Source organism: Cololabis saira, chromosome 10 (genome assembly GCF_033807715.1).
Source record: "Cololabis saira isolate AMF1-May2022 chromosome 10, fColSai1.1, whole genome shotgun sequence".
Taxonomy (NCBI): Eukaryota; Metazoa; Chordata; class Actinopteri; order Beloniformes; family Belonidae; genus Cololabis; species Cololabis saira.
The window spans coordinates 35,182,281-35,322,303 of record NC_084596.1 but is presented as its reverse complement, the minus strand read 5'-3'; the positions used below and the strand labels follow the sequence as shown (position 1 = coordinate 35,322,303).

General features: G+C 40.7%; 12 protein-coding genes across 17 annotated transcripts in view; 6 read left to right on the top strand and 6 right to left on the bottom strand.

Moving 5' to 3' along the window:
• ap1g2 (adaptor related protein complex 1 subunit gamma 2) overlaps positions 1-17,756 on the top strand; it is a 22,679-nt gene extending 4,923 nt beyond the window's left edge. The window contains exons 10-22 of one of the 2 annotated variants that reach the window (XM_061732784.1): positions 920-975; positions 3,670-3,783; positions 4,707-4,847; positions 6,105-6,159; positions 7,544-7,666; positions 9,245-9,334; positions 9,574-9,701; positions 9,946-10,050; positions 10,205-10,352; positions 13,493-13,637; positions 13,802-13,944; positions 14,391-14,489; positions 14,609-17,756. In XM_061732784.1, the coding sequence (XP_061588768.1) occupies positions 920-975; positions 3,670-3,783; positions 4,707-4,847; positions 6,105-6,159; positions 7,544-7,666; positions 9,245-9,334; positions 9,574-9,701; positions 9,946-10,050; positions 10,205-10,352; positions 13,493-13,637; positions 13,802-13,944; positions 14,391-14,489; positions 14,609-14,716 (1,455 nt within the window). In that variant the 3' untranslated portion in view covers positions 14,717-17,756. Of the gene's footprint in view, positions 1-919; positions 976-3,669; positions 3,784-4,706; positions 4,848-6,104; positions 6,160-7,543; positions 7,667-9,244; positions 9,335-9,573; positions 9,702-9,945; positions 10,051-10,204; positions 10,353-13,492; positions 13,638-13,792; positions 13,945-14,390; positions 14,490-14,608 lie in introns of both variants that reach the window. The other variant, XM_061732783.1, reaches the window with a different exon arrangement.
• Positions 17,757-17,809: 53 nt separating this feature from the next.
• Positions 17,810-19,295, bottom strand: nedd8l (NEDD8 ubiquitin like modifier, like). The gene is made up of 4 exons (XM_061732786.1): positions 19,152-19,295; positions 18,499-18,546; positions 18,311-18,393; positions 17,810-18,213 (listed from the first exon to the last, which is right to left on the bottom strand). The coding sequence occupies exons 1-4, from the start codon at positions 19,167-19,169 to the stop codon at positions 18,090-18,092; spliced, it is 273 nt and encodes a 90-aa protein (XP_061588770.1). The 5' UTR covers positions 19,170-19,295; the 3' UTR covers positions 17,810-18,089.
• Positions 19,296-20,011: 716 nt separating this feature from the next.
• Positions 20,012-24,354, top strand: LOC133452247 (uncharacterized). Its single transcript, XM_061731468.1, has 10 exons — positions 20,012-20,078; positions 20,161-20,345; positions 20,412-20,515; positions 20,586-20,677; positions 20,746-20,926; positions 21,007-21,112; positions 21,188-21,273; positions 21,447-21,538; positions 21,605-21,714; positions 24,331-24,354. The coding sequence occupies exons 1-10, from the start codon at positions 20,012-20,014 to the stop codon at positions 24,352-24,354; spliced, it is 1,047 nt and encodes a 348-aa protein (XP_061587452.1).
• A 3,156-nt stretch (positions 24,355-27,510) lies between these two features.
• Positions 27,511-29,062, top strand: LOC133452246 (zona pellucida sperm-binding protein 3-like). Its single transcript, XM_061731467.1, has 9 exons — positions 27,511-27,571; positions 27,677-27,843; positions 27,910-28,013; positions 28,094-28,182; positions 28,253-28,433; positions 28,508-28,613; positions 28,685-28,770; positions 28,849-28,940; positions 29,007-29,062. Exons 1-9 carry the CDS (start codon positions 27,511-27,513, stop codon positions 29,060-29,062), a joined length of 942 nt encoding a protein of 313 aa, XP_061587451.1.
• Positions 29,063-36,550: 7,488 nt separating this feature from the next.
• Positions 36,551-38,405, top strand: LOC133452245 (RING finger protein 212B-like). Its single transcript, XM_061731465.1, is given in 12 exon segments — positions 36,551-36,650; positions 36,796-36,848; positions 36,928-37,002; positions 37,136-37,266; positions 37,335-37,443; positions 37,546-37,574; positions 37,658-37,698; positions 37,793-37,817; positions 37,898-37,955; positions 38,039-38,090; positions 38,209-38,239; positions 38,345-38,405. Coding segments are annotated over 12 exon segments (765 nt in total).
• Positions 38,406-38,700: 295 nt separating this feature from the next.
• Positions 38,701-43,645, bottom strand: homeza (homeobox and leucine zipper encoding a). 2 transcript variants are annotated; one of them, XM_061732781.1, is made up of 3 exons: positions 43,226-43,645; positions 42,431-42,517; positions 38,701-42,072 (listed from the first exon to the last, which is right to left on the bottom strand). In XM_061732781.1, the coding sequence occupies exon 3, from the start codon at positions 42,043-42,045 to the stop codon at positions 40,033-40,035; it is 2,013 nt and encodes a 670-aa protein (XP_061588765.1). In that variant the 5' UTR covers positions 42,046-42,072; positions 42,431-42,517; positions 43,226-43,645; the 3' UTR covers positions 38,701-40,032. The 2 variants fall into 2 exon arrangements, with proteins under 2 accessions (XP_061588765.1, XP_061588766.1); XM_061732782.1 differs by lacking the exon at positions 42,431-42,517.
• A 4,079-nt stretch (positions 43,646-47,724) lies between these two features.
• On the bottom strand, positions 47,725-53,827 carry dhrs1 (dehydrogenase/reductase (SDR family) member 1). The gene is made up of 9 exons (XM_061732780.1): positions 53,660-53,827; positions 52,922-53,070; positions 52,641-52,784; positions 51,821-51,900; positions 51,556-51,688; positions 50,971-51,114; positions 50,810-50,879; positions 48,850-48,930; positions 47,725-48,746 (listed from the first exon to the last, which is right to left on the bottom strand). Exons 2-9 carry the CDS (start codon positions 53,063-53,065, stop codon positions 48,610-48,612), a joined length of 933 nt encoding a protein of 310 aa, XP_061588764.1. The 5' UTR covers positions 53,066-53,070; positions 53,660-53,827; the 3' UTR covers positions 47,725-48,609.
• Positions 53,828-59,864: 6,037 nt separating this feature from the next.
• si:ch211-14a17.10 (golgin subfamily A member 4) lies at positions 59,865-74,564 on the top strand. 2 transcript variants are annotated; one of them, XM_061732777.1, is made up of 43 exons: positions 59,865-59,997; positions 60,085-60,140; positions 60,239-60,274; positions 60,369-60,393; positions 60,538-60,606; positions 60,674-60,763; positions 60,874-60,942; positions 61,035-61,130; positions 61,301-61,387; positions 61,498-61,593; positions 63,050-63,115; positions 63,227-63,316; positions 63,397-63,483; positions 63,570-63,659; positions 63,767-63,856; positions 64,460-64,531; positions 64,680-64,742; positions 64,820-64,882; positions 64,974-65,042; positions 65,175-65,258; positions 66,850-66,936; positions 67,187-67,267; positions 67,376-67,444; positions 67,566-67,655; positions 67,804-67,893; positions 69,219-69,308; positions 69,619-69,681; positions 69,774-69,836; positions 69,934-70,002; positions 70,112-70,195; positions 70,350-70,436; positions 70,529-70,612; positions 70,710-70,778; positions 70,865-70,954; positions 71,061-71,150; positions 71,240-71,329; positions 71,417-71,506; positions 71,580-71,660; positions 71,837-71,899; positions 72,362-72,421; positions 72,498-72,644; positions 72,875-72,922; positions 73,854-74,564. In XM_061732777.1, the coding sequence occupies exons 1-43, from the start codon at positions 59,922-59,924 to the stop codon at positions 74,405-74,407; spliced, it is 3,813 nt and encodes a 1,270-aa protein (XP_061588761.1). In that variant the 5' UTR covers positions 59,865-59,921; the 3' UTR covers positions 74,408-74,564. The 2 variants fall into 2 exon arrangements, with proteins under 2 accessions (XP_061588761.1, XP_061588762.1); XM_061732778.1 differs by lacking the exons at positions 59,865-59,997; positions 60,085-60,140; positions 60,239-60,274; positions 60,369-60,393; positions 60,538-60,606 and having other exon boundaries at positions 60,688-60,777.
• On the bottom strand, positions 74,558-77,158 carry c10h14orf119 (chromosome 10 C14orf119 homolog). Its single transcript, XM_061732779.1, has 2 exons — positions 76,594-77,158; positions 74,558-75,031 (listed from the first exon to the last, which is right to left on the bottom strand). The coding sequence occupies exons 1-2, from the start codon at positions 76,969-76,971 to the stop codon at positions 74,858-74,860; spliced, it is 552 nt and encodes a 183-aa protein (XP_061588763.1). The 5' UTR covers positions 76,972-77,158; the 3' UTR covers positions 74,558-74,857.
• A 1,319-nt stretch (positions 77,159-78,477) lies between these two features.
• acin1a (apoptotic chromatin condensation inducer 1a) lies at positions 78,478-100,505 on the top strand. Of its 2 annotated transcripts, none has more exons than XM_061732775.1 (18): positions 78,478-78,654; positions 82,224-82,289; positions 82,451-82,562; positions 82,662-82,717; positions 82,871-85,744; positions 86,697-86,843; positions 87,935-88,020; positions 91,980-92,037; positions 93,848-93,887; positions 94,137-94,279; positions 95,471-95,614; positions 95,757-95,952; positions 96,262-96,407; positions 97,233-97,340; positions 97,440-97,547; positions 97,622-97,928; positions 98,953-99,044; positions 99,142-100,505. In XM_061732775.1, the coding sequence occupies exons 1-18, from the start codon at positions 78,517-78,519 to the stop codon at positions 99,508-99,510; spliced, it is 5,190 nt and encodes a 1,729-aa protein (XP_061588759.1). In that variant the 5' UTR covers positions 78,478-78,516; the 3' UTR covers positions 99,511-100,505. The 2 variants fall into 2 exon arrangements, with proteins under 2 accessions (XP_061588759.1, XP_061588758.1); XM_061732774.1 differs by having other exon boundaries at positions 87,932-88,020.
• Positions 100,506-110,584: 10,079 nt separating this feature from the next.
• mmp14b (matrix metallopeptidase 14b (membrane-inserted)) lies at positions 110,585-126,063 on the bottom strand. Its single transcript, XM_061732773.1, has 10 exons — positions 125,420-126,063; positions 117,847-117,995; positions 117,636-117,758; positions 116,571-116,878; positions 116,021-116,182; positions 115,730-115,890; positions 114,773-114,911; positions 114,509-114,659; positions 112,949-113,064; positions 110,585-112,840 (listed from the first exon to the last, which is right to left on the bottom strand). Exons 1-10 carry the CDS (start codon positions 125,528-125,530, stop codon positions 112,362-112,364), a joined length of 1,899 nt encoding a protein of 632 aa, XP_061588757.1. The 5' UTR covers positions 125,531-126,063; the 3' UTR covers positions 110,585-112,361.
• A 1,110-nt stretch (positions 126,064-127,173) lies between these two features.
• On the bottom strand, positions 127,174-135,831 carry sall2 (spalt-like transcription factor 2). Of its 2 annotated transcripts, none has more exons than XM_061732771.1 (3): positions 135,524-135,831; positions 128,543-132,363; positions 127,174-128,320 (listed from the first exon to the last, which is right to left on the bottom strand). In XM_061732771.1, exons 2-3 carry the CDS (start codon positions 132,038-132,040, stop codon positions 128,069-128,071), a joined length of 3,750 nt encoding a protein of 1,249 aa, XP_061588755.1. In that variant the 5' UTR covers positions 132,041-132,363; positions 135,524-135,831; the 3' UTR covers positions 127,174-128,068. The 2 variants fall into 2 exon arrangements, with proteins under 2 accessions (XP_061588755.1, XP_061588756.1); XM_061732772.1 differs by having other exon boundaries at positions 128,543-132,284.
• Between the last annotated feature and the right edge of the window lie 4,192 nt (positions 135,832-140,023).

The following is a 140,023-nucleotide window of genomic DNA, read 5'->3' as shown; positions in this document are numbered from 1 at the left end:
CCCCGGTCCTCCTGCTGTCGAGCACCATGCTTTGCTACACCGCATGCATCTGAGCTGTAGCGCGGGAGCTTGAGGAAGTACCGTTACTACGGAAACCTGAGGTGTCAGAGAACAGATACCTGAAAATAAATCAGTAAAGGAACTGAGAAAAATACGTTTTATATGACTAAACAGCATCGGATGTACCGCTACATAACTTTTAATATTGACTTAGACTTCAGAGCCAGAGAGCTTGCCTGATAACTTGACTTGTTGTTTTTCATACTGCAACCAGATTGCTTTACTAGAAAGAAACCATACTGAATGTTGTACTGATGGTTTCTTGTTGCTGGACTCGCTAGACCACATTATTGCAAGGTAAATTTACCGTCGGGTGCAATAAAGTTGAACTGAACTGAACTGAACTGAACTGACATACAAACAACGTTCAATTCAACTGGAAACCTTTCAAGTCCCGCAGCCCCTGAAACGGCACTGTATTTCTGCTACAGTCAGCTTCTTTATTTTTCAGCTGCTTCTCTGAAACACTTTTCTCCTGCTTACTTTACTTACATGTGTAACTGCCAGAGAAGAAATCGGCAAAGTTGCGGAAACCTGAGGTGTCAGATGACAGATATCTGAAAATAAATCAGTAAAAACAAACTTACCAACTGCAACTTTAATGAGTACTCTGATGGACTGTGGTTCTTAGTTATGTTGATATTTACGATACTGCCCCGTCCACTTCCAAAAACACTTGATTTTAAAGATTTCCATTAATTATGCAGATGGGCTGATGGGTGAATAGTTTTATCTTTTAAATGCATTCATAAAAACGACCTTAGTGCTAAAATAGTTGATGAGAAAGTGGCAGCAGTGGCGCTTAAGTTGGCCAGTCATGAACTTATCCATGTACGTTTTCAATCTGCTTGTTCCCCAGGTCCTGGCCGTCAACATCCTGGGAAGATTCCTCCTGAACAACGACAGGAACATTCGGTCAGTGGTTGGCTCTCTACATCTCTGTTTTTCTTTCCTTCATCTCTCCCCTGCATCCATCCCTCCCTCCGCTCTCATCTGTCAGATCTATTTTGCGCTCTCCATCTCACAATGTCAACAGCAAACTCGCTGCTTTCAGAGAGGGAAATCTCCTCCTTACAGGCTGTTATTCTCTCAGCTGACTCATTACTTTCCCCCGAATTATTTTGATCTAAAGCCAACAAAAAGTTCCTCAATGTCTCTTCAGTCTGACTTCTCGTGTTCAGGCTTTGTGTTAGTTCAGCAGCGGGAGCGGAGGCCTGTCACAGGTTCCTGAAAGCTTTCTTGCGTCGTTTTTTCTTTTTTTTTAGTGTGTCTTCATAGGGGCTTCATGGGCAGACAGGTCTGTCAAGTTTCATTCAGCAACTCCCTGAATCTCTCTGACTAGATGACAGTAATAAGACTGGTTTATTCCAGTCTCACTTCCCTGATTAGATAACATCTTGAGCCCACACAAAAGTCTGGTCAGGGAGTTATTACAAGTAGAGAGATTATATTTATGGAGGTAAAGAAAGGTCCGCTTTTAAAGCACTACTGTCAGCTGTCGTCTTTTCCCATCAAATGTATTCTATTGTAATTTTTAACAGTTATTTCATAGTGTGTATTTTTTTTAACTACCCTCTTAATCCTTCTGATGTTATTGTAAACCACGTTGAATTCAGCTTGCAGTGCTTTGGAATAATGCACTATAAAACTTGCAACTTTATGTGGTCATTTTTAGCTATTAGGTGCAGCAAGATTCATTACTGGCACAAAACAGTATGAGCACTTCTCCGCTGTGCTTGCTTCATTTTACTGGCGTCCTTACATAGCCTTGCTTCAACTCGCATCTCAGAGTTGCTGATCTGGCATGTGGCGTCCCAGCTAGCCGCATAGATCACACCCATGCCCACAGAGATGGGGTGTCTCCATCCAAGGGGTGGCACCAACCGTCGCATATCAAACTGCCTTTGCACACAGTTGGTTGGTGCTACAACCAATCAGAGCAATGAATGAGGTGGCATATTCAGCGATTAAAAAGCAGAGGTGTCAAAAGTATTCACATTCATTACTCAGGTAGAAGTATAGATATTAGAGTTTAAAAATACTCCTGTAGAAGTTGAAGTATCAACTCAAGTTTTTTACTCAAGTAAAAGTATAAAAGTACTGGTTTCAAAACTACTTAAAGTATAAAAGTAATGTAAGGGGGGAAAAAAGCCATTGAAAATGAATGCATCTTAGTATAATGCAAATATATTAAAGAACCATATATGTGTACAATTGAGCATTAACATGTGTTTCAGAGAGCAGGAGATATGATGACTAGTTGCCTATAAGTATTGTAATGGTGCAAAAAGTCAAACTTTAGAGGCATGTTATCATTTATCCTAACCTTTATAGGAATGTACATCCAAGTTTAGTTGCAGGAATCTGAGGGAACGGATGTAAGAACAAAACTGGACAAGAACATCTGAAACAACCACAACCAAATTCACTCTATCCGGATGGAGCAATTTAACTGGATAGTTTTTGTTTAAAGGCCGAAATGAAATAGAGTAACAAGGCTGTTTTTAAAATGTAAGGAGTAAAAAGTACAGATAATTGCGGGAAAATGTAAGGAGTAAAAGTAAAAAGTCGTCTGAAAAATAATTACTCCAGTGAAGTATAGATAACCAAAATTTCTACTTAAGTAAGGTAACAAAGTATTTGTACTTCGTTACTTGACACCTCTGCTTAAAAAGGAGTCACCAGGAGAGGGAATTAAACTTTTGCCGTAGCCCGTCGGCAAAACAGCAAACACATCTATAACAAACACATCTATAACAAACACATCTACAACAAATACATCTACAACAAACACATCTAGAACAAATACATCTACAGCAAATACATCTACAGCAAATGCATATCCTTGGAGAGGAACCATTTGAGTGACATCTTTTGTTCAATTGTCGGAGAGAAAGTCCATGTCTTTATCCGTTGATGCCAAGGCCAATTCAAATGGCTGCTAATCCTCAACTGCAGCCATCTACACTGTTTACATACACATTACATCGTCATTGTGTTAACCCCGCCCAGAGACTCTCTCTCCAAGGATACACTGGTTTCATTGGCTCTCCGTGACTTTTGAGCATATTTAATGAGCTCCTACGGACGGTAGCCAGACGTGCCTGCAAAGCAAATTTTATTTGCTGGCTCTGCATTTAGATTTCTGGGCTAGCCCCCTGGCCACTGGGATCCACGGATCGTGCCCTTCTCATTATCCCAGAGATCACAGTTTGTGACAAAGGGGGATCAGGCTTTGTCCCACCTCACAGAAATCTTTGCTCGCTTCACTGGTACTTTTAAATCCCTCTTTAAAAGCTTCCTTTTTCAGAGGGCCTTTGGTATCTTCTGCTGAATATGTTATATATTGTCTTGATGCTGATTCTGACTGCCTTGTCCCTTCTTTTGGGGCAATTTTTAACTTTGTTGGGAGGACTGTTATGTAGACGCCACCTTTTTTGTAGGGAATTCTGTCCTGGACTTTCTTTGTTTCATGTTGTGTTTGCTGCTGTTTCAAGTTTCAACTGGATTTATTTCTTTGCTGTTATGCTAAAAACTTTGTAACAGTTTAGACAAGTGTCATATAAATAAAGCTTTATTATTATTATATTCCTCTTTGTGCATTTTCAGATATATTGCCATGACCTCTCTTCAGAAGATTGTTGGAACAGACCACAATGCAGTTCAGCGGCACAGAGGAACTATAGTAGACTGCCTAAAGGACCAGGATGCATCTGTCAAACGGTAATCTGTACATCCTGTTTATCCAGCACACCTTTGATTGTATGACTTGACATTATCAGGTCATGTGACACGCAAGAATCTGTGACTTAACAGTCAGGGATAATTTTCAAGGAAAAACAAACATTTCCTCAGTGTAAGAAATGGAAAAGACCTTCTAAACTGTATGTTTCTGACATTTTACCACTCCAGAAACTTGAGAAACAAAACAATCCAGCATATTATAAACTGATACGGCATAACTCCGGCTTACTCAGTGATTTTGCACTTGTTGAAAGTGTGCAACAAAGGTTTTGTGCAAGTATTGACTTTATGAACACATTCAGAAGCCGATTTTAGCAATGGCACGTGGGAGTGCATTAGATTAGTGTACAGGCACTTGCATTAAAAAGAGTGTTGAAATGGTTGGACTGTAGTCCCGACATGTCATCCACTGAACACATTTCACTTTCAAAACCATTGCTGTTGATCTTTTCAGTTTCCAAACTCTTAGGACGAGTTGGTGAAAGAGGATGTGATACAGACGTGTGGCAAGCATGCCACTCTCCCACCGTTTTTTAATCACATGCCTGACACTGCTTTCAAAATGAGTGCATGTGTATTCTTTCAAATGATGAAATAAAAATCAAATTCAATCAGTTTTCAATTCAGTTTACAGTACTTTTGAAATGTAACGTCTCAGGCTGAAAACTGAATCGTAACACACTTTGGTTTGAATGCTTGCTGTATAAGCGGTAATGAATTGGCCAAACGCTTATAACCTTTGTACAATCCTCCAGATATCTCCAGAACTGCTCAGTGCTGTCTGTGTACTATTTTCAATTTATATTCTGCTATAAAATCAAACATCGAACCTGATGTTCATTATCAACACAGCAACAACAATATTAATTACAAACTTCCAACCTTCTCTTCCATCCATCTAGGCGTGCTTTGGACCTCTCCTTGGCTCTGGTGTCAGCCTCCAACATCCGCTCCATGATGAAGGAACTGCTGATCTTTCTCTCCTCCTGCCCCCCCGAGCTCAAGGCTCAAGCTGCTAACGGCATATTCTACGCTGCTGAAAGGTACGTAAAATGATACATATGATTGTGCTGCAGAGTGCATGCACTAGCAGAATTTGTTGGACTTCTCTCAATAAATAAATCCACTATTAGTATTCTTTTGCAAATTGGTATTACGTAATGTAATGTAATGTAATGTACTTTACTTATATAGCACTTTACAACAGCCTTTCGGTGTGCCAAAGTGCTTTACAGCAAGTAATAGATAAAAGGAGGATAAATAAGAACAATCAAAAACAATAAAACAAAAAAGAAAAGAAAATGCAAAAATATCTAATAAAATAAAAGTGTCATTACACTACTGGGTATTAAAAGCCATCTTAAATAGGTGGGTTTTTAGCCTAGATTTAAAAATGCAGAGGTCAGAAATAAGCCGCATCTCAGCAGGGAGCTCATTCCAGAGCCTGGGGGGGGGGCGGCAACGGAAAAGGCTCGGTCACCCCAGTGTCTACATTTTGACCCCTGAACTTCCAACAAAAGTTGATTAGTTGACCTGAGCGCTCTACCAGGATTACAGACAATTAAAAGTTCAGATAAATACAAGGGTGGGGGGCCATTAAGAGCTTTAAAAACAAACATCAAAAGTTTAAAATCAATTCTATAAAGGACGGGGGAGCCAATGAAGGGCGTTAAGGACAGGAGTGACGTGCACACGTCTGTTAGTGTTGGTTAAAAGACGGGCAGCAGCATTTTGCACAAGTTGAAGGCGATTAAGAGAAGACTGGGAGACTCCTACATAAAGTGCATTACAATAGTCCAACCGTGAGCTAATTGGGGCACGGACCGCCTTCTCCTGGTCATGTCGACTTAGAAACATTTTAACTTTGGCCAGGAGACGCAACTGGAAAAAACTTGTTGTCACCACATTGTTGATTTGTTTGTCAAAGTTCAGATGACTGTCATAGGTCACTCCCAGATTTCTGACGGTTGAGCTGATCTTTGAAGACAAGGTGCCGAGGCCAGCTGCCACAGTATCCCCAAACACAATACATTCAGCAGTTGTACATATAAAGAGGTTTAATGTGTTTTTTCGTACCGTGCTGGTGTGTTGAGGCTGTGGCATTAAAGTCTCTGTGCTTACACTTATACCGTCTATAACCACATGTCTCACTCTGGATCTGACTCAATGATTAGCCGACTGTGCTACTACTGCACACTGTTCACTATTTTTCTGTTTATGTGAGATGATGCAAGTACCGTAAATCCTGTGTGTTACTCACTGTCAAGCACTGCTGAGTTGGCTGTGTGTGTTTCTGTCAGGTATGCACCTTCCCAGCGCTGGCACATTGACACCATCCTGCATGTCCTCACCACGGTAAATTTTCCTAATAACCCACTAGCTTCCCGTGGCATTGTGTTTTTTTTCATGCTCTGATTCAGAATACGATCAATTATGACACAGGATATACTAAAGAGGGAATATGCTGTGATTGACTAGATGTTACGTATGGGAATGCATGGTGTCCAGTGTTTCTCAGATAGACCCACCACTCATCACATCAGTTTAAAAAAGCAGAAATCACAACCTGCAGGACTCAGAATGGTAGTCTATAAACCACGTAGCTAAGTCCTTCTTTTTTAGTAATGTACTGTATATGTAGTCTTTAGCTTATTTCTACATCTCTTAAGGTGTCTTAACATATGAACACCTGAGTATTTCTGGAGAAAGAGGTCCAGACATTTATTGCAGTTGCTGTTCATGCAGTAAATGCCAAATCGATTTCCACTCACCTGGATAGTCAGCAAAGCCATATAGAGATTTTCCATTTTCCAGATTTACCACTAGAGAGCTGGCTGCGTTGTGTTATTAAGAGGCCCTGAACAAATGTCGTGGATATTGATGTTCTCACATGCAGCCCCTCTGAAACCTGTCAAGAAAATGTCAGAGCTGTAGTTCAGGAAAACAGCTCAAGGTTTCCATCGACATCATGAATGATGCATACATAAACCCAGATGTGCTATTTGATTCAATTCATTTGATTATTTTCTTATATTATATTTATTATCTTTGAGGTGTGAAGTCGGCTTTCCAAACAATAACTTCAAATCCAGACTGATGGAGGTTCATTTTTGCTGTGGTAGTGCCCTGAGATGATCACAAAAGATGATTATTAATTGTAAGAGGAAAGTGAACCACAAGCGTGGACCAGCTCACCATCTTTCACTGTTCCCCTTATACTTTTGTCCTGTGGAGAATCAGTTTTTAATCACTTTGCCTCTGTCTGATGCTGGACCGAAACTTGGCAGGACTGGTACAAAATGTTTAGTTTTTATTTTAAATCCCCCCCCCAAACCACTGCCATGAATAATGAATGGCATCGAAATGTTCTCCAAGAGAGCTGGAGTTGATATAAAAGTAATTCTCTCAGAGATCATGGCACTGAAATGATTGGATCTGTGGCCGGGAACGTGCCCAGATCTTAGTCGAGAACCTGTGGTCGGTCCTCCACATACGGGTGGACAAGCAGAGAAGGAGATGTTGTAGTGAACTCTAATACAGCAAGAATGGATCTCTACCAGTCAGGATTTTGCCAGTTTAAGTTTAACATATTTAAGACGCTTTGGTAAATGTAAATAATGAACTGATCTACATGAACTGTTTGTGAGGTTATTGTGCATGAACAACAACATCTGGTGATCTGATCACAGCTGTCTAGGTAATGAAGTTTACTGTGTGTGTGTGATTCCCACTCTGCCAGGCAGGGGGCGACGTGAGAGATGAAACGGTGCCCAATCTGATTCAGCTCATCACCAATACCTCCGAGTTGCACTGTTACACCGTCCACAAGCTGTACCGGGCTCTGCTGACCTACATCTCTCAGGTCTGTGTGTCTTCCGTCCACGTCAAGGGAGGAATGGAGGGATTTGGACTTTATTTGTTTATGACTTTATTTGTTTATGCTGCAGTGGCGACCACAGAATCTAAAGATCATAGAAATGATTTCTTAAAGCAAATTCAATATTCTGTATTAAACAATATCTGTCTTTGTCAGTCCCTCTCTTAATTTGTCCATGCCTGTCCAGGGTTTGTCAGGCGGACGAGACGATGAAATTTTAAAAAGAGAATGATATACTTGTTTAAATCTAGTGAATTAAACATGAGCAGAAGTCATTAAATCCTGTTCATGTTGAGGCATAACCAGTATTACAACCCAAAAGTCAAGTGCATCTAATTGAACCCTTGGCAGAACAATAAGGAATTTATGAACTATTCGTGTATTACATTTTACAACTAAATGAACAATTCAGATATGGCACAAAAACTATTTTATTCAGCTGCTGAATCCTGGCTAATGGTGAGTTGGGTTTTAGAAGAAATAATTGCGAAATTCTATTAAAAACAACAACAACAACAACAACAACAGTGACAACAGCAACAAATCAGTCTGCAGTTGGAACAGCATTTGCAGACTTTAATGAACAGCTGAACCCAGCTGATGGACTTAAAACATTGTTAAAATAATGTGAAGGATCATAAAACTTTAATAGCATTAATTCAGCGCTTAGTTGTACTCAGTTGTGCAGAATATGGCACAACTAAAAAAGGGTATCAGTAAAACATAACGGTGGAGCACAGAAGATACCAAAGTATCTAAATAAACACACAATAAATAAAACACACAACTAAAGACATGACACGTTTGTGACCCAACCATCCTGTAATGAATCAGTTAAAAGCAATGTAACATAAACCATCATTAACCCCTAAACAAACGGAAGTAAGGACGCAGGAGAAGCTGGGATGTTCCCTCTGTGATTGGATGAACGTTGTCACTGATGAGTAAAGAATCTTAGACGAGGAGATGATGTGAGAACTTTTATTGGATGAAAACAATCAAATATACAGATTGTCGCCTGAATAGAATGAGCACTTTTCCACAGTTACTGATACTATAACTAATCTATAATCTTGCACATTTCATACAGTAAAGGACAAAAGGAGGTCATTCACTCTGCACATTTTTCTCATTCCATTAGCTTTGTTGTTTGTTGATGATTTAGTGCGTTATATATATATATAGGTTCATGAAACTATAATATTTTTGTTATAATTAAGTTACATCTTAACAGTTTTGCTTAACTAGATATTTAAAAAGAAGCTTTTAGGTAGGTTTTACAAAGTCAGCACTTTCAGCTGCTAAATAGGATGATTTTGTGTCCTATCTGTCATTTGTTTGTTTTTGTCAGGGGGTTGTGTTTTTGGTTCTGTAAAATTACAGATTTTACCACTTCTAGTTTTGAATAATCGTCGTGTGTGAGAAAGTCTCCATGAGTCCTGCACGAGGGAGAGCTGCTCTGACACTGACTAAAGCTGCGTTTTCTGTTTTGAAATTAGCTGATGCTTCTCGAGTTATTTTTGGGTCCGCAAGTAGTCCTGAATGCAATGTTTGCACGCACAGCAATCTCTGGTCCAGGTGGCGTGCTGGTGTATAGGAGAGTACGGAGACCTGCTGCTGAGAGGAGACTGTCAGGAGACTGAGCCTGTGCAGGTAACTGGAGCAAATACAGACACTGATCTTTATTATTATTGATAGTAATAAAACACCTGATGCTTATGAGATCATTATCATCAAATTTTGCATTTCATTTTTACACTAACTCAAAGAAATAAAACTATAAAGTAAATGGTGTCAGCTAGAAATATACCATATTAGCATTTTTCGTCTTGGCATTAGAAAAAATATGATACCAGCTTTTCAGATCATGCGTTGGCATGTCTCTTGATCAGGTGACGGAGGACAATGTTCTTGACGCCTTGGAAACAGTCCTGCAGTCGCACATGTCGTCGGCGAGCACCAGAGGCTTCGCTCTCACCGCCACCATGAAACTGAGCACACGGATCAACGACAACGTGGAGTGAGCAAAGCATTGAGCTTTCCCTTACATGACATGGATTCATATGAATTTTATCTTGAAACATTTTTTTTTCTTCTTTTAATTTGACTAAAAAAAACATGATTACTTCAAGAATTTGCATTTTGACATGTTGAGCCACATGAATAGTGCCTCATATTCCCTTAAATAGTTAAATAAATACATCTGAGCACATTTGGTTGTCGGCCAACTGTTTTTCCTTTCTGTCCGTGTCTGTACCCGACAGTCGGATCAGAAGCATCGTCAGCATCTACGGAAGCTGCATAGATGTGGAGCTCCAGCAGAGGGCAGTTGAATACAATGCTCTCTTCAAAAAGTATGACCACATGAGGTAAGCAAGAGAACGATGAAGCCCATTATTTACATTACTTATAAAATGACTAGTAGGACTAGTTTCCCTTTTCACTGTGTTCACCAGTGATGTTAAAAAAAAAAAAAAAGTGCTTTTCTGGACAAATCAACTGAGACGGTTCTTTTCTCCTCAGGGCTGCAGTGTTGGAGAGGATGCCTGTGATCGATAAAAACTCCCCAGGTCAGACCAACGGAGAGCCAGGAGGAGAGACCATAAAGGAGATCCAGCCCCTCTCAGTCAGACAGGGAGACGCAGTGACCCCACAACAGCCCGCCAATCAGGTAGGAAATGACCACACAGGAATCAACAGGATATTAGTTTAGTTTAATTTATTTATTTAGCAATATAAGACAAATTGAACAAAAAATGAAAAAACAATGAAATAATATGCAAGGAAAGGAAGAATTCTGGTGGCTTATATAGAATCCTTTCCATATATGAATAAAAAACAAATAGTGGAGCAGATTATGACCCGGATCGTTCAGTTGCGGATACAAGCATGAAAATTGGTACACATACTCGTCAAACTCCACTCTATTCAAAAGTACCGCGTGCCACGCAAAATTTTAAGGGGACGGCCCCTAAAATCCAAGATGTCCGCCCATAAATGTGGTTTTGCCTTTATAACTCGAGATCCATCGATTTTAAGCCCCATAAATATATTGAATGTGATTATAAATGTGGGCATTGCGGAAATTTTGGTACCAAGTACAGGTCTGTATCTATTACAGTTCTTGTAATACAGCATATAGCATATAGGTACTTTTACAGACTCGGGAGCAGGGCCGGATTTAGCCTGGCTGACTAGGTCCCCAAGTCCCCAAAATGCATAGAAAAAGATGCTCTATGCTGTTATCATTTCATCTTATATCCATATTTTATATTTCTTATTGGTTTTATATGTTGGATGCCCTACCTGACACTACCCTCTGCATTTACCCGGGCTTGGGACCGGCACAAATAGGACGCCTGCCCTGTTGAGGCTGCATTAATCTTTTTTTTTTTGTTTGTTTGTTTTTTTACTTTTTTTTTCTTTTTCTTTTCTTTTTTTACTTTTATGTTTTTTGTCTTGTCTGTCTTGTCCGTCTATTTATGTTTGTTTATATTTATCCTTTCTTTCCTATGTATTTTTTGTCTTTTAGTTTATTTATACAAATAGGACACTGGCTTGTGCCCTGTTGAGGCTGCATTTATTTTTAATTTGGATATTATTATGTTTTTTTGTCCCTGTCTGTCTGTCTGCCTGCCTGCCTGCTTATTTATCCTTTCTTTCTTATGTCTTTTTTGTCTTTTAGTTTATTTATATAAATAGGATACTGGCTTGTGCCCTGTTGAGACTACATTTATCTTTATGAAGTAATCACATTTTAGCAACATGAGTTAGCATGCCCATATTTTGGTCTATGAATTATAGGTACTTTTACAGAATTGGGAGAGCAAAGCCACACAAATGTAGTGTTACACCTCACAGGTGCAACTGCACAGAGCTGTACACACAAGACCCAGTTTATAGCATTTGCACCTGCCACGACAGCCAGATTTACAGCCACATTTGGTGAGCTGTTCGCAGGAATTGGCTATTGGAGAATTGGCTGTCCAGAAGACTTGCCATTCCTCACCAAGCTTCTGCCATCCCCAGTCTGCAGGGTCCTCTGCTTCTGGCTGACACAGGGTTGCCTGGGCCCACACACAACCAGCCTGGTAAGCAGCACGTCTGGTGTGTTGGAGCAGAGCTGCTCTGGTTGGTGGGATTGACTCATAAGGTCTCTGCTTTCTGGTGAACATGTCAAGCCTGGCCTCATCCACAGTAGCAGCTGTGCTGGATCTGTCATACATTAGTATGACAAACTTCTCCAGAATCTCTAGGTCACCATTATCCACTGTGGGAGGGTAAATACTCAGTTTGGAGAATACAGGTGTGGCCTCTGGACATATGTCCCATGTCTGCCAAGCAGTTTTCTTGCCCTTGTTACGGAAGGCTGACACAGTGTCGCATCCTGTAAATGCGTGGAAGAATAGCATTCCTTTGATCTTCTCCTGGCCAAGACAATGAATTAGGTCATGCACACTGATCCAGCGCAGGCTCTGACCTTGCCCAAAAGCAAGCCACATCTTTTGTAGTCCAGCCTCTTGAAGAGCAGTGAAGACACTTAGTGCTATCTAACTATATCTACTAACTAACAACTACAATTTTCTAGTTAATGGATATGGGGCTTTCAGACAGCATTTGGGACACTAAACTATAACTATACTACATAAACAAGGATAATAATGCATTAGTATATCTAGATTAGCTGACACTGAACCCCATGCTGAGTTACACAGCAGTGATGCCACCAGTGTGCCCTGGTTGTGTGCCGACATTCACTCTAAATTCTGCAATGGCCGCATTGGCTGCATAGAACAAAAACATGCATGCCAAAAAAATGTTTCGTAGTTGCTAAAATGATTATTTCAAGTTCATGGCAGCCATCTTGAACACTGGACTTAGAATTTTATAATCCTACTTAAAACCCAACTTTAATAACCCTACTTAAAAAGGTTAGGAAAAAAACATTTTCATATTAGCCTACAATATTCACTGAACAACAATCAATGTTCAAATGTCTATTTCTCCCGCGAGTCTGTAAAAGTACCTATATGCTATATGCTGTATTACGAGAACCGTAGTAGATACAGACATGTATTTGGTACCAAAATGTCCACAATGCCCACATTTATAGTCGCACTCAATATATTTATGTGGCTTAAAATCGATGCATTTCGAGTTATAAAGGAAAAACCACATTTCTGGGCGGACATCTTGGATTTTGGAGGCCGTCCCCTTTGAATTTTGAGTGGCACGCGGTACTTTTGAATAGAGTGGGGTTCGAAGAGTATGTGTACCAATTTTCATGCTTGTATCCGCAACTGAACGATCCTTGCTATTTTTGGCCTTAATCTGCTCCACTAAAAACAAAAGGCTACACACGGGGGAGTAAAAAAAACAAAAAAACACAAAAGAAAATGTAACTCAGATCAAATAATGAACATTACAAAGATGAAACAATAAGAAAGTTCTTTAAATGTTTTTTGAATATTGGCAAGGATGGTGATGATTTAAGAGATTTATTGAGTAAATTCCACAAGTGGGGCCTCTGAAAGTGATGAAAGATTGATGTTTACATGTTCTACAAAACGGTAAATTAAAATCATCTTTGTGCCTTGTGGCATAAGAATGAATATCGGAATTAACACAAAAGAAATTGTGAAAAAATCACTTATTTTATCTTCTGCTAACTCCTTAATCCCATTGTTGTGTATAATTTCAAAAATTTCAGAAAGGTAGTGTAGTTTATATGGAATAGTTACCATTTATATTGAGATGCATTTATATTATGTGGAGAACAGTTGAACGGTATTTACGTGGTTTTTTTCACAGGTGTGTAACCTGTTGGACTTACTGGGGGACTCCCCGGAGCCTCCGCACCCAGCGACACCCGCCCTCTCCATCACGACAGCTAACTCTGCTGGAGGAGACCTCCTAGATCTGCTGGGTGGGCTGGAGCCCACTCCTGCCACACCAGGTCTGCCCCTCCCATCCACACACACAATCAATTTCCAATCATGGCAGAGATTAAAGCAGATACTCGTACATTTTAAATGTCTGTATTCACCCTTTACATTTTGATCAGTGTATATTTGAATGAATGAAACCCGTTATAGTCTATGTTTTCCGTAGCTCCCACAGTGACGGTGTATGAGAAAGATGGTGTGACTTTGACGCTAAGCTGTGAAAAACAGTCAGAGACGGCGCTGACGATCACACTCACAGCCTCCAACTGCACTGATTCAGACATCAGCAACGTCACTCTGCAGGCTGCAGTGCCCAAGGTTAGTCTCATTACCATTAATGAACTATATAGTTTATCCTCAAATAAGCTCCCCATGAAACAAGATTTCTCTGTCAGTTGAAAAAAAAAAACTGTCTCTGATGAAACCCTGTAAAAAGAATGGAGGTTACTGTCATGGATTCATCTCCACATTAATTGCTCTGGCATTTACTTTTTGAGAGACATGCACTTTTTTCCCTGTGAGTCATATTCTCAGCAGAAATAGTCAAGATGTGTCTTTTTTTTTCCTTAACAAAAACTGCTGAAAATTCTGCTTCTATAGAGGTGGCAACACCTGCTGATGTCTAGTTAATCAGGTACATTTTTGCAGGATTTGCAGGATCTGGCTATAACTTATCCTCTTAATTCCTGTAACTCCAGTACTGAGGTGAACGTGTGTGTTTTGTTGGTGTTTCAACTTCAAAACTTGATTTTTATCCCATCCAGAGTGTGCAGTTAAATATGAAAGCCCCCAGCAGAGACTTTCTTCCTGCACGAGATGCAGCAAAAATGATTCAGACGGTGGTCCTCAACAGCCCGAACATGGTGGGTCTACAGAGACGATTCATCATTTTGAAGTGTGACAGGTGTCAGACTTTGATTTACTATAATCATATAAAGTAAGGTTGATTTCTGCATGTGTATATTCCTGTTGTACCTTTCAGGTTAATCTGAAAATGAGGATCCGCATCTCCTACACCAGCCAGGGGTCAGTTGTTCAGGACACAGTCCAGGTTGACTCATTCCCTGGACTCGGCGCTGCTGGACACTGATAGCTGCCGGTCAATCCAGAAGGACCACGGTCATTTGAAGGAGAAAAATAACACATGCACACTTCTAATCCAGGTCATTTTGAAAATTCATCTGGTTATCATCAGGTCTTAAAATGATGTAAATACAACCTCTGATGAGCAGCATATCAAGTATTACACTGTCTAATTGTTACTACCACTACTGTCATTTAGCAGACGCTTTTATCCAAAGCGACTTACATCTGAGAGAACAACACAAGCACAAAATCACACAGTTCAGGTCCAGCTGGATCAGTGCTGGTCAGACTGGTGGGAGTCCAGTTGCACACAGGTGCTGCCACGCCAGTGCTAGAGCTGTTCCCATCCCACCCAACCGAATAGTCCTTTTATTCAGCAATTCTAGGTCTTACATTCACCATCATACTTTTTCATAAGTGGATGCACCATCATATCTTGTCATAAGTGCATGCAGCTTTCTCAGTGCTGAGTCTTGCAAAGAGCTGGACAAATCTTCTAACTAATTCTGATGAGCAGAGAGAAGTTTACTAGATGCAGAAATGCTCTTTAAAGAGTCTTCAGCTTGCTCTTAAATGTAGACACAGACCCTGCAGATCAGAGAGTTTGGTAGGTGGTTCCACCATCGGGGAACAATGGAGGTGAAGAGTCTTGCTACTGATTTCAGGCCACGTTGTGATGGAAGCACCAGGCGTCTTTCACTGGCTGAGCGGAGCTGTGGAGAGGGAGTGTAGCTGGATGAAGGAGAGATGGTAGGCAGGAGCCGTTTGGGTGATTGTTTGATAAGCCAGAAGCAGAGCTTTGAACCTGATGTGCACAGCAACTGAAAGCCAGTGCAGAGAGATTAGCAGCGGAGTAGTAGTACTCCGCTGCAGAAGTACAGAATTGTTTGAACATATAAGAACCTGTCATATCTCAGCAGCTCAGAGTTGTCTTTAGCTGCTGCAACGTAGCACATTTGTTTTCTGTATAATTTTGATCATTCTTACACAGTGTTGTGGAGAAATCTTGGCCCACGCGTCTTAAAAAAGTTCCATCGATTCATTGAGATTATTTTTAACCTTCATTTATGCACAGCTCTCGTATGGTCCCGCCACTTTAAATCTGGTCTGCACTTTTGAAACATTTATTTTTTCATCCATTTTTTTGTAGATTTGCGGGTGTTTTCGGAGTTGGCGTCCTATTGCATGACCCAGTTTTGGCCCAGCTCCAGCTGCCAGACAGATGGCCTCATATGTGACTCACATTTGTTCAGATGTAACTTTGCAACCTGGGGCATTCAGACATGGGGATTTTATTTTCCAGATTGCCAACCCTTCAATATCTTTCCACACACTTCTTCTGCATTTTGGCTTAGTTTTTGTACAATAAATACATACATGGTGTAATATGTCACATATTGTTGTTCATCTGAGGTTGTATCTAGTCAGTTTTAAGAAATAAGGACTAGATGATTTACTCGAGTCTTAAGCCTTAGAAACAAAAGAGGCTGAACATTCTTTCATGACTGTATGTGGATGAATCAGAAAGCATCTTTCCAATCTTTCTGAAATGTATGTTTTTTTTTTTGTTTCCTTGGAACACTTCTTTCACAGAAAGTGACAGTTTCATTTAAGGAGCCGGTTGTTGTTTTGCTCAGCTGTAACACAAGCATTAATGTCATGGTGGTACACACTCAGGAATACACAAGTATAATATGGAAAAGCATAACTCTATTTTTGGAGGGTGTGGCGGTGACAGTCATGGATACAACTGTTGTTAAATTGTGGTTATTTTTGAAAGTTTATGAACTTTCTTTTGTACATTTCTGTACAAATTTGACTTAAAATAACATCAGCTTAGTAAATATATACGACCCCAGAAAAAAAAACTTTAGGCCAATAAGATTTACTTATTGAGGCCATTCCAAAAAATATACTCTTAATTATTTCATTAATTTTAAATAAAGTGAGATATTTACATGGTTTGGGCCTGTTTCAGTGCATGTGGGACAGGACAGGTTGCCATCATCAGGCATCATGACGGGAAGAACTTGAGCTGTTCAGCCAAAGAATAGTTAAGGAGGAATAAAGTTTTCATTTTTTAATGGCCTCAGTTATAAATAACCAAGTGCATTTTCTGCAGTGTAATTCCATGAACTAGGTTCTCTTCAATTAAATTATGTTTTAGGTCATATTTTGCAGATTTAGATTAATTTTGAAGGTTCACAGACTGATCACGTTCAAGTGTTTCACAAAAGTATTTTGCCGTTAGATAGGTTGTTTGTGGCTTCTGTCATTATAAACCTCAAAATCATTGCAGCACTCCACTTGCACCCTCTCAGCCCTTACCTCCCAAACTAGGAAAATACCAACTATTCAGCTTCTACCAGTGTTTGCTTTTATTGTATGATTACATTTGATTTTTTTCTTTTACTGAGAACACAGCCATGAGGTTTAGACCAAAAGTTGGAAGAGTTTTAACACAACTTTATACCTTCCCCTGAGCTGAGAATATGCAGCTGTATACTCCTGATTCATTCCCCTGTGCCTTTTATTACTTCTTAAAATATAATTATATCACCTTTTAGTGACCAAGAAGTGACATTTCCTTTTTTCATTCCCATACAAGCAACAATTTTTCTAACTTTTCTATTGTTTACAGACACCTTATCTAATTTATTTATGTAGACTTTTATTGTTATCAAAGGAGAAAAATGGGCACATTACTGCCACAAGATGTATATTTTGGATATTAAATGTCTGAGTACAATGGAAAGTTAAATGTAAGTAACAAATCTTTGTTGTCAAAGGAAGCGCTGCAAATGAATCTTATGGTAAAACAGTCATATTCACATTAAGTTCATTCATGTTCACTGCTTTTAAGAAAACACACTAGATACAAGATATCAGTTATGGTGCCCTTAACAGGTTTCGGTTGAATTTATTCAGCTTCATATCACTACCTTGAATAAAATGTAAAGAAAAGACCAGAGAGAATATTCTGTCAGCTGTTTGGATTGTCTGTGGGTATTCAGTTGTTTTCTAATAAAAGAAAATTCTCAGGAGTGACTGCGTGTACTGTTCAATCTGTGGGTTTATACTGGATACAAGACTGAAATCAACTTTAGGATTTATTCACAAGCAAAGAGGCCACAGTGTTCACAAACTGTCTCTCACAAAGCATCATAGGTGCCTGTATCAACTCCAACTGTTCAAACTCAAAAAGCCAATGTGGGTTTACAAAAACATCTAAGAGGGGACTACATTGTTGTTTGGAGGGCTGCTTTTCTTCCTTGGTGGCACTGTTGCGTGATGGGTGGGATCTGAAGTTTTCTCCTTTGCACATTGTTGCAAACACCTAAATGCTGGCACTCAGCTGGCCTCGTGACAGCGGTGACTCAGGACAGCGAGGAGAGCCGTTTGCTGCAACTGTGCGCTGTTGATCCTCCTCTGAGCGCCAAGACGAGGTGGAGCACCGAGCCGCCCTGTATCTTGTAGTCTGCAGCTGTCTTCTCATCATTCCTGAGTGGAATATGACATGAAGGGAGGACAAGGTGATTTAGAGAACACTCGACTACTTCCGAACTGCATATACGTGGTTATCGACTAAGGATCTCACATCTGTTTTCCACTGTAGATGAGCCTCTGTTGCTGAGGAGGAATCCCCTCCTTCTCCTCCACCCTTTCTTTAATTCGCTCCACCTATATTTTCACACACACACAGAAAAAAATAAATGTTAAGATGGCATGGTGCCTAAATACTCTCTAGTAATTATATTTGCATTTATGAATTATTAAAGTGGTCACCTTGTCTGTGGGCTCGATGTCAATCTCAATTTCCTTCCCAGTGAGGGTCTGAAATGTGAAAATGATGACAGCATTGTTCAAGTTACCATCTATAATGCACAAGTCTTATTCAATAAACACAAGGCAGACTTTTAATATGACGCACCTGTATTTCAGTGCGTTAGAAATAGCTGTAACTAGGTATAATGCACCAAAATAGAGCAACAATGCAAGTCATTTGCACATTACTTCAATTCATTTGATCCACCGTTTGATCCCAATTAAGCTGATGATGAAGGGAAAACACGCCCTGGACACAGTTATAAATCACCTTACCCAAGCACAAATCTGTCGCATGTTCAACTTTGCCATCAAACACTATTTAGTGCCACCGGTTTTATTATAACGCCGGCCAAAAGTGGCTTTTCTGTCTGTTTTAATTAATTCAGATGTAATCTCCACAGTTCACAGGCTGCCAAAGCCAAGAGAAAACGAGAATAAATAATTACTGCAACCCCAACTCGTCTAACTCTCGCCTTTTATCGAGACGATTATCCAACAAATGAACATTTACGGTTGAATTAAGATCAGGCCGAGAAAAGACTGACTACTTAGTTTGGCAGAGATCGGCAAGGCCGATGTCAAAACATCTGCAGAAAGACAAGTCTCCTTACCTTTACTTTGATCAACATGCTGAATAAGTATGTGATGGAAGTAATAAGTGTGTTAATTGTTTCAGAAAAATTCACAAAATTGTCGAGCTAACCAGACTCTACTTCCTGTGTAGCAGGAAGAACATTCCGGATGTTACGGCGTCGCAGCCCGTGCGACAGTTCCGTGATGCAAACTAAAATACGTACTACAGCCCTAAATAAAAACAAATAAAACCCTAAATACGTGTGTTAGTTATTTACTGAATACTTTAAAATTTTAGATTTATATACATTATAAAATCGAGTTATATAAAAATAATTAGTATTTTATTTATTAGTATCTATTTAGCTATTTACATGCAAAATAAAACAAGCAATCCGTTTATTTACCTCTGAATTGAACGATTTGTTAAAAAATAAATAATAAAGGGTAAAAATAAATCTAATTTGTTGTATGTTTGTAAAAAGCTCCAGGGGGCAAAACAGCCAAACACAATCATAGTTGGAGGTGGGGTAGAGCCAGTCCACCCCTTTTATCAGGGCTAAACATGAAATAAACATGAAATCACTGAGGCTACTTGATTTTAAGACTCAGTTTTTAGTATTATGCATAATGCAGATCTGCAATCTGACTTTGATCAAATGTAACATTTGTTAAAATATCTTTTATCCAATTTAAGCTTTTTCAAGCTTGTGAATAGAACTGGGTGGGTGCAGAAATGTAATTCTAAGGTCCAACAACCCACTCCCCTCCGAGGACTTTGAACGCAGCATACCGTTGACTAAAGTGCAGCCCACTGCTCTACACAGATGTTTCCCATTTGCTAATTAGGAGGGCATATAAAATGTACCACCTTCAACCTAAGCTGAATCAGTTCATCATGGTAACTCATCTTTACCTAGGTGTGGTAATCTTTGCTGTTTTTGCAGTAGCTGTTGGTCAGCCAGGTAACATTTGCACTCAAAAATATTTGATGCCTTCTTTTGTTCCTGTGTGTACAGAACACTAATCTTTGACATTTTTCTCTAGCTATCAAAGTCATATGTTCAAAGGATTCGATAAGCGTCAAATGGCGAGTTGGCCCCCAGTTGGTGCCATATGCTGCTCGACTCTTTATAGGAAGTTGCACGCCCTCAGAATGGAGGGTTTTAGACTCAGGGGAAGGAGAAGCCTCCTTTGACTACAAGTTTTCTGAATGTGGCTTTGCAAGAAAGGTGACGCACCTGCAATATATACTTTAACTAGTCTTGTCCTTCAATAACTATTTGGTTTGTCTGTAGATGAAAGGAAAACACATGGTGTATCAAGGAGACGTGAGCTTCAGACCACAGGCAAAGGGCAAGCCTGCTGTCTTCCAGCAACCCATTGAATGCATTTTTAAAAGGTAAAGTACTCCTTCCTGCTGAAGTTTTAACTTGGTTTGTTGAGGGATAATTCTCATCACTTTATTTCAGACCTGCGGGTTGGATTCCTTCATTTATGAATCCCGGAGCAGGTGCTTCTGAAGGCCGTAGTAAGCTGGTCTTCCATATGGCACTCCTAAATGGTAAGTTCTATCAAATAGAGGACGGCTGAAATGGAAAGCACATCTGTAAACTATTCCTCCATTTTTAGATCAGTTAACAGGTGTGGCTAAGACCAATGTGGTACCCCTGGGCTCATTCATGCCAATATGGGCTGCAGTGGAGCAGAAGTCCCATCAGCCGCTGCTGCTGCTCATGGAGGAGTGTGTTGCAGCCACGACTCCACAACTACTGCCCAACAGTCAGATTCACCCGATTATTGGCAACAAAGGGTAGGAATGGAACTTTTGTCCTATAGTGTGGCGCGATAACGGCTCAAACCGCTGCATTTACACTCTTATCTCCTTGCCAGGTGCCTCTTGGAAAGTAAAACGGGAAGCTCAATGTTCCTCCCTCGGTACCATTCGTCAGCCATTATCCTCTACCTCCAATCTTTTAGTTTTGGTATTGGAGAGGAGGTGAGTGAATTGACTTCATGAGTTTGTGTCTGTGTGGACACTTTCATATTTTCTCCCCCCCCCCCCCCCCCTTAGGTGTACATCCATTGTAATCTCATGGTCTGGGATCATGACGCTCTTGACAAAACGAAGAAAGCTTGCCATGTGACTGAACATGGAAGGTAATGTGGCCTGGCTGTACAACTCTTTCTTGCCCAGAAAATGGCACTTAAGTAATTGCTGTTGTGCTTTTGGGGCAGTACTAAAGGGTACTGGCATCACAACTACAAAATCTGTGCAGCTGTATTGTCAAACTTCAAATAATGGACTGCAATGTTTTTAACATGTTCATCAGCTGGGAACTGCTTGACGACCCCTCTCTGAGCTCCCTGTGTAACTGCTGTGAATCAACTTGTGCCTCCAAGATGAAGAGAGCGACTGACTGGGGTATGCATTTACCAACATGTTGGATCATTTGTGCGTGCTTGCATTTCATTTTCTCATCACTTTCAGAGTCGAGCATGAACTATAATTCTGTCTTGGGACCCATCATCATAACGGACCAATCCAACGCCCACTCAAACGCAACGTTAGTTGCGTCTGACTCTGCCATCGACTCTCAGGTGCAACTTGACTCTAGAATACAAAATGTGACCCAACTTCAGTACGATTAATTGCATTTCTTTTCCTTCCACAGGATCTGCTAATACTGAGCTGAGGACCACCTGCCATAGGATCCTTCTTTATAAGACTTGGACAGCTGACCAACTCCTTTTTGATTCCTTGTAAATTTGTTGACTCTTGAATTTAATAAATCCCTGACCTCAAATGCCAGGCTCTAAAGGAATTATTTTAGGGACTAGAGCAGGTGTGGTCAATTTAGATGGCCAGAGTGGGTGGATGGATGACTTGGTGGGTTTTTTAATTGTGTAGTGCATAACTTAAAATAGATTTACTGGCCAAGGCCATTGGGGTGCATTGCATACTTAGTCATATGAACCGGTCTCTGGCACTCAATTTCAAGCAACCAAGGAAGTAATGCCTTAAAAAAAAAGCCACATTGCCAGTCTATTCATGTACACCCCCCCCCCCCCCCCCCCCCCCTGTTTTCATAGTGTTTGAAATCTGATATTAAAGCTCACTTGACTATTTGGAGCATGTCTAATGTTGATGAAAGGTTGACTGTGAAACTCTTCACCTATGTGGAATAGTGTCTAGAAAATGCTGTACTGTGGCTTTATCTGGTTAATGTTCATGACACTTTTGGGCCCGTTTTGACAAGGTCGCATAAAGGCATGTCTCAGAACCACATGAACTCCTCCAAATTGTCCTTTTCCACAAGGAAGTGGCAACATGAATGCAATAACTAGTTTATATGCATTCTTGGAATTTTGGTACAGGGGAGTTATGAAAATGCATTTTTGAGAAATTAAAACCCTGTCATGCCAAGCTTCCATACACGTTAGATCCCAAAGCCATGTTTAGGTCACTTGATATTCCTGAGGCACGTGGGCACGAATAGATATTCAGGGCTAAAGTATTAATCCCCCAAAAAATTGTTGTATGAGTTCATGATTTAAGTGATGTAAAAACTCGTATTGCTGTGGGCAGGAAGGATCTCCTGTAGCTGTCTGTGCTGCAGTGGATCTGAAAAAGCTCCATTGCTGAATCTGTGAAGATGACCAGGATTATATCTGTACAATCGGAACATAGCCAGCCTTTGTTCAGTTCGTCACTGGCTCTGATGCTGCTCCTCAAACATGACTGAACTCCACAACAAACTATAGAAGATACTCAATCTTTCTGTAAATCCTGAAGGACCTAAGTAAAGTCCTTTCTGCCCTATTTTAGAAACGCCAGTGTATCTCTAATCCAGTCTGTGCAGGTGAACACAGGGATTTATATTCCACTTCTCCAATCCTCGTTTGCGATCGAGATGATTGTTCCCACACCACCACTGATACACCTCACAACTTCAGAGGGATGAGTATTTCTGCAGATGAAAGGACTACTTGCACTGGAAGTAGATGAAAAGGAACCGTGGCAACAAACTTCAGGCATGTCTTAAGGACATTAAAGCCTGGATGTCCACTAACGTTTTGCTTCTAAATTCCAATAAAACAGTTGTTTTGGGCCCCAGCACCTTAGGAAGGGATTAAATGGTGTTGTGATGGCTTCCAGTATAACTGTACGTAACCATGGTGTTATTTTCAATCAAGATTTGTCCTATAAACAGCATATTAATCAAGTTTGTAAGACAGCGGTGTTCCATCTTTGTAATATCACAAAGATTAGGAACATCTTTTCCCAGAGTTATGCAGAAAAAATAAATCACGTGTTTGTATCTTGTAGGCTAGATTACTGTAATGTGTTATTAGCAGGATGTCCAAGTAAATCTCTGAATATCCTCCAGCTGATCCAAAATGCAGCGAGTGCTGACAGGAATCAGCAAGAGAGACCACGTCTCTCCAGTGTTAACCTCCCTCCATTGGTCTCCGTAAAATCCAGAATCCAATTCAACATTCTATTACTTGCGTATAAAACGATAAACGCTCCATGATATTTACAAGACCTGATAGTACCGTATATTCCTAACAAAGCTCTCTGTTCTCAAGAGTGCAGGTTTACTCGTAGTTCCTAGAGTATCCAAATGTAGATTTGTAGGACGGGTCTTCTGCTATCAGGCACCGTTACTATGGAACCAACTTCTAATCTGGGTTAAGGAGGCTGACACCACCTCCACCTTTAAAACCTAACTTAAAACCTTTCTGTTTAGTAAAGTATAGTTAGTGTTTAGTAAACCTCTAGTTAGTGTTTAGTAAAACCTCTAGTTAGTGTAAACTGTAGTGTGTTAGGGCCAGTAGTCATAGCTGCTACAGGTCTGAACCAGAGCTTCATCCTAGATATGCTGCTATAGGCTTATACTGATACAGATAATCAATATAAACAGGATAAATACCAACAAATACAGTAGAGCGTGCAAAACAATAACCATAAAAAACAAGATGAAGACAGGATACCAAAAAATGTGTAAAAAACTATGATGTGACCAGGATCTAGACATAAGGATGCACACAAAATGATTTAAAGTGGGATGTCTTTGTGCAATGTTTTGCTCTCCTCTCCTTTCTTCAGTTCAGTCTACAGCTCCATTGTTCTTGTAGTTGTTGCGCTGCATATTGACCTGCAGTCCCCCCCTCTGACCACCTCAGTGTCTGCTGTCTCATCTGTTTATACAGTCGTCTCTGTCGTCCACCAACTAACCAGATATCAGTCATCATGTGTACATAGAACTCTTAGTTTTCCTGCTCACAGATAACTAATATTAATATATCTTGTCTTGTGTACCTTTGACAATATATCTATGCCCCACCTCTCTCTGTTCTTCGTTGTGACAACTTGTGTTGTAATAGATGCTATATAAATACATTTGAGTTGAATTGAAGTTTGAGGTGTACAACGTGAAGAGGAATGATGAGAGTACAGCCAGCCTGTTGTGCTCCACGTCTTGCATGAACATGATCCTCACAGTACTGATGACTGTGGGGTAGGAATGGGCGATATTTTACCGTTCATGATATACCGTCAAAAAAATTCCCTCCGGTAAGAATTTGTCATCTCGCGGTAAAAACAATAAATTCCCATTGGTGACGTTTTTGTGTAAAGCTGATTTATGGTTCTGCGTTAAATCCACGCACAACGTACAGGAAGGAAGAAGGAAGAAAGAAAGAAAGAAAGAAAGAAAGAAAGAAAGAAAGAAAGAAAGAAAGAAAGAAAGAAAGAAAGAAAGAAAGAAAGAAAGAAAGAAAGAAAGAAAGAAAGAAAGAAAGAAAGAAAGAAATGAGCCAGAAAGAAAGAAAGACAGAAAGAAAGACAGAAAGAAAGAAAGAAAGAAAGAAAGAAAGAAAGAAAGAAAGAAAGAAAGAAAGAAAGAAAGAAAGAAAGAAAGAAAGAAAGAAAGAAAGAAGGATCAATTAAATTTAATTGGTATAGTTTAGTAGCATTTAGTATTCTTTTAGAGCAGTGTTTTGGGGTGTCAAAAGACTGAATGTGGTGATAGATTTATAGTTACAAAGGTGGAGTTGAATTTTTTTATTGTCATTTTTTTTTTTTTTTTTTTTTTAATATTTTTTTTATCCCTGATTTTTTACCCATTTCATCACCCAGTGCTCATACCTAAGTAACAGTCCTGGGCATTGCTCTCCTCTGCCAACCCAGGGAGGGTCCTACACTGAGCTCAGGTCTCCTTCTTATCCTGAGGAGTGACGGACCGCTTCTTTTCACCAGACAGGGTGAGGATTCTCTGACTGGACGTAGCGCGTGGAAGGATCACGTTATTCCGGCCAGATCCTCCCCACCCCATCTGGCGCCCCGGTTGGCCAGAGGGGGCATGTGTAGCCCAGGACTGTGTGCATGTTTTTGTGAGGGTAGCTCACATTGCTACCCAAGGGAACACGGGGAGAACATACAAACAAATGATGTGGATGCCAGGGCTACAGGTCTGTAGTCTTCAGTAGAAGATGGATGAGATATTTTTGGTAGTGGAACCAGGCAGGATGTCTACCACAACACTGGGGCATTCTCCTTGCTCAGGCTTGACGTTGAAGGGGTGCTCTAAATCCCACATAGCTGGTCTTAACATGAATAGTGTTACAGTAGTTTAAAAAAATGAAACATTAATACAGCACTGCGAGTAACTGGTAGTGTATCAAGGGTGTGCCTTGCCTTTATTCCAATGATACCTGGGATGGAGTCCAGCTGATCCTTTTGACCCTTTATAGATAGTGGGAATAGATAATAGAACAGAATTAATATAAAGCCATTATTGTCACTACACACATACACAATGAGATTAAAAGCTCCAATAAGAGTGCAAACATTAGAAAAAAATCTGAAAAATATACAGTATAAACAAATGAAATGAGCAATAGTACAAAAAGGGGAGGTAAGGTGCATGGACCTGAGGAATATATATATTATTAAAAACAATAAATATGATGCCATATACAGGGTTAAATATCTCTATATATTGCACATTATGGAATGTAATGTTTGGTTGGACTGAAATACAACTTCGAGTCTGAACACATATACACTTCTGATCAAAAGCTTTAGACCATTTAAGAAATTGCAAGATTTTGCATTTTGCACTGCTGGATCTTAAGGTTTTAAGTAGACCTTTAAACTGCAAAAAAAAGAAATAGGAGCAAAAGACCCACATTTTTGAGCAGGTAATTTATTGAAAACAACTGAAATTTAACTGAATTTAACTGAAATGGGCTGTTCATCATCTGATCAAAGCTTTAAGACCATAGCACAAAAATTCCTAAACGGCCTCAAAACAGATATCAAAGAGTAAAAAAAACACTCAGTACTGAGTAACTCCACCATTCTTGTTGATCACTTCATAAATTTGTTTCCGCATGCTTGATGTGTCTAGTGTGTCTAGAAGACCAGTGGGCAGGTGGTGTCAACTGGTGAAGACGGCTTCAGGAAGGGCATCCACTGTCTGGAACTGATGTCCATTTTTGTAAACTTCCCTTGTCATCCATCCCCAAATGTTCTCAGTTGGATTTAGATCGGGGAACATGCAGGATGGTCCAAAAGAGTGATGTTATTCTCCTGGAGGAAGTTCTTTGTCAGGCGGGTGTTGTGAACTGCAGCAGGGTCCTGTTGAAGACCCCGGTCACCACCACACAGATGAGGGTCCTCAGTCATGAGGGGTGCCCACTGCAACATCTCCACATAGCCTGCTACGGCCCCGGACAACCTGGAGCCCCGTTGTCTTTTTAAAAATTCAAAATGATGGCGATGGCACATTATGAGAGGCCTTGCTTTTATGCAGCTCAACAATCCTACCAGAGTGCAAAATGCTAATTCTTGCAATTTTTCAACTAGTTTTCAGATATTGATCAGGAGTGTATTACTGCAATGTGCCTATGAGCCTTAAAATAATACTAACTACAAATTTGGACCCCTTATTCATTTAAGTTTTCTTGAAAGCTTGTTTGTCTTGATGAAGCTATAATATCAACCTACCCATTTAGTGGTTTCATGTGTGATACACAGTATTTATTTATTTGTATTTGTATAAAATTTGTATTTGCTGGCTGCATAATTGTTTCAGAAAAAAATGCAGATATGTTTGAATGTTGTCTGGCTGCTATGGTTTCTTAGACATGAATGTCCAGTATCTCAAGAACCATATTTTACTTTGTGTTTCCATGAATACAAAGTAAAATAGTTTATTTTCTACAAACTACGCCCACATTTCATGATCCATTAACAGATGTCAGTTAATTTTAAACACCTGTTTAAGTTGCAGACACACAACAGGTGAAAGCAGTTTCCTTGATTGCCATGCTCCAGTCACAGAGAATAAAACCCCCCACAGAGCAACGAGTAGGCATTCAGTCACCATGGCTTTCTCTTGGTATTGTGTTCTGCTCCTCTGTCTGGGTGCTTGGGCTGCAAATGCAGGTAAGAGTTCAATAGTGGTTGTTTGGTTTTTCCACTTCTTCCCTTTCTCCCTCTCTTGATGCCTTTTCATACAATACATGTTGTGCCTTTTTTGTCTTATTGCAGAGATGAAACTGGATTGCAGGCCTGACTACATGGCACTGGTTTGGTCAGACAGCAGATCACAGGCAGACACTTCATTGTTTCGACTTGGTAGTTGCGAACCTACTAGCTCTACATCAAGGGAGGTTGTATTCAGTGTTGGCCTTACTGACTGTAACTTTAGGCAACTGGTGAGTAGAGCACTCAATTGGGTACATGATTACGTCTACCTTAACTCATGCCGGCTCTTGATTTAGGTCACTGGAAATGAGCTAACCTACTCCAATGAGCTCATCTACACTCCTTCCCCTGACTCGTATGTCCTTCCCTTCACTCTGCCAGTTGTCTGTTCATATGAGAGGTGAGCAATATTATCTGAAGAGGTGCACAGATGTTAGGCATTGCAGCTACTAAACTTTATTTTTCTTCTCTCTCCTCCAGGCCAAAGGACTGGCACCCTGTGATCGTTGATCCAGTGTTTGACACATATGGTGTGGAAAACCTTGTGTTCCATATGGGATTCATGAATGGTTGGTTTAACGCATGAGACTCTACAATAACAACTGTCCAACGCATTAACTGTCTCTTCTGTGGCTTCAGCTGATTTCTCAGGCCCTGCAGAGTCTACCAGTTTTCCCCTGGGCTCCATGATCCCCATCATGGCTAGTGTAGAGCAGCGGAGCCATCAGCCCTTGTTGTTGCTCCTCGAGGAATGTGTTGCTGCCACCACAGAAGACTTGGAGCCTGGAACAGACTTCTATTCAATCATTGCAAACAAGGGGTACACATAGTCTAGATTGAGATTTGCTGTAATATTCCATGTACTCGTTTTTAACATTTAAACTTCAATTACAGATGTCTTGTGGATAGCAAGAGTACGCACTCAAGATTTGAACCGAGGCAAAAATTGTCTGAACTCCAGCTATCCCTGCAAGCATTCAAGTTTGCTTTGGGACAAGAGGTAAACCTGTTCTATTCAATGTTTAAAGGCTTGATGGACTAGCAAATGGTGACATCATATTGCTCCACTAGGTATATATTCACTGCAGCCTTGTGGCCTGGGATCCAAATGGTCTTGACGAGTCAAAGAAGGCCTGCCAATACGTAAAGGGTCATGGGTAAGACTTCACATAGTTTGGGGGACACAGGGCTTTAGATCCTGCAGAAAGTCTGACATCTCTCCTTGTTTCATCTAGCTGGGAACTGCTGGACGACGACTCGTACAACAATCTATGTAACTGCTGTGAACACACCTGCAAGTCCAGAAAGGCAAGAAGTCTGGAACCAGGTATGTAGCACTCTTTGAACTTGCACATGTCCTACCTGGCTTTCATGATGTACCTTGTTTCCATAGGAACCAATGGTTTGATGACGAAAGCTGTCCTTGGGCCACTGACTATCACAGTCTGACTTCCTTGACGATGGAAGCAGGCTTTCAGACTTGTCTCTTTTATTCTTGACTGTGTAATGCTCACTGAATAAAAAAAACTAAAGCTCATCTAATGGTTGCTTGACCTCTTGTGTTAGGGTTGTCACTGACCTTGTAAGGGTTTTTTTATTTTGGGGGGTGGCATTAACCCAAATTATCCATGGATATATATACAATCTGTTTTGGATATATTTGGCTGAACTGTCTGCCTTTGCTACATGAGGGCAGGGTGGGGGTGCAAAGGTTCACAACTGCAAGCCCTACATGTCTAAACTTTTGCTGCTCTTAATGACTCACGCCTCTGTTTCTCTTACTACACTGAGCTAAACGGTGCTAGCTTTGCCAACCATCCAAAATGGAATCGTCCCGTATTGAGCTTAAAAGGGACGCTCTTTGTCCCGTATTACTGTGAGTCAAAAAATAGTAATATGCCAATGGAAAATTGAGTTGACAAGTTTTGTTTTACAACTGTAGCCTATAGTCATGGCCTTTGAGGCACATATGTTTACAAGTTTTCTACAGACTTTCTGATTGGACTATTACAGAATGGATGTTCTGCTTTTCTATCGTTTCATATTAAGCAGGACAGGTTTCTGTTCTTTGTTCAGTTCAATTTATTTTCTATTAAAGTGAATTGCCGGATAATTTGTTTTCCATGTGTTCATGGCATTGAAAAATATCCATCTGATTTAATTCAGGTTCGAGTCAAATAGTTAAATCGTTTCACTAACTCAAAGGGGCTAAAAAAAAAATGCACCAGGAAGGGTGAAGGCTGCCGATGAGGTGTCCCTTTATTTTTCAGGGATTTGGCAACCCTAAACGGTGCCCCAAGAAACACTCAAACCCAGGCATGAGCCCTATGGAGGATTTTTTTGTGCCAAAATTAAATCAATCAAATGTGTTAATTAAAATTGGAATGAAATATGTCATTAATTAAAATACAATTCATTTTAAGTAAAAACATATTTCAGTATTTAATGATTTTGTGTTGCGTGTGAATCATGAAATGTCAAACTGTCCGTTTCACTTGTCAAACTCAGTGGGCGGATTCCAAACCACTCATTGGTTACCTTGCACATCAAAAGGAATTGTATTTTAATGACATATTTCATTCCCATTTTAATTAATGAATGACACATTTAATGAATTAATTATATATTTAATTCCCATTTTAATTAATGACACATTTAATGAATTATATATTTAATTTGACACATTTAATTAATTATATATTTAATTCCCATTTTAATTAATGACACAATTAATTATATATGTCATTCCCATTTTAATTAATGATGTATTTAATTTTGGCACTAAAAATCCTCCATAGAGCACTGTTTGCATTAAAAACTGGAATTTATTCAACTCATTAAGGAAAGGGTAATAACTTGAATATAAAGAACAACGTGGCTTTAATGAGAAGCTTGACTAAAGCCTGAATTATTGTTCTGTTTTAAAACGACGCAGAGCCTACGGCGTAGGGTACGACAAGCACCGTAAGTTGCGCGTCGCCGCGTCCCCTACGCCGTAGGCTCTGCGTTGGTGTAACGCGGAACCATAAATCAGCCTTAAGTGGCGTTCAGGCTCCTCGCTGGCGGGCCACGGTCAGCTCGTCCGTTACTCCTCGACACGGGGCCAGAAAGCTACAGAGGTACTTTTCTATTTTCCTCTTCGAAATTTGCTATTTCTCTGTATTCAGAGGCGTCTTGCCTCAAACAAAACACCACTTTAACACGTTTGGCTGACTGAAACGACGCCTGAATCGGGATTACTATGCACCCGCTACGTAAAGGACCACATTTAATTAACTCTGAACTGTTGTGAAAAGACTTGATAGTAAACGTCGGAGATGTAAATCGGGTTTGACAGGTACTTACACGAATTAACATATCACCATATCATTAAGGACAATTACCAAGACTTTAAAAATGACTGTTTAAATTCCAAACTTGTGCATTCATTATCCTGAAACAGGAAGTAATCACCTAGTTCTTACTAGGTACCAAAACCAGGTAAATCACAACACAAGCCTTCCATTGGGTTAACACAATACCAAAGAGAAAAGACATCAGCATTGATTAAGAGAAGCAGTTTGTCCTAATCCTCTGAGAAGGATGTTTTAAACAATATGGAGTCCATTAAACGGTAGCCCCTTCTACATTAGCAGATACTCCATGTTTAACACACTAATCTAGGGTCACCTGTCCTTTTTACATTAACTGTCGAGCTAACCGTCCTTATAACTCGCCTGTGAGGGTAAACTTATGGCGCTTTTATACTAGCACCTACTCAGCCCGACTCGACTCGCCTTACCTTCGTTTGTTTCTAGACACCCAGATCAGAAGTAGGAGGTTGGAGTGAAGCTGCTGTGACGTATTTGATTGTGTGATCTAAACGGAGAAGACAACAACACTAAAGATGTAGAACCTAGAGGAGATGATAGATGTGCTGCTGGGTCTGTGGCTTGTGTTCGACATCAAGTTAAAAAATGACAGTGAAAGAAGCTTTAAAGGGGACATATTATGGCATTTAATGTATATTTTAAAAAGGCCTTGAATGTCTTAAAAACAATCTAAAGCTTGTTTTTTCTACATAAATCAGAAATTCAGCCTGTGGGCCATGTCTATAGTTTTACAGATAATAAAGCCTTTTTCTGTGGTTCATTTTCAGGGCGATAATGAGGCTCTGTGCTGATTGGCTGCTTGAATGACGTGTAGCAGGGGAGGAGACAAAGCGTCGCTCCGGGCAGAAGAGCAGCAGCTGCGTAGCAAAGCGTGTCCACGGTTCTGCGTTAAATCGACACTTACCCTACGCCGTAGGCTCTGCGTTGGTGTAACGCGGAACCATAAATCAGCCTTTAGTCACCTCGGATTCACACAGGAAGACCTAATTTAATTCTAAACAGTTACACCACAGTTCTTTACTCCAATTCCTCATTTCATTTATGTTACAAGACAAATGGATAATTTTAACTTTAAAGAAATCACGACACTGAAGTTTCACAAATGGCAACTTTATTGTTAAAATATATAAATAACATGTATGCACTATTGCTGGCTCAAGGAAGGGCCGCACGTCTTCTGAAGGTGTCGTTGAACAGCTTCAGGTGCATTGCTTGGCAGATCTGAAACCATAAAGAGAAGAAAAATGTATTACGGTACTAATAGAGCCGCCGGCGCCCGGAGCCCCGGGCTCGGAGCTCTGGGTTCGGAGCTCCGGGCCCGGGGCTCCTCGACGGTCCGGTCCGTGAGCAGCTCCGGCAGCTCCGTGAGCGGGCCCCGGTGCTCCGGAGCTAAGCTAAATACTTAGCCCATGCAAAGATCATACAAATATAAATAACATAAAAAATTAACGTCACTTACCGCTGACTTGTGTGCAGTTGCCGGGTCCGTACTGTGGGCACTGATCCTTTTATGAGGGTAAATGTCAATGCAAAACCTCATTTTAACTCTCCCTCGCGGTGGAAACAGTCACCGCTTCTAAACAATGGCTGAAGCTCCAGCCGGCGGAGAGAGCTGGTTGTGGGCGTGGTTTCAGCAGCAGAGGCCGACCTATGGAAATGAGCGCCTATGGTGACGTCACCATAGGCGCAGATTCAGAACGGGCCGTCAGAAAGTCACATGACACTGGAGGATTCTGCAGGGCGAGGGTACAGACCTTGCAGAAATTCATGGGATTTCATCTTTTCTGTGTTGGCAGGGTGAGGGGAGACCACTTTATATATGTTAAAACAAGAAAAAACGTGTTTTTCATAATAGGTCCCCTTTAAGCGGTGACGCTTTTTTTTAAATTTTGTTCGTCTCGGCGCTGCTGAAAAGACAGCTGGGAGCCGTGAGCAGCTATGAAGTGACCGAGCGCCTGGTAGATCTGGTCGTTCCTTATCGCCCGTCTACATCCCTTTTTAATTCTCTCCTCAGCTACCAGGTTTATGAACATCTGCACCTCAGAGTCGGATCACCAAACAGACTTTTGCGCTCCCATTGCTGGTGGAATAAAATGAAGTCGCGAGCCGCTCTTGGGCTGATTCCTGCTTCCTGATTCAGACGTCTGACAGCACCGCCCCACGACCAATCGGTGGCCTGTACTAGTGTGATGACGTCAGATGCAGCCGACTCAGCCGCTTAGAACCTCGGCAGAATAGATACAGAAAAAGTATCTACTCGGCACGCCTCCACCCGCCTCCACCCGCCTCGACCCTTTTACCTAGTGTAAAAGCGCAAAACCGGGGGCGTGGCGAGTCGAGTCGCGCTGAGTAGGTACTAGTGTAAAAGCGCCATTAATCCCTTGTCAGGACTAATGTAAACACAACTGACAGGGGCTGCGGGTCATGGGTGGGATTGATTGATGACAAGCCGAGGATGATCCGTTAGTTCCTCATACTCAGAGCCGTAGAGATCATAAATCAGCAAATTACAGAAGTGTAATCTGCAACCGGCTACTGAAATGACCAACCAAAGCTAGGCAAGAAACAAAACTTGGGTCGTTTGTTCTCTCAGATGTAAGTCGCTTTGGATAAAAGCATCTGCTAAATGACAGTATTATTATTATTATTATTATTATTGTTATTATTAATAATAATAAAATAATAATAATAATAATAATAATAATAAACTGAAGAGCCTTAGAAAGAGGTTTGCAGGTACGCATCAGCAGGAATGGCAGAAGGGGACTGCTGGTCATATTTGTACATGATTTGGAAGTTGCGCTGCAAGTCCAGTTGGTATTCAGTATGGATCTCCCATCTGCATCAGCCAGCTCCTCTGATGTCGGTGAAGCCTATCTCGCCTCCTCAACATGGCCTCAGGCACGGGAGAGGCAATAACATGCCCTGGGATTTACACTGACCAGCACGTGTTGAGCATGCATTCTTCATCCGGGGATAATAATGGGGTCTAAACTAAAAACGGCAAGTGACAAAGACAAGGTCGTTAGTGAAAATCATTTGAGACGGCTACAAATCTTCACTGGAATGGAGGTGTTTGACCATAAAGTACAGCATCATGCTTTGTCTGCTTTGCAGCAAAACGACTTATCAACTGTCAAGCACATTTGAGGAGGTGATGTGATTTGTACACCAAATATTCTACAGTTAATAGTGAGGCCATTTGTACAATAGCTGAAACCTGGCAGAAACTGGGCAATGGAACAAGACAATGATCTCAAGCACATCAGCAAATCTACAGCAAAATGGCAAAGGGGAAAAAGATGTTACAATGGTCAAATTCCAGACCTCATTAAAAGGCTGTAGTAGCACCTTACACTGAAAAAAATCAATCTAAGCGCATGTAAATATAACATACTTAAATCTGTGATATTAACAATTAAAAATGAAGTTTGTTGCTTTACATGAATACAGTTTTGAACTTAATCTGCATTTGTTCAAAAAACAAGACATTGTGCATTTATTCCTTAACAAGCAGTATGTATGCAATCCCAGGCAATCTTTTCATTTACACACAAACAACAAGCAATGATCTTGTTGTATTTACTTTTCCTTTAACAATTTTAATCTATTGGGCCGATTGACCAAAGTTTAGATGAAACATGCTTTATTAGTTTAAGTAGAACACCACAGTAAAAAATATCTTGTTTGATCTACTTTTAAAAAATTAAAGCGACTTTTTCGCATGAGATTTTTATGTAGATCAAGAAAGACTAGTCTTTGTATAAACTACTCGATTTTTAGTATGTACAAAATTCATTTGCAAGTAAAGTCAACTTAATTTTTGCAAGAAAAGTCAACTAAATTTTTTATTTTTTTTTCCTTTTCTTAATTTTTTTAATCTTTTTTCCTTTTTTTTCTTTTTCTCTCTTTTGTTCTCTTTTTCTCTTTTTTTCTTTTCTTTTTAAAGTCAACTTAATTTTGATAAATAAAGTAAACTTAACACAATTAAGTTGACTGTACTTGCAAAATGTATTATTTACATACATAAAATTAAGTAGTTTATACAAAGACTAGTCTTTCTTGATCTACATAATAATCTCATGCAAAAAGTTGACTTATTTTTTTTAAGTAGATCAAGCACAATATATGTATCAGTGTAGGAGAGTTGTTACAATAAGGATCTGTTCCTGTTAATATGATGTAAACGTCATGTTTTTGTTCATCTGAGGTTGTATACACCTAATTTTGAAACCTGATGACCAGATATTTTTAATCATGTCATGCCATAGAAAACCTTTGAAATTAAAATGTTGTACCATTCCCCCCCACACATCCAGTGGTTTGAGGGTGGGGTACTAAAGGTAGCAGCTATGATAATGACCCAAGTCAAGTGACCTACTTGTGCAAATCAGGATTAACATAAACAATGAAGCATGGAGCCAGACCATGAAAGACTTACAAACAATAACATTGTTGATATCACCCCTGGATCCCACTGGTAATCAGCACAATTCAGCCAGAACTTGAATAATGTGTTACTGCTGCATTTTCAACCAATTATAGTTGCCAAAAAAAGTAACAAAACATAATTTAAAAAAGAATAAAAACAGTGTATTATTGTAAACACAGATTTACTCCATTGCAAAGCAGCTCTCCCCATTATGGTGGTTTTATTTTCAGTCATAAGGCAAAGACCAACGCTGCATCAGGACATAGTCTGACACAAGAGGGCATCATCGTACAGTCTCTACACACCTTTCTTGATGTCTTACCCAAGATTAGGCAGATCCATGTAGTGCAGTGTGGCTTGCATTGGTCCTATAAAACTGCAGAAAGAACTAACTAAGAACTTATCAAAAGATGAATAGCAGTGATCTACAGACAAAATATGTAAAACTTTGGGAAACACTGGGTGAACCCCTCCTCTTGTAGCTCTCCTGTTGCTAGTTAACTAGTTGATTATTGGTGAGATGTTTCAGGGATCTGTACTGGAATAGTTAGGTAATGCAAAAGTTTTTTTTCAGTTTCACAAAGTTAAATTATTTCTTACCTCTCACTCAGGTGTAACAGCATGCCAACATGTGCTTAAAACGTAAACAGTGGGTCATGTTTGAGATATGAGTGTACAAAGCTCAAAACATGTACAAATATTACCTCCCCACTTCAGATTGTTAGATTGTGGATTTTTTTTAAAGACGTCACTGGGTTGATGGTGAGAAAGAAAGTCAGTTCTACATCTGTGTTTGTCACACTCTGTGTTTTACATGAATAGGTCCATATATAAAGTCAAAATAATCTGCAACTTTCCCAGTCATTGCATCTGTCCCAACTTTTTGAAACTTTTAATTAGCATCAGTTTCTTTTTGCCGTTTTGAGACTTTTAAGGACACATTCATCACATTCTATATGACAGGACATTTTCTGTCATTAATCAAAAAGATGTTCATGGTCTCAAATTAAATTCTCAAAGTGTTTAGGCATTTTTTTATGAACATTGCTTTTGTTCACGTTGTCAACTTGCATACTAGTCTTATTTGTATACTTGGATCTTGTGTTCATTTGCAGAAAAAATAAAGATTTAAAAATGGACTGGTTCCATTGTAACAAGTGCTTCACAAAAAGAGGATCAACGTTTTCCCTGACCAGCTGTGGCCACATCTGCTGCGAAGCATGCATTAAATCCAGTGAGAGATTTATGTTTTATCTACTCAGCTTGCTAAATTTAATTGCTTGACTTAAGATTGTAGCTGGAATTTCTTTCAAGAAAATCCCAAAAGTTTCAGACTACTGATGCCTTGTGATTTTATTCCCTCCACTTTTTCCTCTCAGAACAGTGCAGTGTATGTGGGGCTAACTGCAGTTACCTGGCCATCACTGATAAGGTCGGTCACGTTGACTTATTCGGATTGATCTTAATTCACACAGGAAGTATTTCTCTATCTGGACACATTTCTGTTTCAGATGAAGCCAGAGGAAAAGGTGTTTTTCAAGGACCCTGTGAAGCTTATTCAGTCAAGGCTGGCACACTTGTCCCAGGTCTGTCTTCTTAGTGTTCAAATGCTATTGGTCTGAATTATTTGACCTATGAATCCATTTTCTAAAGTATTGTCATCTGATGAATGATTTATCATCACCACAATAAACTTGAACAGTCTTCACACTTGTCCAGATTGCAATTTTTCAGCAGAAACAAATGGAAAGAGTCATTGCCCATTTAAAAAATAAAGCTTCCGAATTGGAGCAGCGTCTGAGGGAAGTCACTGAGCAGAGTTACAGGTGACTTCAAGATCAGATATCATGGTGTCAGCAGGTATGTAAATAAAACACTAAACGGAAACTCTTCCTCTTCCTGCATCTGTTCACACTAGGCAAATCTCAGAGCTGAAAAAGGAGAATACCGAGTTAAAGAAGCAACTGACAGAGCTGAAACGGGAGGCAATTGAATTAAAAAAGCCACTCTCTCAGAGGAGAACAAGTGTAAAAAAAATATAAATCAATTAAAGAATTATTCCCCCAAAATATCCCCAGTTGTTCAAACATTCAATAGCTAATTTAATCTGTATCCTCTATGTGCCACAGGTTTGTCCAGTCCAGTTTCAGAGTAATGGGTAAAGGCCATGTTTTACTTTTTTACTTACGTTTTCCCATTTTCGTTTTTCAAATGACAAAAACGTTTTTTCTTAATTCACAGAAGTCAGAGGGTGTCGCTCCCTGTGGCTGTTGCATCTCCAGGTAATGCAGAGAATATTTTTTTGACACTAGTAGTGGCTTTCACATAGTTTGATTCAAATGGACTTATGTGTGGATGTTTGTTTTCTTTTACTAGTTACCCCTCATTCAAGGACTACAAGGTACGCCTTAAAATGCCACGTTCTAGATGAATTGGTTCATTGTTTCACAAAAACACTAAAATATGCTGTTTGGGTGTTAGTCATCCAGGCTCAGCCGAGTCCCAGAGGTGGGCCAGAGGTCTCAGTCGCTCTCTCACTGTAAGTGTCTGATATAAAAAACACACACGTCCACAAATACATCAGATTTGGATTTAACCTTCGGCCTTATTCTGTTTTGTCAGACTACTGGATCAATGGCCTCCATTTCCAGCCACAGTTCTCTTCATGTACTCAGTTAAGTCTTGCTGCATACAGTAGCATGGATGTTGTATTTTACTCACTTCCTTACACTAGAAACAAAGGGAAGTTCAACCTTTTTTTAAATGTACCATTTTCTCTCTTTTTTATGAAGGAACGCCTTCATCCTTCAGCACTCCTACAAGGTAAGTAACACTCCCTTGGAAACATCTGGCACGCAAGCGTGGATTCACATATTACTGGTGGGTAGAATTTCCCCATGCAACTCTGCTCATTTCTGTCATCCTCAGAACTCCTGTTTTCCAGTTCCCCTTCATGAACGCCATCTCAATACAGTCACCCAGACAATGACCTAGTGGCCACTTACTCATAGGACATGTTTGTTCAGTATTGACCCCTCAGTCATAGATTTGCTCATCAGAGCCATCACATTGTTGCAAAAGAAACACTTTCAGTTTTGTATCTTAGAAAAAGTAAAAATATTTTGTACATTTGTTAAATGTACACGGTTTATTTCATGTTGATTGAGGAATTAAACCATAAAACCTTAATTATTGCAATGTCATTTCTCTGTGTAATATTATCATGATCATCTGGGTTCATTATATCGGACCCCTCGCCCCCCCAAAAAAGTTTGCGCACTCAGTTATAAAGACAAATATTTTACTTGTTTCCAGTGATACAATTGTGCAAATGACTTCTTTTTTTTTTTCAAACAGGAAAATATATATTTCAAAACATTGGTAAAGGAAGACAAATGTAGGGACTTAATCCCTACAGCATGACACTGGCTTTAGCTTTTCATGACTATCAGAAGGAAAAAGTGATGCACGCAGTCTTATCAAGTTTCTAATTATTTCAGCTTTATCTGAACATGTCTAAACTGACCCGACTTGAAGTGTGCATCATTCTATTTAGGTAAACTATAAGTACTTGAGGTTGTGAAGCTTTGCACAAAGTGATATAACCTAAATGAATATTTGTGCTGTCCTCCAGGACACGTGTTCACAAACTGTTCTCTTTCTGGATTTGAATCCACTGTACTCATCAGGTCCATCTTATGCACATCTTGTCTGTCTACAGAAAAGAACCATGAAGGCTGACAATATGCCTTTATGTCAAAAAGATGATCCATCTCTGATTTAATGACTAATTTTGCAAATTGATTTCTGCATAATTGTTGCATCTACAGTTAACATTTAAACCTTACTGTTACAAAGGTGCATTTATATACAAATGACAGACAAAGTATTCAAATATTACAACAGGAGGACTAAATGGGAATCGGGGAATGTGGTTCAGAAATATACTATCTAGATGCTGTTTTTTTTTTTGTTTTTTTTCTTATGCATGACAGAGTTCCAGAAACACCCCATCAACACTGACAGCACAGTTAGGAATTTTGATTTTGTGAAATAATTAAGACCTTTTTTTGGTGAAATCATTGGGTTTAATCACTTTAACGGCAGCAGGTTGAAAAACCAAAGTGCAAGATGTCAATTTTAAAAGTACATGTCCAGTGTGCTTTCCATGGAAAGGGATTATTGGTTTCAAGGAATGCCTGCACACAGTGACCAAGAAATAAGTCTGTCAACATACATAATTTTTTTTGAGCAGTAAATAATCTGCTACACCCAGGTACCAAAAGTACAACTAGTTTAAATTATATAGCTACAAATAGAATACTAAAACAAATTCTGTTGTAGTGATCTAACAAAAATAAGCTCCAAAAAAATATATAGAAAACCAGTGTACAGGCCACTGTCCCATTTACAGCAAAATAGGCAGCACAAACATGATTCAAGTCTAAATATATTAGGAAAAGCCAGGAATGCAACATATACATCAACACACAAACCGCACTATGGGCTTGTTCAGGGAAGACTGGATTTCACAAACCTGCCTCAATTAAAGCAATATAAACCACATCAATAATTATGCCTGTTGTGTGAAAGATCTTGGAGCACTCCACCAACTTTTACAAATGCTCTTCAGCAACATGCTCTTCAGCAACAGCGGGTTCTTGCACAACAGCAGGGTCTTGCACAGTCTTATCACCATCCTGAGTCGCAAACCAGTCTCGCACCTGCTGGTAACCCATTTTCGATTTCTTGCATAGGGTGTCAAGATCTTTTTCGTGTAGTGGGCCCGTTGAAAGGTAGTATGCTACCAACGGCTGAGTATCGGGGGTAAACGAGCCTGATCCATTTGCTGGAGATTTTCTTTTACGGCCACCCCGGTTGGAGGTCCCACTTCCATTCGTCAAACCACTGCTGCTTTGCTGGGAAGCAAGTTCTGCCAAGAAGTGATCGCGGATACCCTTCACCCAGCGTAACTGACCGTTTTTGACTGCATATCGCGTGTCACCAAACCACTGAATAACATCTGCTCTGGGTAAACTTGTAATTTTAACAAGTTCAGTGTAATCTTCACTCGTGGGCCACTGACACTGCAGAAAGTACTCCTTTAGCAGACTCAACTGCTCCTTGGTCTTTCTGGGTCGCCCACCTGGAGTGAGAAGAGGGGACGTAGACGTGGAAGCCCCCGAGAGGCACTCGGGTGTCAGTAAAGGGCTGTATTTTGCTGAATGCACCGACTTCTTTGACGTACGAAATCTCTGTGAAAGTGGTTTATTAGGTGGGGTAGTCAGCGGTGGACTCCCGGAGGGGGAAGATCTGGGAGAAGATTTTAATTCCTCAACAACATCCGGCTCAATCTTGCAAGTCTTAATCAACTGCAAAGGTTGTTCCTCACTTTGTTCCTCATCTTTAAAACTTTCTTCGTCTCCAGAAAGCTCCTCCACGACTTCGTGCCCTTGCATCTCAAGGACCTTTTCCCCAAATGCTTCCAGGCTGTTAGACAAAAAAGTCTGGAAGAAATGTGAATTTCTAATTCCATTGTTACGTGTTCCGTCCTGGCCTTTCACCTCACTGAGCTGAGATTTTGGATTAACAAGTGGAAGAGGTTGAGACTGTGGATCATGTTTACCTCCAACAACGGTTTGGTGAGAATAGTTCTGGGCCGCTGCCAGACTTCCTCTACCAACTCTTAGCTGGTAACGGCTGTCGCTGAACCATTTACGTATGTCGTTGCGACTCAGCCCCGTTTCTTCTTGCAGACGTCTGAGCTCCGCCTCTGCAGGCCAGTTCTCCTTTAGAAAACTTCTGCGCAGCGCAGCAAGTTGAGCTTTGGATTTTTTATAGCGTCCGTGGCGGTGGTGTCGTGAGGCTGACTCTGATAGGTCGAGGGAGACATCCCCCGCTGTGCTTGCGGGAGAGTCTGCTGGGGGGTGGTAAAAGTATGAATCCTGGGGAGGTGGGAGCGTGGAACTGAAACAAGGGGGGGCGGTTTTGGTTGTTTTACACGAATCTCCCGACTCGCTCTTTGAGTTCTGCACTTGGGTGACGAAGCTGGTTCCACCAATCTCCTCCTCTCCGCTGTTCTCGTCCTCAATTACTAATTCCTCCACACTTTTGCTCTTGGGTTTTGCTTCTTCGTTTGTTTCAGCAGAGTCATCGTACAGCTCAGGTACCGCCAGTTTCCGTCGCGTCTCCTCGATCTCCTCAGACGACCAGCTAATACCGTATTTAATCCTCTGTACCATAAACCACACTTTCACTTTGTCCAGTGGCAAGGCACATAGTCGGGCCAGAGTGCTCACCTCCCGGGATGACGGGTACGGAAATAAGTTAAAGGCATGGACCAGTTCTGGGATTGAATCGAGTTCTCGGGTCTGATCGGCCTGGGTCCACACCAGTTTCAGTCCCTCTGAGACCAGAGGCAGGCACACAACGGAGTTGTGGTTGGTGGTGAAGCTCGCCACACTACTTGCGTTGTTTTCGTCTGAGCTGGCAGAGTGAGTCAATTCCTTGGAGGAGCATTTGACTTCAAGCTTTTCTTCAAATTCTGTCTTTTTTACTTTTCCTTCAAAGGACTCATTTGTGTCTACATGTTGTCCATTTCTGCCACCATGTTCTGTGTACGATGCCATCTGGGCTAGAAACGTTGGTTCTGCCACCTAGAAGTAAAAACAAAAACACTTATTATTTTTTTGGAATAGTCTTCTTTTAACTTCTAAGATAAGATTTCTGTGCAGGGGAGGACAATTTGTTTAGTGATGTTCTTAGAACTTCATGTTCTCAGTCATTCTCGAAGTCAATCTGACAACCGCCTGCCCTCCCCCTGCTTCCATCTCCTTATGCTGAACTCTCAATAAAACTAGTCGTATACCCCTGGCTAGACTCGGTCTCCCCTCCCCCAAAAGTGTGGGGACTGACTTTTGTTTTGCATGAGTGGGGGGACTGCCCGAAAAGGGTGGGAGCGTGGGGAACGAAAATCTACAAGGAATCCATCACTGTCTGCTTTCTCAGGCCTACCCAGTGAGGCTTTGTTCCACTTTAAAGTTCTCAGTCCTGAAAGATGAGTGCGGCTCCTTCACAAAGGGCAGACACCACGACAGAGCCCTGCGAGAAGAGAAAATGAAAATAATCAATCCTGCACTCGTCGGTTTCGATATGTTACCGTCTTAACACTGCGTGAGGCATTCAATATTTCTTAGGAAACATTTCTCTCTTAATCAACAGGTGTGAAGGCACCTTTTTTTCAAGATATTCCAGTGGTTGTTCCAGTTGAGAGACCCATTCAAGTAATCCAGATCCATCCTCCACATATTAGTCAGTATAATTAATGTAGCCAGTAATTATACAAGTCAGGTGTTTGAAAGCTAAATCTCAATCTCATATCTACTTGCTCTTCATTTTGGGATAAGTCGTCCCTCATTAGGAAGAAAGGAAGTAATGAGTCATTAGATAACGCCACGTCCTGTGATTAAAGCAGCTTTAACTTGGGAAAGAAATGTTTGTGCAACACAAACATTAGCAAGCAAATATTAGTCATTAGTGACACATATTCCCAGAGATGAGGTCATGCGCCCCCCTCAGGTTTCGTTGCTTTTCCCCCAAACACTCGGAGAGTTTATTAAAAGGTTATTTTTGTACAAGTATTTATCCAAAGAGAAACGTATAAAAGTTCATCCCATTGCCAGTAACAATAGCGGTCCAGTCCCAGTCCCCCCCCCCTCTCTCTTTATGGCGTACCAACTAAAACGCTCCAACTGCACAGGCGCACTTTGCAGTTAGACACGCTTCACTGAAACATAAAAATAAACTTACCGAAAACACCGAAAATAACCCGTCCTCCTCGCCGTCTACTCGCGGGATAGCGAAACCGGAGAAAGTCGGGAGTTAACTCTCCACCACTCGGCTATATATATATATGGCCGAAGTTTCCGAGGTGGACCGAGGGAAACAATACCGTCCGTGTGTTTGTTTGACCCTCTTCTTGTTTATCAAGCAGCTCGACGGGATTACGGCCGGGATCACTGCAGGCGCTGCCGCCACCAAGTTTGTCGCCTTTTTTCCAGGGAGTTGAGCCGTCGACTAAAGCCTCTCCGAGCCGCGAATGACCAGTCCGGGAGGCGAAGGGTAAATGTGAGTCACCGCGTCTTCCTCCCCCTCGGTCTGCTCGTTGTTGCTTTTGTTCTTGTGCTGAGAAGTGTTTCCCCCCTGTCCGGCCGGATCGACGCGAGCGAGGCGAGGCGGGGCGGAGGACCAGGAAGCCCGCACGGCCCACATGACTCTCCCACGGTGACGAGGCCGGGGTGGGTGTGCCCGTCTGGACCCGCCGCCCTGGTTGGAGGGAGGGAGTGCCTGTTCCCGCACATCCTCCACACCGGAGCGGCCTCGCAGCGGGGGTCACGGCCAGAGGTGAACGGTCATCCTTTTAGATTCCTCACCACGGACTGCATGGGGTGAAACTAGGGTTAACAACCGTCCCTAGAAAAACGGAATCGTCCCGTATTTACAGTACTCGAGTTGTAAAAAAAAAAATCAGGGGGGGTGGTGGATTTTATCATATGGGGACAGATAATTTGTGCTGATTACAAATAATATAATATAATAGTATTGACCAATATTTAAGCTTTAAATATCCACTGGGCTTACATCAAATACATCAAAACACAACAATAAAAAACAGTTTTCTGAACTTATCAATATGACTCTGTCCTTCACAGGATAAGTAAAATGGATCACTGCAAAAACTCCAAATCTTAAGAATATTTGTCCTATTTCTAGTTAAAATGTCTCATTTTAGTAAAAAAAATCTCATTACACTTAAAACAAGACTCATCACTGGAAAAAACAACAATTTTCACCTGTTTCAAGTAGATTTTCACTTGAAATAAGTAGAAAAATCTGCCAGTGGAACAAGATTTTTTTGCTTGTAATGAGAAGATAAATCTTGTCCCACTGGTAGAATTTTCTACTTATTTCAAGTGAAAGTTTACTTGAAACAGGTGAAAATTGTCAAATAAGTTATTTTTCTGGTGATGACTCTAAATGTTGAAATAGCAGTAATACCAAAATCATTGATGAAATGACATAAGGGATGGAAAGGGGGGGTGGCAGTTTTACAGGGGGGATGATTTGGACCGTTTTTATTTCAGGAGGGATGCCATCCCCCCTCATCTCGAGTACTGCGTATTTATAAACTAAAGTAGGCGTCCCGTATTGAGCTGAAAAGGGACGCACTGTGTCCCGTATTACTGTGAGAGTCAATAATAATAATAATCATGGGTGCAGATCCCGGGGGGACGGGGGGGACATGTCCCCCCCCAATTTCTGAAAAACATGAATTGTCCCCCCCAATAAAAATACCCTAAATTATTCAAAATTGAACAAATGTATTTTCAGACTTAAAGGTTGAATATGTAGAATATTTATTAAAAATATATTTCTAAAAAAATAATACATCCACGGTGCGTTTTGAGGTGTACAGAATGAAAGCAATGGGTCCTTTTTTTTTCTTAGAACTGTTTGCCACCATAACTGTGTTAAAACATGATCAGTTAGTTTAAACAACTTGTTTAGGGCTCCATATTTCATCCATGTATCAATTGATCGTGCATAAAGTAGTCCCATAGGATAAAAGGAAGATAGTGAGAAGAATTTGAGATGAGTAGACACTACATGCCCAAAACCCTTAAAATTATGATTTACGAATATAACAGTTAAGTAAGCAGTGACACACACTGTTGGCTGTTTAGGACAAATAAACAAGAAAGGTAAGCACAATAAATGATTCCCTGTGCAGTATTTTTTGGCGAGCCTTTACCAATTTATGGCATGGTATGAGTTGCATATTGGCAAAAAATTAAAATCACGTTGGTGTCCCCCCAATCCTGACATCGGATCTGCACCCCTGATAATAATAATAATAATAAACTTTCTTTTTTTTTAATAATTTTATTTATTATTGAGCACTAATAGCACAGCACATGGATACTGACACAAAATGATTACAATGCTCATTTTTATATTTTAACACGCCTGCCCTCCCTTCCCCTGAACAGGTTGGACACCTAACCAACAGAATTGGAAAATTGAATGAAAAAATACAAAAAAAATAAAACAACATAGACCAATAATGAGTAGAGCATATTAACGTGCACATATGCATATAATACACACATACACATTCTTAACAAAATTACAAAATGCTTCCCAAAAACAATAAAATACATAAAGATAAAAATACAGTACATAGTGGATATAGTTTCTTTCCCCAAGCTGTTACTCTGATGAACTCTCATAACTCATAAAGTCTCAGATTAGATTAAATTAGATTAGATTAGATTAGATTACTTATTTATTGTACGCTTGGGTAAATTTGGTTTACAGTCAGTGATTCATCTCGTATTATACATACAATCCAAAACCATACACTCAACAACACAGGACAAGATAAAGTGACGACAGTGCTTTGGCCAAAAGTACAAAACGCCAAACTCTCACTAACGGGTCGCTGCGTGCGCATGCGCCCCACTCTCCCATTCACGGAATCAATCACTGTGCAATATACTGTAAAAACGTACCTCCCCATAATCTAATCATATCTACCTCATTCTACTGCACATCTCACTTTTTAAAAATTGTATATATGTTATTAAGAGCTGTCATTACCATATCTACCTCAGTACTGCTGCACCTTTCACTTTTTTTAATTGTATATATGTGAATAAGTGCCACATTTGTTTATTTACTGTACATTTGTTTATTTACTGTTTGCTACTTTTTAAATCCGGGTACAGTGAGCGAAATAACCGAAGTCAAATTCCTTGTTGGGCAATGTTCAAACTTTGTCAATAAAGCTGATTCTGATTCTGATTTTGATAAGAACATAAGACAGCAATAACCAAGTCTAAAATGAATAACAATATTCACACCACAATAAAAGCTTTTATAAAAAGGAATGTTTTAAGTAAAGATTTAAAAGCAGTGGGGGGTTTAACGGACCTGATCTCAGCAGGTAAAGAGTTCCAAAGTTTGGGGGCCCGGACTGCAAAAGCTTGATCACCTTTGGTCACAAGCCGGGCCCTGGGAACGATCAGAACAGCCACTACTTGCTGATCTGAGGGAGGCCCTGGCAGATAGGGATTAAAATGGCATTGAGCTGTTGATTTCACAAGTTATTTTTTTCTGTTTTACTACAACTTCAGCCTACAGTCATGGCCTTTGAGGCACAAATATGTTTTCTACAGACTTTCTGTTTGCACTAAAAATGTGGACTATTACAGAATGGATTTTCTGCTTTCTTTCTATTGTTTTATATTCATTTATACAATTTTTATTTAAGCAGGACAGGTTTCTGTTTAACAAATATACTTATTTTATTCAGTTCATTTTGTTATTTTGTATTAAAGTGAATTGATGGATAAAAATGTGTTTTCCATGTGTACATGGCATTCAAAAATATGCATCTAATTCAATTCAGGTTCAGTCAAATCGTTTCAGTCACTAAAAAAGGGGCTAAAAAAATTCACCAAGCCAGGAAGGGTGAAAGCAATCGGGTTGGCCGGCCCTGCAGATGAGGTGTCCCTTATCTATTTTTCAGGTAGTTGGGAACCCTAGTTGCAACACATGTTTGGGATCTCTCAGCGGAAACTTCCACTGCAGCTATCCTGTCAGAAGTCTTGGATTTTATATCTAAAAATATCCCTAATCCCTAATATGCCTAATGCCTTAATCCTAAAAAGAGTATTTAAAAATGTTTATAAAAGGCAAGCGATAGAAGCAAGGATCATGAACTCTCCACCTCTTTACTACGTTGTTGTAAAGATAGTCTCAGATGCCTGCGTACTTTTTATATACTTTTTATAAAAAGTTAAAATGGCCTTGGTTTAACTTTAATGACCTTACCCACACTGTACTATCACTTAAGTGGAATGACATTTTTGAGGCCCAGCTGTGGCTTAAAGTACACAATTTGTTGTGACGTAGATTGATTTTAATAGGCATTGGCATCTTACTGTAAAAACATACTCTGTTCTCACCAAAACTATTTCAGTTTACATTGTCTGGGTCCCTAACCCATGTCACAATAGACCTTTTTTAAACCCAGAATGCTCCTTTTAGTCACTGACTGAAGTTATTGATTGCAGCAAGTATGCAGCATGTGTGTCTACAAAATCTGATAGTTGACAAACTAAAAGAAGCCAGTGCATCCTTCAAGTCTGCATATCATTTTAAACACAGTAGGTAGTGTGCAAAGCTGATATCTACAAATACACTGCTGTGGTGCCGTCATTGGAAGAAAGAATAACAAACAAAAGTGAGTAGTGTAGTTCTTTTAATAGTTATCACAAACTGAAATTCATTTATATCATGTAACATTTTCAGACTTCTATAGCTTTCCGTGACTTCACAAAGTCCTATGACATTTCCATTGAAACTTCCTCACAGTCTTTCAATTCCTCTTAAAAAACAAATCATCCAAAAGACGCAAAATACTTTGGCACATGTATGATGACTGTTTTTTGAAGAGTTGTTTTGATTCCTTCACTATACTTCACTCGGCTCAAAACCTCAAAAATCAAAGACATTTTTAAAACATGTTATCCATGTGAATTTGAGGGTATACAAAAAACTCAATAGGGTAATATAAAACGTATTCCCATGAGACACGGCAAGAAAACAATAAAAAAAAGCAGTCCACATAATTATCATTTGTTAATACAGTTAGGAGTTTGTGCAAATACTTCACTTTAATAAGAGTTACTTTACTCCAATATTGTTTTATCTTGACAATAGCGAGATATTATGAACTCCCTTGCTTCACAGTTTATTTTGATTTTATCTTAGTAGCTAGTGTAAATGTACCCTTGCTATTGTAAACCTGCCTCAAATCTTATATTTGAGTTACAGTCGTTATAAGTCAGCTTTTTAGGGTTTACCTTTTGTCTGATATTCATCAAAACATTTGCAGGAAAACCAGTCTTTCTTGTCAACCTCTTTTAAACTAATGTCACAGAGGAGCAATCATGAAATACTCAAGTAGGTGCAGAGAGGTGAATATATAACTAAAACTGTTAAAAAAACACATTGAAAGGACATAAAGTGTAAATTGTGATACTTCATTCATTAGTGACATGTAGTTGCTGTGGTCTTAAACCATAAAAACCACAACTCTCAGATGCTCAAACTGATGCTGGAAGCCTTTAGAAGCGGCTGTTTGCCAGAGTGAGCACAAAGCGCGGCACACGCAGGAACGAGGGGACGATAACTGAGAGCCAAGAGAGGTACGGGCTCTGAGCCAGCAAGAATTTTAGAGAAGTATAATCAGCCACACTCCGCCCTAGAAAAAAGCCAAATATTACAAAATATTAGTGCTTATTGGGAAGGATTTTTAAATTCAAATCTATAACCTCTAAATCTTAAAGGAGGACGCTTAAATTTACCATCAACATCTTTTATCCCGTAGCGCCTCGCCAGGTCACAAGTCATGAGCACCTTCCCAGTCAGCGACATGAGATTTGGATCTTTCAAAACAGAAACCAAAATGAACAAATACTACCTTTTAAAATTGAAATGAACAAATCCTTCTGAAATACTATTAGCCAGCATGCATTTCTAAGTAGTGTGCATGGTATACATTTCTTAAATAATTTTAGTATGAAAAGACATGTATATACAGTGGTGCAAAAGTGTTTGCTCCCTTCCTGATTTAGTTTTTTTTTGCATGTTTGTCACACTTAAATGTTTCAGATCATCAAATAAATTTAAATATTAGACAAAAATAACACAAGTAAACACAAAATGCAGTTTTTAAATGAAGGTTTGTAGGGGAAAAGAAAAATCCAAACTTACATAGCCCTGTGTGAAAAAGTGTTTGCCCCCCCCCCCCCCCCCCTCGTTAAAACATAAATTATCTGTGATTTATCACATCTTTGGAAAGCTGAGTTCAATTTCTCCAGCCACACCCAGGCTTAATTACTGCCACAGCTGTTCTCAATCAAAAAAAATCACTTAAAAGAACAAGTGAACTAGACCAAAAGATCCTCAAAAGCTAGACATCTTGCTGCGATCCAAAGACATTCAGGAACAAATAAGAAACAAAGTAATTGAGATCTATCAGTCTGGAAAAGGTTACAAAGCCATTTCTAAAGTTTTGGGACTCCAGCGAACCACAGTGAGAGCCATTAACCACAAATGGTGAAAACATGGAACAGTGGTGAACCTTCCCAGGAGGCCGGCCGACCAAAATTATCCGAAGATCCCAGCGACGACTCATCCAAGAGTCACAAAAGACCCCAGAACAACATCCAAAGAAGTGAAGGCCTCACTTTCCTCAATTAAGGTCATCATTCATGACTCCAGCATAAGAAAAAGACGGGGCAGAAATGGCTGCATGGCAGAGATCCAAGACGAAAACCACTGTTTAGCAAAAACAACATAAAGGCTCGTCTCAGTTTTGCCAGAGAACATCTTGATAATCCCCAAGACTTTTGGGGAAATACTCTGGACTGACGAGACAAAAGTTGAACTTTTTGGAAGCTGTATCTCCCATTACATCTGGCGTAAAAGTAACACGGCATTTCAGAAAAGGAACATCATACCAACAGTAAAACATGGTAGTGTGATGGTCTGGGCTGTTTGCTGCTTCACCTGGAAGACTTGCTGTGGTAAATGGAACCAAGAATTCTGCTCTCTACCAAAAACTCCTGAAGGAGAATGTCCGGCTATCTGTTCGTGACCTCAAGCTGAAGCCACTTGGGTTCTGCAGCAGGACAATCATCCAAAACACACCAGCAAGTCCACCTCTGAATGGCTTCAGAAAAACATATTGAAGACTTTGGAGTGGCCTAGTCAAAGTCCCGACATGAATCCCATTGAGATGCTGTGGCACAACCTTAAAAAGGCGGTACATGCTCAAAAACCTTCCAATGTGGCTGAATTACATAAATTCTGCAAAGATGAGTGAGCCAAAATTCCTCCACAGCGCTGGAAAAGACTCATTGCCAATTATCGCAAACGCTTGATTGCAGTTGTTGCTGCTAAGGGCGGCCCAACTAGTTATTAGGTTTAGGGGGCAATTACTTTTTCACACAGGGCCATGTAGGTTTGGATTTTTCTTTCCCCTTAATAAAAAAACCTTCATTTAAAGACTGCTTTTTGTGTTAACTTGTGTTATCTTTGTCTAATATTTCAATTTGTTTGATGATCTGAAACATTTAAGTGTGACAAACATGCAAAAAAAATAAGAAATCAGGAAGGGGGCAAACACTCTTTCACACAACTGTATACACACACACACACAATGAAATAATACACTGTTAAAAGCTTGAATGGTTGATATTGACATGAAGGAGTGCAGTTATTTCTGCTCTCAAGTGAAGATAATCTTCAACAATATGTTACCTTTTGCCAGGTTGACAATGCACTTCCCACTCAGTTCTGTGGTTTCTCCATTTCTCATTACTTCTACCATCTAAGGAACAAACAAAAAAGAAAAAGTCTAGGATTAAGGAAATAACTGAAGAAGCCATCATGAAGAAAGATTTGCTGCTAGACGGATCTACCTTGGAGTCCAAACCTTGTGGTTCCCCTTTCTGCAGGACAAGCTCAGATAACAACTCTGTTTGAACGGCTCCTGGCCACAGGCTGACAGAAGCCACGCCCCTTCTCTTTAGCTCAAAGGCCATGTCTGCTGCCAGCCTGTCACACTGGAAAACAGCAAGAGGAAAAAAAGGTAAAAGGTAAGAAATGAGGAAAAAATGCACTGCCAAAAACATTCTGTGAGTGAACACTGCTCATGTTGTTACAAAACAATGTTCTGCTGGGGGAACCTGACATTCACAGAAAAGCCATTTTAGCACGTTCCGCTTACATCAAAATTTTGGAAGACCAGTTATCATTCATCCCCCTACCCACCCTGATGACATCCGTGGGAAACAATCCCAATCTAGAGACACACAATCACAGGGTTCAAAGAGACCCTCAGGTGGTCCTTGTCCAGACCCTGACTGGTCAGACCTCTTTTGGAATCATAACAAGGACCTGGTCAGTATTAAGTACATAGTCATAACGTTATAGCAGATCAATACTTGAGCAAGTTTAGAAAAAGTTATCATATAGCGCCAATAGAAGATGAGACCAAAACTTACTGCAGCTTTCCCAACTCCATATGACACATTGAACAGGTAACTCAGCCCACCCATGGATGAAACGATCACGATCAAACCGTGACCTTGTGCCACCATCATCCGGGAGCCATAAACTGAGAAAAAGTAGTGACCCCTGCAGAATATAGAAGTTATATATTGAAGTTAAGCAATAGGTATTGAGTGAAACATTATGAGATGCAAAAAAAAAAAAAGGCACAGTTTCCTTGAAAGTACAATGTGGAAAAGCACAAAAACCATGCAGTACCTGAGGCCTGCATTGTTGATGGAATCCCAAATTGATGGATCGGTTTCCCAAAACTTCCTCCCCATGTTCTCAAAGATAGACTGGAATAACACAAGTTGAGGTCAAATGCAGTGGCATTTTTATGCCTGCTGGAGCTTCACTCAGTATTAAGCATTTTATGGCGCTTTTCCACTAGTACCTCCTCAGCCCGACTCGGCTCGGGACGGCTCATCCCGGTTCCACCCGTTTTGTCCCCGTTTGTTTTTCCACAGCCAGGTGAGAAGTGGGCGGGTTGGGGTGAAGCTGCTGTGACGTACTCAATTGCGCAACCCCTTTGTGTCACGCTGATGAGAAATCAGCTGGAGCCGGGAGCGGCTGAGAGTAAAACAGAGCGCCTGTGGATCTGGTCGTTCCTTATCGCCCGTCTACATCCCTTTTTTAATTCTCTTGTCAGCCACCAGGTTTATGAACATCTGCACCTCAGAGTTGGATCACCAAACAGACGTTTGCGCTGTATAATAAAATTGCCGCGAGTCGCTCTCGCGCTGACTCCCGCTTCCTGATTCAAACGTCTGACGGCCCCACCCCCCGACCAATCAGTGGCGCGGACGGTGGTGACGTCAGATATAGTCCCGGCTCAGCCCGGTTAGAACCTCGGCAGAATGGTTACAGAAAAAGTATCGGCTTGGCGCGGCTCTACCCGTTTTGGCCCGTATTGGAAAAGCGCAAGACGGGGGCGTGGCGGGTAGAAGCGAGCTGAGGTGGTACTAGTGGAAAAGGGCCATAAGTCTCAACTTTATGATACGCAGCAGTGTTTCATGTGGGTGTTATTTATACAGACCTGTACTCCAGCATAGGCATTATTAACCAGGACGTCCAATCTGCCATTCTGTTCACGTTTGATGCGTTCAAAAAGTTCCTCAATGTCTTCATCTTTTGTAGAATCACATACAACTGGCACACATTTCCCACCTCTCTCACTGACCTGTGGCGAGAGGAAAGGTGCCAGACTGAAAAACTACCACAGCACAACAAAAGCGCCCCACACTGAGACCAATGACATTTTATGACAACTATTTGAACCTCCTTCCTCACAAAAAAAATTCAAGCTTAAACATTAACCTGTGCAGCAGTTTCTTTCAGAGTGTTCTCCTGGCGGCCGGTGATGTAAACGGTGGCTCCTGCCTCAGACAGCTGGAGAGCTATTCCTCTGCCGATGCCCCTGGAGGCCCCCGTGACCACGCACACCCACCCAGACAGGGACATCTTCTCTGTGGGTCACAGGGTCAGCACCAGACATTAACAAGTACATCCATTCACATTTTATAATATAAAAACACGTGTGGGAAAGCTCTATAAGAGTCAGAAGTCTTTGGATAATGACTGGGTTTAACACTGTTGCATAAGGGTTGCATAAATGATTCAATGGTCATGAGTTCAAAGTTATCTTGAAGGGTAATACACACAGACTGCATATAAAGTATCAAAAACATCTTGACAAGACCCAATTCCATCAGATTAGATGGTATTTTAGATTAATGGAGAAGTTAAATATAATGAATCACAAAATATATAAAAGTTACTCATACCAAACTACTTTTCTCTACTGTTTTTTTCCAGTAAAGCACGATTTAATATCAATATGTCCTCGTTTGTCCTTGATGTATCTAACTTATTTAAAAGAATAAGCACATATTTGATGACAGTGAAGACACTTAGGTAGTTGACTGCTGTTAAATTATTGTACAAGACGTGTACACGACAGTTTGAAGTCTCATTTATTCACAATGTAACTTTCTTTCGCCCAGAAAGAAAAATCGTCGATTTTTTCCGCCCGTTTGCACACAAACAAGAGCCTACCTTATAACACGGAGAGCGCCGAAACTGGTCAGTTGAGTCCAAATTAGAAACGCATCGGTTGCGCTGAACTGCTGTTTTGATCAGTCACCCAGTTCACGAGGGTGTTTTCTTGCATGAAAAATCCACGTTGATTACAAGATTATCTATCAGAGCCACACGCCCCCCACCAGAAATATCGCGAGACTGCCTCCAAAGACTCATAATCAAGTGATTAGTCCATTGCACGAACTTCCTGCTTCGTTTTAATGCCAGCTGAAATAAATAGTTTAGAATATGTACTTCTTTAAAACAAATACCGGTAAACAAGTAATAGCCATTATACTTGATAAATACGTCACTGGAAGAGTGAAGTCCAATTTAAATGCATTTTTAGGTAGTTATGTTTTACATAATAGCAATTAATGCAACTATTGGTCAGAGTAGGGTCATTATTTTGATTGTCCGAGTTGGTCTCGGGTTTTACTTGCTGAAATGTACCAGAAGATGGCGCTGTTTTCCTCTCAGTGACCCTCGTCCTGTCCATGTTATGTTGATCAATGAAATAAATAAAAGTGAAAAAGGAGGACTAGCTCTTCCTATTCTAAAAGACTATTACAAGGCAGCTCAACTTAGACCTTTAATTGGTTGGTGTACTCCTAGTTACAAGGCTAGATGGAAAAATATTGAACAAACAATGGGAAAAGGGTTTCCAGTCACTGCACTGATGTGATTGGGGATCCATCATTACACAAACACCTTACTGATCAAGATAATCCTTGGATCACTAATTCACTAAAGCTTTTGAGTGATGTATCAAAACAGCCCAATTTAAAAAAGGCATTTGAAATCTTGAAATGGTTTGCTTATGACCCACAATTTACACCTAGTCAACACGACCATAGATTCAAGGATTGGACCTCCTTAGGACTAACAACATACTATTCTCTAATAAGTAAAGGTACGGTTAGAAGTTTCCAAGATCTCAAGGACGAATTTGGCCTACAGAACCAGGACCTCTTCAGGTATTTACAAATATGAGATTATGTTGGGAAAAAAATTATAAAGAATTATGAACCTGAAAATGATATTTTACAGGTATTTGTAAATGCTTATAAAGACGAACCTTATTAAAGATAATTTAATAATTATACACAAGTCTTCAATCATCTAACAAAGAAAATACAGCTAATGTTAGATCAAGATGGGAAACTGAAGGCAATATCATAATTTCTCAGGAGAACTGGAAGGAAATTTTAAAAACAACAATGGAAAACAACAAATTCTCCTCTCTGGAGAGAATATGTACGGAAAAATGTCATCCGCTTTTTTTGCACTCCATATCAAAAGAGATCATATTCTACTCAGACAGATTGTTGGAGATGTTGCGGAAGCAAAGAGGCGATTCACTATCATATATTCTGGTGTTGCCCTGTTGTGACCCCATTTTGGTTGCGAGTACATACAATTCTTGAGACTGTGTTTTCAACAAAAATAACTTTTTGCTTTAACTTGTTATATTTGATGGATCTACAGGAACTGGAATGGAGGAATAAAGATAAATATTTACTGATAATATTACTGGTGGCTTGTAAGAAATCAATAACAAAGAAATGGCTGAAGAGGGAGGACTAGTGTAGATGAATGGATTGATACAAAACACAAAACGAGGCATTTATTGATAATTGGCAAAAGTGGATTACATATGTCTCTACCACAAGACCGGACTTTAGGTAATTTCAGACTGGATTATCAGAATATTTTTTATGTGCTTACTTTTGTAATTTGTGCTTTACTCTTTTTTTTTTCTTTTTTCTTTTTTCTGGAGATTTTTACTTATGCACGCTTTGTTTGATTTGTTTGATTGTTTGATTGATTGTTCGACTGTCTGTTTGTTTACATGTAAAATCAAAACCAATAAAAAGTAAATGACAAAAAAAAAAAAATAAATAAATGTACTGTCTTATGACTTGTTCAGGTCGAAGCAGTAATTGGTGGAAGGTGTCTTTTTTTAAAATAATCATTTGAATCTTAACTAGATTGACTTTTCAGAATATTGCATAATAGCGACCCCCCTTTCACCCCAAAGACAATTGGGGTAGGCTCTATGAGATCCCTGTGACCCTAAGTAGAAAGAAATGGTTATGGATAATGGGTGGGTGGGTATAGATGGAGAATGCATGTAAATGCTTCAGATAATCGTGATCATGTGGGATACATGATGTAGGCCGAATCTTCAGCTGCAGGAATGACCCATATTTCTGCTGCTGTCCTGTAAAAGCAGTCGCAGTATTTATTTATTTGGTGCCCCATCTGTGTAGTTTAATGTTTCACCTTGTGAAAATCCGGTTAGTCAATACACTTTGTACCCTACTTGCCAAAACAGTGACTAACAAAGCAAACATTGAAAAAAACAAAACAAGATGAGGACAATATTCAACCAGAACATTACTGTATAATGTCATTATTTTCACCCATCGCAGCTATGAAAAAAGGAAGCTAGAGTAAACCACACTGGAATTGGTTAAAAGGCAAGTTAATTAGTGTTGAAAGCAACAAGTGTTGTTAGGACATAAACTTTACTGCTCTCTTAAATGTACTCTGCAATTGAATAAATTAACTGGCTTGATTGTTTTCTCAGTTGTAAGTTGCCTTTGATGAAGGTGATTGCTAAATGCAACTAAAAATGTTGTTATGGGTGTTAACAGTTGAAATAGCAAAACAAAAACTAATGCTCTTTAGGACAAAATCATAATAGATCACTCATCCATCCACACTCTCATTTTCTTTAATACTGAATTTCATCCTGCTGTCCATAATAGACAATTTTTATCTACAAATCATATGATAAGCACTGTGCTACTCAAGCCTTAAAACAAAACAAAAAAACATGCAGGCTGTATGCCACCATGACAATGTGGACGCAGGTACTGATAATGGATAGATGGATTTGAAAGTTTCAGTGCAACTTTACAAACTCTGCATTTCCTTTACCTTTGCTGAAGACAGGCATCCCAAAAAAAAGGACCCATTTTAAAACCAGAGGAGAGAAAGAAAAGGTAAATGAGGAAATAGGCTCCAGCTGCCTTTCAAAACCAATACAACATTTGTTGAACTATCCAACAAACATTTTCTATTCCCGCTTTATCCTTTCCAGGGTCACGGGGGTCTGCTGGAGTTTATCCCAGCTCATCACAGGCGAGAGGCAGGACTTCACCCTGGACAGGTAGCCAGTCCATCGCAGGGCTACATATACAGACAGACAACCATGCACACTCACACTCACACCTTTGTTGAACTACTTAGGGGCAATGTTTCTGCATCATCTATGTGCACAATGTTTCACATCAGTAAGTGGAATTAGTTTGATTAGACAAGTTTGTTGGTGCTCTTACAACTCATTGCTTCATTCATCCTGTAGTGTGTGAAAGAATAAACCAACAAAAGAATGAAAAGAAAGGGATTCATGGTTTATTGAAAAGATATTCTAAGACATCCTGCATGGATTTTTGGTAATGCTGAAATGATCAAATATTACTTTATAGTCACATTTCAAAAGTAAATGCTTCATCTCAATTAGAATCCCGTTGATATTTTCATCAGCTTTTCAACCCATTGATTAGGAGAAAATTCTGCATTTATTGAGATAATTAAATGTGAAACATGGACTAAAATAAGCAAATGAGACGAGTTAAGAAAATGACTGTTAGGAGGTTAAAGCTAAAGGCTGTACAACCATCTCCAAAGAGCGTCATGTTCCTGGGACTATAGTTGCAAATAATCTATAATATTAAAAAGTTCACTGGTCTGTAGAAAATCTACCAGGACAAGAGTAAGTGCAACTCCAGGTCAGTCGGGGTCATAAGAACAGAGGAATGTAGCTGGCAGAGCCAAGGAAACCTAAAGAGAATCATGCTGAGCGCTGAGGTGACTGCATGTTTTAGATGTTTTCATGCTCCAACGCACCCGATTCAAATGATTGGCTCACCATCATTTGGTCATCAAGAGCTAGACAAGTCTGTCAATGGCCCGTCAGATTCAGCTAGAGAGTCCTCAGCAGGGTTTAGACCAGTGGTCACCAGCCCTGGTCCTCAGGGTCGACTGTCCTGCATGTTTTGTATGTTTCCCTGCTTCAGCACACCATGACACGAGTAGCTGTGTCACTAACAGACTTGTGCAGACCTTGATGACTCATAACGGTCCTTAATTAAAATAAGGAGTGTAGATGCAGGGACCCATCTAAAACACGTAGAACAGTAGATCTTGAGGACAAGGGTAGGTGACCATTGGTTTGATCCATTCATTTGAATCCGTGTTGGAGCAGGGAAACATCTAAAATGTGCAACACTGGTATATACACGCTTTGAAATGTGCTGTGTTTGTTAAATTAGTCACTACACACAAGTCTGCAGCTTGTTTGGCCTGTGCTTTTCACTCTCTGACACCGCAGCGCGACCTCAGCCACATAAGTAGTGAGAGTGTTGTTTTATGACCACCATGATGATTTGATGTACGGTACTTTTATTTTGGGAGCTTTTATCGGTATTGTCTGTTTTTATCGTATTTCTATGTTTATTGTAGTGTTTTATTTGTGTTATTATTGATGTTTTTTTTTGTGAAGCAAAATAATATATAAATAAGATATACTTACTTACTAATTTACAATAAGAAACGTTGATGAAATAAACCAGGTCTGGACACTTCTAATCACTTTGAAAACTCGAACATTATGGAAAGGTCAAGCACAGAAAATACTGTAAATGACCCTGAACCCACCCAAGATTATCACAGAACACAAACACAGCGAATGCTGACTCGTGGTGGATATGTTTATTCTGCCCTTTAAAAATTGCTAACGTAAGCGTTTTTTGATGAAAATAATTAATTAAAAAAATCATTTTCAAAGTCCTTCTTGCTTTAGAAATATAAATATACATAAAAAAGAGGAAGAAGATCTTCTCACTTTTGGTGTTTCTCAATGCAGAGGGAGGAACTAATCATTTTGTTTGCCCTTTGTTTGCCCTTCCACAGAACTAGACCAGAACAAGTCCGGAAGTTATCGGGTCCAATTTCTCTTAAAACCCCTATATATTTAGTGGCCCTATGAAGCTGTGGCCCTGCTGTTAAATCTTCTTCGTTCTTAATTAAAGAAAAACTGGAGAACGTCAGTCAATGTTTGGGTTTCCTTGAAGCTGCAGATTCATATTTTTTATCAAAGAGTATTTATTCATGAAAAATTATCCTCAGTATTATAGTATTAATGAGTATTTATACATTTTTTAATGTTCATTTTCATTTCATTTTATTCTTTATTTCATTCAAAAATAAAACAACAAACATTTCAATACAAACCCAAACGTTCCTAAATTGTGAATGAAAGGGAGCAGAAAGAAGAAGAATCTTATCTAATCTGCCCCTTTTTCCCAAGAAATAAATTTACAAATATTGTGAATTAAAAATTTAAAAAACAACAACTAAGTAAATAAAAAAATAAAATAAAATAAAATTACCGCCGGCTATGGGTATGTCAATCAAACTTAACTAACATTTTTCATTATATTTCCTTAACATACAGGCTTTAATTGTTCTTTTGAATATAATGTTTGATTTGGATTCTTTGTTTTCTTTGTTCAGATTGTTCCATAAACTGATTCCTTTCACAGAAACACAACGTTCCATCAATTTAGTCCTGAATCTTGTTTTTTTTTTTAAAGATCTCTGTTATATATATATATATATATATATATATATATATATATATATATATATATATATATATATATATAAGTTATACTTGCTTTCTCTTTTTTCAAATCTTTTCTGAATGTTGATTGGTAAAGTTTTTTTTATGAGCTTTAAACATAAAGCAGTGGGTGAAAATGGGAAAAAATCGGGGATAAAAAATATTTGAAAAAAGCTTTAAACATAATTTGCAGAATACTATAGTCTAGTAATTCATGAAATTTCAACAATTTTAACTGAAAAATAATGGATTTGTTGGATCTCTATATCGTTTTCTACTGATTATTCTTATGGTCATTTTTTGCAAAATAAACATTGACTGAATATGTTTTACAGGCATGTATCCCGTGTTGCAAGAGTTTCACCTCTTGACTTTGAAACTTTTGCAATAGTGGTCACGGTTTCACTCCCCCTTTTCTGGGAAAATAACACCAGGGTCAGACATTGGTAAATCAGGTTCATATAAAGAGCAAAGCTGCTGCTGGTGCTGCTGGTGCTGCTGGAAAGAAAAAGGTTTTATTTTTGACAGACCAAAAGCAGACCGATGGCTGGGGCTCCTGGTTTCATTTGGGTCCCCCTCCTGCTCGCCTGCACCTTTCATGCATCGGACAACAGGCACGGTAAGAGGCAGCGCTTGTCCACACTGCTCTCAGCTGGAATTATACGTTATTTTTAATATTGTGTTTCTTTCAACTGTATGTGTTCAGTTGTTACCCAGGAATTTGTCAGTGATGTTGGAAACCCCGAGCTTTCCCAGTTCCCAGTGAGTGCTCCGGATTCAAACACGGCCAATATAGTGAGATATATAAAAACTTGTGTAAATAGTGATATATATTTTTATTTTCTTATAATTTACCTCAGATAACCTTACCAGATGGAACTGACCTCAATATAACGGTACGTAATGACTTGCTTTCATAGTGACGTCTACGTCTTGTGGATATTGTCATCAACAGTGATTTTCTTTAATTCAACTTTTTATGTTTTACAGTCAATTAAAATAAAACTTTGCTCTGGTAAGTGTTTTTTTTTTTTTGTCTTACAATGTAAATAGCAGTAAGTAATTGGAGGGTGTCACTGGTTTGATGCATTGTACATTTCAGACCGATGTGACAGATTCTTATTTATCATGTTCATTGTCGTCGTCTTTTCTTCGGGAGGAATGGCAGAACAAATATCATCTCTGAATGCGCAGCTTCAGGAAACAGGTGTTCGTAACAGTCTTCTCGGTGAGTTCTCGTTGCTGGTGGGCTCTCTGTTGCTCGGCTCCACTACGACTTCTCCCCTCTCTCTCAGGTGACGAGGCTCTCTGGCTGAAGAGAGAGGTCGCTCAGCTGAAGCAGAGACTTGACTTCTGCAACTCTGCAGCATACTCCGTTGCCGGCTGTAAAAGTTTCCTCGTGAATCCTGCACTACACTTTTTACTCATGCATATCATGTCCGTGGGCAAACATTTGACTGATATATATATATATATGTATTTTCTTTTTTGACAGCTTATCAGGCCCAGCTGCAGATCAAAATGAACCAGCTGCTGGAGGTGTATGACGGCGAAGCATTCCAGAGTAAGGTTACCTGAAGTGAACCAAGTTCTTTTTATCATTGCTTTGCATTTGCTTTGATCTAATAAAAATGTTTTTTGTGTTTTTTCTGTCAGTACTGAAATTAATGGCGCTCACTAGAGAGGTCAGCGCTTTACAGAAGATGGTTGAACGCGGGCCTAGTTCTACTGAAACTCGTACTGAATTCAGAAGTAAATTTCCTTATTATGAGTCTGTAGATTGTATATAATGTCCTGTTTCACTGAAAAAATGTTGACCTTGGCTGTATTTGTTGGATAGTTTAATAAAATCTCATCCTGTTGAGATCTCTAGAATGGTATTGGATTTTGACTTTTCATTCAGATGTTTTATTTCCAACCAGTTCTGCAGAGAAATCTGCAAGAGAAGACCGCTGAACTGAATGCAAAGACACAGGAATTGAAGAGGAACCAGCCCAACTCAGCTCTCAGTAAGACTATTTTCAAAGATGTTAGTGGGGCAGTGAGCAGGACGATCCCGGCAAACGCAGGACCAATGAGCAGTGGCAGGCGGTTAATCTCGTGTCACCTCTCTGTTCAGTTTTACAGATAATCTCCCTACAAAGTCAGATCTGGGACTTACAGCAAGCGGGGTCAAGACAGGAAACCGCCCTTCAGACGGAGAGGAAGATTCAGGGTAAACCGCTGTCTCTCTGACCCGAGCATCATAAAGTGTTTTTTACAGCTCCAGTATACACGCCGGGCTTTTCCCCCCCAGATGCTGACATCATTTGCTGATGTGTTATTACAATAGTGTGTTTACAGTTCTGTTGATAGCAGCTGGTCTTTGGGAGAAGAGTCAGACCCCCGTCTTCTGCAGGGCGTGCCCCTTTCAAAACTTTTGTCACAGCTTTGTGCTACCCGCTTCTGAAGTACAGCCAGAGGTGTCAAAAGTATTCACATTCATTACTCAGGTAGAAGTATAGATACTAGAGTTTAAAAATACTCCTGTAGAAGTTAAAGTATCAACACAAGTTTTTTACTCAAGTAAAATTATAAAAGTACTGGTTTCAAAACTACTTAAAGTATAAAAGTAAAAGTAATGTAAGGGGGAAAAAAGCCATTAAGGACAAAAGTCATTGAAAATGAATGCATCTTAGTATAATGCAAATATATTAAAGAACCATATATGTGTACTATTGAGCATTAACATGTGTTTCAGAGAGCAGAAGATATGATGACTAGTTGACTATTAGTACTGTAATGGTGCAAAAAGTCAAACTTCAGAGGCATGTTATCATTTATCCTAACCTTTATTGGAATGTACATCCAAGTTTAGTTGCAGGAATCTGAGGGAACTGATGTAAGAACAAAACTGGACAAGAACATCTGAAACAACCACAACCAAATTCACTCTATCCGGATGGAGCAATTTAACTGGATAGTTTTTTTTTTAAAGGCCGAAATGAAGTTTTTAAAATGTAAGGAGTAAAAAGTACAGATAATTGCGTAAAAATGTAAGGAGTAAAAGTAAAAAGTCGTCTGAAAAATAATTACTCCAGTGAAGTATAGATAACCAAAACTTACTTAAGTAAGGTAACGAAGTATTTGTACTTTGTAAATTGACACCTCTGAGTACAGCAGATGCAGTATGAATGTACGATGGATGGAGATAAAGATGGAAACTAGAAAAATTCTACTCTGATCAGGGTCTGTAAATGTCCCGTTAGCCTGAACATCTCACTGAATGACATATTTACAGACCCAGTCAATTTCAGACACCCAAATATATGCTCTCAAGCACAGAAGAAGGAGTTTACTTTCACATTATGTGCTCTTGAAACTATGAAGTGCTGGAAGAAGATATTTAAGTTGGTGCATTTTGCAAATAATGCATAAATGAATTAATAAAGTGGATAATTGCACAATTCCCCTCACTCTAGTGTATACATTTCCTGTTTTGGTCTCACCTGGTCTCTCGTGGCCAGAGGCGTATAATGCTTCATGTCAGCAAAGGTACAGAAAGCGAGAGGGCTACGCAGCCACCTCAATGTGCTCACTTCCTGAGTCTTTATACATTTGAAATGCTAAAAACACATCTCTTCATTTTTAAATCCTCTCGCCTCACCAGCTTTGCTTCATTTTTGTCTCAGATTTACAAGAACAACTCGACAGCAAGATCCGCGAGCTGCAGGGCAAAGGAGACACCATCACAACCGGTCAGTTCAGTAATCTCACTACAACGACCGCTGATGAATGATGAATGATGAAAAATGCTACCTGCTTGTCATGAGACTTCTCTTGTAACACACTCTCCGCCGGTCCTGCAGTGCTGGAGGTCATTTCTGTGCGGAGTAAGATTACAATCGTGCAGAAAACGATCAGGTACTACACTGAGAAGTCAAGGACCAATGCTGCTGGTAAGCACCGACATCTTTTCTCTCGTTTCGTGATGCACTTCACATCTGAAACTGCATCTTTTTTCATTTTTAATATTTAGAGATCGAGAGGCAGTGGAGGAAAACGATTGAGCTACTTAAACAAAAGATCTTGCAGTTGAATGATGATGAAAACAACAAAGAACTTAGTAAGTTTCCAAGCAACATGCTTTTTTTTTTATTTTAACACTTGTAGTAACATCAGTTATAACCTGACACCGTTCTTTATTTTCAGCCAAAGAGATTTTGGAGCTGCAGGGCGAGGTGATGCGGCTGACGGGATTAAGGATGACGGCCCAGGAGACACTGGAAATCAAACTTAAAGGTAAATGAGCTACACCTGTAACGTACGTCCCACATTTGTGTCATATGTGTGGGACTTAACAGTTCTGTGTGTGTCTCTGTCTGTTGTTGTGTGTTTCCCTCTCCTAGAGGTTAGAGAAGATCTAGAGGTGACCAAGAAGCGGGAGCAATTCCTACAGAAACAGTTGCAGGATGCAGACTACGCCCTGGCACAGCAGAGTGAGTGCGAGTACGAAGGACGGTCGTCTCCTGTCTCACTGAATTTTGACCAATTCAGCATTCAACGAGTTCAACGATATGGAAGCATATGAGGGACTATATTCAAATTCAAATGCATTTGCAGAAATGCTTTTTCATTTTAAGAATGTGGCCGCATTATTTGAGTCAAAAATTTAATTGATAATATATAATCCGATTTGCATTTTAATTTTCGTATTCAACACTGCTTATTCTTGTACTTAATTCAAATTAAAAAGAAAAAGACATTTGAGATTTAATTTTCAAATTATGCCTCAGCAAATAGTTAGCAATATTACATTTTAAATCTAAAATGTGAAAATGAAAATGCATTTCCAGAAATGCTTTTTCATTTTAAGAATGTGGCTGCATTATTTGAGTGAAAAATCAAATTAATAATATTTAATCCGCTTTGCATTTTAATTTTCTTCTTCAACACTATTATCAATTTAATTTTTGACTCAAATAATGCGGCCACATTCTTAAAATGAAAAAGCATTTCCGCAAATGCATTTTAATTTGAATATAGTCCCTCATATGCTTCCATACAACGAGACTGAATTACTTTTCTTTGATTTGAACCAGTCATGAAAATCATCATGATTATGGAGGAGCTGAGAGAGCAGAGCCAGCTCACGTCAACAGGTCAAACCCGAGGTGAGTTCAACCCGACTCATTCCGTGAATATATTAAAAGAAATAAGACTTTATTGTTTAGAGATGTGTTCATACTGCTCTTTTGTTTTAAACATACTAACAGAAGCTTTGACAGATTACTAACAATGCATATCTTTGTTTTAAATCAGACGTTTTGACTCAGCTTCAGGCCTATAAGCAAGACTATGCCAAAGCTCAGACGGAAATCACGGGTGAGTTCTGTGTGATGGAGCTACTGTGATTTCAGACAAGAGTTTTGATAAACAGACTTCATCTCTCTCATCAACAGACCTGCAGCAAAAACTGCGACAGTTACAAGAGGCCTGTTCTGGACCTGAGGGAAAATATAACAGTGAGCTGCACGTCTGGCACCAACTGAAACCTCTGACTCGTGTTTTAGTCCCATTTCTGATTACATTTGTTTCCTTTTTCTTGTGTTACAGGTGTGAAGGTTGAGTTAGAGCAGAAGATTGCAGAACTGAATCAAACTGAGGACTCCAGCGCAGCTCTCAGTGAGTCGCGTCACATTGCATTTTATTTGTTCCAGTTTTCTTACAAGCTGGAAAACTGACATTTATTTTTATTTATTTATTTATTTTGAGCATACCTATGCAGTGATACATACCAATATCTTTTCCTGTTAGTTTTGAGTTTGATAAACCTCCATGGTGAACTAAAGGCTCTAAAGAAACAGATCTCAACTACAGACGATGCAGACATGATTTCAAGTGAGTATCAGAGCTCATAATTAATGTCGGACACTTAAAATCCACAATATGTCTTTATTTTTTTTTTTTTGTGATCAAAATTTTTCTTTATTTATCTCGCACTCACAGTACAACAAATCACAACCACAGTATGCAACAACAGTACCAGTACATAAACACAACTAAATGACGTAAGAAAAAAAAAAAAGGTTCAAACGTGCTGTTGTGAGCTCCAAGTTTACAATGTTCCGTAGCGCTCCCAGCCAGAAAGCGGCTAAATGCAGATCATGTTCAAACCAGTGTTTCACTATAGCTTTCTTAGCCGCTGTGAAGCCTGCAAAGAGCATCCTTTTCTGTACCCGGCTGAGAGGGCAGGCCGAGTCGTCATTAAGAAGGCACAGACATGGGTCAGGAACATATTGAATATCCAGCAAGTTAGACAAAGTGGTATTAGCATGGGACCAGAGGTTAGCTACTACCGGACATTCCCAAAACATATGGAGAAATGACCCCGGGGTGGGAGTGGCACAGAATTGGCAGTGGTAATGTGGTTGCAATTTCATTTGGTATCTCCTATAGGGTGTGGCATAGGCCCTATGAATAACTTTGAACTGAATGAGCTGATGAGCCACATTTTGCGAGGTCATATCCCGATTAGACCAAATCACATCCCAGTTCGGTTGATAACCTAGTTGTTTGAGCTCCCGGCTCCACAGAGACTCCACAGGAAGTGTTTTTTTAACCGCATTTAGTAGATGTTGATATATTCTAGAAACACATCCACGTGAATTTTGAGTGGGTTCAATCCAGCGCAACATGGGATGGGATTGGGGGGGGATCGCCAGGGTACTCCATATGCTTTTAGGGCAGACCGCAGCTGCAGGTAAATAAAAAAGGATGATGCTGGTAATACAAATTTACCTTTCAGCTGCTGGAATGTGAACAGGCCATTACAGTCATACAGGTCACCTATAACATGTATGCCCCGTGAGCTCCATGAGCTGTTAGAAAATGGCTTGTTGCCAGACATTAAGTTAACATTGTTCCACAAGGGGGTGAAGGAGCAGAATCGGATAGGATCCCCCAGGAGCTTCTCCGCAGTTTTCCACACCTTTAAGGCATTATTGATAATACAACCAAATTTATAGACAGAGTTTCTACGTCCTACACCAGAGAAAAGTAAGTCTTGAAATCTGATAGGGCTGACTAGCCCTGCCTCAATCAACCTCCAAGGCACCTTAGAGTCAGTGTCGATCCAGTTGCGTAGGGCCTGTAACTGAAAGGCTAGGTCACAATATGTCTTTATTAACACTTAATATTTTTAGTAAATGAGCTCTCATCTTTTTAACTACTTTAAAATTGAGGTGGGGTGCGATAACTTATCTCGAGCACTTAAATAGATCCCTTCACCGACAATCGGATTCTGCCTTATAAACTTTTCACCAAAACAAAATGTTAAAAGGTTTCAATCACATAGCTGCATTTATATTTGTTTCCACCAAAATTTGTATATTGTCCACCAATTTTTCACCAACGCTTGCATTATGTTTCTATCACATTTCCATCTCCGCCCTCCAGGGGTTAAAACTGTTTCTACCCGTTGCCTCCACAGAGCTGCAGAAGCAACTGCAGGAGAAACAAAAACACCTGGACTCGAAGGCTGCAGACATAAGCAGACTGACTGCCAGCCCACAACTAAGTGAGTTTTAGTAAAGTCCTTGAAGCTTCAAACTCCCCAACACACAGTTAGATTTCAAGGTTTAGTTTAATCAGAGATGAAATGTCTTCAAGAAGCAAAATACTGTAGAAATCCAGTTCAATGATGAAATCCAATCAAACTTTGAGAATATGGGAGTTGTATGTGAAGTAGACTGACACTCAGCTGTCATAAATAAAGTCATTTTGATACAAGACTCACCTCCGTCTTGCCTCATGTTTGTTTGTTTCAGTTTTAAAGATCATTGAGCTGCAGAATGACATACGGGACCTTCACAACAACGACAGCAATGACAACGCTGAAGAAATAAGTGGTATTTTAAAATGACTTCCTAGAATCTAGCATTTCAGTTACTTTTTGAGACATTGAACGCATCGCAAATGTCTAAATGTACTCTTAAATGCACTATGTTGTTTAACAGAGTTACAAAACAGAGTTAATGGTCTCCTCACTGAATTAGACGACAGAAGCCCAGACAGCACAAAACTGAGTGAGTGCGAAGTCGTTCACAAATACATTTCTCTGATGTGCAACATCTGCCTTGTGTACTTTGCTACAATATATGTCACCTCTAGTTAGACTTGTGTTTTTCCTGTCGTTTTGTGTTTCAGTTATTCAAATCTTGACGCTCCAGAGTCAGGTGGAGTATCTGCGGAGACAGCTGTCAAAGTCTGAGGTGGCACCAAACACAAGTGTAACCGGTAGGTATCTGCAGGAGACAAGAGTCTCAGAGAAACAATATAAAAGGTCTTTATTACGGCTTTTATTTCAGAGTTAAACACTCGGTAGTAACATAAGAACAGTGATGTTGATATGAATAATAAATGTGTTTCAACTTCTTTATATCAGAGCTCAAAAATGAACTTGCGTCCAAGGAGAAAGAGCTGCAGCAACATGTTAGCGAGCTGAAGGAGAAGAACCAGACAAACGCCAATTTGAGTAAGTAAAGATAAAATAATCCAATCGATCGCTTGAATCCCTAAATTAGAAGAAAAAAAAAGTTGGGGGTGTGGAAAATACAAGTTTAAAAAAAAAGAAGAAGGGATTCATTGGAAACGGCATGAAGACATTTCTTTCCTGGATATAAGAAAAAGCTCTAAGTATAGTTGGGATGCTAACAATGAAAGGGGAAGTAGGACGTTTTGAAACATGATGTTATTTAATCATTCTCTCTTAAAATAGCATTCATGACAGGCTAAGACTTCGAAGAAAAACACTTTCTGAGAAGCGTGGCAGAATATCACTGAAATGTTTAAAAACAATATCATTCAGAGGAAGATTGAACGGGATTTGTGTATTTACTTTTCAACAGTTCATCAACCCAATAAACCGTTAAAAGATCCTGGAGGAATTTCAGTTTATATAAGTGTGTCTGAACCCTCAGACAGTGCTGCATCATGGCCTCTCATTCATCAATAACCTTTAAAACCACATAAATCAAAGATTCGTTTTAGGAACCCTTGCAGAGCACCGTGATACTTGATTAGATGAACAGATATCAGTTGTGCAGAAGTGAACTTGCCCAGAGGCAGGATTGACTTCTCCAGAGTCATCAAGGGTGGACCACCAGCGGACACATGTGCTGTATTCTGACAAAGCACTGTTGTTGATCTTTTTTGGAAGAAATGGACCAGTCCCATATCAAAAATGAAAGGGCCTTCACCAGCAGGTGCAGAATCCCGGCTCTGTGCTGGTAAATCGGTGCATCAGTACCTTTACATCAGCTTGCTTCATATCTGCATCATTTTTATATTTTCTTTTTCATCAAGTCATTGTAGAACTTTATTCTGCACAAAATGTAAAGGATGGCTGACGAGGAAAAGGGTGCAGGAACTGTTCTGACCTGCCTGCAATCCTGACTTCTCCCAAGTAGATAATTGTATTGGAAATTTTGGGGGGAAATGCACCCAACGACAACCCTGTTCTGCTACAAGCCTCAAGACGCGTTTGTATGAAGAACAGGTCAAACAAAATAACAACTAAAACTGTCCTCAGTGCTAAAACGCCTTTTGAGGAGTTTGAGAAAGATTGCCAGCATTGTTTAATGGTTAACTTGACATTTTTGATCTGTGTTGCACAAATTCTGAATGGAGTTATCAAGACATGAAAACGATCAGATGAGGAAAAACATGAGCTCTCTTGGGTTTACACTGGGCAAAGAAATAAAAGTCAAAGTACATGTAATTATCACTTTTTTGCCATTGCTTCCCCGCCTTATCTGATTTTCAAGTGTATGTTATTTCTGTTTTGTTTTGCTTTTTCAGTTCTGAGCATCACTGATCTGGAACACCAACTCAGGAAAATTGAAAGAGAAAAGCAAACCGAGGACAAAGCAGCTTCTGCTACAATATCTAGTGAGTTTTTCTTTCATTTTTGCTTCAGACACGTTGCGGTTGATGTCACTAAGTAGCTGCAGCTTCATTCTGAACATCATGTTTCTATTATTGTTATCATTCCTTAATATAAGTATACACTAGTAATTAGTTAACATTCTTTGCTGGTTTGTTTATCCTTTGTTTTTTTATACCTTATTCTATTACTTTTTTTAACTACATGCTCTTTTCCTTATAATATTATAGCAGTATTTTATTTCGTTTTATTTAGTTTTCAGCATGTTTTGCCTTTTTGATGTTAAATATCCTTATTCATGCCAACTTTCTCTAGAGCTGAGGAAAGAACTGAGCCTCAAGGAAAAGGAGCATGATCGTGATCAGGCTTTGATCAAAGGTTAGTTTAGCCCTTGTATGCAAAGGTTTTTGCACTGAGAAATGAAGAAAGTGGTGAGTTTAAATAGCCTGTTAATGATATTCTCCCACTAGCTCTACAAAACAGTGTGAACGAGACAGAGGTGCAGTGCTCTGCACATGAGCAGAAAATTACAGGTGAGTGTTAATCCTGTTACAAAGTGTACTTGCATGACATGGAAAATCTTGCAGGATCAAAACTGATAGTCAACGTCTTGCTTTGTTATTTATTTAGCTCTGCAGAATGAACTGGATACCAAACTGGAGGAACTGAAGTCCAAATCTGACACGGTCACTTCACTTGGTGAGGGGTGAAGTTGAACTGCGAGTATCAGATGATGCACACGTTGCTGTAAATCGATGAGGATGAGGCGAAGCCTGTGTACTGATCCCGAGTCTCCTCGTTCTCTCAGCTCTTCAGGTTTCCACATTATCGGGGCAACTGGCAGAATTGAAACAGCAACTTCAAGACTCTCCACCCAAATCCAAGCTAGAGGGTGAGTGTATTTGAATGTCAGTTCATGCCAATTAATCATGTGGGCACTGTAACTTACTGTAAGATACCGTATAAACCGTGGGCCTACAAAGGCTACTGTACAGGCTAGCAAGAAGTTAAATATTGAAAACAAGTTGCCATTTCTTTCATTTCAGAGCTGCAGAGAATTATAGATGAAAAGAGTCGAGAGCTGGACACGAAAAAGGATGCGCTGAAAGAACGGAGTTCTCAAGCACAAAGGCGTGAGTGCATCAAGGATCATAATCCACTCAGAAAAAACACGTTTATATATATGGAGAATTTAAAATTAATTAAATTGGTTTAATGCCTTCAGTTCTGCAGATTATTTTGCTGCAAGTAGAGATTGCGAAACTGGGAAATGAGGCGGTGAATGATACAGATTTTGCCAATATTGCAGGTGAGATGTAACAATTGCTATAGGTGAATGAATTATTGATAAAAAAAAAGATCTTAACAGATATTCATTTATTGTTTTCTTCATCTCTTTTCTGCAGCACTCCAAGACCATCTCACATACTTGATTGATGGAATTAAAGACTCAAAGAATGAAACCACAAAACTGAGTTAGTGTCATGGAAATAAATCTGTTACTGTGTTTTGCTTTCGTATCCGGCTGATTAATCAGATCAAAACTCTTTTTATCCGTCAGCATTTCAAATCTTGTCTCAGCAAGATGAAATATTCAGACTGAAGAAGCAGCAAGATAGTCAGCTGAAAGAACAAGCCAAGCGAATTAAAGGTGGGATCAAGCCATCAATCAATACAATACAAATAAAAGTATACTTATATACTGTATAAGATTAAGGTCAGAAAATAATCCCATGTCGTTTCGTGTTCTTTGGAAGACCTGGAGGACGAACAAGAGTACATCAGAAGTCAGATACAAGAAAAAACCAGGTTGTTGAATATGAGGGATGTGAGGATTGCCAATCTGTGTAAGTGTTCTTTTTTAAGAAACCTAATAATTGCATAGTATCTGAAATATTTACCTTGAATTTGTGGTTTTTTGTTTGTATATTTTTAGCTGCTGACATCATGGAACTTCACAAGAAGATCCAACCGCTGACGGACGAAGTATCGGACCTCAAAGAGACATATGATGGGAACCTTGCAGGTGAAGAACCGCAGTTGCGTGAAACACGTCCGACCCAGATTTAGATTCTGGAGTTACGTATTTTGTTGTTCTCCAAACCGTTTTCAGAACTGCAAGAACGACTCAATTTAACAAAGAGTCAACTGCAAGACTGTGAACTCCAACTGCAGCATGCTGACGCAAAGAACTTCAAATTAAGTATGGACATTTTGCTCGTCTGTCCTGTTGACTTTCAGCAAAAAAATAACCTGAATGTTTGTGTCTCTGCCAGCAATGACCATCACCAATCTGAGGATGGAGTTGAAGAAGGCCAAAAAAGAGGCATCCAGAAATCCTAAAAAGAATATCGCTGGTTTGTTGTCCTTGTCATCTATTTGTTAATGTGCACATGACAGATCTTTAATCACATCATAAAAACATGTTATCTGCTGAAACAAACATCCCACAGCTTTAACATGCATATCCCACTGCAAATATAATCTATTGAAAGTTTAATACAGCCACTGCAATGTTTTCTTTCCTTGTCAGACCTGGAACAACAGCTTGAAACCCAAAAAAGCCAGAACAGGAATCTTGAAAGCACAAACAAGGGTATGTATTGCACATTGCAGTGTCATGCAAGTATGTTTTGACCATTTATTATCTCCCTGGAGAATCGCCAGTGAAAAGATGTGCAAAATACATTAAAACAGAAGCATTGACTATATATATTCATATTTATGTAATATTTGGAATATCTGGGATCCGCTGTGAGGGTTGTAGTCTATCAAGCTAATGGAACGACAACACACACTTCAGGTGTACGTTATTAATGCAGAAAAGGCAGTTGGAACATTTTAAAGGCTGGTATAGAAATAAAACCTTTTTCTTCTATGTTAAATTCATTGCAATCGGACTTTCTTACAGACAATATTTCACCTATTGGTAAAAACCACATTTTTGCCACAAAAAAACGACAAATTGCATTTCCAATGATTAAAAACAATCTTTTTCAGTGTTGTGCCTCTCAAGTTAGTGGGAATTTCAGTGTTTAAACGTTCTGCCCTCTGTCAGGCTTAGAGCAACAGGTCAGAGAGCTGGACATGTGCTGCACAGTCAACAACCAATGTGAAGGTGAGATCCTCCTAAAACACTTACAGAGATCCACGTAGTGACAGGATGTGATTATTGAAGCCCTTTCATCAAACAGACGTGCAAAAAAAACTGCAGCAGAGCCAAGAGGATGCAGATAGCCTCCTTCTGCAGCTGCAGGAGAAGGATGCAGCTCTAAAAAAGTCGCAGCAGGACTTTGAGAGACTGGGCCGTGACAAAGCCAAACTGCAAGAGAACTACAACAGTATGTCCACCTCTAGTGATGCTTTCATACATACCATGAGGGGTTTAATTAAGTGCAACAGCAGAAAGGTAGTATTTCCTGTTCGGATTCTTAATTAAATGTGTAAATTATGCTGCTTTGCCTGCTAAATCAGTTCACTATTAGTTCAGATCCACAACAGGATACTGTAGAAGTACTCCAATGTTACCATATCCCGCTGTAAAAAAGTCTTGTGCTCATCCTTTCTTCAGATCTCTTGAAGAAGCAGGGTGATGTGGACGATAGGATGATCTTTCCCTGTGAGTAACATGAATTTGTTGAGTTTGTTGAATTTTTCAATTAGATTATTTGACACTCGTGTTATAAGCAGAGGTGGGTAGTAACGAGTTACATTTACTCCGTTACATTTACTTGAGTAAGTTTTGGGAAATTTTGTACTTTTAGGAGTAGTTTTGAATCACTATACTTTTTACTTTTACTTGAGTAGATTTGTGAAGAATAAACTGTACTTTTACTCTGCTACATTAGGCTATGTTGAGCTGTTACTTTTCTTTCATCCCCTCCGCGTACGCATCAATCTCATGACATCACTGGGTGATTCTTTGGGAAAAATGTTTGTTTTTGCATGTTTTGTCACATTTACACAGACTCAAACACATACAGAGTTTATATGAGTTAATGGGCTTGTTCTAGTTCTGCCTGCGGAGCCTGGTTAAAAAAGAAAAGTACAAAGGCTTGAAATTTTGTGCTACTTGTGCTTAATTTATTTTTTGATTCGTTATTATTTTATTATTTATTAAAGTACTTGAATTTTCTTTAAGATTATTTTAATTTAAGCTATTTTTATTAATTTTAATTAATTTTATTGATTTAATTTGCCTGAAGATGATTATTTTGTACTTTAGTCTGAATGGTTGTGTTAAAGAAATTAATCAGACGTTACTCAACAGTTACTCAGTACTTGAGTAGTTTTTTCACCAAGTACTTTTTTACTTTTACTCAAGTAATTATTTGGATGACTACTTTTTACTTGTACTTGAGTCCTATTATTCTGAAGTAACAGTACTTTTACTTGAGTACAATTTTTGGCTACCGTACTCTACCCACCTCTGGTTATAAATTCAAACCAACACCATCATTCCTCAAACTGATACAAGAATAACAAACTCTTTTCATGCAGTGAATTTTTACGGATCAAGATGTCAGTAGTCTACATTTCTCTGTTTACAGCAAGTATAACTCTGGATCCAGATACTGCACACCCGAGACTAGTGCTAGGTGAGGGTAACACCGCGGTATCCACCACTAACAACGTGCAAAATGTCCAGGACCTTCCAGGCAGATATGACGTGAGTCTCGCCGTCTTGGGCACCACCGGCTACTCCAGTGGCCGACATTACTGGGAGGTGTCGGTAGCCGGAAAGATCTGCTACCACCTTGGGATGACCAGCGAATCTGCTCGGAGAAAGGGGTCGCTGTCATTCAAGCCAGCGAATGGTTTCTGGACTATAGTCCTGGACAAACAGGGTCAGCTCAAAGCTATTGATAGGAAAGCTGTTGTTCTTGCCTCACAGACGCAACCCCTCTCACTGGGCGTCCTGTTAGACTACAGCAAGGGATCCATTTCCTTTTATGATGCAGGCGACAGAACTCACATGTACACTTTTTCAGGTCAGACGTTTACCGACAAAATGTATCCATTTATCAATTATTGTGTTGAAGATGTCCAAAATCCAAGTCCAATAGTTTTAGTTCCACCCGGATCCACTGACTGGATACAATAAGTACCGGTAACGTGATATGCTTGTTCACTTTGAAATCAAATGTATGTGCATCAATAATCAACAGCTCAGTTAATAAACTTGTATCAAATGTAAAAGAAAATGTTAACACATTTCTGTGATTATCGCTTGTGTTTTTCATACAATAAAAGTTTCAGTAATGCAACAAGTTTAATGTCTTTATTAAAACTATACACAGCTGTATTGTCTATACTGTTGCCAGTCATAAACACAAGGGAAAGCAGCTTTTTCCAGCAGTGATTTGTTGAGTTTATTAATAAGCTTTGACACCCAAACACTGGCTTTGTGAGAAAGTTACAGCACTGTGTGATGCAGCCCTTGGAAATTGTATAAACGTCAGTAAAAATAGCATACACACTGAATAAAATTACAAAAAATGTCTCCAAATAAGGAATATGCATTCAAATGCAATGGAATACATGGAAACACGGTTCAGTCTCTTCCCGCAGTGCCAGCTACACTCCTGTAGAAGTGGGCAACAAACACTGGGTCACACTCTTCCAACAGGTGCAGGAAATGATTCCTCTCGTCTTCTCCCCAAGACTCGAACCACTGGCTCCACAAGCGCAGCTGGCATTCAAAGATGTTGGGCAGCCTGTCCTTCACCTGCACAACAACACAAAGGCAGTGCTTCAAACTTGGACCTTCGGGAGTTTCACGTTTCCAGGTGACGGAGTGTCCCTGATATTACCCCATATTTGACTAGGATGATTCTGATTCTGTTATTTTTCGGTAATCTGTATTATTTTTGCGGTTTCCACCAACATAAGGGGAATCCTGGTTACGGCAGCAGATGATCGATAGAGTAATTACCTCTCATGTTGTGATTTCTGTTTCACATGGGGGGATCCTACCTATTGATCATTTGCATGTGTTACCTCTAATGATTTATTGTCGATTACCTATGGGTGGATTTGTCCTTTGTCCATATCAAGGATATAAGGAATTGAACTCTTATTTATAAGTAAGTCTTTTTAACAGAAATTTGTTAAATTAAAAAAAATATATAACCTTGTACGAACTTTAAATTTAGCCATCCCAAAACTAAGAGGCGCCTTTGTTTTTTTCTGGTTTTCTTTTTATCACTAGATATGTATGACGGCCAGCTGGCCTGATGTTGCCTTATCTAGTTATAAGATGTTTGGATATCTGGATACATGTACTTTGTATATTTTATTTTACACCAGGTGTTGTTCTTTTTCTTGTGACCCCCTGGGGAGGGCTTAAAATGGGGCGTCTATTGTATCCAAAATTAGTCTGAAAAAGAGCAAAATGCGCTCGAAACGTCACGTTTGATGTGCTAAATAAATCTGCACTGGGGAGCAAAAGTGTGCGGTCTCCTCTCTTGTTTTTTTCCTGGATCTATGCTTTGAGACCAGCACCTGTTGAGATATTGGATGTGCGCGACCCAGGGGTGCAGATCCGATGTCAAGATTGGGGGGGGGGCACCAACGTGATTTGAATTACGTGTTTATGACAGATAAGACTACACAAATACACCCATCCTAACAGGTATATAATAATCCATTGATCCACCAATTGATTATTGAAACGGCTTCCTTGAAAACAGACGCATACGACCGGTAGGAGGCAGGAAAACGGATTTGATGGGAACCTGCGGCTGCTGTTGTCCTATGTTAACTTTGTTTTTTTTTTTTTCTTTGTTTTTTTTTTTTATTTCTTTGTTTTTTTTTTCTTCGGTAACTAAACGGTCTTTAGGCACAAAGTCCCTGTTGGAGGAAAAGAATGACGTGTTTTATGTCTTGTTTGTTACCAGTACTGCTTCCTTTTCTGGTTTGAAAGTAGAATGTAAAAATGAAAAGGAGATCGTGTGACATCTGAAACGTGTGATATGTATGAAAATGTTGCTCAATAAACATAAAGTTGAAAAAAAAAACGCACCGTGGATGTATTATTTTTTTAGAAATATATTTTTTAAGAAATATTCTACATACTCAACCTTTAAGTCTGAAAATACATTTGTTCAATTTTGAATAATTTAGGGTATTTTTATTGGGGGGGACAATTCATGTTTTTCAGAAATTGGGGGGGACATGTCCCCCCCGTCCCCCCCGGGATCTGCACCCATGTTTGAGACCAGCACCTGTTGAGATATTGGATGTGCGCGACCTATTTGACCCAGGTGATGGGAGTGGGACATACTGTACCTGCAGGGTGGTGAGGGACTGCAGGAGGGTGCACACCTTGCCCGGCACAGCTTTCCCAAGCAGGTCCTGCAGGAACCTCTCCCTGTGCGCGGCCGTCCAGGCCTGGAACCAGCTCAGCACGCAGCGCTGCTCCTGCAGGGTCACGTAGGAGATGGGACCCGGACCCGGGTCCGAGGACCGGGCTGAGCCTCGACAGGACTGGCTCTCCAGACTGGCAGCTCCGTGAGGAGCTGGTGGGAAGTCATCAAGGCTCGGGGTGGATAAATCAGGGGTGGGTGAACTCCCCGGTGGGTTTACGGGGCTGAAGGAGCTGGCCGGGATGAGTCTGTGGTCAGTGGGCTGATCCGCGCCCTGACTCACGTGGCTGAACCATGACATCTCTGAACAGCTGGGGAAGGAAAACTATCCCTCTGCTGCATGTAGCTGTAGAAACACAACCACAGCAGCTTTTAACATGACACGTTTCTATAACCCCTTTTTTTTTATTCCAAATTAGGAAATGATGTGTATATTTAGATTCCCCAACACCTCGTAACGGTAGTCTGGCTCTAAAGCCTGAAATATGGTTCTGCGTTAAATCGACGCAGAGCCTACGGCGTAAGGTACGGCGAAGCCTACGGCGTAAGGCACGCGACGACGCCCGCCACGGCGTAGGCTCTGCGTTGGTGTAACGCAGAACCATAAATCAGCGTTAAGTAGCTAACAGTTTTAAACAGGAAGCGGACGCAGTCAATTAGACTGGTGTCGTGTGAGGAATCAAGCTTGCGCGCTGTTTGCGCAGTGTTTATTATTAATAAAAATAAAAGATTAATACCAGAGTTTCTGTGCTATATGTAATTAAATGAAACCTATAATATATTTCTAAGTAACAAATATATTTTTATGCGACTTGTAATGTTTGAATGTGGTAGTTATGCGTGTAGCGCCTCTCTAGTAGTGAGGCGAGAGGTGGCAAACCTGAGCTCTTTTTTACTCTAAAACAAAAAGATTGGGTTTTTTATAATAAACGTAAAAAATACCTCAAAAGTGCTTGTGAAGAGTTATTTTTAAATATTAGGTAACTCCACCTTTAAATCAAGTTTTTTGAAGCACAAAATGTTACTCCCATGAACTGAAATACACTTTAAACTATAGTATTTTTTTTAACAGCGAACTTTTTCATCGTTCAAATCTTAATGACTATTTATTCTGAAATAAGCTTATTTATGCTAACTTATGCCTTTTTTATCCTATTTATAAATCTCCACAGGGCTCCATGCGGCTCTTTTTTTGTATGAAACTTTATTTCAATTCCAGAAAATACAATAACATTAAAATAAAAAAACAAACATACATAGGCATCATTATAGTCCAAAAAATATAAAATTGTTCTCTTCACAAAAAAAGCTACAATAAAGTGTAAGTAGTTCTTGACATTAACAATTACACTAAATAATAAAAGGAAGGCAAAACATTCAGATATCCGTAAACATTTCTTTTATGAGGTTGACAGTGGTATTACATTTTTTTGTTATTAACCAATCTCAAAATATATTTTGAAATCAACTTTAAAGGGAACTAAGGATGGACAGGATTTGGAGAATTTTGCCTTATGAATGTGAAACTTAGCAACAAGAATCATACACAACACAAGTTGACCAGTTGTTGAATTTTGTAATTTTGGTTTTCGTAATATAGTAAGATATCTTTAGCTTCTAATTTAATAACATTATTAGTTTATATGTCAAAAAATTCTTCAAATTTTTTCCAGTAAGTTAAAGTATGTTCACATTCATAAAACAAATGTATGATGGTCTACATGCGGCTCTCTCAAAAGAAGAAGTACATGCGACTCTCTCCCGTGGAAGTGGAGGCGGTGACGTAGGCAGTGACGTAGGCAGGAGGAGGGCGTGGCCTCGGCGGACCCGACGAGAGGAAGGCAAAATGGCGGACCTCGAAGACGTTACGCTGGACGGGAGACCGCTGCAGTCCCTGCGAGTGGCGGACCTGAAGGCGGCCCTGGAGGAGAGAGGACTGTCGAAAAGCGGGCAGAAGAATGCTCTCATCAAAAGACTGAAGGGGGTAAGCTTCGCCCGCGCCGTTAGCGGCCGCTGCCGCGGAGCCGCGCCGCTGCTTCCCGAGGCCGAGCAGCAGCTGCAGGAGCTGCCGCGGGGCTGGCGCTGCGGACACATCCGCGCTCGCACCGGCTCTCCCGCGGGCTCTGCTCGGGCCGGGCAGCCCCGCGGGGCTTGTGGCGGGGTCGGGGGTCAGGCAGTGGTGGCGGAGCCGGGTTGTTTGTCTGGTTAGCCGTTAGCTACGGGGCTAGCGGCCTCGGTGCTGCTGAACCCAGCCCGCTGGTCCAGTCCGGGATCACCTGTTACTCTCCAGAGCACTGAGTTAGGGACTCAAGAAGCCTTGTGGGTGCACTTCACCACTCATCCCGGGACCAGGGACCGGGGCCGGGGCCGGGCAGCTGCAGGTGTCCCCGGGCTGAGCTCCTCCACCTGCAGCCTTGTTTACATTCTGGTGGAGATCCGTGTCCACACAGACTAGTTATATACGCTGGTTTAGGATATAGATGGATATATGGATATGCTTTATTCCAGACTCAAGGCCCATGCACAAATACTAACTATGGAATGACGCTAACCTAGATTTACCAATGTGCAGCTCATTTTCGGTTTACAAAAAAAAGATTTGTAGAGCAATCTTTGAAAGCTACAAATGTCCAGAGGTGGACAGAGTACTCGACCCCAGTACTTGAGTAAGAGTACAAATACTACTGGTCAAAATTTACTCCGTTACAAGTAAAAGTAGCTCAGTCAAAATATTACTCGAGTAAGAGTAGAAAAGTACTTGCTTTTAAAGGTACTTAAGTATCCAAAAGTAAATGCTTTTAAATTTACTTTAAGTAAAAGTAAGAGTAAGAGTAAATTTCTTATTTTCCACATCAGTAAATTACTATATTTTTTCTAAATTAATCTAAGGATCTTTTAACTCTTGTTTCTGAGAATTAACTCTTTGAAACCAGCTGCACTGATGTGCTGCTTTTAGAACCACAATGTTATATAAAACCTGCAGAAACACCAAAAACAAATCAAAAGAATGGGATCATAAGAGGACAGCAGATGATGCAGAATTTATTAACAATCATGAACTGAAACCAAATGAACCTGCAGCATCCAACTAAGTCTGGATCCCCCTCAGGGGGAGGCTTGATGTATTTCCGCTTTACGTATATCCCAGTGGAGAGCGTGCACTGTGATAGGTCTCCTCCTTTGACAAAAACAGCTTGTGTCCAATAGGATTTTAGGGAAGAAGAAAAAAGAGCAGACCTGAAAGTAACAAGTACTTTTCAGCCTTCCTAGAAATTTACTTGAGTAAAAGTAAAAATATTTGTCTTGGATATGTATTCAAGTAAGAGTAATAAGTACTAAAGAAATCTAATACTCAAGTAAAGTACAAATCCTCTGGATATGTACTTAAGTACAGTACTCAAGTAAATTTACTCCGTTACTGTCCACCACTGCAAATGTTAATGTTTGTTTTTGTTCAATCAATCAATCAGTAACTTTAATTGTCCCCAATGGGGCAATTAATCTTGCAGCAATATGTAGACATATACACATAGTAAAAAAAAAAAAAGGACAACGACTTTAAATCTAAAAGTCTAAAAATCCAAGCCCCACAACAGCTACCTTTTCCTCATGGAATTGAGAAGGGAGATGGCAGGAGGTACAAAATAATGTTTATATCTATTAGTTTTGAGAAGTGGAAGTCTGAGCAATGTACCCGATGAGAGAAACTGAAACTCTTGGTGTAGAGGTGGGAACAGTCCGATAGGATAGTTTTTGCTTTCCTATACAGCTGTTTGTTATACAGGTCCTGTAGAGTCACCTGAGCAGAGCCAATTATTTTACCACAGACATTAACCACCTTGGTAAGAACAGTTTTCTGCTTTACCCTAACTGATGAAAACCAACAAATGAAAGAAAAAGTTAATACAGACTCAATGAAAGAGCGATAAAACATGGACATCAAGGATGAATCGACATGGAATTTGGACAGTTTTCTAAGACAGTACAGACGCTGCTGACTTTTCTTGTAAATTAAGTTGGTGTTACTCGCAAATGTCAGCTTATTGTCTATTATAGTTCCCAGATACTTATTGTTTGTTGATGTTCTCTGATATTTATATATATATAAAGAATGTCTTTACTACTATATATTTAAACCTTATTGGTCCTCCTTTTCTGGTTTAGTTTTGCTATTGTTTGTTTGTAAGTAGGACAGGCATTAATATAAGCACTATGCTTCTGCCTGTGCCTTTTCAGTCACTATTTTTTCGATAATGTTTGTGTTTCATGCTTGTAGTGTGATGTGACTGAATAAAGAATTTCAATCGATCAAAAACACACAATACAAAAGATTAAAAAAATACAGAAATAAAAAATAGTCCGACTCATTTTAAAAGACACTTATACCAACGTGCAGCGTGTAGCCCTGTACATAATGTTCACCGGTACCACAACAATTTTGATTATCAGAATGATTTAACCGACAGATAAACCTGTACATTACATTTCTCAAAACAGATTGCAGTGTGTTCACTCCAGCACTCACAAACATCTTACTCGCGCTCGTCCGTCTGGGCCTTTTTTAACAGTATCCTCAGAGCATCATTGTATGCCACTTGCAGTATCTGAAGGCTTTTTTATAGTTCAGCCACAGATGTGCAGTGTACAGAGGTGAACAATACGCTTTGAACAGAGTCAACTTCACTCCAACCGTACAACAACTAAATTTACGTGACAATACATTTGCTTGCACATACAACATACAACACTGACGATAAATGTCCTCGTCATCTGTCAGTTCATCTGTGATCACGTGGCCAAGATATTTCACTTCACTACAGATATTCAGAACATTACCTGACAGTTTAAAGTCAGGAAAAGTCACATGTCTATCTTCCACAGTTCTGCAGATCATAATAACACTTTTTGACTCGTTATACTTTATGAAAGACGTTTCTATTTGCTTAGTCTCTTCATCATTACACATGCTGTTTACTTTAAGACTTAAAGCGTCAGTAGTTGTCGTTTTATCACGAGGCAAAACACTTGAAAGTTATGATTGTGCAATTTGACCCATCGTTTATGAATCTGCACACTCCTTTTGTTATTATTTTCGTTCCCCCTCCGTGCAAATGTAAGCTGCACACAAATAGGACAGAGCACTGCATTTAGAGAAAGGACTGAGATTTTTGACCCCATAAACGTGTTTAGTTGCAAGATTTAAGTCCCATGCTATCATTTTGTGGTTTCTTTCTGTCACATTCAGGTAATTCCTTTACCTGCTGGGGTTTGATTCATTATGATGACATTAATCTTACTTATTTGCTTCTTAGCTTTGTTGCATGCCATCTTCCTCTAACTTTAGGTTGGGATACTTGTTTGTTTGTCAGTGCTGCCCACTTGTCATATCTTTGCTAGTAGCATAGACTGAAGTATAAAACACGGAGGGAGGAAGTAACAGCAGGCATGTGTTCAAAATTATTAGTGGATATGTTACTGTTACTAGTTTGTCTCTGGAAAAATACCCCTACCTTGTTTATACTGCCTGAATAAAGCTTCTGGTCTCAATAACAGGCTCTCATGCTGGAGAATTTGCAGAGGACCTCCACTGCTCATGTTGGACTGCAGCCAAACTCTCAGGTAAGAGTTTGAAAGATTTTCCTTTTTTTAATCTTAAACGCTGAAGCTGTTTAAGTGCAAATAACAAAATGTGAATCAATACAATTCTTATAAATGTTTGCACAAAAGGTTTTAGTGACCTTGCAGCATTGTCCTTTTTTTTTTATTTCCCCTGTGTTTAGATTGGTGAGGAAATGAGCCAAAACAGTTTTATCAAGCAGTATTTGGCTAAGCAACAGGAGCTCCTGAGGCAACGGCTGGAGAGAGAGGCTCGTGAAGCATATGAAACAAATGGTAAGTGCAGTTGTAATTTTCTATTGCCCTTATTTAAGTTACAATGCCCACATGAGTCAAAAGACTCGTGGTTTTCATTTATTCTTCTTCTGTGAACAGAGCAAGAGGACCACACAGATGTTAATAACAGTACATCATGCCCGCCCCCTGCTCAGGTTTGACCGCTTGTTCTTTTCTTGTTTATCAAACTATTTTTTTACCTTGGCATTATTTTCAAACTCTAAAAGCTCTTTAGTATTAACACTTGTTGGACAAATATAGTGTCAAGAAATCCACTTAAAACGTCTGATCTCCCTTTGTCTTATCAGGATGCTACCCCAGCTTTAGCTGGGCAACACAAGCCAGCCGGTCCCTCTAACGCAGAGGGGTTGTCGGACTCAGTGAATGCAGGAGAAGTTAATAAAAATCAGGAGGCTGACGTGTCCAGTCCACCTGCCTCTGGCTCTATGGGCGTGCGGGCTCCTGGTGGTGGGAAATGGCAAGACGTAGGTTCTGCATCCAGCAAGGCTGCAGCTGACAGCAATGATGAAGACAGTGAGGATGGAGACGAGGATGGTGACGACGATGACTGGGACAACAATGCCCGAAGGAAAAACTTCAGAGAGCCAGCAAAGGTGCCCGCCGCAAGAGAGAGGTCTATGGCATCCCGTCAACCCCAGCAGCAAAATATCCCTTCTCTGTTTTCTCCTCAACTCCGCCAGCCAACACCTCCTCCCTCCCCACCTCCAGAGTTATCGTTCCCTTTACCTGACACCCCTAAACAGAGCCCGCCTAGTCCTGATGTCGCCCCCCTCAGGCACTCACCCAGTAGCTCCAGCTCTGGTTCTTCCAGTAGCGGTAGCCGTAGTAGCAGCCCAGAGCCAGAGAGAAGTGTTGAGCGCAAGCCTGGACCCCTGACCCTTCTCGCACGTAAAATGGAGTCGGAAGGGGCTTTCTCTGGAGCGGGCTGGCATGGCACAGAAGGGGAAGGAGGCAGTTCACCTTCTACTACATCACTTCCTGGCAGAGGGCCTCCAGAAGGTCTGGTGTCTGCAATCAGTCACACAGCCAACACTGCAGGACATGCACCATTTCCCATGATTCCAGGCACCCACCAAGGTATCATAGGAGCACCTTTGGCCCACGGCGAAGGACCTGTGAGTGTGCTCAAGTCTGCTGCGCTAGAGGAGAGGGACAGAGAGAGGGAGCTTGAGAAGAAGAGAGAAAAAGCATTAGAACTGGAAAGGCAAGCAGAGTCGAAAAGGCTCGAGCAAGAACGAGCAGCAGAGGAAGAGCGAGAGAGAGCTATGGCACTAGAGCGAGAGGAAAAGGAGAAAGCTCTGGAAAGAGAGCGATTTGAGCGACAGCAGGCCCTAGAAAGAGAAGAAAGAGAAAAGGCTTTACAGCGGGAGCGAGAACTTGCTCTGGAAAAAGAGAAGCAGGAGCGAGAAGAAGCTTTGGCTAAAGAGAAGGAGGAGCGATTGAGAGCCATAGAGCTATTAAGGCAAAAGGAGCTGGAAAGACAGAGGGCTTTGGAGCAAGAACGTCTGCAGAGAGAAAGGGAGGAGAAGGAGAGGCAAGAAAGGGAGGAAAGAGAGCGGCAGATGGAGCTAGAAAAAGCCAGGGCTCTGGAGAGAGAACGGGAAGCTATTGAAAGAGCACGTGAGCAGGAGAGGTTGGAGAGAGAAAGAGCTCTGGAAGCTGAGAGAAAGGAGAAGGAAAGAGCTCTGGAAGCTGAGAGAAAGGAGAAGGAAAGAATTGAAAAAGAAAAAGCCCTTGAACAGGAGAGGCTGGAGAAGGAACGGATTGAGAAGGAGAAAGCTATGGAGCAAGAGAGAATAAAGCGCGAGAAGGCTGCAGAGCAAGAGAGAATAAAGCGCGAGAAGGCTGCAGAGCTTGAAAGAATTGAGAGAGAAAAGGCCATAGAGCTGGAAAGAATAAAAAAAGAAAAGGCTCTAGAGCAAGAAAGGTTGGCTCTGGAGAAGAGGGAAAAAGAGAGAATTGAAAAAGAGAGAATTGAAAAAGAGAAGGCATTGGAGCAAGAGAGAATAGAGAGGGAAAGACGAGAGAGGGAAAGACGAGAGAGGGAAGAAAAAGAGAAGGCAGAGAGGGAGGCAGCTCTAGAAAAAGAGAGGATTGAGAAGGAACGAGCTGAGAAGGCGAGGAAGGAACAGCTGGAGAGAGAGAAGGCTCTAGAGAAGGAGAAACTTGAAAGGGCAAGAGCCCTGGAGAAGGAAAGGCAGGAAAAGGAGAGAGCTTTGGAGCAAGAAAGGATAAAGGCTCTTGAACAGGAAAAACTGGACAAAGAGAAAGCCATGCAGAAAGAAAAAGAGGAACAGGAGAGGGCACTGGAACAGGAGAGGGAGAAGTTTAGGATGGCTGAAAAGGAGAGAGAGAGTCACCTCCCTCCATCCAAACGTGGCCGTGAGGTTGGTCTCACTTCCCTGCCCACTCCCCCCCTCCTCTCCACAGGACCCACTGGGAGCTCATCGACAGAGGTGCCACAGCGGGAGGATGACCATGCATCAGCGTCCAAGGCTGAAGGCCCCGCTGCAGAGTCTAGTGCATCTGTGTCACCAGCAGCTCCGCCATCTCATTCGTCATTTAAGAAGTTCCACTTATTACGCGATTCCCCAGTTCAACCGCAATCTTCATCCACTTCTTTGATTATCAAGCGGCCCCGTACATTCTCCGATAGCCCTCAACCTCGGGCCTCACCGCTCACCTCACCCACCAGATTAGTGATACCACAACTAGAAGTACACAAGGCCCCCAACGAGCAGGAGGATCCACAGAAGCAGGCACACCAGGAGACCGTCTCTGTGTCCGTCTGTTCTGCGACGGCCCGATCGGAGCAGAAGAATTCAGATAAAACTGCACCGGCCCAGAGTCCTGCAGAAGGGGCCAAAAGGCTCGTCACGGAGGTCAAAGAAAAAGCAGCTTCATCAAAGACTGAAGACTCCGTCAAGGAGTCCAGTGAAAGAGCAAAAAAAGTGGATGACGGCAAGAGTTCCTCAAGCCCATCGGATGCTGCAGAAGAGGGGAGAAGTGACACAAAGAAGGAGGAGAAACGGCCAAGACGACGATCATCATCTAATGATTCCTCTTCCTCAGAATCAGACTCTGGGTCCTCCTCATCTCAATCATCTGGCTCATCCACATCTTCTCAAGATAAAACCCGCCCCGTTTCCAGAGGTAGAGAGGTAAGTGGCTCAAAACTCAATTTTGCTTTTATTCTGACACGGACATAAAAATGTGTATTAGTGCAAATTAATATCACTTTAATTTAGACCACTACCAACTTTTTTTAAATGAAGGGATTTGTCTCCTTTTCTTAAAGTTATTGCCATGAATCTAGGTTTCATAAATGATTCATGATCCTTTTCAGGAGACTGTTCATATAATAGACCAAACATATGCAATTCTATTCATTACAATGTCTTTTTATTTAGGTGTAAGAGAGTCAAATATCTGTATACACTGTCCTGCATATTCTCTACCAAAAAAAAGGGAAAATGGATATGAATGTGCTTTATAAAAGATAAAACAACTGAAGGGGAACGATTAGTTTTTTGCCCAGTACAGTTTTTACACAAGCCTTTTATAGAGTGCTTTTATTTGATGTACTCCGCCTTTTTTTTCTTAAAGAATTGAGGAGGGTTGAAGTTGGAGAGTAGAACCCTTGCTACACTGAATGTGGGTTTCAGAGGATCTTTTTTAGGGAGGGCATTATATACATGTGAAAATAAAGAATTCTCATTTTAACCTGAAATACCAATGCTCGTGATTAGAGTAGTTTTGAAATGTGTATTTCAATGCCCCCCACAAGGGAAACTTTGAAATGTGGAAGTGCTGAGAATCAACCAGACGATCTCTCAGCTGTGTCCACAGTGTCACATGCTGTCCCATCCAGTAAAAAGTCCAAGTAAATTTAAAAATCGCTGTCAGCTTTCTTTGTTTTTATTTTCCCAAACACATTCAAAACTGTATTTCTGATATACCCCGAAATCAGAAAAACCTCTGGAAAGCAGTGAGCTGTGATTCATATTTGTTTTCTGACTTGTTGAAAATAAAAAAAATAAAATTTTTTTTTTTTTTTTAATTGTCATATTCTTTGTTTAATGCGTGACATCTGTCTGTATTCTTTCTTTTAAGGAGGGAAAGCGTGAAAGAGACTCCTCACAACGTCACATGGACACAACAAAGGCTGAGGGTTTAAGAGAGAGCCCAGAAGCCTCCCCCTGCAAAAAGAAAGCCTCTATAGAGAGCAGTAAAACTTCTGATGGAGATGGTCACATTGAGGTTAGTTGTTTCTAACTTGATATAGCACATGTTCTTAAATATTGTTCCTATAAAGTTTATTCAGATTTTATTAAAATGTTATAGTTCCTTAGATTTCCGAGTGAAACTTTGCTGCTGCAGCCAAATAAAACTTCTTCAAAAGTCTGAATCAGAATTACAGCCTTATTACAGATTAAATTACAGATGAAATTCAGTGTTGCACTTGAATTTCATCTTGACAATTTTAACAGGATTTATTTGAACCTGTCGTAAGAGTGACATTTTTCTGCACTATCACCACACATACCTTTTAAAATAATGTGGTCTTGTTTAACTGAGCATCGCCTTGACATTTTTGACCTTGCTGTCGAGTCAATGTGTTAACCGGTATACTCCGCTGTAAAAGTTTATTTCGTCGGGGTTCAGCAGCAGGAGCTGGGAGCAAAGCTGACTTTTATTGACATGCAGTGGGCGCATTCCCGTCTGCTTCTTCAGCAACACAAAGAACAAAGGGCTTTAGAACCGGCCTTCGTAAACCAATGGGTCACATGACCTAATGGTTCATCCATTGTTTTTATACAGTCTGCCACAGGCTTGTACGGTTGGCACTAGGCATGATGGGTGTATCACTTCATCTTTATGCTCCTTAGCAAATTGAAGCCTTATTTTTCCAATTAGTCTCACTGATAAGTGGTTTTCTTAAGTTTACACAGCTGCCTGGTCCCAATCCCTTGACCTTCTTTGCATTGTGCATGTGGAAATGATGTTACTTTCACTATTAATCATAGCTGTAAGCTCTACTGTCACCAAATGCTCTCATGATTCCCAATCACAATCATTTAGTATTTTTTTCGACCACAAAAAATATATCCTGAGAAACCACAAAATGGAAAATAACAGTTATGACATTTATCTCTAATGTCAGTTGGTAAAAAAACAAACAAAACAAAAGTGAACTTATAAGTTGGAACCTTGAAAATGTTTCTAATTCAAGTTGGTGAACTTGTACAAATGCAGCCTTATTTGGTGAGTTTGACTTCAGTTACACAGGTGGTTAGTGATTTGTGTAGCTGCTGTTTTTAGTCCATCTTGTACTCTCTTTAAATTAGCAGAAACTGTTCAGTGATGCATCAACCAGAGAGGTTCCACATCGGAGGACAAAGGACAGCGAGAGGGGAGAAGAAAAGGACAAACAAAGGTCTGGCTTTCTGAAACATGTCCCATACATCTTCTTTGTGTGTCCAACTAATACAAATATATAAATGAATGTGTTCATCCTCTGGAGTCGTGATATTAGACTTTCAAACTATTTGTTGATATTTAGAAAAATAGTCTTCACCTGGTATAATTTTCAGAACTACAGAAGGAAAAGTTATGGTCAAATATTGAAGAAAATGTTGTTTCTGGGCACTTTCTTGTCTCTTCATTAGCAGAGCATTTATAAGGAGTCAAGTTCAGATGAAACAAATAATGTATTATATGTGGGCTTAGACATCTGATATTTAAGTATTTCATGTGTTATTTTAATTTCCATTTATTTTAAGTCAGAAATGCCTTAAGTCTGTTTTCTGAAATGACTCAATGAGACCAATGTATTTAGTGAATGGGAGTTCTTCCATCTCCTCATGGTCATTTTGGTCTTTTCTGATTATCTATTATTGATTTATGACTATTGTGCTGGAAGACACACTGCATAGTTTTTATAGTTTCCGGTAGCGGAGAGTTGGGCTCATGACTGTCTGATGCTAAAATGTTTGTTGTCAGGACAGAAACACTAGTTTTCTCTGCAAATGTTTGGCCACATAACATTGGTACTGGAAATACACTGTTCCTCTTAGAAATAACTTTAACATCACATTGAGTGTTTGAAAAGAATAGTTATTTCCCTTTTGAAACCGAGATGACCCGCTGACTCCACATCTTCCAAGCAGAAATTCAGCACAGTCGTGTCACAGGGTTGTCTGAAAGCTTGTTACTTTTGAAGAGTCAACCAAAGTTCAAAGGGTCAATCCAGTGAGAACCAAGTAAGAGCAACAATAAGCTGCTTACTGCCTGGACAGACAGGTCACCTAGTTTTTGTACTCCTCATAAGGAGTTGTGATTAATACAGACTCAGATTAATTCTCTAGTTCACATACTAACTTTTACTTGGTCCCAAGCAATGTCACCCAAGATTCACTGCATCAAATATTTTCCCATCCACTGCATGCTTAATTAATAGCATTTACTAAGTTTATAATGTTGGTTTTTAAAGTTGCAATCTGAACATGGGTGCACTGATCAACTCACGCACACCTGCCTGCCACCTTTGAGAGATGGGCGTCAGCGGGTGACAGCCAGAGGAGACTGAAATGACAATACATTTCAGTACTTCAGGCAGGTGAATGAATAGCCTAAATGTCGTTGTGGGTTTGGGGAGGTTTCAGTTTTTTTTGTAACGGGGAATTGGCCTGAACGCTTGACCCCCAGAAATGATATGGAAATACCATGATGGAAGTCATACATGACAATTATGTAGGAAATCTATATCAAAATACAACTCAACATATGTACCATATAATTTATCTTACTTGCAATACAATACATGATTGTTAACTAATATGCATATGTTTTAAACCAGTGTGGGTTACAGACATTTAAAACATAATTTGGTGACATTGTTTAAAAAGATGTAGTTATCTTAAAACCTCACTTGACTGTCTACTTAACTCAACAAGTTTTATAAATTCCACAAGTAGTCTGTTAGAGTATATTACTGTAATATAAACAGTCTACTTATTATTAGTAATTTAGTGGATGAGAAACGATGTATGAAAATGTTGCAGTAAAGTCGGCTTAAGTTGTGTTCCTAGATTTTGTGATTGTTTTGCTGCTTATGGAAAACGTTAGTGTTGAGGCCTGCTGCACTTCATTTAAACTTTTATTAATATTTTCATTTTATATGTGAATTTGTTTATTGGTTAATTTAGTGTAACCTAACCTGCGAGGTCTGCTCTTATCGATCTGTTGGAGTTTATCTATCTAATTTATCTAAAAGTATATATTAGGTTTTTGCTTCACTGTTCACATGTTATGCTTTTCAGTTAAACAAATTCAAGAATTTTCTGCAATAAATCTAGCACTCCTCATGGTTTTATCCAGAGTAGTAAGTTCAAAACATGTTAAATGATAAATGATCATACCACTGGACTGTTTTTAAGGTGCTGATAGAGAATATTAGTGAAATTCATAGTTGTCAGTCGTTTTCAGTCAGGTGCTGGGACTGCTTTTAATGCATTTTTTATGTATGTATTTTTAAGAAAACATGTAGATTTAAATCTGAAATTATCTCAACATGTCTGGTCTGTCTGAATTGGTTGAAAAGATTCGGTTTACAACCGCGACTCAAGGACGGACTGTTTCAGGTTTAGATGGATCACGAGACTTATGTTTAATTTATTCATTCATTTATTAGTCCGATGTTTATATAAATCTTCGTTTTCGGCTCTGCCGTATGTGTATATTTTCCCCTCAAGGCACTTGGCAGTGAAAGAGCACTAAGCTAATAACGTGACTACTGGTTGTCTAATACTCTTCCCTCAGATGATATTAACCATCCTATGGGGTTAAATCATCTCACCACATTAGATTGAGATAAATTGCGGTCTGATTTGTGTTTTGAAATATGACGCTAATTAAAGGGATTTCCTGTCAGGCGATTAATGAGGCTGCCTTGAAGCCTCGGCGGTGGAGGAGACGTGGGTCCTCTGGATACGTAAGGCTGATTTATGGTTCCGCGTTACAGCGACACAGAGCGTTGCGCGTCGCCGCGTACCCTACGCCGTAGGCTCTGCGTCGGTGTAACGCGGAACCATAATTGAGGCTTTAATGTTTGATTTGGTGCGAGATGGCTGTTTTGTGTCGGGGGCTGTAGCGGCGATGCCGGCCTGCGGTGCTGTCATGACTGCGGCGAGAGGAGAGCAGCTCTGGGCGAGGGGAGGACCGCAGACAGAAACACAGAAGCGACGCAGTCGTTTTCATGCTGCGTTTTCCCCGAGATGTCCGCATGTCCTGGCGGTGAAGTGTGCAGGGTTTACCGTAGTGTGAGGACGCTCACGCCTGCAGGCTCGTCTCCAGACCGGTGCAGGTCTGCTGTTCAGTCTGGTCTGGACTCGCTTATCATCAGGACTGCAGCGACTCTCAGCTCTCCTTCCTCCTCTCCGTGTTTCACCGTGTTTACCAGAGTGAGACGTGTTCACAGGGGTGTGAACTGTGCATAGGAGCCAATTACTTGAACCTGCAGAGCTTTATGTCTATGCTCTCACGATTTTTTAAAATGTTTTATTTAATAGAATTTGTACAGATGTTGTATTGTATACATTTTATTTTGTGCTTCATTTCTCTTATATGATTGACTTGAATGAAATGGGAATGGCGAGTAGAGGAAGAACGGGAATTCTTATGTTTTTGTTCAATCCAATTAATCAAACAGGTTAAGTACTAAATTGAATTGCTGTCAAGTCTGTAGGTTTAATAGCACAACAAAATTCAAGCAAGGCAAGTTTATTTGTATAGCACATTTCATCAAGGCAGTTCAAGGTACTTCACAAAATGAAACTGTAAAGAAAAAGAAAGAAGGTAACAAAAGGTCATAAATCACAGTGCAGTGGCATATTACAAATGTTACTTAAGATAGTTACAGTGTAGAACTGAAATTAACAGTTAAAAGTTAAATTCAGAATGGTTTGAATTATTTAGTCAAAGGCAGCTGTAAACAAATTATATTTTAACCTTGATTTGAAGGAGATAGTCACATAGTTCCTTTAAATCAAGCGTTAAAAACATGCAATACCTCTTCATTAAAAAAAAAGCTAGTTAAATCCAGTCCCTTTATGTGTACGTGCATAACTTAGCAGTCCGTTTCCCTGCACGTCTTTTAGTAACATTTCTGATACTGAATATTTTGATTGCACATCATGCTGTGTCTTTCTATTTTATTTATTTATTCAAAAATTGCCTTTTGATTGCCCTAACGTATCAATTTCATGCTGTGCTACATTTTTAGATGAGATCATTTTATGAGATAATTTAACCAGATTTCTTTTTAAATGAATTTATATACTTATTGTCTGATATCCGTTTCTTTGTTTTCTGATTTCCATTTTTAATACTACAAAGGCAAGTGAAGGAGACTGCCATGGCAGATTCAGAGAAGGTTTCAGAGACCAATGAGGAGGTAAGACACTGAGGGATCATGAACCGTCCTGGTTTTCAAAAACTATCAATAATTAAAGACATTGACGTAATGGACCATTTTGAGCTGTTGTAATGGCTTCTATGATAGTTCTTTATCACCTTTACACTGCATTATAAGTAATTATAGCTAATACATTATATACATGTTCCTTCTGGGAAATATTTGAGTTTAGTATCAATTCCCATTAGATGGTTTAATGGGCCCTTTTTTCTAAGTGGTATAATGTGTAGGAAGTTGCAGTTTTCATTTTGCTCTTTATAAAACCTTTGTTAGGACTGTAATAGGCAGACACAGCAAGGGCTTTTTCCTCACTGTGGTTGATGTTTAAACCCCAAATGACTGTTTTGTTATAAAGGTGCTCATTCCTCTTCCATTGCCCCTATTGGTACCTGCATACAAGCTCTGCCACTACTACTGCTACATCTGCACTTATTCCACCGTACCCCAGTATCCAGAGTTGATCACAGATAAGCCACCAAGGCTGCTCTACAGAGGAACCCCCCTGGCTGCTACATGTTCACCAATATGACTGGGAACAACACTTAATTGGACTGAAACATTCAAAATCAGGGCTGGCCTTTCAATATCCACCAATCTGGCCCGATCCGGTAATAAAACACAAGCAAGCGAGAAAAAAGTGCTAACACAAAGTCAAGATACAAGTTTCAATCCTTGCACTTAAAGACTTATTTTTTCCATAATAAGCATCAGGGGAATAAAAAAAACAATAAGGACACTGGATTATGGACTGGAACATCCTTGAAAGAACATTGGATTAAGTTTCCTCTTTTTTTTGAAATGGGCAAAAATGCCCCAAATGGTTTTCTTGGATACATTTCCACATAGATTTCAATCTCTGGACTGGATTTTGTTGGATTTCTTTTCCCTCTCATACACTTAAACTGAGGAAGGATGTACTTGTGTCCCTTTCAAGCACAACTGTTTCCTGAGTATTTCTCTGTTGTGATTACCATACAACCGAACAATATAAGCAAAACTCTGGATTTGTGTGCACAGTGACTGTTGACAGCACACATCTGGTCTCCATTAAATTGGATTCTCGTCAGGTCTTGCTGTTGTGACAAGCCTTATCCATCTTTTCAAAGAACTCATACCAAAACATGTGAGGATGACTGCTTTTGGACAAAGGCATTTCAAGGTCTCTACTCAAAAGAACAGTTGAACCCACCCAGCCAGCCAAGCTGTCAGATTTCCATCCAAACACCTCAGCCACCACTGATTGGACCCTTGTGGCCTAGATTCAGTACATGCATTCCAGATTGGGCCATTTCCAACCCAGTAAGGAACAGGTGTCAGTGGTACTTGGAAATAAGTAGATTTTCTTATTGTTCTACTTTGTAGTATTATTTATAAGATGTTATTAACACATTATTTGTGGGAGAAACCTAATATATTATTATTTCCATAATGAGATTCTGTTGTTCAGACACCAATTTTTCAAATAGACATTTTATTAACTTTAGTATTTCTACCACATTTATAGTAATGCCAGCAGTGCAAGTTGAAGTTTACACATATAGAATTCTAACTTATTTTTTTGCCACAAGAATAACACAACTTGTTGCCATCAGTAGAGATGGATGTGAAGGGAAGTTTGCACAGCAGAATTCATTCATCTTCAGTACTTGTTCCCCTTACATACAGTTAATGTTCTACTGTGTTTTTGTTTGTCTTTTTTTTTTTCCCCAACTTGACCTTTTTATTGTTTCTCTACCTACGTCTCTCACCTTTCCCATGTGTGTTGGGTTGTTTTTATCTTGTATTTCAGACACCAAAGGCTTTCTCAGCACGCAAGATCTCTCTTAGTAGTGAGTAAACCCTCATACCTTAACCCCTTCTTTGTCCCCATGTGTTGCTCATCAGCTCTCTCATCTCTCTTCCCTCTATTTATATATGCTTTTGCTCACATATACTAGTCATGATGTATGTATTAATGTGTTGAGGTTTGGGAATGTACCAGAAAAGAATTTTCAATTTTACATATTTTATGATTATAATATGTTTATTTTTTTGTCATTTCACATGTAATAATACGGTTTATTCTTATGTCTTACCAGACAGTAAATCCTCCCCAGGCACTGTGAGTGCAGAGGGCGAACAGGAGTCTGGGACTGTGGCTGCTCGCAAAAGGAGATGGGGCTCAAGCACAGCTGTTACTGCCAAGAAACCTTCTATCAGCATCACCACTGATTCACTCAAGGTATTTGCACTAGCGTGAGGTATATGTTAAATGCAGCTGTAACAATCATTAATTTAATTTAACAAGCAGAGATCCCACTTGTGACATCCCCAAACACTTCACTATCTACCAGAGAACTGTACCGTACTCCTGATGGTGGGGTACGGTTGTTCAGTAGTTAAGGATGCTGAGAATCTTAAATATAAGGAGCATGTCACATCCTAACTAGCTACAGACTACGGCCTGGTGTAGCAGGCGATGGTCAACCGTGCAAACCTAGAGATCCTGGGAGAGGGCCGGGGCAGCCAAGAGGTCCCTGACCAACTAGTTTCACTTTACCAACTTTACCAATAGTTTGAGCCTGGGTGGCTGGGTGGCTGGTTTATCATATACAGAAATCCCTCGCTATAACAAGGTTCACCTTTCACGGTCTCGCTGCTTCACGGATTTGCATTGTGCATTGTGTTCTACATTCTGATTGGCTTAACAGTCTCCCCGCTTCCCCCGCTATGTTCTTCTCTCTCAAACACACACCTGCACCACTGGCTTTAGAAGAAAAAGACGCTGCAGAGCGGAGTCAGGATGCAGCGGCGCAGTCAGACGAGCAGTGAAATACGCGCGAGTCACAATTTGTCCTACTGTACTTATTGTATTTTTTCATAATCATTTTTCCATCTTCTCCCGTACAAATCCAGTTACTCGGGTCGCGATTTCCGCAATTTGAAACCTTGTATAATAATTGTTAAAATAAAAATAAAGGTTACTACTTCACAGATTTCACCTATCACAGGTTCTTTTTGGAACGTAACCCCCGTGAAAAACGAGGGATTACTGTAAACTGTATATGAAAATCTTTTTCATACTCCTGTTGATGCATTATGGTTGTGGCGGTTTTATGGATTCATCTTTCATTTGTCTTATCAAGGCTATATTTTTGAAAACTTTGCAGTTATTGTAACAAGCCTTCTGTCGCATTGTTTTTTTTTTTGTTTTTTTTTCTAGAACTGCTTTTTTTCCCTGTTCATAAGATTTACCAATACGAATTTTTGAATTAAAATGCTTATTAACAATTTTATGGAGCAGGGAAGAGTTATTAGCCAATTCATTGGCAAATCTCTTAATTTGGTCGACCATTGCTCTGTTATAGTATTTGTTTCACGTGCTGAACATGGAATGACATCTGTGTGTGCTTTCTCATTCTTTCCACTTTAGTCTCTGATTCCTGACATAAGGCCGTGTCTGGGCCAGGAGGCCGTCGTGGACCTTCACCCTGAAGAAGCAGCCATCTCTGGCACAGAGGATGAAGATACAGAGCGCTCTGACCAGGACCTTCAGATCCGACGCACCGTCACACAGGTTGGTTGTAGTTTCACTATTCTCTGGAACCATAAATGAGAGCACGTTTTTTTTCCACTTTGAAATGTTACGTTTTAAATCCCCCTCAGGGACAATTTGTGTCTTTATTGACGATTGAATGTCACGATCATCTCTTTCTCAGGTGGTGCATGCAGAAAGCCAAGAGAATGGTCAGAAAGAAGCAAAGAGGAGCAAGCGGGAGGAGATGGAGGAAGAGAACTCTCAGCTAGACCAGGAAAGGATAAAGACCCATGAAAAGCAGATGGACATTTCCCTTCCCGAACCCGTGGAAACCCAGTCGCCACCACATTCCAGCCCTGATGTAGAAACTAACACTGGTAATTAATCTACATCACTAAAGCAGTAGCTCCCTTTCAACTGATGTCAATTCTCAGATTCAGTTTAGATATTCTGACACTGAGAATTAATTGTAATAACACATGATTTACAAGTCTAGAGTTGTCTCTGGTAGAATAACTTTACCAAATAATTAAATGCTGAAACAAAAATTGAAAAAAAAAGTAATTTGATACATTACAGTTTATAATTTGATTATAAAATGGTTTGTTTATTATTTAAAAAGGCAAAAATTCACAATTTGGAGAGAGGTGCATGAGATGGTTTAATATTTTTCTTCTTCATCACAGTGACCCCTAGCGACACCCTCATTCGTCGCTCCATCAGCCAGCAGAAATCAGGTGTGTCTATCACAATCGACGACCCTGTTCGCACGGCCCAGCAACCCTCGCCACCACGAGGAAAAGTCTCCAATATTGTTCACGTATGCAACCTGGTGAGAGAAAAACCTTCATTCCTTTATTCATAACACCCTCACCAAGCAACTTTATGCAGCAAAGTGGACAAAATGGTTTAGTGAAGGAATTACTTTGGGAGTTGAGGATTTTGTACCTCAAATGTTTTTCATATACTTTTAAATTAACCCGGTTTCCTGTTGTGACTCAATGTGGGGACTTGCTTCAATTATGTCCTCATCTAATGATGCAATTTAGGTTTGACTTTCCTTTGCCATGACGTATACCTGGAAAAGTAAGATAGTCCGAGAAACAGTCTAGTCAATTTAACTATTTAACTATTTTTAAGAATACTTTGAAATATCAAAACTCAACAGTGTTTATTTAGCCTCCAAATTCCCTGGATTTCATCCTTTAGGAACATCTCTTGGATGTGCTTGAACAACAGGTCTATTTTGCAATTTTTAGTACTTACAATGTGAGTTTCTAGCACCTGGGTTTTTTTTTCTTCTTTAGCTTCAAAGGTTCACACTTTGACAGCTCAGTTGTTTGGGCAGCGTGAACGCAGACAATGATAGAAGAAGTAATTTTCTTCTTTTTTTCCCCCATTTCAAAGTTTATACTTTGATTTACACAATTCCACAAATTCAATTGCATTTGACATAAATACATACATTTGTTTTGTCTATATATTAACTTTTTTTTATATCAATGTCTTACTAAATCCACCAATCGATCAGCTGATTATTGATATTAATTGTATCTTAATATTTAATGTTTCATGGTTTTGTAGACTACACTCAATAGGATGTAAAGTATCACATAAGAAGCCCTTTTTTGTTTGGTTAATTCATGTGTTTGTTCAGGTGAGGCCCTTCACACTGGGGCAGCTGAAGGAGCTGCTCGGCAGAACTGGAAGTCTGGTGGAAGAGGGCTTCTGGATCGATAAAATCAAGTCCCACTGTTATGTCACTGTAAGTTGTTAAAAGCTTTTATTTTAGCTGAGAGCTAAATTGCTTTTTTCAAGTTTGCTGTGTGTCTTGAAGCCCTCCCTTTTCTCTTTTTGTGTGTAGTATTCTAGTACAGAGGAGGCAGTCGCTACACGGACAGCTCTTCATGGAGTTAAATGGCCTCAAAGCAACCCAAAAGTCCTCAGTGTTGACTTCTGCCAGCAAGATGAGGTAAGACCTTATCACTGGTCTTTGTTGCAGAGCTACGCCGTCTGTTGCTATAAAGGTTATCTGTGCTTGTGTAGTTGGACTTCCACAAAGGTTTGGGTGCAGCAGTTGGACCTGGAGGAGAGGAGCAAGGTCCTGCTCCCGGCCGCGGGCGGACATTAGGCCTGCCTTCACTTCTCCCCGAGCGCGACCAATGGGCCGAGCGCGAACGCGAGATGGAACGCAGAGAGCGGGCGCGGGCTGAGCGGGAGTGGGACCGCGACAAGGTCAGAGAGTTTGGGAAACCTGAAGAAGAGAAAGAGGGAGCTCCACGCAGGTCACGCTCCAGAGAGAAACGACGCAAGGAGCGCGGGAAGAGCAAGGAGAAGAAGATGGAGAAGAAGGGTGAGACATCAACACATGGCCTTAGTGTCTGTCTGTCTAGTTGGGAGGGTTACTTTAAAAAAAAATGTAACCCAGTATAAAAACAACTTACCTGTTAAAAAAGTGTTATCAGTAACTAAATCTAAAGTACTACAATAAAAAAGTCATGTACTCTTAGTTACTTTTGGATTACTGACCAAGAGATGTGGGATCTGCTCAGTGTATTTACAAATATTTGACACAGCTTACACAAAATGTTCTTTTAGTAAAAGTGAGAGTGCTGAACTCAGTGGAAGCACAAGTAGCAGCGTTGACAGCTTATTCACAAGTTAGCAAGCGAACCAAACTTCAGCATACTGGATTCACTTGTACTTCAGTAAAAGTCGGCGGTGTGTCCTCGTACCTGCAGATGCTTCTTTGAGTTGAACGTTGAGTCCCTAGAAGCTGACAGTACTTTTACTGCTGGAAGGTTTAGTTTGCATTGTACCGAGATGTCGTCCCCCCTTCTCTGGTTTAAATACACAACGAAGCCTGAGTTTCCAGCCAGCGAAGGCAATTTTCTCCCCCGTCAGAACCATGAGCAGCAGTAGCTGGTATCCATGACAACACGGGGTCCTTTCACGTGTTGGTTTGTTGTGGTGTTGTGCCATGAAGTGTCACAATGCGTGTGCACGGAACAGCTCAGCTTCATTGTGGTATATCCCGATCGATTTTATAAAGTAATCCCCGTTTTCATCAAATATACCTGTGACGGGAATACATGTTTTTTTCGTTTTATTATTTTTTTATTATTATTATTTATATTAGTTAACCTTTTTTGTATCCTGATTAAGTGATGATGTTACATGTAACCTGTTACTCCCCAACCCTGTGTGTATGTGTATTATTTATATATATATATATATATATATATATATATATATATATATATATATATATATATATATATATATATTATAAACATACATACACACCAATATAGACTGTATTAGGTGAGATGGGTTTTTGTTAAACATCAGTTTTTTTGTTTTGTTTTGCATAACAGCTGAGGATCCCCCTGCAAAGCTGCTTGACGACTTGTTCCGCAAAACTAAAGCGGCTCCTTGCATTTACTGGCTTCCACTTACAGAGGAGCAGGTGAGACACAAACCAGCCTCTTCACACGTTCACTGCACACATTTCACTCTTCATGGACGGAGATCTAATTCTAGGTTCCTGCCTTTCTCAATTTCAGTATCTCCAGCGGGAAGTTGCCAGGGCAGAGCGGATGAAGGAGCGTGAGAAACGAAGAAAGGAACTAGAAGAAGAGGAGGAGAAAAAAAGGGAAGAGGAGCGCAAAGAGAGGATGAAAGCTACAAGTGCCGCCGCAACAGGAGACAGGAGTGAGGGTGAGAAGGACAAGGAGCGGGACAGAGAGAGGGACAGAGACCGAGGCAGGGATAGGGACCGGGAGAGAGAGCGGGACAGGGAGAGAGCGAGGGAGAGGGACAGGGACAGGGAGAACGACAAACGCAGGGATGGCTACCGTAGACCAGGGGGCAGCGGGACAGGGACGGGTCGACGCTCACGTAGCCGCAGTGAACCAAGAGAACGGAGACGCTGATGACCAGTCCAGCTGATGGAACTGTCTTGGACACCACCCTTTTCCATTTGCCTTTCACTACATGTACTTTGTTAAAAATAAGACCCAACAGAGGACCAACTGATGTCGATTCCATCTCAAATATATACTTCTTTTTTTCTTTTTTTTTTACGCACATTGACACAAACAGTCATGCTTAAGGGGACTGATTTTGCAGTGTTGTTTTCCAGTGTGCTGTACATCTTGCTCGTGTCAAGGTTTGATATATTTTTCTTTACACATAGGTTTTTTTTTTTCCTCTCTCTCGCTTTCTTTCTCTCTCGCTCGCTCGCTTTCTTTTTTTTCCCCCTGGCCTTATGGAAGTATGGCACACTGGGCAAATTTAATGTTTTTACGCCATTGTGCCCCATTTGCTCCAAAGTGTAGGTGCCAATTATAATTTTCAATCGGGTTTCGTCCCCGTTTGTGGTGAGCACTCTGCAGTGAGGAATCCTCCTGCTGCTAGTCGTGCACAGCTACACTTCCAGTCCTGCCAGAACATAAAACTTGGTCCTCTATGCGTACTTGCATAAATCAGAAAATATTGGAAGCAGTGTGTTTGGCATTTTGTACAGACCTATAAGATTATTCAAAATCAAGTCTTTAAATAAGGCAGCTCTGGGGTATTTTTCACAAAGCGTGTGATAACTACTAAGGTGGTGCAGTGTTCCTCTTTCTCTGTAAACGGACGACTCTGTGGGAGAGAATCTGTCACACCTATCACGAGTAATGATTATGTCTTCGTTGAATCTCTTTTGCCTCTTTAATTTCTTCCTCCAGTTCTCTACAGCAACCCTGTAGTGTCAATACAAACTCGAGGGGAAATTGCATTATGCGTTTTCTCACCAATGGTTTTAATATTGTTTTTTAATTGTTATTTTATCATTTTAGTACAAAGATTTGCTTTTGTTTTTTTTAATTTCTTGGAGACGCCTATAAGTGGTGAATGTACAAATAATAAAAATTGAAATTTGAAATGATAAATCATGTTTATTTTCCTTTCTTTACGATGAAGATATGTTTTTGTTTTTCCCGGATTCCTCGGTGAAGCATTTTGAAAACTACAGGTACTAAAAAAGTGACTGGAGGTTATACCAAGACTCCACAAGAGGTCAGTCATGCTGCATTTGGATACACGACACTTGAAATGAGCCAAAATATTAAATGGTGTTAAGTGAAACTCAGACATCCACTTCATGTAAACAGCTTATCAGCTCTCCTTCGCCCTCGTTCTTATAAGGATTAAACTGCTGCTTTTCTTACAGCTTTAATTCTATTCCTGTGATGGTTTCTTGCTAGTGCTTGTTACCCATAATTTCTTTTTCTCTCTTTTTTTTTTCATAAATCACATATTTGCCTTTTTCCCTCTTCAGCTGCCTTGGTCCATCTTTCTGGTCTTGAAGTTGATCCTGCAAAGCTCAGCAGTGCTTCTATGTAATTACAGCCCTATGGTCGCTGAGCATAACATTTTTCTGCCCTGATGCAACTCAGTGTCTGGACTCTGCAAGGACCTTTGACGCAACCATCTCCCTGGCAGCTCCAGATGAAGTTTCAAAATGGGGCAGCCGAACTGGAATGAGGGCACTGAACAGAGATTTAGGTTTAAACCCCTGATGAGTGGTAACTAGACTGCTCTCGGGTGGTTTTCCTCCAGTCTTGTTAAGCATTCAAAAGCACTTAGATATCCTGACCACTTCCTTTCATCATTCCATTCAGTGCTTTTTTAAAAAAAACATACATACTTGCATACCAATGAATGCATCAAGGCCAAAGAAGGGTTCAATATTTTGATATATTCACCAAGGACATTCAGAGACGTGGCCAGGGAATCAACCACCAACTCTCTAGATGGCTTGATGACTGTTCTTCCTACTGACTAATAAAGTACTGGTTGTCAGGCTGTTTGTACCGGGCAGATCAGGATTTTAAAGGTCAAACGGTACCATCCTTCGTCAGATTTACAAAAGCTTATTTTTCTTTGCAGTATTAAAAGATCTGTCAGGGAAATGAGAGCAAGACCATGACTGATTTTTCAGTAAATATGTCTTAAGACGGCGTACAGTTGCGGAGGGGCGGGAGGGCAAATCCATGCTCAATTCTGAAGTTTTTATTTGCCGTGACCGTATTAAATAATCAAGGCATTTCCAGGTCTTTAAAGTAGACGGATACAATCTCAAACGACAATACACGACACACTACAGGGTTTCAGAGTTAAAATGAAGAAGCAGTTTGTCCTCCGCATGCTTCAGTAGAAGAAATAGTCTAAATTTATCAGTCGCAGTGGAAGAATTTTGGCCTATTATTTACAAGGTGGCTTAAGTTCATTGAGGTTTGCCAGCGTCCGTCTAAATACTGCTCTCTCAGGGCTCTGCTACAGCATTTCACTTGAGTTGCATCTGGACTTTGAGCAGTTGCAACATCTTAATTCTGTTATTTTTCAGTGATTTACTTGTAACTTTCCTGCAGTTTGGGACCATTGTCCTGTTGTATGATGCCACTCATATTTGACCCCCGAATGTTTGCTATTAAGAGGATCTGATAGTGCAAAGTGGCGAAGGTCCTGTGACTGCAAAGCGGGTCCAAATTATTACCTCTTTCCAAACTGTGCCTGGAATTTGATACGACTTTGGTTTTCTGTGAATGTGGAACTTTATCACTAATGCCAGATGTCTTCGTTTTGGGCTCAACTGTCCGAGGGCAAGCCCAAAGTCCTGTCATCAAACTCTTCAGAAGTTTTATGGTTTTGAAAGTTACATCAGATGTCGCTTTGAATAACTCTATTTACAAGAGAATATCATTTCTTTTTGGCAACCCTCTGAAAAATCCTTCTCACCGTCAAATTATGAGCTCCAAATAGTTTTGTGAACGACTTTGTATCCTTTCCCACATTGGCGACAGTAACAGTTGTTCTTCTAGGATAATAGCTGATTTTTTCCTTCATGGGTCAGTTAACACACAAGTGAATGCTCCAGAACAGCAAACTGGTAAAACGTATGCTTTTATAGCGCACGCTTATGATTTAATTATCCAATGATCAGCTCCTGGTTGATACATTTTAATATAACATCTTTAATATGGATGTAGTTTTGTTGTGTTTCCCTCCTGAATGAGTGTGGCTCACTAGAGCAGAGTGCTCAAAAAATAAAAATATCAGCGTCCTCCATGATGACGCCCCACATTGCCTCTGATGTGACTGTTTAATCAAACAAAGCACTGTGAAACCTCAACAGAAGAGTGCTCTATGACTATGTGGATGGACAAATGTGGTTTTTGGTGTGAAAGTACTTTGAATTGTCAACAAGACTTAAAAATAAAACAGAATATAAACATATCTCTCATCATAAAACCTTTAAAGACTAACAAATTCTAAGTATTAATAAACAAGGATTTCCAATACTCTTATGATCTAAAAGACTACAACATACACACGCTTAGGCATTCAAACGAGATACTTTTTGTCTCTTGAAGTGAAAAATGTGCTTCTTGAATTGCAAACTAGGGCAAATGTCACGGAAGAATGAAAGCAAGTTATTAGAAGTAAGTTTCTTGGCAAGGGTCACGGTGATTTATATGTCAGTTGTCAGGTTAAAATCTGGGCCTGAGGGTGGCGTTGTAGCACATAACAACTGAGCAGTCCAAGCATCAGCGCTGAAAATAGTACCCCCCCCCCCAAAAAAAAAAGGAGGCTGGACCCCTTCCACTTAACCAAATCCAGGTTTAGCCTTAAAAAAAAAAAAAAAAGAAAATGTGATGCTGTGAGTTTTGGGCAATCAGAGATTAAACAGTCCTCTGCAGTTTGAGATTGACTTTAATACCCAAGTGTGTTCATGTCTGCGGAGAGGGCAGTTCAGGAACTCACCCACCTGGAGACAGAAAAAGGTGCATGCAGATTTAAACGACTGAAACGAATCCTCCCGCAGGTATTTATGTTGGACCTGCAGCTGCAGGGCCACTGCTGACCAGCTGGATCTGGTGCCCCGGTGTCGGGCTCTGGTGGACTGGAGGAGGCCCCGAGCTGAGCAAGACCACTCTCGTGCTGGTGAGTGGGCAGTAAAAACAATGTTTTCTGCCCTGAAAGCAGTCCCCCCCCCCCCCCCCCTCACCCACAGCGTGACCACATGGGAGTTTGTGTCAGGAGTTTGGCACCAAGACACATCCAGCTCCACTTTCAAAGGCTACCTTTAATGTGGCCTTTCTGATCTCGCCATGTCTCACTGACTCTGCTCTTTACTCCCTCTGACCGTGGACGTTTTTCATGCCGTCTGTCGTCTATTGAGCCGCGGTTTTGTCAGACGCTTTCTCTCTTTCATGCTATCCTTACTTTTTAAGATTTCCTTGTGTTCTGTCGTGATTGTTGATGCAAAGCCGGGCTGCTTCATGAAAACACAAGTCAGAACGGGTTAGAGAGGGGGGGGATGAAAGGATGAAAGGCAGCTATATCTTGACAGTCATCCTTACAGCTCCTTGAAGATCAAGATTTTCCTGGTATATACACAACCCCCCACCCCCCCTTCTTCCTCTTCTTTGTGATGACATGTATGTGCTTATGGAAACCAGATCTGGCCTGTTGCGATGGAGGAGGCGGCGAGAGGAAGAGAAAAACTGAGCTCAGTGTCATGTGGTAGTTCATTAACAGGCGACAGGAGATGTGGGAGGGCGGGAGGAGGAGGAGGAGGAGGGGGGAGAGTCTCCTTGCTTCTCTGTTGTGGTCTCATGAGTTCAGGCGGTGATTCTGTGCATGTTTAGACTTAAGGGGGCAAACCAGGAATTGGCAAGCAGGGGGCTGGTAGGGAGTGGGGGGGGTTTCCTTGCGGACGTAGCTGGGTTGAGGCTAGGGTAGCCTCGGCCTGAAGAGCCTGAATCAGCACATCCTATGATGAAGGTGTTTTCCCGCAGGGCATGGGAAACAGTGCCATATATGACGTGGGTCCTAACAAAAAAGGGCGGGGGTGGGGGGGGCTCTTAAGTTTTTAGAAATATTGATTGCACAACTTTGTTTTCTTTTCACCTGCAGTTTTTTTTTTTTCTCCCCGCCCCGGCACAAAGCCTCCCCGTGGCCTTTAACAAAGCGGCTCCAGCCCAACCACGCCCGACTCAGACTGCAGACATGGTGATAAGCAACAAAGACAGGCGTGCAGATGTGAAAGCAGCTAAATCAGCACTGCGGAGTAAAAAGAAAACAAAGATCTCTTAACCAAGGGCTCGGTGAACGACACATTTCAGATCGGAACATCTGGGGAACACAAAAAAATACGTTTTAAATAATGGGGAGAAGTTATTTTCCACACACGTAGCTCCGTGTGTTGCTGGATGGAAAAACGATATGCAGTCAAAATGGAAAAGTGCATTAGTGATGACCCCCCCCACCCCCCACCTCTCTGCTCAATGTGCACTAAAGTACACAGTTTCTGTGTGTCGTGCTATTGAGCAGAATATTGAACACCAGAATAAACCTTTTTACAACATTTTGAAGTGAAATAGTGAGAAGAAACTTTCATTAATCTCCTCATGGAGAAGCAAATTCTGCATGCAGCGTATTCTGCTGCAGAGCCAGTCTGCTGTACAGGATGTTTGAGAAAGATGTGTCAGAATATGCTGTGAAGATTGTCATCACTGTAATCATTTAAAGTCGCCTCCAGGATTTATTCATTTATTCTTTTAACGACAGTAGGTTCCAAGCAAGCTGATGTCGGCAGATTATTGTTATGATTAGGGATGAAAGCAGCTACAATAGAGTCTTTCAGGAGCAACAATATCTAAATCAATCTCTGATTTAAACATGATTGAGGGTTTACTCGGGGAAACTTTTGTCAGTCAGGTTTAAAAAAAAAATCCCTCGAAAACTTGACTGTACAAAAATAGGAGCTTCGTGTTAATCTTGTGCAGAGTAGGCATCAATATCTCTGGGCCCATCAGTAGATTTCTGTAACATCTATAGCAAGGGTCGGCAACCCAAAATGTTGAAAGAGCCATATTGGACCAAAAACACAAAAAACAAATATGTCTGGAGCTGCAAAAAAATGAAGTCTTGTATCAGTGATTAGGCACTTCGAGAAAAAAGGCTAAATGTTGAGAAAAAAGTCAAAATGTCGAGGAAATAGTCGAAATGTTGAGAAAAAAGTCGAAATGTCGAGAAAAAAGTCAAAATTTCGAGAAAAAAGTCGAAAAATTGAGATTAAAAAAGGAAAAAGGAAGAAAAAAAGAGAAAAAAGGGAAAAAAGAAGAAAAAAGAAAATAAAGAGAAAAAAAGAAAAAAAAGAGAAAACAAAGGAAAAAAAAGGTCAAACATTTTTGAAAAAGCTCCAGGAGCCACTAGGGCGGCGCTAAAGAGCCGCATGCCGCTCTAGAGCCGCGGGTTGCCGACCCCTGATCTATAGTCTCACATAGGGTTATTTTCAAACCCTCTCCACTATATGTTTGAGAACAATTTCCTGTGAGGTCACGTAATATAAAGCAAATCAAAGACGTAGAAATGCCTCTGCGAGCCCCTGAAGTTTTAATACTGTAGCCTGTTAGTGGAGTTGAGCTTCTTTGATGTTAAACGTCTCAGTCAACGTCTCCAAAAACGGTGTCATGGTTAACCATATTTCTCTGAGTAGAGGTTCCCCGCTGGGAGATTTAAAGCAATGGATTCTATGGACCTGTGGTTAAGGGGGAAAAATAAACATGAGTGTGAATAAAACTTGTGACCACATGGTCAGCCACCCATATGATGAGCAGAAATGGGACATTAGGTTTTCATTTTTTGCTCAGGTTGACTTTGAATGGAATCAGTTAAATTGTGCCATATGGAGCATTTTTTCCAGATAAATATGAGCTCATCTCATTTCTGTAGTTTCTGCATCCATGTGTCCTCCCTTTGGTCCAGGACCGGTTTCCATGCAGCAAAACACTTTTTAGGACGCTCCATCCCAAGGAGAGAGGGACAAAGATTAGGGGACAGCTTTGAGAGTTTTAGGTATTTTCACAAATGTAGTGTGAATTGTAAATGAATTGAACTTTTGTTGACATTAAACACTTTTAATGCAGTAAGCTACAACAAAACAATGTTTATAGCCAAAAATTGTACTCTAGTAAAAGTACTGTTCCTTCAGAATAATATGACTCAAGTAGAAGTAAAAAGTATTCATCCAAATAATTACTTGAGTAAAAGTAAAAAAGTACTTGGTGAAAAAACTACTCAAGTACTGAGTAACTGTTGAGTAACGTCTGATTTATTTTTTTAACACAACCTTTCAAACAGACAAAAGTACAAAATAATCATCTTCAGGCAAATTAAATCAATAAAATAAATTAAAATTAATAAAAAATTGCTTAATTTAAAATAAGCTTAAAGTAAATTCAAGTACTTTAATAAATAAAAAAATAAATTAAGCACAAGTAGCACAAAATTTCAAGCCTTTGTACTTTTCTTTTTTAACCAGGCAGAACTAGAACAAGCCCATGAACTCATAGAAACTCTGTGTGTTTGAGTCTGTGTAAATGTGACAAAACATGCAAAAACAAACATTTTTCCCAAAGAATCACCCAGTGATGTCATGAGATTGATGCGTACGCGGATAAAAGAAAAGTAACGAGCTCAACGTAGCCTAATGTAGCGGAGTAAGAGTAACAGTTTCTTCTTCACAAATCTACTCAAGTAAAAGTAAAAAGTATAGTGATTCAAAACTACTCCTAAAAGTACAAAGTTTCCCAAAATTCACTCAAGTAAATGTAACTCGTTATAACCCACCTCTGTATATGCGTAACATGTCATCTTTCAAAAATCTATGGCCAAGTTTGATAAAGGTCTATGATGATGTGAGGAGAGGAGTCTGGGATGTGCACATTATAAAACCGGATGAATGGGAAAAGGAACTCCTCCCATCCCCCTTCTCCAGCAGCAAACAATAGAACCAGTTCTTCACTTTTCAACACCCAAGCCCAACAAAAAAAGGAAAAGCTCCAGGGCCTGGGAGCCGAGCTCTACTTAGGTCCTGAAGCTTTGCTGACTAGATGCAAGAACTGGCTACATCAGAAGCTGGCCTGTTCTTGGCAAGCCAGAGGAGAAGTAACTGATTGATAAAATCAGTGATCCAAGGACCCAAAATTGCCTCCTTGCCTGCTGGTCATCAGCCAAAGGGCAAAACTAATTAGACTGATCTTGAGAGAGCTGCAACAAGCGATCCCAGTTAGGACTTCACACAAACTCCTTCTCGATTGTTGTCCTTCTACTTTGGGAGTTAATGTTGGTTTCCGTTTCCCATTTGGAGAAGTAAGCAGTGAGGTAATGTATTAGCTCATCAGCCTGTAGAAAACAAAATCATTTCTTTGTTCATGGAGCAACCGATCTCCAGCCCAGCAGCAGCTTTTACATCTTTCTATGACGTAGTGACGGTTATCCCCTCAGACATACACACCAGATAACATGCACACTGACATCAGTCCTTCTGTGCATGTATTTGTATTTTTTCTATCTTTTATCTTTATTTATTTTCATTGTTGTCTATTCCATTGTGATACTGGAATTTCCCCTTAGGGGACCAATAAAAGATATCTTTATCTCTATCTTCAGCTTTATCATTATCTTATCGGTGTGGAATATCTTCTTGACAAATAAACATCTGTCTGTTTTTACCTGTGCTATCTGTGTGTGACACTTTTATTTTCTTCTGTTTTTTCACTGTTTCGGCCATGTTACCAGCTTCTGCTGAGCTCTGCGCTCCACGCCTCGCCCAGCTTTCGTCTCGACTACGAATCGGGAAGGAGGGGGAAGTGACGTATGCCGTAAATCAGTCAAAGCCGTAAAAATGTGTAGTTTTTTAGTGTGGCAGGGTTCCTACCATGCTCCTCAAAGTTACATAGTGCCAGTGAAGGCGATACTGACCCCTCAGACCATGACAGAGGTGTCATTAAACCTGTTGTACGTTGATGTACCATCACAATGACTCTGGAAATATGATATTAAGGTGGAAATGTTACATAGCGCTGCTTTAAGGACGTAGTATGGATGATGTAACATTTGTTTCATTCCCATTTGCACCTTCAGCATCTCTGACGTTTCCTCTCATCCCACATCCTTCTTTCCCGGCAGAGTCATGACAACATCTTATACTTCTGTTTGTGTCATTCAGCTGGGAATTTGCAATTACAGCATGTTTTCTGCTCATATACACAAATATACGCAGGACTTCCCCTGTTGGGAAGTTTTATTCATCATCCTGCGATGTGTTTGCGGCGAGAATAGACACGTAAAGCGTGTAGAGTAGAGACACCGACACGTAAACCGGTTAATGAGTGATTTGAAGTTTTCTGAAGTGGGTGAGTGTGTCAAAAACCACAGTAAGAGATCATGATCATGTGGGTCAGGGTTAAAGGCTCTAGAGTGGACCAACACAGTTTAAACATGTATTTTGGTAAGACCAATTAATATAACAGATCTTTTTCTAGAAGAAACGAGTGTCGTGTGCTCCCGACCCAAAACATCCTCCAAACTGTGATCAGCAACAAGTCCAGGAGCCGACCTCTGTGATGGCATGTGGTCGTGTCAGAACCCGCGGCGATAATCCTCTATACTGTATGTGACGTCTGCATTGATGCAGAAGAGTACATTGAGAATTGAGAGCAGGATGTGCCGGGACATCCGCACATGTTTCAACAAGATGATGCAAAAACACATCACACACACACATTACTGCGGTTACTGATGCTGCAGTCCTGACCTGGAAATGGAAAAGAGACGTGGCCACACTGCACTGTTCCCCAATTAAAAACATGCTTGCATGATGGATTGGACAAAATAACAACCTTCACATTTCATTGTAGTCTGTTGATGACAAAAAGCATGAAGTAACTTCTCATCCTACCCGCTGGAAAGTACATTTAAGAGTCACTGTGTTGTTGTTTTTTTAAGTTATAGTGCAAGACTCCAGGGGCTAAATGAGCTTTTTCTGCAGTTTCTAAACAGCCACAACCTCAAGCCATCAAACGACTAAATGCTGAAACAAAAATGCCAACATATTTTCTTTTAAAACTACATTCAGTTGCCAAACACTTGTGCTGTTAAAGAAGGGACACGAAATAAAGACACATTTGTAAAGCCAAAAGGTAACACAACTCCCTCTTAGTTACTTTTATTTGCTGTGTCGGTATAAATGCTTTGCAAAACATTGGATTGTGTTTTTATTTACACATTTCGGCAGCAGCTCGCCCTTCGGGAGACGGGCTTGGATCTGGATTAAATGGGAGAGTGTAAGGAGTGGAGGCGGATGCGAGAGGCCAGGCTGCTGCGGTGTGGTCTTTTGTCGGGCTTTTGTGAAAAAGAAGTGAGTCATTTTGCAGACAGTCGAGAAAAAAGCTCTCCAGTTACACACGGAGAAAAAGAAAAGACAGGACTGTGGGGAGGAATTATGCTGAAGCCATTCTTTTCCCTGCTCTGCAGAGTCAGCTGGGAAAGACACAAACCATCAACGAGTAAACCACAGCTGAATGTTTGACTGCTTGGCCGGGCCACAGAGGTGAGTAAGTACGATAAAGACTGTGCACAACAATCTTTAATCCCCCTGGCAAGAAAAATAACATTAAAAAGCTCCACAAATCCATAAATGAAAGTCTTTTACTTTGATACAGCAAGGAAAAGTCTGTTAAAAAAGACACAGAGCAGCCCCCCTCCCCCATGTTGCTGCATCCTGCTGTGTGTCTGGCTCACATGATGCAGTTGGAATTCCAGATGTTCCTCGTGGAATTCTGCTCCATCTCTGGCCTCCAAATGTGACTTAACTCTCCTCGCTCCGCCTCCTCCCCCCCCGAAAAGCCTCGTGACTTCTCCCTCCAGCCCCCGGTTCTTCAGAAACTCCAGCATGCATCAAGACGAGCCGGTGCCCTAAATCTTTTTGGCACGGAAGGGAAAATGCCTCATCATTTCTTTTTTCTAAATGCACATGTTGCCTCATTACTGTAATCATAGCATATCATGGAGGGGTTGACCCCACCACCCTCCTTTTTTCCAGCGAGTCTAATGCTTTGTGTGGCAGATTTTTTGTGCAGAAATGCGATCATTAAGAAGCAGGGAGACGCCTAAAGTTTGCTGTTTGAGCTTTTATTGGCTTATGCTGGATGGGAGTGCACACACACACACACACACACACGCACTCCCCGATGCACAAATAAAGCAATTTATGGCCGTGCACTAGTACGGACTTGCATTTACAGCATCCCCCCACCGAGATAATGGTGAAACATTCTTCAGACTCCAGAACCGAGGCCCGGCGGAGAGGCCGGTGAACACGAGAACACACTCTCTCCCTAACTATGAAGCTGAGATGTTTTCCTGCTGTGCAGTAATGGCTTTACACAATCGTCCTCATCCCTGTTTCTACTTAAGCTTTGGATCCAGTCCGCATTTTCCGACCCAGTTCGGGGCCCCGCCAGCTTCCGAGTAAGGCCTAGTAAGGCAGAGTGGTGCGGTCGGGGAACAAGAAACCTGGAGGTCCAGGGAGATTGGGGAAGACCCGATAGCAGAGACGCAGGATGGATCGATAACAGCTGGTAAAGTAAGAACAACATCCAGGTAGAGATGGGGAAGTGTTTAAGGTGGCAGAAAGAGGAAAAACAATCAACTGAGGGAAAATCAAAGCACAGAAAGCCTTTTGAAATTACTTTATTCTTGTAAGAAAAACATGAACACACAATCTCATTGATGAAACTAGATGGTTATCATTATTATCATCATCACTAGTATTATTGTCGTCGCTGAACTACTTATTACCCCTGACTAGTAACGTAGCACCACAATTTAAAAACCTTTCAAGTACAAAAGTAAGTGCAATGACAAAAAAGGAGTCATTTTCAGATCTTCAATTTATTTTCATTTGTGATTGATTCAATGTATAAAAAAAAAAAAAAAAAAAAGAAAACAATCAAGTTTCAAGAATACATAACCCCTTTCCCCATTCACTGTCCCCACAAATATAAAATTAAGGCCACTTTCAAAAAATGTATGTCTCTGTCCAGCAGGACGTTTTAATGACCATATACAAAAACATTCTTTACACGGAGGACAACAACAATAATAGTAACAGTCATAATACTAATGACAACATCATTTATGACAATAATCAACATTAAAGACATAGGATTAAGAAATCAAAAGGCACTGCTGTGTTTATTGCTCTACTCTGATAGGAGTGTATCTCATGCTTCGTAAAGGTTTAAAAGCTGAAGTTTTTGTTTCCCTTTTATGGTCCAAACTGGCTCTGACATGTTCCTTTTCCTGGAAGATTGAGAAACACGGTGACTATGTCACTCGTGGTTTTCAAGCGTGTGTGTGTGTGTGTGTGTGTTTGTGTTAAAGTTAACAACAGGGAATTAAGGGGAACGGGGGGGGGATGGATGATGAAAAACACTGTTTACGCAAAAAGGAAAACGCTGGACTCCGCGTTTGTGGAGACGCAGGTTCGAATTGGAAATTCACACAAGAATAAAAACACTGACCGTTGGAAAAAAAAAAACAAACAACTAAAAGTAAGACACTGAAAAAAACACTACAACAAACAGCAATGAGCTGGCGTCAGTTACCACAGGAGGAGAGGCAGAGACAAAGGGAGAAGAAGAAGAAGAAAATGGAAGGATCGAGTGGTTAGAGAGAGTTAAATGAATCTGGCAGTGGCAAGAATACTTTATAACGCGAGTCTCACACTTCTCCATCTGCTTTTTCTCCCTTTTTAACTCCTTCTCTGTTATCTGGGTTCAACATTCTCCCTCAGTTTTGTTCCTCTTTATAGCCCTGTTTTTTTTTTCACCTCCCTTCCTTTCTTCCTTCCTTCCTTCCTTCCTTCCTTGCTTCCTTTCCTCACCTATACCTTGTCCAGTAGAGATCTTTTGCAGTACAGGAGTCGGCGTGGGGTACCATACCAATGGAAATACACCAGGAGTGCCAACGTGGCGATCACACACACTAACAGGAACAGCGGAACCACCACAGCCGCTGCTACATAATCTCTGGTCATATCCACCTCTTTTGGCTCGTTCTCTGTCTCCGTCTCCCTCTCTCGCTCCCTCTCCCTCTCTCTCTCCCTCTCTCTCTCCCTCTCCCTCTCCCTCTCTCTGTCGACCTCTCTATCTCTAGTCCTGTCCCTATCCTCCCGCTCCTTGTCCTTCTCCCTCTCCTTGTCCTTGTCGTGCCTGCCACCGCCTCTTCCCTCGTCCGTCTTGGAGTCCTCGTTGGGGCAGCTCATCCAGTCACGCAGGGCTGACTTGGGGTATCCCGGCTCCACTCGCATCATCTGGTTGTTGAACTTCCAGTACTTGTTGGCTTTGTAAAAGTAGGTGTACGCTGCAGGAATGGAACAAAAAATAGGTGTAAAAGCAAATCCTAATATGGAAGGAGCCGGATTTAACGAGCCTCTCGTCATCCTAATGAGGCGCGCTTGGTTTGAATTACCTTGATCTTTGCTCATGAAGGCCGCCTTGATGTTGTCAGGTACACCTTGCCAAACGCTAATGGGTTTAGGATAGCCGTGTTCAACTGTTCGGTGCTGCTCATTGAAACGAAAGTATCTGATGAGAGAAATGTAAAGAAAAGAGTTACTATGAGTCCTAAAAGGATAAACGAAAATCCTCAAAAATATTCATCTGGACCTGCAGCCTGCTCATGAACCCATGAGACCGGATTTGGACGTATCACAATTAAAGATTAGACTCAAACTAAAATAGATGAAACTTGAGAATGACATGAGATCTGAATTCTTTGCTGAGTTTTCAAATAACCTGAAGGGCGACGGACTCTTACTCTCATCGGCAAAGCCGCCTGGGAGATTTGCGAGGCCCTGTGCGAAATGGCTGGGGGGGGCCCTCGTGCGCGAAATTTTTGGGGTTTTTCGGGTCGGATCGGGTGTGTATATGCGCAATTTTAACTCTCCAATTAGCAAAATACTGGATTCCCCTGCCTCATCATCATCTGGCTTGCCTCGACGCGGGGTCCCACGGCTGCTTGAGACCCGGTTGATCGGTGATTTTTGTAACAAATTTATCAAACGAGCCTTTCAGAGAGGCATTAAACTCTTCCATTTTCTTTAGTTTTTGTTCTTTTTTTATCCCCTGATGGAAATTTCCTGATTCTGTCTCGTTCTCTCGACATTGTGTGACAGTTTGTTCCAATTCCCCCCGTCTGGATCAGACTAGCTTGTGTCTGCGCTTGGTCTGATCAGTTGTATTGAACAACAGACACGCGCATCATTGCACATATATTTATTGATATGCACAGACTAGTACACATTTAGGTCTGTAATGGAACGTGACTGTTGATATTTATAAGAGAAAAAACAAAAAAAAAAAACGAAAAACAAAAAAAAAATTTTTTTTGAAAAAAACAAAAAACAAAAACGGCCCATAGCGCGAGGCCCCTTGGGGCGCGAGGCCCCGTGCGGTCGCACGGTTCGCACACCCCTTGCGGCGGCCCTGCTCATCGGATTCGCTCACATGGACTTGATACTTGACCCTCTAGAGATGAGGTTGTCAGCTTCAAACATTACTTTGTTTTTAAATCTTGATCATTTTTGAAGAGTTGAGTTAACTAGATTCCAGAAATCTAGATAGTCTTGATTTCAAGACCTCAAACAGACCGCAGACGCACGTCTGACTGTTCTTCTGACACAAAATACAGGACTTCAGCTCCGCTTCAACACGCCCAAGTCCTAAAAGGACTTTTCCTGACGGAACATAGTGTTTAGGTCTTTTTTTGTCACATATATAAATATATCAAGTGCCGTAGCAGGTTAAGTATGCATTACAGTTCACCCGCGGTTTATTTTCATGTTTACATGAACGGCAGTTTTGTGATCCGAGATTTGTGATTTCGGTCACCTGAGGTCAACGCTCAAACATATGTTTGGTGTTGGTGACGCAGAGACATTTTCCTCCGAATCGCGCGTTTATAAACTGGAACGCAGTTTTGTTTTGGATACACACACGGGCACCAATAAACACTGGGCGGATGACTAACTCGTTATTTCTGAAGAGGTACGTCTGTCCGGTCGGGGTGTAGAAGAGAGCGGCGTCGATCCGGTCCTTGGGAACGCCGGTGCCCATTTCTTTGAGACTTTTGGGGAACCCGGGATCCAGAACGGACTCGGTGAAGACCCAATACTTGTCCCCTGTGGAGAGATGGACGCAGGAGCAACAAGATATGAGAGAGGGCGTGATAGAGGTGTAATAATGACAACAAAGCTCTGGCAGTTGTTCATCAATGCACAAAGACCCGGCTAACCTTTAAAGAAAACAAATTTCCCATCTTCTCTTTCAAAAGCAGACGTGATGTGGTTGGGAAGGCCTCTCCAGAAGTGACCGATGGGCATGGGGTATCCATCCAGCACCTGGCTGTGGCGCACTCGCCAGAACCACTTATCCTGAAAGGGAGAAATTAAGCAATTTACTAAAGTCCAAGTATACAAACCAGAGTCAAATCCAGAGGTGTCAAGTAACGAAGTACAAATACTTCGTTACCTTACTTAAGTAGAAATTAGTTATCTATACTTCAATGGAGTAATTATTTTTCAGACGACTTTTTACTTTTACTCCTTACATTTTCACGCAATTATCTGTACTTTTTACTCCTTACATTTTAAAAACAGCCTCGTTACTCTATTTCATTTCGGCCTTTAAAAAAATACTATCCAGTTAAATTGCTCCATCCGGATAGAGTGAATTTGGTTGTGGTTGTTTCAGATGTTCTTGTCCAGTTTTGTTCTTACATCCGTTCCCTCAGATTCCTGCAACTAAACTTGGATGTACATTCCAATAAAGGTTAGGATAAATGATAACATGCCTCTGAAGTTTGACTTTTTGCACCATTACAATACTTATAGGCAACTAGTCATCATATCTCCTGCTCTCTGAAACACATGTTAATGCTCAATAGTACACATATATGGTTCTTTAATATATTTGCATTATACTAAGATGCATTCATTTTCAATGGCTTTTGTCCTTAATGGCTTTTTCCCCCTTACATTACTTTTACTTTTATACTTTAAGTAGTTTTGAAACCAGTACTTTTATACTTTTACTTGAGTAAAAAACTTGAGTCGATACTTCAACTTCTACAGGAGTATTTTTAAACTCTAGTATCTATACTTCTACCTGAGTAATGAATGTGAATACTTTTGACACCTCTGCTCTTATCAGAGTTTTCATGTGATTTAAAAATGTATCTATTCATTTTCACCTTGAACACAAACATTTCTCCTCTCAGGATAGCGATGGAATCAAAGTTTCCATCACAGATGTCGGGGCCGAAGCGAGGCTGGTCTGGTGCATAGGTGGGCTGAGGTTCGTGGTCGGGCGGACGCTGCGTTACAGGGGGGGGTTGGGGGCCCGATCCAGACCCTGTGGGAGAATTTGTGAGAAGACCATATTTCAACTGTAGACTTGACTAAATATGGCCTGGGTTTGACAGCAGAGGGATGTGCATGAGCAGGACAGGAGGTGACTAACGGCGACGGTGACTGCAGCTCACCATAGAGTTGCTGAATGCCTCTGCGGTCGTCAGCAGGAAGCTGGAAGTTGTCCGTGTCCATCCACTGGTAGAAAGGAGCCATGATGGCCGAGGGGTCGTTGGAGTGCTCCAGTCCCAGAGCGTGACCGAGCTCGTGCACCGACACCAAGAAGATATCGTTACCTGAAACATTGGCAAGATAAGACAGAAGGAATGAGTCAGGAGAGCCGAGAGTGAAGCGGTGCCCGTTCCTCGTTTCAGAGTGACTCAAAAGCACATCACATGTCAGGAGATCAAAAATAAAACCCTCCGAGAGTCACGCGAAGCCGTGTTTGACGCTGCACATTTCTGTGGCTGCTGGGCTTTGAGAAACAACCTCGTTCACACAGACGTTCACAAATAGACACAAGACCGGACCTGCAGCAGGTTTCTGCTTTCACAGCTAAATGAAACATTCAAAGTAATTCCCAGTATTTAACCTTTTCATGTGTCATCAGGCTTCAGGGAATAATTAAACCAAAACAACAAAAAAAACCACAATCCCTCGACTATCGTGTTGTTGGAGCCTCACCGTACAGGTCCTTGTTCCCCACGGTCCACGGCTCTGCTGCATCGAAATGGGTGTCTCCTCCGATGCCGTTGCTGGGGAAATAGGCATGTGCCAAGAAGCCCCCTTCACCATCGAAGGGACTGCTGTCGCCGTGGAAACCCTCTGCGAAGAAGAGCATGATGTCTGCGAACTCCTCCACCTTGTCCCGTATGTAGCTGTAAGGAATTTCCCGGAAGCGAAGCGGGGTGACGCTCTCCCACACCTTGAAGGCCTTCCTGATGGCCTCGTGGGTCTCATACTCCCCCACCTTCGGGCTGTAGTTCTGTATACTGCAAAGAGGTGTCAAAAGTATTCACATTCATTACTCAGGTACAAGTATAGATACTAGAGTTTAGATTCTAGATGTAGAAGTTGAAGTATCAACTCAAGTTTTTTACTCAAGTAAAAGTATAAAAGTACTGGTTTCAAAACTACTTCAAGTATAAAAGTAAAAGTAATGTAAGGGGGAAAAATGAATGCATCTTAGTATAATGCAAATATATGAAAGAACCATATATGTGTACTATTGAGCATTAACATGTGTTTCAGAGAGCAGGAGATATGATGACTAGTTGCCTATAAGTAATGTAATGGTGCAAAAAGTCAAACTTCAGAGGCATGTTATCATTTATCCTAACCTTTATTGGAATGTACATCCAAGTTTAGTTGCAGGAATCTGAGGGAACGGATGTAAGAACAAAACTGGACAAGAACATCTGAAACAACCACAACCAAATTCACTCTATCCGGATGGAGCAATTTAACTGGATAGTTTTTTATTAAAGGCCGAAATGAAATAGAGTAACGAGGCTGTTTTTAAAATGTAAGGAGTAAAAAGTACAGATAATTGCGTGAAAATGTAAGGAGTAAAAGTAAAAAGTCGTCTGAAAAATAATTACTCCAGTGAAGTATAGATAACCAAAATTTCTACTTAAGTAAGGTAATGAAGTATTTGTACTTCGTTACTTGACACCTCTGGTTGTTAGGCTGGGGTTTATTTCTTCTCATTACTCTTTTTTCCTTCGATTCAGTTTCATTCCAACTCACGAGAAAGTGATATCGTTCTTGTCCCATTTCAGGCCCTGGATGGCGTAACGCTTCCTCCTCAGGTTGCTCTTCAGCTCGGCTCCGAACTTATCCGGCACGCCGCAGCGTGGCCGGCTCATGGCCCTGCAAGGAGAAAAAGTCACAATCAGCTACAGGACACAGGAGCAGAAGTTCCACCGTATCTTTTTCATCGGCTTTATCTGGCGCTCACTTGATGGTGTTGTCGTCAAAGGTGCCGCTGACGGTGAGCCCGTAGAACTTCTGCATGGCGGAGACGGCTGAGGTGATGGAGTGAGGGGAGCGGAGGGCGTGTGTCCTCAAGTCCCCCGGGGGCAAGTAACCGTACTGCTGCAGCCATGACTGCAGAGCCAAGCAAAAACCAGCAGACAGGTGAGAGATCATTTAAAATCTGATGACGCCGTAGAACGTCCTGTTTTCATTAAGAAAAATAAATAAAATTACAAGAAACTGGCAAAACAGCTGACGGATCAGCTGATTTCTGTCCTTGAAGGAGGACGAGGGAACAGTTACAAGGACTACGAGTTCAGGATGTTTGTTTTCTTCTGGACTGCAGCATAAACGCATTCCACACCGACAACCGAAACGGGCTCTGAAATTTCTTCTCTCTGTGTTTGGGTATCTTGCTGTATTAGGTTTCAAGCACCTGGCACGTTTCCATCCGATGACTAAACTCAAATGCTATTCAAACAGCAACAGTGGACGAGGCAGCGAGCATGTGATCCGCTACTGATTGAAACTGGTGAAAAAGGACTTAAACATGGACAGTTCAGCCTTTAACAAAAAGCCTTTGAGGCAGAAACTAAGGGAGGAAATCCCCCCTCAGATAGTTAAGGATTAATTTTAGTTTCTCCATTTGAGTAATTCTTTAGCCAATGAGCCCGTGACTGAGTCTGAAGAATGCTTTTTATGTACTTTTTCAGGTTCTTTGAAACACTGGTGATGGCCGGAGGGCTGTCCTGAGCTCTTTGTTCTTGAGCGTGACCCGACTTAAGCTTGACCTGACTTTCCCCTGAAACCCATTTCACCGCGGTGCTGGTTTGACACCTGGACCGGTTCCAGCGGCTTTGCTCCTCGCTTCTCCCACACAGTTTGTCCTGCACTCCTTCTCTCTCAAACTGGAGCTGAAAAATAACACTGAGACTATTGTGAGGGCAGTAAAAACCTGGGAGCGCGCTGATATCCTGCTGTAAGCAGCCACTGGGCTCCTGGTGCGTTTTCATATATAGTTTATCTACACCAGGGGTCGGCAACCCAAAATGTTGAAAGAGCCATTTTGGACCAAAAACACAAAAAACTAATGGAGCCTTTCGTGTATCAGCCTTAGAATGAAGACAACACATGCTACATGTTTCTATATTAGTTAGAACTGGGGGGAGATTTATTTTTTTTCATTATGCAACTCTAAATTACGAGAAAAAAGTCTAAATGTCGAGAAAAAAGTCGAAATTTGAGAAAAAATTCAAATGTCCAGAAAAAAGTCAATTTCGTGAATGAAGTCGTAATGTCGAGAAAAAAGTCGAAATTTAAGAAAAAAATCGAAATCTTGAGAAAAAGTCAAAATTTCGAGAAAAAAGTCGAAATGTCGAGATTAAAAAGGAAAGGAAATAGGAAGAAAAAAGGAGAAAAAAAGGGAAAAAAAGAAGAAGAAAAAAGAAAAGAAAAAAAAGAAGAAAAAATTGAGAAAAAAAAGGTCAAACATTTCTGAAAAAGCTCCAGGAGCCACTAGGGCGGCGCTAAAGAGCCGCATGCGGCTCTAGAGCCGCGGGTTGCCGACCCCTGATCTACACTATATGATAATGTGATCCATTTTTCGCTTCACAGACGGCATGGTAGGTGTGTGTGCGGAGAAGGAGGTTGAGAGAGAGGAGAAGGAGATAGGGAGTGTCCCAGGGTGAGACGCTGGCCTTGGTCAACCTCAGCCGATGTCTTCACTTCAGTCAGTAATTTTACTGGGAATTTCTTCCAAGTTGCATCCAAACCTCAGAGTCAAACTCTTCGCCCCACATTCACGTCTCTGTCTTTGCCTCATCACCCCACCCCTCCTCCTCCTCTCCCTTATCCCTTCTCTTATGGAAAACCCACAGCCTTCAGGATGAATACTTGAGCCCGACCACACCCTGACCGGCTTCAATTGCTGCATTAAAACATATTTGCTGCTAATAGTTATTAAAAAAACAGCAAACGCAGAAACATTTCTTCTGCCTTTCTTCCGGCGTTTAATGCTCACCGTGCGTAAGCCACGACACGATTAGATGATTCAGCGCGTTAAGTCTGCTTGTTTTCGTTCTAGTTGTATCATAGCGGATTGTCCGGTCTGGCTGAGTTCTGGCAGGAAGTGGATGGCAGCTTCGGAGGCCCTGAAAGGTCTAATCGCTCCCCCTCGTCTAGTCTGTCTGTCCTGCTGGAGACATGGAGGTCTCAGTGTTTAAACTTTAGCCCTGAATGAGCCCTTTCTGGTCGTGACTCACCCGTGAAGCACCAGCGGACGCATAAAGACTCACTGTCTGTTACAGTACACGAGCGGGAAAGAGAGGGGAACACAAGGAGGGACAGACGGATTTTAGTCAAATCTCAATGAAGCAATCAAGAGTCATAATGAGCCTCACAGTTTGTTGTAGCAAATATGAACAAATGAACACTTTATTAGCCCAGAATTGGATAATGGGAGGAAATTTTGTAAGGCCTGATATCTCCAAACATGCAACCGTATTCTTCTCTTTCACACGTTCATTGTTTTCTTAACTACAAATTCCTGTTTTTGCCCGGAGCTCAGTCAAAAGACTGCTGTTGAAAGACACCGAGCGCTTGTTTCAGCTTCAAGGCGTGCACACCTCGTTCACGGCTCCCTCAGGTAACTTGACAAAGTCTCATTCAGTGTCACACACTGCTATTTTTGACCGCATTCGTGGGCTGGAGAAACTAAAGAGGCGGCAGGAAAAGAAAGCGGTTAGTATGTGCAGTTGTATAATAAATGACGGAGCACCAACACAGTCTTTTGATGTAGTGCAAAGTTCCACTCTGGGTTTTTCTTTTTTTTTTTGCAATAGCTTACTTAGTTGACTGTGACTTATGCAGCTGCATTAATGCATATGAGCTAATTATTTGTTAAACTAAAGTGTTTTATCTAACTTTCCATTAGAATTTAGTGCCTTGTTCAATTATTTTCAAATGAGTTGAGATGCTCCATGACTTTTTTCACTGGCAGCTTTCCTCTTGGACTGCTTAATGAAGACTTAAATGCTTTAAAATGACAGTTTGAGTGACTCTTTTTCTCCTCTAATCATTGTCAACAGCTCGTAAGCTTTTATACGCATGAAACAAAATGCAGGACTCTCTGGGGTAATGCATGCTCAGATACGGTGATGTAAGTTTATTGTTTAATGGAAGCTGTACGAGAGTCAAACAATGGTTGCTATGGCCGTCACCGGGCAGGGCCCTCGTTTTGCATAGGATGAGAACTGGAGAAGAAAGGACAGCGACTCAGTTGTTCCGTTTGGCCGAGGCCAATGGAAATAAACTCTGGTCAGCAGCGATGGGAGTCCAACTGAGGCATGCTGGGTATACAGCACACACATATACACACACACACAGACAGTTGCGCATTACACATCCACTAACTTTGTACAGAGAGCTGCAGTGTTAGGTGAAATTACATGAAATTATAACTCCCACTTCACTCACAGAAGCCTGCTGGTGCATGTGATTGCATATGTCAAGAGGTTTGTGTGGGTAAACCTACTCATCGCAAGACCATAACAAGATTTTGAAATCCCTGCTAACTTTTTCGCCATGCTGTTACTTTATAAAGGCTTTTATGACCCCCTTACAACCCCTCCAGCCAGTACCTCCTCAGCACATATGCAAAAATCCTCTCAGAGTGTGTAATCCCCCAGCTGCGGTCTATTAAAACATCCTCTCTTTGGCCAACACCAATGAGACCCAGTGACACGGGAGTGGAAAAAAACACATCTGTGCCAGTGTAATGTGAGAAATTAGTAAGTCCCAGAGAAATCCTGATGGCAGGACTTTGAAAAAAGGGGGAAAAAAAGTCCTTTGTGAACAGGAAATGAGAGAATAACTTTGAGTAGTACCTTATTTCCTGTAACACCCCCCATCTTCCCTGCTCTTGTTTGAAACTACACTCTTCCTTCCTCCCTTCCTTCCTCCTTACCTACTTTCCTTCCTTCTTTTCTCTAAAAGACAATTGAGACCTGGAGAAGACGGGGCTCGTCTGATGTGTTACTAGTTGAATCATTGAAAGGATCTTACATTTTCTTGACCAAAAGAGATGAGGCATACACTTTATCTATCCAGGATTGAAGCACGACAACTTTGTCTGCGTACTTCAGCGAGACAAACGCTTCATTTGTCTCATTTCTCCCCCCCCAGATTGCATCACTTCCATAATGCACAACAATGCCTTCCATTCTGGTCTGCAACAGTCTTCTCACTGTCCACGTCTGTCTTGCTTTCATCATCTCATTTCACCACCATCCATCTTCCTTTGTTGCGAATGACCTCAGTTTGCAACCATTTTTGAGTCCTTGTATAGACGCGGATGTGCGTGCGTGTTTCACCCAGGTGGTTGCTGACGCACCAGGGTGGTTTTGCGCCGAAGCTTCCCACTTCCTGTCTGCCGTGGACCGCAGGAATGGACTTTTTATGTTCACAGAATCTGCGGGGGATTCATCTCACCGGAAGTGATCAGATGGCCATATGAAGCTTGTTGTTAATTAAAGCACAAGCAACGTTTACAGAAGCGAAACTGGGAACTTGGTGTTTGTGGGTTGATGGAAGAAACATTTTAGATTTGCACAAAAAGAAGAAAAAAAAAAGACAGACCAAGATTTTCCACCTTATTTATATCCACTTAAGTTGTGGCGGAAAGTTCCATTAACATACTCAAAATGCTTAGCTGTAATGCACCAACCTCTGGTTCTGGTTTGTTTTAACGGTCTCATCTGAGCAGCATGGTCAGTTTCATCTAATACACGAGTGTCAGACTCAATTTTATTCTGGACCACATCAGCATTAGAGTTAGCGGAAGACGCCATTTGTAGAAATACTGAAAAACGATTCAAATTGAACAGCTTTTTTTTTCTTATAAATGTTGCTGCTTTTTAAGGTTGTTGCTTTTCTTGGTTTTCTCCCTGCTTGGTGTTGAAATGCCAAGGTAAAGTGTATTCTTAGGGCCCTTCCACTGTCCAAAAGCAAATGTACTCACTTCCCCCCCTTGGTGACTTGGTGGATCCCTTGTTGTAAGAAAAATCAAGATGTATTGTGGGACATGTAGTTGTAGTGGTGTAGTTGCAGTGCATGTACATCTCTAAAACAGTATAGAAAACATGCATAGAATTGTATTATCCATGCAGAATTACTGGCTGGATTTGGCCCACGGCTGCAGAGCTTCAACTACGATCTAGAGGTTGCACCACATTTTTCACTGTAATTCTATTTGTGAATTTCTTGGTTCACCCATTGAATAGAAAGCAGAGTAAAGCTGTTAAAAAATATTAATATGAACAAATTAAGGTTTTCTGTGACAAAATCAAATTGATATTCAAATCTCTATGAGATGCTTGGTACTGGCTAATATTGGGGATTGTTTCTTTTCTTTTTGTCGAATCCCCCTCAGTAAGCACATTATGATCCCTGCACAGCTGAGATAGCATTTTATAGGAAAAAGTCATGGAGGAACAACAGTGAAAATGTCTGAGACAACACACTTAATCCAAAACTTGAAACAGCATCAGTCTAATGAAAACATATTCAATGTTTTAAAAATAACCAAGGCTAAAAATAAAGCTTGTAAGTATAAGTCTTTCATATTTGATTACATTTCTAAAAAAAACAACAAAAAAGCCTTATATGGTATCAGCAGGTCAAGCCTTTGAGAAAACTGAGAGTTCTTGAGTGCAGTGGTATGTGATTTTTAGTTTGCATCCCCAAGCTTGTGCTTTAAATTCCCAACTCTAATGTAGGTCAATGAGGTAACCGAACTCAAGTTTTTTCCGCTGGCGCAGCTGCATGTAGGCCACAGGCATCAAACAGTGATTGGAGACATTTGGGGCCACCATATAATCTATCAAGATTCTGTATTCTTTGGTCTGGCTTGTCCATTCCTCATGAACAGACCATCCCCCACAAACACACACATCATGACGCTGATCATTTTTGCCTGCGGTTCTGAAGGAAACAGGTGTGTCATGACCCAGTCACTTCCTGGGATTCACACAAAGCTTCCTAATGCTGCTGTGAGACTGGACGAGTTCATACTGCAAATAAATGTATCAGAATCAAACTGAACAAATAATATTACATCAGATTATCAAAAAAGGAGATGTCAGAAAAATCATGAGTCAGTATTCCCTCTCATTTATGATGGGGTTACATGCTGGGACTTCAGGGATAAAGTAGGAGTTATTACTGTTTAATCTGCTGTTCATGTCCCAGAGGCCTTAGAACTGCTCAGATTGTAAAATCCCCCCCCTTAGTCCACTCCTCAGACATAATTCAGGACAGATGTCAACAATTAGCCTACATCTCCCCATCCCTCTGAATATAACTGCACCCACATCGCTCAGTCTCTCCATCCTTAAAAATTGCCTCTGTCTCTGCCCTAACCACAATACAACCTAATGCATTTCTCCTCTCTTTTTTTCCCCCTTGTTGCACTTCAGCTTTGCCCTGTCAGCAGTTCTCACTGTTTTCATGAGGGCTGTCATCATTACAGGCTGTTTCCTCTAACCCAGGGTCAAAGCCCTTCCCGTTGGTGCAGAAAAGGATTATCTGCCAGGATACAGAGTTTTAACAAAGCTTTGATTGCAGCCGTGAAACCAGGATGTAATTAGGAATGTACTGATCCGATATTGGGCATCCGATATCAGATAAGAAACATCAGATCATGGGAGAGCTGCATGATAAATCTGCTCATCTTCTACTTGTGGGATGCTGCTATGTCACATGTCAGCTGTGCACAAAGCTGCGGTGGAAAGAAGCAGTATGTGAACCTCTTTTCATTAACTCATTTTCTATATTAAAGTTTATAAAAATGTATCTGATCTTCATCAAGGTCACACAAACACACACAATGTGATTCTAACAAACAAACAATAACATTTCTTTTTTTCTTTAATGAATACTACCATTACAGTGCTGGAAGTCAAAATAAAGAAGATTATATAAATAAACCTAATTCCAAGTTACACATACATTTCCTTACCACTCTATTTAATGACACTTTGTGATATTTATAATCTATGTGATAGTGTTAAACTATGCATTACAATGTTAGGAAACTAACATTTTAAGTCAAGTCTGATGCCTTCCGGACACCAGTGGTATGGGCTTATTGCATCAGTATTATGTAGATTGAATAATGCAATTAGGAACTTCTTTTTCTATTAAATATATGGATAAAGAATATTGCAAAGATTACATATATTTTGTTTATTTGGTCACTTATCTAGTCTGAATTAAATGATTAGTGAATGGGGGTAGGATTAAATAAGTTTACACTTCTTCCTACTCCTTTTTGCACATGTAAATTAAGATATCAAGTGTTCAAGTATGAAATTCTTTGTTTTGTTGTTTTGTTTTCTTATCTTCTCTTGAATTGTTGTTTTTTACATGTACAAAATAAATCAAATTAAAAAAAATAGGAAGTTTAGATCAGTTAATAGCGTTTGCACAGTTCTCTATTTTATTTATAGCTTAAATAAGTCCCCTCAGTGTGAATGGCCCCGGGGGGCCCCGCTCCTCACCTCTGGGTTGAACTGGCTCTGCGCGGCCCCGTGCGCGGCCCCGCGCGCCCGCGGCTCCCACAGCAGCGCCACCAGCAGCAGTCGCAGGATCGATGTCAGTTCCGGTGCCATCACTTCACTCTCTCAAAAAAACAACTCTCAAAAACGTGCTGTTTTCCTTGTGAAAGCTGCTATGATGTTATCTTGTTTGTCAAAACATTATCTGTGTAAAAATAGATATAAATATCCGATGCACTTTTTTTTTTCGGGCACTATCTAGATCGACTTTTACGCAAAGCCTTGGCCTTGGTGAGAACTGTAAAAGCGCGTCTCTGCAGCTTAAAACTATTTAAACCAAGTGTTTGTGTCCAAGTCTGTGCATTCTTCTCGAGTTTTTGGGGGGAATGCTGATCAAGTTGTCGGAGGTTGTTGGAGGCAGGAAGACTGAGAGGGGACCGTGCGCGCTGCGGGGTTTCGTATGTCCGACTTCACTTCTCCTGCGCTTTGCTCCAGATGTTGCAGCCGGCTTTGTTTTCATGGAAGTCTCAGCTCCTTCTGTCCTCTTCCCCGGCCTTCAGTCGGCTTGTGTGTGAGATCTCCTCTCCTCTTCCCTGCTCTCTCCTCTGCAGACGTGTTACTGTGGCCCTCTCCGGAGATCTGGAGCGGAGAAGTATCGGGTTGTAAACCAAGCCCCCCCTTCAGATCCGCCCGCCCCGTTTCGGAAAGCTGGAAGCAACTTGATGACCCATCAAACTTGGCACGGCTCGGTAGTGCCCCGATCGTACCGTTAAGAGGCGTTTCGGTGCCGTCAAGAGCCCAGAAACAACCTCATCGAGAAAATGACCAGCCAAGACAAAACAATAAATTAAGAGATCAAGTTTCTACGAGATCTATGAAATCTGCACAAATCTTCCAAAGAAATGTCCATGGGAGTAGTAACAGATCATTCTGCTTTGTTGGCGCAGCTTTTTACACTGGAGCTTTTTTTTTTAATCCTAATACAACTTTTAAAAGCACTGTATGAATTTTACTGACAGTTTATTTGTGGCTCCCCGCTTTCTTTTACGCACAATAAGATGTTCCTGTGATCGTCATGCGCCAATGAGCTCCAATCCTGGATGTGGCAAACAAAAAGAGAAATTGCGCCATCTAATGCACACGTGAACTTAAACCTTTTAATGACTGCATATGGTGGTGTATTTCTACTACGTATTTAGAGATATAATGTTGGCTTTGTTTAATCATAACTACAAACTACCACATGCACTTTCTTTTTGTTGGCTAGATGGTTTCCTCTGGCTTCCCCCCTTCTTTTTAGGACTCAACACAGCAAACATCTTTTAATGTGTTAATACTGTATAGTTATTGTCATTTGTCTGCAATATTGACACTTCTGGATTTCACATCATAGCATGGACGTTAGATTGAGCTCTGTCTCATTAATACACACAGATTTAATATAAAGCGAGCATGGCAAAGACAAAACAAAATGAATTTACTGAGATTTGAGACATGACATCATAACCTGTCATCTACCTTACAAGTACACATACTGAAAAAGCAAGTCAGTTGGTGTGATCCACACCCAATATTTACTGTGGGAGATGGGAGTTTTGGCAGGAAGCAGGGACTATTTTATTTACTGCAGGAAAGGGATTACGAAGGAACTAACCAGACACTCAAGACATATACTGTATGTTGTGTTTGTGAATATAAGTTTGTATTATTATCTGAAATAAACTCCGGACATTTGATTCTTTTCTCCAAAGTGCTTTTTAATATGGAGATACTGAAAGTACAGCTAACAGACAAAGACTGATAGATATTTATAAATGTAAAGGTTTAGTAACTTAAGTATCTTCAAACGTGTTACAGATATTAATTTTGAACCATACAACAGCAATAATAATAATAATAATAATAACACTTTTCCTTCATAGATCATGCCCTCGGTGGGCTCACAAACACTGTAGGTGTGCTTCTGTTTTGACAGGACAGTACAATAAAAAAAGTAAACCACAATTACAGAACCAGTAGTTGTCAGGACCACAAAATGGGGATAAAACACGTAATAATCCCCCACAGTAACACATTCATATTGTTGACTTTGCAAAGTTCAGTTCTGCTTACTTAATAACCTAAGTTACATCCGAAAGAATCTCCTAGATTGAAACAAAGGAAAATTGTAACTCGGATTAAACTTTCTTTGGTGCCATTCGTGTTAAAGTTAGTATATGGCACAACTGCACCAAAATGTTTTCAAACTGACATAAAATGAGTTAAAGTACTTCTTTAATGTACTTTTCCGTGAGTCCTTACAGAAGCTGATAGTATCGTCTGGGTGTGCTGGGAAGTTCTTCACCCAGGTCTTCATGTCCGTTTTTAGCAAGCCCAGCAATAACAGGACTCATTTCTTTACTTCTTGAATATCTTTTATGCATTATTTATACAGTAGCTATACAGGACCAAGCTGACTGACAAAACTGTCACATACAAACATATTACTCTGACTACCAAACTGACAGGCTACCTGAAATTTAAGGAAGCAACACTATGCAAATAACAATTCAGTTGTGCTTAAGGGCAAACAACGATTGAAAACACCAGAACATTTCCAGCTGGAGTTAGGACTCCCTCACTGGACTCCTTGTCCATCTTCCTTAGAATCTATTACACAGGTGATTTTGAAGGCTGTGCAACTTCATTTTCACCTTGAGCCGCAGCATTTGGATCCTCTGCTGGCTCATTGCTGGTGTTAAGGAAAGCCTCGTACTGGTTCCAGAAGCCCACGGAGCTCCTGGTGGCTGGAATGTTTAAGGATGTCAACAATGCAGATGATGGAAGTTGCTCAGAGGAGGAACGGCTGCTCCTGGCTGCTGGACGTGATGCTTTGGTTACCACACCATGGTGCTTCATGTGCCCCTGGAAATTAAATAATAATAATAGTTTAAACACTGTACGAGTTGTTTCAGACTCCATGGTAAAGATCATCTTTATATTGAACTTTTAGCCCCAATTCTTTGCTGACTATATACAATCTCCTATCAAAGATGGGAAATTGTATTTCAACCCAACCTTGATGGTAATTTTGCTATTATATCTATTAAAACAATTATATTTTTTACCATATGGTTGGTTCCTCACCTTCAGTCCACTGCGACTGGCATACTCTTTTCCACACTCAGCACAGCAATAGGTCTTTTTCTCAGGGCGTGACATTGGAGAAGGAAGGGTTGGAGCGAGGCTGATGGGCACAGAAGGATCCAGAGCTTCACTTGAAACAAGTCCACTAGTTTTAATGTCTTTGTCCTGGACTTCCCTCCCATTTGAACCCATAGAAAAGCTCTGGGGTGTCTCCCTTACAGAAGTATCTGCTCCCTGTGACCCATCCATTTCTTCTGTTTGGTCTGAATCCTCCACATTGGGTGTTGTCTTGGGGTCTTCGTCAGGCATAGCCACTTGGTCTGGTTTTGGTGTTGCAGGTGGGGGAGAGTCGTTTTTTTCTGCTTCCATGGGTTCTGGTGATTGGGGCCTTGAGGTTGCAGAGCTTGATTCCAAGAGTGCCATTGCATTAAGGTTGCAAACATCTTGACTCAGGGTGGGGTTAGAAGGGGTGCTGGAACAAGTGTAAGTGAAGGGAGCATCATTAGCAGATTTGCTTTCTACGTCCTCCAGGTTTTGTTTGGAACCAAGAATGGCACCTGAGGTAATAGACCCTTCATCCTCTCTACAGTCTACTAACATAGTAGGAGGTGACTCTGTGTTTTTGGTAACAATGGAGTGAAGCGGTGAAGAATTAGATTTAGGAATGTGGATACTGGCAGTGGCTTGCTGTTGAACTTGGTTGTCTTGCTCAACTGGTGAAGCTTGACCGTGTGGCATGGAGGCTGGTAAGGATGCACTGAGACAAAGAACTGGGGGTTCTGCACTGTCTACCGATGGGGTTTGTTTGGTAGCATCCATGAAAGAGTCAGGGATAAAGTCAGTAGGAGGGATTTGAACTGAGGATGCACACTTACTTTGTTCAGAAGATTTAATGCTGTTGGATACAGGGGCAAAGGTAATTTCTTGAGTTTGAAGCTCTGAGCTTAAATCTGGGCTCTCAGAGTCATCAGCTGGATTAGTTGTTGGACCTGAGACCACATTTGGGACTAGCAAAGTGGACTGGGATGGAGATTGTAACAAAGATTTGGGATTAGATTCAGATGACATCTCGTGTTCTGAGTCATCTCTGCCATCTGGGGGCAACTGTCCACCAAGGTGCATGCGAATGTGGTGCTGAAGTACAAGGGCGTTGGTGAACTTGCGCTGGCACAGCGGGCAAGAGTTTTGGACACGTGTGTTGGGTGGTCGAGCATGATGGGTGGCGAGATGTGATCGCAGACTACCTTTGGTGGAGAAGGACCTTCCACATAGTTTACATGGAAATGGACGTTCTCCAAGGTGCGTGGCCTGGTGCAGCCGCAGCGCTCTAGGACAGCTCAACACCCGTAGACACACTCCACATTGATTGTTTGTCAGGTTAGGTGTTGATCCTGGGATGTTTAGTGATGGTAGAATGTCACCAGTCATTGCACCTGCTCCATTTTCACTCATTCTGAGGGCAGCTATCATCTCTCGAGTGAAGTATGAAACAGAGGTGCTGACAAGGTTTGAAGATGGGGCCGCTGTGACATATGTGGTAGAGGTGCTGGCATTTGTCAAACGGTTACTGGTTGAACCCACTGAGGAGGTAGGGGTACTGTTAGATAAAATCTCCAGTATGGAAGTAGGAGTAGAAGAGGAAGTCCAAGTGTGTGGAGGAACCTTCTCCAACTTCTCCACCAGCCTCTGCAGCTTGGAGGTTTCAGACGTAGGGGTTGCAGTAGCCATGGAGGAGGGCAAGGAAGAGGGTGTAGTAGTTGTTGCTGGGCCTGAGACTTTAGGAAAGGAAGAAGCTGGACAAGAAAGACGGGAATTGCTGGAGACATATTGTTGGGAACCTGCAGTAGAGGGTAGCTGGGAATGTAACAAGCTCAGTGAGGGATGGCTAAACAGGGATGAGTGTGCAGCCTGGGTGGAGGACGAAGTAGAGGCAGAGGGGAAAAGAAGCTTTGGTAGGTGGGCTAGCTGGGAATAAACTGCAGGAGACAGCATTGGTGCAGAAGGTGGAGTGTTTTCGTCAAAGAGCTGCTGTCTGGCACTTTTAAAAAACCCAGTTATGGTGGAAGACGAAGACAAGGATGGGTTTGAGAGAAGAGAGGAAGCCATAGAAGAGATGGAAGTTGAAGAGGAGGGTGATGAGTGTGATGAGGAGGAAGTGATAGAGACTGCAGCGGCAACAGCAGCAGCCCTGTTGAGCTGCAGGAGGGAGTGAGAAATCAAAGCCAGATCCACACTTGGTGGGAGAGCTAGAGTGGAAGGGGCAGATCCACCAGAGGTCCCCAGAGAAACCTCACTAGTGGTCCTCTCCAAATTATCTCCAAAGGTTTCATTCTCTCTTTTTCGCTTCTTCTGTGTAAAATTGATGCCACTAGAACTGCTACCACTGATCTGTCCTATTTCAGATCCCCCGGTGGCCCCTAAAGCCACCCCAAACAAAGATGGTGGCAGAAGCGAAAGTGACAGCTCTGGGTTTTGTTCGCGGTGGCGAAGGAAATGCACCTTCAGGTTACCCCGTGTGGTGAAACGACTGTGACACACTGGACACCGGTAGGGCCGCTCCCCCGTGTGTGAACGGAGATGTATTTGCAGAGCAGAGTCGCTGCTGAACAGTTTTCCACAAAAGCGGCAGGGATGATGGAGACGACCAGTACCACTTGAGCTGGATGAAGAACAGGAGTCACCTCCAGTGGAGGTGGACTGTAAACCACGCTGTGAGTTTGGGATATTTGTTACTGATGAAGCGAGGGATGAGTTTAGAATGGACAGGTCGCTCTGGCCACTGACTGAGGTGATATTATGAGACTTCTCATGAAAAGAACGATTGGGTAGCGCTAAAGACAAGGCTAGGGGATAGTTAGAAGAGGACATGGAGACTGCCGCAGAGGACGTTGTACGGGATGGAGAGGATTGTGAACTCTCCCAGGGATAGCCATGAGCCCCTGCGGTGGCCCCTGTTCTCTCAATCTGGGATTTGTGAGGCTGCAGAATTTGAGACAAGGACATGCATGGTTGTGCAGGTTTGCTGACTGTTTGAGAAGGGAGCAGGGACGAGAAACATGCCAAGAGAGGAGCCACAGAAGTGGGGGGCTGAGAAGCAACTGTCTGGGTAGGAGGGGAGGAGGGTCGGTTGCCGCCTTCAAGGCAGAGTTGAGACAGAGGAGGGAAGAGATGCTGGGAGGGTGTGTCGATGCTATAAGAGGCTTCACCAAGGCGTAGGACCTGTCTACAGATCTCCTCTGTTATCTGCATCTGGTGGATCTGCCTTTGCTGCAGCACTCGAAGCTCTTCCAGGATCAGAGCGATGCTCAGCTGTGTCCTAACAGGTGCAGCTGAGGCAGATGTCACTCCTGGGCTTGGGATGGGGGTAACGGGACTCGGGGGGCCTTCGGGCACTCGGCTGGGGCTGCTGGGTTGCGGTGGAGGACATAGCAAGGCCGAGGACGATGAGGAGGAAGAGGAAGTGGTGGTGGCTGACAGGCCCAGTTTGGGAGACGCCATGGGGGCACCTTGGGAAGAGGGGATGAAGGGACTTGATGAAGAACTCCAACCACACAGTCAACAAGCAGGTGCAAGTTGTGAGAGGGAAGAATGAGAGGAGTCAGTTGAACGAGAGGGCTCTGGGTCTTTGAGGGGTTTCTGGAAGTGCTGTTTTGATGAACAAGGTTGTAATGGACCCTCCGTGGGTTGAGGGGGCGTCCAAGAGCCCTTGACGGATGAACAGCGCACAGGTGGCAGCTGGGAGCTTTGAGGAGAAGATGAAGAGCACAACAGTGAATCTGTGATAACTGGGAAGGAGTGTGACCTCACTGTCAAGTTGTCATCTGGGGAAATTTAAGAGAAAACATTCAAACATTTAGTGAGGTAAACTATGATTTAAGAGGAATAATACATGTATAGAATATTAAAAAAAAAAACAACAATTATTTAGGTGATGACTTTAACCTCTGGGTTTTCGTTTCCACCATCTTACCATCCCTCTTGTTTTTTTTTTACCCGATCAACTGTGGCTTTTTACTGCTGTCTCCACACACACCAGGCATGCAGGCACATACACTTGCACACAAATACACAGGCATACACAGATCTCACTGTTCTGCAAGAATGCACTATTCCCCATGGAGGACTCTGGCTGGTTTCCAGGGCAACACATGTACGCCAATGAGCAGTACCCCCACCCCCATAAAATAAAGTCACAAGAACCCATAGACACTATTATCTCTGCCTCTTTCACTTCCATATCTTTAAGAGCCTTTGCCTTGGCAGCCCAGTGGGATAACAAAGGGTTAGATCCTGGCCATCGAGCCAGAAGACGGATTGGTTGGCAGACATGACTTTAAACACTCTGACGTTGCATTCCTGATACTGTTTAAGTGCAGGCAGGGGTTGCAAGGTGACGTGCAAAGAAAACAGACTGGCCTGTAAACAGACATGATGACTCACAGATCCATTGACAGGGACATTTAACTCAGGAATGTGCAGAGAGACAGACGTAGAGAAACACACACACACAGCTTATTTGTCAATATATACAATGCTCCTAATGCTCCGGTACACACAAATATATTGCTGTTCGCTTGTAAGTTATAGTTTTTATAACACACTGTGGTCCCTAACACCGCAATGGACACACAAACAGATACACACCGCTGTGTGCTCTCACACAGACCCCGTCACATACACACTTGGGTATGTTCACGCTTCAGTGGAAGGTAACAAAGCTGAAATGGGACAATGGGGGCTCATACTGGAGTTAGAGCACCATATACAGTGCCTCACAAAGGTTCCTTTTCCTTAACCTTTTGGCTGCCTCTTGCTTTTGCGTTTTAAAATGTACTATTATCGCTAAATACTGGATGGTCTGCCACTTTAGTCATGGGATATGAGGTTACTTAGATATCATGGAGCAAGAGAATCAGTTTATTGCTGAAACCATTGAAAACTAATTTCTGAGTTAACACTATAAATGTCAACCATTTTTGAATATTCTAATAGTACATGTATGGCATGAAGCATGATATAATTTACCTGTCAATGAAAATGAATAGAAACATTAAAAAATTATGACTGAGATTAGCTTTTCAGCTGCAAAACTGCTGTTTTACAAAAGAGGTGAGAAAAGTCATTTTAGTTCAAATGACACGGTGCAATCTGCACACATGACGTCAGTTTCAGCTCCTGTTTTTATGATAAAGTAGTTCATATTTCGTGAGAAGAATTCACCGGCACGAATTCATTATTCACAGACAGAAACTGTGGTTTAAACTTTGCTCCTGCACTCGCTGAACAAGCTGTCTCACCGTACTCAAGCATCCGAGAGGCTGCGAGGGTCAAACTCATACGCTGCTGGGGTCATTTCTGTTCCCAGCGGGACATGCCTCCGCTGGATGGGGCTGAAGCACAATGGCCAGCACACAACTGTCACAATGTCTCCTTGCATGCTGAAAAGGTAGGCATCTAAATTACTTTGACAAGAAAAAAAAAAATCAAAAATAAATAATAAATAGGATAAAAAATAATCAAACTACAGTAGCTGCAAGATCCAGGTCGATTAGACTAAACACACTGCATCCAGTAAAAGAAAAGAAGTAGGTTTGACAGTTTCAACAAGTGTTTCTTTTCTTAAAAACTCACTGTTGGCCCTCCTTCTCTTCTATACACACTCACACATTTGTTCATCCACTACATCAGGCTACTTTGCATTCAAATGGCGAGTGAACACCCAGTCTTTAACCCGAGTCCAATGCCTCACTTTAGAAATCTATTATAGGTCTACACCGAATCTCTGCTTTATCTTTGTAAAGGCTTCCACTTATTATGTGTGAAAGTGAAATCTCCCAAGATGTATCTCTGTCCTTTAGTGTGTAAAAAGCACAACACTAAAGCCAGATTAGCTCATTTTAAAGCCGACATTGGGCCTATTTGGTCACAGCACACCCTGTCACACCCTTTTGAATGTAGGAGGTGTGAGCGGTAACCTATGTGTGCTTGGCTCCTGGGAGACCTCAGGAAAGTGAAAAGGGCTGAGATGCAGAGGAATGTTGCAACAATGGCGTGGAGGCAGTGTAGCTGAGCGGACATCACCCTCAGAGCCTCTCCAGCACATAAGGCCACTGACTGGAGCCACAATGCTCCCTTGTCACCCTCGTCCCCGTTGCTTACGTACCACGTGGAGTGAAAAGGTAGTGAAAGAGACGCAGCCAGAGAGAAGAAAAATAATTCCCCCCCTCGGCCTGTGGCCTCCCTCCCTCCTCTCAGGGACCTGGACAGAATAATAAAACGCTCCCTCGGTCGGAGGAGAAATCTGAATGATTGGATGTGCAAATATGATGAAATGAGTTTAAAATGCTCAAATAAAAAGGTTTTGATTTGTTGGAAAATGGCAGTCGTTGATTCAATGATGATCCCGGCCGAGGCAAACCTGCCCGAATGAAAAAAAAATTTCTTTTGGGCCTTGAAAAAGGGGCACATGTCTGTGCAAACAAATAACCGATGTGGGAATAAAAAGCTTCAAAAGGGCAATCTATAGACATTAGACAATACACCTGCAGCTCGCAATCCATAATTCATAATTCAAAGAAATATGAGTTATACCCTTAAAACTCTTAACATGTGTAACCAAATATGAAAACAAACATCAAAATCGCTTTTTTAAACAATAACCATTTTGACATGCAAACGAGACATTAGTCGTGCCTTCTTGCTAAATTGATCGCGTTTACGATCGCGGGGCGAGTCGTTTAGCGTCGTAATATTCGGAAAACCACCGCAAAACAGAGCAGCTGGGGGAAGCGCGTCCCCGCTACTGTACCGCGACCTGTTGCACGCCGAGCGCGCTCCCATATCATAACAAGTTATGATTCATAAAATATTACGAGTCCTCCGAAAGGAAGGGGGAAAAAAACAGTCCCGGATGTGCATTTCCACCACAGGCCGCTCGTCGTCGAGACAATCAAATGTACATTTTGAGCAAATATAACTTACCATGTTGGGTGGGATTATTTTTAGCATCGATACAGTACAGGCTGGTGAGTGGACGAGGCTCTGGAGCTGATGTCTGTCAGTCTGGTCGGGACACTGCTGCAGTGTTTCCCTGCTCCCTCACGGGGATGCGCAGTCGGACAGACGCATTTTTTTTTCTTTTTTCTCCCCCCCTTGTTATTTATCTCCGTCGAAAACCCTGTTTCACGTCTCGGGGTAAATACTCATTACGCCTGAATGTGCCTCTATTTACTGGTATTGAAGTGGAGGCAGAGGCAGGGGCGGTGCGGAGTTGCAGAAGGCTACCCGCTATACTATCAGGGATGGGGGGGGGGGGGGATTATTTCTGTCGGCTAAACCGGATAAACGTGCTGCTCTTCCTCCCCTCTTTGTGTTGGTGTCGAGGCCTGCTCCTGTCCGGCCTGTCTGCGCTCTCTGCGGCACTTTCTGTCCGTCTGTCTGCGCAGGTCTCCGGCTGGATGTCTGTCCGCCTCCACCGGTGACCCGCGACTCCCAGGCAGACACTCAGGCTGAACACTTGGTTTAGATGTGGCACAGATGGCAGAGGTTAGCATGGGTATAGTGCACTCCCAATTCTGGAAAATCATGAAATGATTCAAATAAAGAAAAACACATTTGCCTTCAAGCTTCTCATTGACCTGCATCTTTTTTCTAATGTTAGGCTCACACAATTTGGCACATTTACTTTATGAGGAGTGATAGAAAAAGTCAAAGTGAGGTGGAATATGAGATGAAGTACCCTCTCTTGCAATTGTACAAGGTTTTACCAGGTCTTACAATTAGATTGACATCATATAATATACCCTTTTATTAATTATGTCAATTTAAGCAAAATGCAGGAGCAGTTTATGAAACACTAGTACACAATCCATCATCAGCAAGTATGGCCCCTCTATAAAAGGAAACATTTTGGAAATCTGATGTTCTGTGTTCAATCGTGTGTCTGTGTGATACCACGGAGGACAAATAACGCAAAATATGTTTATTCACGTAGCCCATGTCAAACAGGCAGTTCAAGGTGTTTTAGACCAGTGGTCCTCAACCTTTTTTCAGTGATGTACCCCCTGTGAAATATTTTTTTCAGCCAAGTACCCCCTAACCAGCGCAAAGCATTTTGGTTGTAAAAAAAGACCTAAAACAGAGCACCGTGCCATCAGTAACTGATTTATTAAACATAAAAATATTGCTGCTACGCTTCAACCACGACTCCATCGTTGGTCCAAGTGATTGACAGGTGAAGCCAGGTGATTGACAGGTTAGGTGGAACCATCCTGGTGTGGGGGATAATAAGTTGTATAGACTACTCCTGAAGATAAAATTCATTTTATGAATTTAGACTTATATTTTCCTCAATTATTTATGAAATATTTATTTTAAAAGGATTTTTGCAGGGATGCTACTTTTTAAGTATATGTATATTTTAAAATCTCACATACCCCCTGGAGTGTCTTCACGTACCCCCAGGGGTACACGTACCCCCATTTGAGAACCACTGTTTTAGACCATACGCACAGATACGAACATAGACTGAATGGATTAAAAGTAGATAATAAGTAAGAATGACATTTAAAATCATCTTAAAACATCCTCTGATGGATTGACTACTTGTCCAGGATAGAAGACGCCTCTGACCCAGTGACATCTGGCATGGATTTTAGCTTAAACCTTGGTTAAAAAAATTGAGTTTTCGGTGAACTCCCTGCAAATACAGAAAAACGTGCAATAAAATGGAAATAATCAGTTGGGAGATCCACTTGGTCCCGGACCTTTTAAAAATGGCTTAAACTTCAATTACAAATTTGAAAAGAATATGAAATTAAGGGTTTTGAATTAGTCAGCCAATGCTGCCTATCAGTCTAGGAGGAAGGGTTATAAAGCATTTTGTTTGTTTGTTTGTTTTATTCATTGATGAGAAAGAAAAGAAAGATTATTAACCTGTGAAAAACATGACACTTGTTAATCTTTGCAGGATTGGATGTCCCAGCAAGGATAAATTGAGCCAAACAGCAGAAAACCTAAACGTTAAGTTTCAGACCCTTCAGGTTTTAGTTAGCGTGTTAACTGTTAAGGTTTATGGTTGTATGATTAAAAACGACTATAAATATAGCTTTTTTTAGAAGGTTTCCTGGAAGAAATCCTCTTCTCACTAAAATGAGCATTGCAGCACTGCTTATGTTTTTTTTGTTGTTTTCTTCCCCTTTCCCCCTTTCTCTCTTGTCTCTCTTTTTCTTTTTCCTTATTTTTTTTTTTTTTTGGGAAGTTTCTGTTGAACAAACCTCTTGAACAATGTCCGTCATGTACAGACAACAGCTGTTAGGCCGTAGTGCACAGCATCGTGTTTGGTAAAGACCATATCGTTAAAAACACCTTTCACTAACTGTGAAGCACAGAGGTGGAAGGATGATGATTTGGAGTTGTTTTGCAGAGACATGAAGAGCTGGGTAGTCATGCTCCTGCCGTGGCCCTGGATAAGTCAGTGGGTTGAGGGGGCGCCATTTGCAGAGGCTGTAGTCCCCGTGCAGGCGGTGCAAGTTTGAGTCCCCCCCCCCCCCCCCCGGCTCATTTCCTGTCTACCTACTTTCCCAATAAGGCCACAAGTGCAAAAAAAGAAAAACAAACAACAAACACTCCTGCCGCCACTGCAGTCATCAGATGAACGTCTGTGTAAACCAAAATATCCTGGTTTAAATGTGGGGCCCAATCTGTCCAGCGACTAAAGCTTGGCTGAAAATGGGACGCCAGTTTCTGCACACCAACATATCTACTTCAAAATAACTGAAAGAGAGAATGACTCAGGGTGTTGCAAATGTTGTCTAAGTCCAGACCTCAATCTGACTAAAAGTGCTGAGACTGGAGCTTAAATAAATGACCAAATCTTAATGAACTGAAGCAAAAAAAAAAAGAGAAAGACTGGGCAGGATTCTTCCATAAAAGACTAGTGATGACATAAGGAAAAGTATTACTTGAAGTTATTGCTGCTAATCTATATGAATGAGTTGTACTTAGCTTTTTTTTACCTGTGTGATTCAGTACTTTGGCTCAGATTTTCTTCTATGAATAATGACACCATGTGTTGCTGGTCTCCTGAGGTTGTATTTATATTTGAAGACTCATTTTAAGACTGGGTATGAACCTGATGATTTTGTATAATGTCCCGATGTATAAAACTAATATAAATTAAACAAAGAATACTTTATTTGGTTTTTTGATAATCTTTTCACATGACTTTATGTTCCTGTTGGTAGCTCGTGTGCATTTACAACAATACGTAAAGTATTGTGTCGGTTTTTTTGAAGGACAAGCAGCCTAGTTACTCAATCAGAGGTAGTGACTTCCCAAGGTGACTCATTTTTTGTATGAACTCGGAGCCATGTCTACTGATGCATCAAGACATTTTGCAAATTTTGCCTGTTGCAAAGAGTTGTACTAGAAAATGTGAGGATTTTAGCCATATTTCACAGGATGATTATTGTCTTTTAATTGACGGATCCCCAAAAACGAATTTTCTGTTCATCTATTATGTGTTGATATACCTTGTTTTGGCCAGGTCTTGGACATTGTTACATTTTATGGTTTTATTTTTGATAGTGTTTGTATTTGTCTCGTGTATCTAATCACAAAGTTATCATTGCTTGAGTCCCTTATCCTCCTTCATCCCGTTTCTGTTGCACTTATCTCTCGTGTCTCTATTTCAAGGTCTCAAAACACACAATGATGACTTGTTGAAACATCCAGACAAGTAGGAAATGAAGAAACAGAAATACTGCTTCTCCATTTCCTGTAACCGCAGAACTTAAAAAAAAGGTTTGACTATACGATAAATCCCAAGTGAAACAATTTGATTGATATGTAAACATTTTGTCATGATTCTGCACTTTTAAAAGAAGAAATCTTATATACACACATATATATATATATATATATATATATATATATATATATATATATATATATATATATATATATATATATATATACACACACACATATATATATATATACACATATATATATATATATATATATATATATATATATACATGTAATGCTGTCAATTAAATATAGTTTTTGTTTTGTCCAAGTGTCACTTTCTCTTTTGCCAAAAGCAAAAAGTAGTAAATCCATGTTTTGTGAGATGAAACCTCAAACCTTTTAGTTTGAATTTTTTTTTTGACACCAGTCTACCCAAACATTTTAGAAAAACATCAGTCACCTACCTGGGGTTAATCTTATGACAACAGAAAATATGTTTTTTAGATTTCAGTTAAATGTTTGACTCTGTTTGACTAAATTTAGGCCTTTTTCCCCCCTTCCTCTTTAAAAAAATGGACTCTACCTCCTTTTCTTCCTCTTATCTCATCTGTCCTATTGATTACCATCAATGAATCCTTGTTGGTTTTATATGCATGCACATACTGTAACTCGAGGGAGGGGCAAGAATCTGGAAGAATACTGAACACAAACGTGTTGTCAGTGTTGCAC

Bases quoted from the DNA above. Each gene is read 5' to 3' on its own strand.
- nedd8l (XM_061732786.1), bottom strand. The intron at 18,394-18,498 runs GTGACCACTTTA...GTGAAAATATAG, and splicing joins ACATCGAGCCCACAGACAAG to GTGGAGCGAATTAAAGAAAG. The intron at 18,214-18,310 runs GTGAGATCCTTA...TATTCCACTCAG, and splicing joins ATCTACAGTGGAAAACAGAT to GAATGATGAGAAGACAGCTG.
- LOC133452247 (XM_061731468.1), top strand. From the start codon at position 20,012: ATGGTAACTCATCTTTACCTAGGTGTGGTAATCTTTGCTGTTTTTGCA. The intron at 20,346-20,411 runs GTGACGCACCTG...GTTTGTCTGTAG, and splicing joins AATGTGGCTTTGCAAGAAAG to ATGAAAGGAAAACACATGGT. The intron at 20,927-21,006 runs GTAGGAATGGAA...TCTCCTTGCCAG, and splicing joins CCGATTATTGGCAACAAAGG to GTGCCTCTTGGAAAGTAAAA.
- LOC133452246 (XM_061731467.1), top strand. From the start codon at position 27,511: ATGGCTTTCTCTTGGTATTGTGTTCTGCTCCTCTGTCTGGGTGCTTGG. The intron at 27,844-27,909 runs GTGAGTAGAGCA...CTCTTGATTTAG, and splicing joins ACTGTAACTTTAGGCAACTG to GTCACTGGAAATGAGCTAAC. The intron at 28,434-28,507 runs GTACACATAGTC...CTTCAATTACAG, and splicing joins TCAATCATTGCAAACAAGGG to ATGTCTTGTGGATAGCAAGA.
- homeza (XM_061732781.1), bottom strand. From the start codon at position 42,045: ATGGCATCGTACACAGAACATGGTGGCAGAAATGGACAACATGTAGAC.
- dhrs1 (XM_061732780.1), bottom strand. From the start codon at position 53,065: ATGTCCCTGTCTGGGTGGGTGTGCGTGGTCACGGGGGCCTCCAGGGGC. The intron at 51,689-51,820 runs GTACTGCATGGT...TATATTCTGCAG, and splicing joins ATCAACAATGCAGGCCTCAG to GGGTCACTACTTTTTCTCAG. The intron at 48,931-50,809 runs GTAACATATTGT...CTGTTTTGAAAG, and splicing joins CATTGTCAACCTGGCAAAAG to ATCCAAATCTCATGTCGCTG.
- si:ch211-14a17.10 (XM_061732777.1), top strand. From the start codon at position 59,922: ATGGCTGGGGCTCCTGGTTTCATTTGGGTCCCCCTCCTGCTCGCCTGC. The intron at 63,116-63,226 runs GTCAGTTCAGTA...CCGGTCCTGCAG, and splicing joins AGGAGACACCATCACAACCG to TGCTGGAGGTCATTTCTGTG. The intron at 70,955-71,060 runs GTGGGATCAAGC...GTTCTTTGGAAG, and splicing joins ACAAGCCAAGCGAATTAAAG to ACCTGGAGGACGAACAAGAG.
- c10h14orf119 (XM_061732779.1), bottom strand. From the start codon at position 76,971: ATGTCATGGTTCAGCCACGTGAGTCAGGGCGCGGATCAGCCCACTGAC. The intron at 75,032-76,593 runs GTACAGTATGTC...GTTGTTGTGCAG, and splicing joins AGTCCCTCACCACCCTGCAG to GTGAAGGACAGGCTGCCCAA.
- acin1a (XM_061732774.1), top strand. From the start codon at position 78,517: ATGGCGGACCTCGAAGACGTTACGCTGGACGGGAGACCGCTGCAGTCC. The intron at 97,341-97,439 runs GTAAGTTGTTAA...TTTTGTGTGTAG, and splicing joins AGTCCCACTGTTATGTCACT to TATTCTAGTACAGAGGAGGC. The intron at 97,548-97,621 runs GTAAGACCTTAT...GTGCTTGTGTAG, and splicing joins ACTTCTGCCAGCAAGATGAG to TTGGACTTCCACAAAGGTTT.
- mmp14b (XM_061732773.1), bottom strand. From the start codon at position 125,530: ATGGCACCGGAACTGACATCGATCCTGCGACTGCTGCTGGTGGCGCTG. The intron at 114,660-114,772 runs GTTAGCCGGGTC...ATCTCTCCACAG, and splicing joins GAAATTTGTTTTCTTTAAAG to GGGACAAGTATTGGGTCTTC. The intron at 112,841-112,948 runs GTAATTCAAACC...CCATTCCTGCAG, and splicing joins CTTCATGAGCAAAGATCAAG to CGTACACCTACTTTTACAAA.
- sall2 (XM_061732771.1), bottom strand. From the start codon at position 132,040: ATGGCGTCTCCCAAACTGGGCCTGTCAGCCACCACCACTTCCTCTTCC. The intron at 128,321-128,542 runs GTGAGGAACCAA...TTTAATTTCCAG, and splicing joins CCAGTCGCAGTGGACTGAAG to GGGCACATGAAGCACCATGG.